The sequence below is a fragment of the Lissotriton helveticus genome, chromosome 7, assembly GCF_964261635.1.
Source record: "Lissotriton helveticus chromosome 7, aLisHel1.1, whole genome shotgun sequence".
NCBI lineage: Eukaryota > Metazoa > Chordata > Amphibia > Caudata > Salamandridae > Lissotriton > Lissotriton helveticus.
The window spans coordinates 461,501,711-461,645,889 of record NC_136068.1 but is presented as its reverse complement, the minus strand read 5'-3'; the positions used below and the strand labels follow the sequence as shown (position 1 = coordinate 461,645,889).

General features: G+C 45.6%; 1 protein-coding gene across 1 annotated transcript; it reads right to left on the bottom strand.

Annotated features, from left to right (window-relative positions):
* Positions 1-65,114: 65,114 nt before the first annotated feature.
* Positions 65,115-112,053, bottom strand: LOC144769117 (zymogen granule membrane protein 16-like). Its single transcript, XM_078653118.1, has 4 exons — positions 111,944-112,053; positions 84,389-84,444; positions 68,679-68,811; positions 65,115-65,548 (listed from the first exon to the last, which is right to left on the bottom strand). The coding sequence occupies exons 1-4, from the start codon at positions 112,051-112,053 to the stop codon at positions 65,197-65,199; spliced, it is 651 nt and encodes a 216-aa protein (XP_078509244.1). The 3' UTR covers positions 65,115-65,196.
* Positions 112,054-144,179: the final 32,126 nt, after the last annotated feature.

Below are 144,179 nucleotides of genomic sequence, written 5' to 3'. Positions count from 1 at the left end.
GACAGGCAAAGACAAGGAGATGTCAATGGTACCCATAGGGCATACTGGGTGGAGAGAATCCTGTACAGTGAGGCACGGGCCCCAGACTAGGGGCAATCAGGAGGGTGGTGGTCTCCCAACAGTACAGACAGTTCCTCCTCAACTCAGACCATATCTTCCCCCTAGCTGGTCACCAGGAGCAGACCAAAACCTGGGAGAGGCTGGACAGTCAATGTTATTGTCCTCAGATGTCAGAGAAAGCAAAGGAGTTCTGTCACCCTGTGTCATCTGTCAAGCCAGTGGCAAGACAGTGGGCAAACCAAAAGCTCCCCTGATACCGCTTCCTGTGGTGTGGACTCCCTTTGAGAGAGTGGGGACTGATAATGTTGGTCCCTAGACCCACATATTACATCTGAAAACATGTTAATCCCAGTGATAGTGAATCATGCCTCTAGCTATCCAGAAGAAGTACCACTCAGGATAGTGACTACTCCTGCTGTGGCTAGGACCCTGCTTGATATCATCACCACAGTAGATTTCCCTAAGGAAGTCATTCCAGATAGAGGGACTAACTTTATTTCTGCCAATCTGAAAGCAATGTGGGATGAGTGTGGTGTTACCTATAAGTTCACCACTCTCTACCATCCCAAGTAAAATGATCTGATGAAAGGTATGATCATTGTTTTACCTGAGAAACTCAGGAGGGGAGGGGATGTTCTTCTACCATGCCTTCTGTTTGCCTACAAGAAGGTGCCTCAGAAAGGAGTGGGCTCCAGTCATTTTGAAATCCTCTTTGGTCACCCTGTAAGAGGTTCACTGCATTTAATAAGAGAAGGATGAGAGAGGCACATCAAGGAACCTAAACAAGATATTGTGGATTATGTACTAGGCCTTCACTCCAGGATGGTATAGTACACAAAGAAGGAAAACAAGAATTTAGAGGCCAGCCAAGAGCTTCTGAAACACTGGTATGACCAGAGGTCCTCATTGGTAGAGTACCAACCAGGACAGGTGGTATGGGTTTTAGAGCCTTTAGCTCATAGGGCCCTCCAGGACAAGTGTACTGGGCCCTATCCCATTTTGGAAATGAAAGGGGAAGTCACCTGTCTGGTGGACTTAGACACCCCAAAAATCCTCACTGGGTTATTTATATGAATAGGCTACAACTCCACCATGACAAAGCAGATATGACTATAATCATGGTGACAGATGGATGGGAAAAAGAGTAAAGTGAACTTCTCCCTGACCTAGCTGTCAAGCAATGTCAATGACTATTCGGTGAATGGAGCAGTCCTCGCCTCCACATTAACAGACAAGCAGCAAAAAGATTGTAACAGACTTCTGCAGCAGGTTGATGGTCTGTTTTCATTGACCCCTGGTCTCACAACTTCGTGTACCCATGATGTGGATACGGGTGACAGCTTGCCTGTCAAAATTAAGATTTACAGGTTGTCAATTGTCAGCTCAGGTCAAAGCTAGCATCAAAGCTAAGGCTGCTAAGATGCTAGAGTTGGGGGTGATTGAGTCCTCTAGTAGTCCATGGGCCAGCCCAGTGGTACTGGTGCCCAAGCCAAACCCCAAAGAAGATAAACTGGTGATGAGGTTCTGTGTGGATTACAGAGGCCTAAATGCAAACATCAAGACTGATGTTCACCCCATACCCAGAGCTAATGAGCTCATAGTCAAATTTGGGGCTGCCAAGTACCCAAGTACATTTGACCTGACTTTAGTTTTCTGGCATATAGTCTCAATCAAGCAGCTAAGGAGAGGTCTGCCTTTTCTACTCCTGAAGGCCCCTATCAGTGATACTCTATGGGTTAAAAATGCACTTGCCACCTTCCAAAGGTTGGTGAAATTAGTTATTTGAGGTTTGGAAATTTTCAGTGCAGCATATCTCGATGATATTGCTATATTTCGATCCAGCTGGGAAAAGCGTCTTGTGCACTTGAGGGAAGTGCTTCAGCCACTGCAACAGGCAGGACTGACTATAAGGTAAGTGGGTGCCAGTTGGTGCATGAATTTGTGTATACTTCAGCCACCAAGTAGCTGGAGGCCATGTCCAACCTCTCCAACCCAAAATACAGACCATTCTGGCCTGGGAGGCTCATAAGACCCAGACGCAGTACAGAGTGACCTAACAGCACAATAGGAGGTTTGTTAAATGTTATGGTACAATTGTGGCACCATTGACAGAACTCACTCCCAAGAAGTAACCCAGAAAAGTTACCTGGACTGAGCAGTGTCAAAAGGCCAGTTGACGCCCTCGAAGAACGTTTGTGCCCAGCACCTGTTCTAAAGGCACCTGATTTCAGTAAAGAGGTTATTGTCCAGACAGATGTTCTGGACATGGGATTGGAGAATGTTGGTGCAGGTAAATGATGAGTGCAAAGATCAACGAGTTGCCTTTATTAGTAGGCAACTCCTCCCCAGAGTGCAGCGTTGAAGTGCCATTGAGAACTTGTTAGTGACTACTGTGGTTACTTTGAAAACTTTTTGTAAAGTTATGTTTGACTCCTTTGGCCAGCTTTGGTCGACCAACTCCAGCAGGGAGTAAGTCAGTGGGCAGTAATGCTTAGCAGGGCAATTACCTTGCAGTCAAAGCAATCTCCAGTCAGGTTTCAGACTCTCTGGGCAAGCCACCACAGAGATCAATGGAGTGGTCCTCATGCAAGGGATACAGGATGCGGAAGATGCCGAGGATGCTGATCCGAAGAAGGGGGTTGGGGCAACTTTGGACATTGAGGTAGCTGTCCCTGAAAGACCAGGTGAAGTCCAGCCTGCTGTCCAGAGCCCATGATGTAACTTATCCTTGAGGAGGGCACCACAGGCGCAGTCCTCTCTCCTATATCCCAGGAGCAGCAGATGCAGTACAGTCTTTGGTGCATCCTCTTTTCCAGGTACAGAGAACAGCAGGGTGGTCCTTCTTTTGTCCTCTCTCCAGTACAGGCAAGATCTGACATCAGGGTGCCAGGGGTGCCATTTTAATGCCCACAGTTTCCCTCGGTGATACAGTGACTACTTGCCCGAAAGTGGATGGGCCCTAAAAGCACAAGTTCCCCACACAATCCAGACACTGCTCTCATACGATGAGAGCAGCGTCAGAACAGGTCTGAGCAGCCTCGTTTGCTGCTCAGACAGTGCCTTTTCTCATAATTTGGCCGGACAAACTGGCATGCACACTTATAAGAGTACCCTACTCCTCCTCCCTGCCATGCCCGGCCCTGTCCCACCCTATACTAATTGCTTGGGCTCAGTCTCCATCTCGGCTCAGACAGCGATAAATAAAATGATGATACAATTGTGTTATGATTTTATTTATCATCTGCTGGCTCTGGGCAGTGGGGCGATGCTCCTGCGCTATTATGGAGGAGCCGCCCCTGACTGCTGCATGTCTCTGTATGTTGTGCTATTCTGAGAGTCCTTGTGAAGGCGGTATATGATGGACATGGATTGCATGTGGGTGAAAGGGGGCCTTCCCTGCACCTTACCTTGCTGTAGGGCCCCAAGGGTTTTGTTATGATACTGAAAACAGACAAACCAAATGGTCCCTACACTAACTCCAGCCGGGTAAAACGAAAACCTCATCGAAAGGATACCGGTCACACTACCCCAGATTCAGACTATGTAACAGAGAGGAATGGATCTCAAGAAAATTGATAATGCTACACCAGAAAATGGAAACTGCACCCGAAACAAAAATAATCATGCTACCTTACTGCAGACTTGATAACATATAAAAAAGCATTCAAAGCAAACTGGTGCCACTGTACTAGCTCAGACTTGGTTAAATGAAGAATGCACCCAAAAGGCAGTGGTGCCACTACACTAGCACAAACCTAGTCAAATATGGAATGCCATCAAAGTCAAGAGGTTCCACTGCACGAACACAGACTTAGTAGAGAGGAAAATACATGCAAAGTGAACTTGTCCCACAACACTAGCACAGACTCTCAAAGCGGGCTGACCTTACCGTGGTGCAAATACTGCTTTAATAAAACATGGTCACATTGGAAACCGTGCCTAAAGGGAACTATTCGCCACAAGTTACTTCAAACTTCCCAAGCACATCGGATGATGAATGTGAAAGCAACTAAAGTTGAAATGCATCTCAACCTAAACAGGATGCATCAAGACACTTCAAACGATCACCCTGCTGGTTACTGTATGTTTAGTTTAATTAAATCGGTAGCAAAATACTTGTACTACAATATGACTTGTCAGTTGCCTCACATGGGTATCAACCTATTGGATCCATGTGAGCATTGTGTGTGCCTTTGCATGGGATTAACGTCAAGGAACATTAACATACCAGGATACATACTAAACGACCGGCATGAAAGCATGCATTTAAATGAGCAGAGAAAGCTGTGAATGCTTGTTCCACAGGATTGTAATTCTGACTATAGACCCCGAGAATATGGTGCAAGTATATTGAGGACAGAATATCGAGGGACAAAATATCAAAAGGTAAGTGCATATAGGGAAGTATAGATTTACTATTCCTAACTCCACATCTACGTCTATTGAAGCTATATGTACTCCGTAGGGGCATATATGTGCACTTAGGTATAAAAAATATACACATACTTAAATGTCAATAATGTTTTCGATATTTTTTCCTTGATATTGTACCCCATCAATATTCTGGGGTCGATATTCAGGGTGCACCCTGTTCCACAGGCCACTATGCAATACACACAGAGGGTACATAACATCTATGCACATTTCACGAGATCAAACATTCACAAAGCTGTTGTTGTAAAAGCTTTAATTCGATACGTAAATATCTTAAAAGCGATACATACAAAAATACATTTTCAAGGCTTATGATAACATACAGTTATAATTACTAAAATAATCAAGTAAAATGCAATAAATAGTTAAAAAAAGAATTAAATTGAGATAGAAAGCCTTTTGGCTCGGATCACCCAAGCCCATTTTAAAAACTTTGAAACACCACAAACAATGGAGGGGGATGTATCAGTCAATAAAATGCGAAGGGCCAGCAGATGCTGTCGTGTACCTAAGAGCCTGCACAATGGTATTAGCCAACGCCTCCTTGGGGCACGATAGTCAGGACATTCAAAGAAAAAATGTGCCACCGTCTCCACCCGTGTCGAGCACATAGCACAGAAGGATGAGGACTGGGAAGATGAAGATCTCCACCTGGACACCAAGTTGGCCATAGGTAAGGTGCCCTCTCTAAGTTTGAAATAGAGAGCCCTGTCCAGGGGAATAGAGATTAGGTCCAAATAAGGCTCATAGGCAACCACGTCTTTAATTCTCAGGAACGCTGCGGTCGAATTGCAGTGACGAGGATTGCGAATGAGTTTGGTGGCTATCCAGTCCCAATATAGCTTCTTCAGGGTGGCTTTCGGAGGGGCAGAGCGAGTAACCCAGGAGTCTTCCAAACCCAGCTCCAACAGTAGGCTCTTGATGTCCCTTAGCCATTTGATTCGATGCCATCCCTCCATTGCAATTACCTCGGACAGACCTGCTGCATAGGAGGCTAGCTCCGGGACCCTCCACAGGCGGGCCCACAAAAGCAGAGGCCGTAATCGCGCCTGGTCCGCGATTGATTTGCACTCCAAGTCAAGAAGCACTGGAACTGTAGGTGTGCTCGATGGGAGTATCAAGAGTTCTTTCAGGAATTTACTTTCTGCCTTGGCTAATACCTCCAGGTTTGTGGAGCCCCACAGCTCAGCCCCATACAAAGCCGCAGCAACCCCTTTAGCTTTATAAATATCTATCGCTGGGGAGATACAATGTTTGGGGGATGAACGATGTTCCCTGAGTAGAGCACAAGTCACTCTTTTGTGGTTGAGCAACATCTTTTGGATATGTGGGGTCCAGCTCATGGAGTTACTGAGGCGAATCCCCAGATAATCAAACTCACGGACCCTCTCCAGGGGGACGGTATTTAGAACCGGAGGGGGCCCTAGCTTTTTAGGAGGGTTCATAGTCAGGAATTTGGTCTTATCTACATTAATTATCAGGCCCCTAAGGGAGCAGAACTCCTGGAAGCGGGTGAGGAGCTTTTGGAGACCCTGAGGTGTCTTTACAATAAGCAGGGTATCATTGGCAAAGAGCAGGGTGGGGATCCGGGTGCCCGCCAGGGACGGAGCATCTGCAGGTTCCTTAAGCAGGTGCTCAACCACACCATTCACATACAAAGAGAATAGTGTGGGAGCCAGCACACAACCCTGGGGGACACCCCTACGCACTGGAATTCTGTTGGTTTTCTCCCCAGTCTTGCCCCACCGCACCTGTGCATAGTTGTCTGAATGAAGTTTAATCAGAAGTGACAGGATATAGGCGGGCAGTCCCAGCCCCTGCAGAACCCTACATAGCTCCTCCCTTGGTACTAGGTCAAAGGCAGTCTTCAGGTCAATAAAGGCCAGATAAAGACTGCCCTTGCCCAGCACCACCACCTTCCAATACAGGAGCATCAACCTGAATGCTTGTTCTATCGTCCCCGTACCTGAGCGGAAACCTGCCTGGAAGTCCGACAGTATTTTGTGCTCATCTGCCCATTGGAGGACCCTCCCCAAGATCACCTTCCCTGCCACCTTTTGGGAAGAGTCAATTAGGCTGATGGGCCTGTAGTTTGCGGGGTTGTCCCGTCACCCCTTTTTGAATATCGGGACAACCTCCGCCCCCTTCCAGGAATCAGGTACTAGAGCGCCCTTCATGATTGCATTTAGTAACGTAGCGACCAATTGTCCTCATTCCTTGGGATAAGCACGAAGCAAGTCACCGGGTATCCCATCCGGCCCCGCAGCCTTTAATGGGACCAGGGACTTGATTACAGCCTCCACCTCCCTCTCAGTAAAATCATCCATGTCACTAACCGTTGTGTCGTTCTCCCAAAAAAAGGACTCGCTAATAACCCCTTCAGGATGAGAATACAGGGCCTCGAAGTGAATATACCAGAGCTGGGCAGGGATGTTACATGTAACCAGTGAAACATTGGGCCTATTCTTGTTCCTAATCAAACTCCAGAAGCCCCTTGCGTCCTTTCCCTTGCTTGCAACCACAAGATCTTCCCAAAACTTCTCCTCCCACTCCCTTTTTGCTACCTTTATGGTGAGAGAATAGTCCTTCCTTGCTGTTCTAACTGCTAGTGGGGACTTGGATTTAACAGCCCCTATCAAGGCCTTTTTCTGGGCACTGCATTTGGTCGTATACCAACCCTGTCTTGTCCAGGATTAATTTCTATTAGACATACCCGGGGCACTGCTGGACGAGACGAAAAATTTGCTCAGTGCCCCAATTAGGGCACATAAAACCTGCGTGGCCTCCTTAGGTGCACTAAGCAATGGACCCAAATTGCTCTGGGCTACAGCCAGCAGGGCCCCTATGGCAGATAGGTTCTCACTGGACAGGGCGATCTTAGGCCATTTTAACCGCCTCCCGCAGTTGGATACACTGATCGTCTGGGTGTTGGGTGCCAACAATAATTGTTGAGACCCGACCTTACCCCTTAGCCACTCCGGAGACAAAACAAGAGAGAGAAGATTATGATCGCTTTCGATACTCTCGATAATCTCCATGTCGCTCAGAGTGTTCCATAAACATACGTCGAGAAGAATATAATCTATTCTCGATGTATGATTGGGCCTATTGTATGTGTGTGCGCCCTTCAGGTCAGATTTGGACCTCCCACTTACCACCCTCAGATCGAATTCCAAATTAAATGCATTGATCTGCAACACCACTTGCGTCCACTTCTTAATGGGGAGCAGGGCCAGGGCCGGAAACCCCTTTCTCGCATCCTCCTCTTCCATGCCTAACATGTCATCGAGGCCCAGGGGCTCGAACGTGCAATTTAGATCACCCGCCACCATGGTGCACGAGTTCCTTGGCCGTTGCCTTAGGAGATCTTCCAGAAGTGCAATGGTGGCCGATTGCACACCTCCCCTAGTACCTCTAGCATAGACATTAAAGATGTCTAAGAGCAGGCGACCCCAAGAATCCTTCAACGTAATGTTGAGGATGTCAGGAGAATTTGTGGGGTGTTCCTCCACCCTGCAATCCAGGGAGACAGCGACCCAAATGAGGAGGCCCCCCGAGGGGCGCCCCCTCCCTGCCTGGGACATGACAGCGGGAACAAAGTGGGACGAATAGCCCACCTTATGGCAGGGCTCCATGGCCCATGTCTCCTGGAATATGCAGATGGAGTAATGTAATGTAATGTAATGTAAAGGACACTTCTATAGCGCTCCTATCACTCCAAGGAGTATCTTGGCGCTCACCCAACCCAGATGAAAGGGTTAGAGGGAAAAAGATGACCTGCACACCGCACCACACATTACACCAGCGCCCTACATGCCGCATCGGATAAAGAGAAGACCCACGTTTTTAGTGCTTTCCTGAAGTGGGTTTCTTGGGATAATGATCATAAAAAGGGCGGAAGCTTATTCCAGGCCTTGGTGCCTAATACAAAAAGGGATTTACCACCTTTTGTTACCAGCTTGAATCGAGGGATTGTGAGCAAATTCTGACTGGCAGACCTCAGACAGCGTGTTGGGTAATATCTTTTTAAACCATTACACAGGTATTTTGGACCTTGCTGATGGAATGCCCTGAAGGTAATTATAAGGATCTTAAACAGGATTCTTTTACCTATTGGTAGCCAGTGGAGTGTATTAAGTGCTGCTGAGGCTGAAGACCTACGGGGCCAACGTAGTACAAGGCCGCTGCATGTTGGACTATTTGTAACCTATGGAGAACGGTTTTATTAGCTCCAGCATATAAGCCGTTACAATAGTCCAACCTGGAATTTATTAAGGCCACTGCAACCGTTTTTCTGGCCGACAACTGGAGAAGATCAAAAAACGTCCTCAAAGCTTTTATAATATGGAAGCACGTCCCAGCTACAGCCACCGCTTGATGTTTTAAAGATAGTTGGTCATCGAACTTGATGCCCAAGTTGCGCACAGATGTCATTGTGTTGGGAGGGGCTTCTGCATCCGCAGGCCAACACATTTTTGGGGAGAACAGATTGTGATTCCCAAATGGCAGAATGTCTGTCTTTCCAGCATTACATTTTAAATGATTGTCAGTCATCCATTTAAATGTTGCTGCTAGACATTCCTTAAGATCTTCTTCGGCACCAGGCCGTTCCCTGTCCAACACCAGGATGAGTTGGGTGTCGTCAGCGTATGATATTGAACTGATCTGAAATGATGCGATCAGTTTCACTAGGGGTACCATGTACAGATTAAAAAGTACAGGACTTAGACTCGAGCCCTGGGGGACCCCTGCGCTGACGACCTTTGCTTCAGACTGGTATTGACCCAACACTGTGACTTGGCGTCTATTGCTGAGGAAATTCCTGAGCCATGCCAGGACCTGCCCCCCTACACCTGCGGCAGCCAACCGGTCCACTAAGATGTTATGTGAGACTGTGTCGAAGGCTGCCGACAGGTCAAGTAGGATTAGGACAGCCTTCTTTCCCTGGTCCATGGCCGCTCGCAGAGTCTCTGCTGTAAATAGCAGGGCCGTCTCGGTAGAGTGTTTTGACCGAAACCCTGACTGGTTGGGGTGGAGAATGTTATTCTTCTCCAGAAAGCTCGTCAGTTGACTATTGACGAACTTTTCCGCCAGTTTGAATAGCACAGGAAGCAGGGAGATGGGACGCAGGTTGGAAAGAATAGTAGGGTCGGCTAGTGCCTTTTTTTGGAGCGGCTTGACAGCTGAAAGCTTCCAATCGTTAGGAATGATTGCCGTGGCTAATGATGAGTTATTAATCCTATTAATTATAGGATTAACCATCTCTACTAGGGTCTGTAAAACTAGAGGGGGACAAGGGTCAAAAGGGGATCCAGATTTGCTGGTCAGAATAGCCTTGGAGGTCTCTTCAAGAGAGACCGGGGCAAATTCCTCCAGGCGGGCAGAGGTCCTCATCTCCTCTGTCAGTTCAGAAACCACCGGCATAGTTGGTGCTGAGGGAAAAGTCCTCACGATGGTAAGGATCTTATTTGTCAAAATAATCAGATATCGCGTTGCAAAGATCTTGGGACGGAGGAATCTCCTGCGATAGAGCTGATGGATTCATAAAGTCCTTAACAATCTTGAAGATTTCTTTTTGTCCCTGGCCCGCCGTGGAAAGGGCCTGTAGATAATGGGTTTTCTTGGCTGACTTTATTCCAGCATGATACTTCCGTCTCGCTGACCTATAGGTATTACGGGCGGTGGCATCATAATTTCTGCGCCACCTCCGTTCCACAAGGGTATTCCAGTCAGGCAACTCCAGCTTCCTGTTGATTCCCGCGATGTTCCAGCTGAGAATCCTGAGAACTGGATCCGTCACAGCTGTAACACCGCCGGAGTCGAGGTCATTCCCCCCCGCCAAAGAGTCCTGGAGTACTAGGCTGCTAACCCCCCCTTGCCCATCTGGAACCTGACCTCTCTCATGCATGGGAGTGGGGATTACTCTGCTCGGGGAGGGTGTGGCAAAATCCGCAGACAGCCCACTCAAATCAGAGTCACCAACAGATTTGCCAACTCCGGGGGCCTCCCCAAGATTAGGTTCGTTTCAATATCCCGGAGGTCTCCACCCAGGTGATGGCCAGACTGCCTGAGGATAAAATAGTGGTTTAGCAGGGAAATCAAAACAGTTGGTGCTATTACTCCGTCCCGTGCTGAAATCTCGACCAGTCGGGGTTGGGACTAATCTTGGATAAAAAAACGTTAAGTCCACTATACCGATTTCCTGCCCCCCAGAATTAGGTTTGTAGTCGCAAATGGTTTGTGCAACTCTTCTGTCCCTAAAATTGACCACCACGCAGTCCCCTTCCGCTTGCTTGTGACCATAACCCACCCAATTCACCCTTCTGGCTCCTATAATATGTCCATCAAGGCCCCCACAAGGGGTCTGTTGGACTCAAGCCAGTGCATGGTCTTATTTAATAAAGCTTGGGGGGATTCGTTGTGACCATCCTTCAGTGTGGGTACATTTATAAGGACAGCAACATACGGGTGGCAGTCAGGGGGCAAGTTCACTGGAGGAGATTTAGGGGCAGTTTTGGAAAATACGGCTTTGTGGGCAACATTTGGAAATTGTGTTTGCGGGTGTGTAGGGGGATGGTTAGAAATCAGAGATTCAGCAGGGCAGGCCTGCGAAGTGGCTTTACCTTTGCCCGACCTCTTTAGAGTTCCCTTTGTTTTTACTGGGTGTAATGACGTGTTTCTCTGTATGTTTTGGTGCTTCTGTCAGTCACCAGGTCATTACTTACCACACCCTTTCTCAGGTTACAGAAAGACACCACATTTCACAATACTTACCCAAGAAAGAAATAAACACTGACAACATATAAGACCATTGCTGAGGAGCTCGCAAATAACAACAAGTCACAACACCTCCCAATCCAAGAGGGTACGCAGAAATTCACAACACCTCCTAATCTAAGAGGGTACACAGCGCATGCTCCTCCTAGCAATGTAATTTAGACATCCCTGATGGGAGGCACTTTCCCTTCCGTATCAACAATTACCCATTAGAGGGGAATCGCCCATCCCTCTGTAAGTACTTGGTAAAAAAGGGGTCTTACCTTCCCTCACAAGGAATACCAACAAATTATATGCTCTAGGGTTTCTTTATTACATGATAATAGGATGACAAAAGAAAGAAATAACTAAACATCACAGTCAATCATCAGCACATAGATATATATAGAGCCTGAAAATAAAAGCATAGTTAGATAAAGTTAGATATACATCGAACACCTCACCATAATCTTAGGCGTCTTTTCATCTGAAGAAGGGTCCGTCTCTCTTGCCCTCACTGGTTGGTTCCGGACTCTCTGTGGCACACGCACGTCTGCACGTCTGCACCGTGATGTATCATCAGACCGCCAAAACACCAGACCAGCATCTCAGCATCTCTCCAGCTCTCAGCATCTCAGCTCTCTGCCTCTCAGAAACTCTCTCTCTCTCATATAGAACTCTATCCTCTATCGAAGCTTCTGGAAGAACCCGCCTACCTTTCTCACAAGATTCCTGTACTTTTCCACACCAAGCACCCAACAGCAGCTGGCCAAGCTTTTGTTCTGGCGCTAATGCGAAGAAGGCACATTCCTCCTGATAAGAAATGGTCTGCTCTCGAGTGACAACTGCGCCTTCGACGAGGCCTGGTCACCCCTCCTGCCTCCCACGCCTGCAGCTGTCTCCTGCCTGCTGAAAGCGCGACCCAGCCGCCGCTGGGCCGCCCGGATCACCCCCCCTGCTGCCACGCTCGGAGTGCCCGCCGCCCAGGGTTCCCGCCGCTGCCCCCTGCGGACCCGCCCACCACCAGCCCATTCGCCGCCCAGCTGACCCGCCCTCCCAGGCTCCTTACTTATGACGCCCCCAGAGCGACCGCGCAGCGGACGCGTGCAGCGGGAGCACCAAATGAGCGCCGAAGGCGCGCCAAAGGTAAGCCCGTCTGCGCCCGTCCGCGCCTGGACCGCGCCCAGTGCCAGGACCCCTGGCTCCCGCAGACACCAGCCCACCCGCCGGACCTACGACGCCACCGAACTCTACGCACTCAACGCCGGCTGAATCCCGGGATGCTATCGAGCCACCCCGAGACGCACTCACGGACCCTTCTGCTGCCACTCCTGCAAGTACACCTGCATCCGGACCTGCACTACTCCAGCACCGACTAAGACCAAGACGGGCAACAGCAGCAACCACCTGAAGTGCATCCTGCTCAACACCCGCTCCGTCCACAGACACGCCGTCGAGCTCTGGAACCTGCTCGACACCACAGCCCCAGACGTCGCCTTCCTCACGGAAACCTGGATGAACGCCTCCTCAGCGCCCGACATCGCCATCGCCATCCCAGACGGCTACAAGATCATCCGGAGGGACCGCATCAACCAGACTGGAGGAGGCATCGCCATCATCCACAAGAACACCATCCGCATCACGACCAACGCCGACGACACCCTCGCACCCGCCGAGCACCTGCACTTCCAGGTCCACATCAACTCCAAGACCACCCTCAGAGGCACCCTCATCTACAGACCCCCGGGACCACGCACACAATTCAGCGAAGACATCGCCGACTTCATCAGCCCGCACGCCCTCCCCTCCGCTGACTACATCCTCCTCGGAGACCTCAACTTCCACCTGGAGAACAACAACGACCGCAACACCACCACCCTGCTGGACAACCTTGCAAACCTCGGACTCAAGGAGCTGTTGACCACCCCACCCACTACGCCGGACACACACTCAACCCCGTCTTCTCATCCAGCAAGGACATCGCCTTCAGCCACGCCACCGGACTCCACTGGACGGACCACAGCTGCGTCCACTTCAGCTTCAGAAGGACCACGACTCACCACCACCAGCAACAGGTTGCACGCAGAAGCTGGAACAAGATCACAACCGACCAGCTCGCGACCTCCCTGAACAAGAACCCACCCACCAGCGCAACGAACCCCAGCCAAGCGGCCACCAACCTCACGAAGTGGATCAGCGACTGCGCAGGCGACCTCGCCCCCCTGAGGACCCCGCCCAGCAAACCCTGCAGCAAGAGAGCCCCATGGTTCACCGACGAACTCAAGAGCTCCAAGAAGAACTGCCGAGCCCTCGAGAGAGCCTGGCGCAGAGACCCAACACCAGACAACATGACTGCCCTCAAGCTCGCCACCCGAAAACACCACCAACTGATCCACGCCACCAAGAAAACTGCATTCAAGGAACGACTGGACAACAACGCACACAACAGCAAGGAACTCTTCAACATCGTTAAAGAGCTCTCCAACCCCAACGCCGGAAACAACGACATCACCCCTTCGCAAGACCTCTGCAACTCCCTCGCCGCCCACTTCCACAACAAGATCGCGGACATACACAACAGCTTCAGCACTCAACCGACGCACGCCACGACCGAACCACCGCCCCCCACCACCACCCTCCGCGCCTGGACCCCGATCAGCACCGAAGACACCGTCCGCACGATGAACTCCATCCACTCCGGATCTCCGTCCGACCCCTGCCCTCACCACGTCTTCAACAAGGCCGACGCTGTCATCGCACCCCACCTGCGGGACATCATCAACACCTCCTTCGCCACCGCCACCTTCCCGGAGAGCTGGAAGCACGCCAAACTCAGCGCTCTACTAAAGAAGCCTTCAGCCGACCCCACCGACCTCAAGAACTACCGCCCCATCTCGCTGCTCCCGTTCCCTGCAAAAGTCATCGAGAAGACCGTCAACAAGCAGCTGGCCGCCTTCCTCGAGACGAACGGATCCCTCGACCTCTCGCAGTCTGGCTTCCGGGCCAACCACAGCACCGAGACCGCCCTGATCGCAGCCACCGATGACATCCGAGCCCTGCTCGATACGGAGAAACAGGAGCCCTCATCCTCCTGGACCTCTCCGCGGCCTTCGACACTGTCTGCCACCGTACACTAGTGCAGCGCCTCAGCAACGTCGGAATCCAGGAGAAGGCACTAGAGTGGATCACCTCCTTCCTCGCCGGAAGGACACAGAGAGTCCGCCTCCCCCCGTTCAGATCAGAAGCCACCGAAGTCATCTGCGGCGTCCCTCAAGGCTCCTCGCTCAGTCCAACCCTCTTCAACGTCTACATGAGCCCCCTCGCTAACATCGCACGCCAGCACAACCTCAACATCATCTCATACGCCGACGACACCCAGCTGATCCTCTCCCTCACCAACGACCCCACCACCGCCAGAGCCAACCTTCATGAAGGGATGAAAGAGGTAGCCGAATGGATGAAGAACAGCCGCCTGAAGCTGAACTCGGACAAGACAGAAGTCCTCATCCTGGGATCCTCACCCTCCACCTGGGACAACTCCTGGTGGCCCCCCGCCCTAGGCAGCGCACCCAAACCAACAGACTACGCACGCAACCTGGGCTTCATCCTGGACTCCTCCCTCTCCATGACCAGACAAGTCAACGCCGTCTCCTCGTCGTGCTTCAACATCCTGCGCATGCTACGTAGGATCTTCCGGTAGATCCCCACCGAGACCAGGAAGACGGTCGCCCAGGCCCTCGTCACCAGCCGTCTGGACTACGGCAACTCCCTCTGCGCCGGAACCACCGCCAAACTCCAGAAAAGACTCCAGCGGATCCAGAATGCCTCAGCACGACTCATCCTGGACATCCCCCGTCGCAGCCACATCTCCGGACACCTGAGAGACCTGCACTGGCTCCCGGTCAACAAGAGAGTCACCTTCCGTCTCCTCACCCACGCACACAAGGCCCTACACAAACAAGGCCCAGGATACCTCAACAGCCGCCTCAACTTCTACGCTCCCAAACGCCAGCTTCGATCGACCAGCCACGTATATGTTGGAGTCCACTCCAACATATACAGTCCACAATGAACTAGGAGTAGGATATATTACGGACCAGATTAAAGTGGCTCCTGTTTTAATATGTTTAAAAATTTGGTTGAATCAGAAGATGGCTGCAATCGGAAAGGGGGGTGAGGCAGGGGTGCATATTGGCTCCCCTTCTATTCACCATCTATATAAATGGACTAGAATCAGCCCTAATGGAGGCAACACTCGACGTCCCTCGTGTAGGAAGACTGGGAATTCCAGTCCTTCTGTACGCGGATGACGCCGTTTTGCTTTCACGGACTGGTGTTGGACTCCAACGCCTCCTGGACTCCTTTGAAGAATTCATGGGACTGTTGGATTTAAAAATAAATGTAAGGAAGTCCCAAGTTATGATAATGGGAAAGGCAAACAAACACAAGATTTCAAAAACATTTACTTGTGGTGAGCAAGAGCTATGTAGAGTAGCCACCTTTCCATATCTAGGGATAACTTTTGACGAGAGAGGTACTTAGGGCCCTCAATTGAAAAATAGAAATATTTCTCTCGCTAGATCAGCTTCTGCCTTACAGGGTTTTGCAAGAAAACTGGGAGCTAGGCCAATAGCAACTTTGATAAAAATCTATAAAGCTAAATGTCTTGCTGTGGCCACTTATGGGAGTGCAATCTGGGGATATTGTTCCCCCGATAACATCCAGATCACCGAGAACAAATTTTTAAGAGCTGTTCTCTCAGTTCCACAGTCCACTCCAACATATACAGTCCACAATGAACTAGGAGTAGGATATATTACGGACCAGATTAAAGTGGCTCCTGTTTTAATATGTTTAAAAATTTGGTTGAATCAAGAAATCCCTCTCAATCACAGTATTTTAAAAGACTGCTTGCAGCTAGACAGAGTTAATAAAATTACCTGGTTAACCTACATAAAAGATAGTCTTGCAAAGTTAGGTCGACCAGAGCTTTTCTTTTCCCCGGCCTCTATAACAACTAGGGATATTGCTGTGATTAAAGGTATGATGGGTGATCTGCTAAGACTGGAGAGGGAACAAATGGAATTAGAGAAACCTATGGTGAGGGCAAGCATCATCTTGAGTACACAGGCTGGCCCAGAGTTGTACTTAACAACTGTAAACAAACCTTATCACCGTTTCCTTTTAACGCGTTTTCGCCTCAATTTAATCCATTTGATCCTTGGACACTTCCCAACCTGGAGTACCCCAGAGAATGCGGCGCCGTGTAGTTGTGATAATTTCTCGACCCAAAACACATTACATTTTTTAATGTTCTGTGAATACTACACGGCAGTAAGATCAAAATATCTGATCCCTATTTTAAAGGAGGTAGGGTTTATTCAGGTCAAACCAGCTCAATATGTTCCTACAGTTATTGCAGACCCCAAGGACTATGTTCCCTGTTGCTAATTTTTTAGTGGGGGCTGTAAGGATAAAGAAGAGGAACTTGATAAATAATTCCACTGTCATGGAACTGCAATGAATGAATGATTAATGGAACTAACTATTTTAGAGGAAAAGTCCGCTTTATGACCTGTTCTGATGTTTTTGTAATTATTATGAGATTATGATGACTGATTTAAATGACCTCTTTTTATGGTATTTTATCCCAATTTTTAATCATTTTTATAACAGAAAATATTTTTGTATCTAACTTGTAAATATATTGGATGTGTCAATGAAATACGATTTTATCTTGTATATAATAATCATTTAATTAAGTATTTTTTTTGTGTGTTTTTGTGGTGAATATTGTATTGTGCTATTGTCTTTATATGATATTAATTTATCGAAATAAAGTATTTTGACTGACTGACTGATGGCTGCAGTTTAGAATATGGAGTTGCTCAAGCATAGGCCTCTACTACTTGGAAAGCAGAATGATATTATACCCTGTCAAAGCCAATAGGCTAAAGTCATAATTCACCTAACTCAAATAACACTGTGCACTTAATCCCTCAGTATCCACTATGGAGCACATGTGTGCACCATCACCAACAACTCTGCACCTCGACATCCCACACCTTCTATTCTTTGGCAGGATTATTCTAATGCAAGACGATCCTACATTAAGGCTAAAGTAACATAGCACACTAAAATCAGTTCACAATGGTGGTGATCGAGGGTCATCACAGATCATCAGACCACTAAAGTGGCGCATGCACTACAACTGGGCCGTTCACCCCAGGCGGCTCGGCCCGGCCCGGCGCTTTGGGGTGCTTAGGGATACTAGGAAGAGCTTGCGCTCTTTGACCAGCACTCCCCAAGGAAGCCTCCAGCGACACTGCAGGTGCAATGTCAGTCGGCTGAGGGATTGCTACACTAGCCACAGGGGTTACATCAGGGAAGGCATGCTGAGACACCATGGTAGTACTGTTTGGGGAGGTCCCTCCCTGCCCCTCCTCCCTTATCTTGGAATGGAGTTTGATAAGTGCTTTCAGCGAGAAAAAGCTATCCAGGGTTGATTGTTCAAGCCTGTCTAGCCTATCTCCCAACCCTGCTACTCTGTCGGCAATCGGGGACAATAGTGATTTCAACAATCCCTCAATTTGTGCAAAGGTAGCCGGGACACAGGAAGACAAAGGCTGGTGGATTGGAAAGGGAAGGGCACTTACATTTTCTGCGGTGGAACCCGTCCCCTTAAATAGAGAAGAGGTGTTTGTTGGACATTTAGAACCTAAGCCCTTGAATCCCTGTTTCCTTGCCTTCTTTTACAGTTTCAGGGAGCTCCTTTTAAACGGGCTAGCAATCCTTTTCCTTTTCCTTTTAGTAAGTGCCGAGATCTTAGGGACCGACAGCGGTTTGGCTAGGGACTTAGGATTTCCCGCTGAAGGAGGGGTGGACATAGGGCTGGTTATAGCAGCAAGGGAAACAATAGGAGGGGATGCCTCAATGCCGTCAGCCTCAGGAGCGTGAGTGGATGATGCAGCGAGGCTTTCCAGTCTGTCAATACTAGCCCTCAATGAAACAAGCCGTGGTTCGTCGGATATAAGAGGAGAGGTTAGAGGGGGAGCAGAGTTGCTTATGGGTGACTCTACCAGAGCTATAGAGCCCAAAGATGATCTCTTAGACGGATTTAGCTCCTGCGAAAGCCGCCGCTCCGTCATGGCTATCTCCTTCTCTATGACGGCTGCTACCCGTGTGATGAATTTGTCCATGGTACCTATGACACCGCTTTGACACCCTCCGCCACCTCCCCTCAAACTCTTCCCTGAGCGGGTGGTCATTAACTCGAGCTATAAGGGAAGAGCAGGTACTCTCACTAGGGTCAGTAGGTCAACCAGCGCTGTGTGAGTCGCCAATGACAGAGGGGTGGCCCAGCCCAGCCTCGGACAGCCCCTGACTGCCACAGACTGCCCACCCTTTGCTCGGGCTTCGCTCGGCGTCCCGCTCGCGTCCTGCGAGACGCTGGAAGAGCTGTTGATGTAGGGGGCGTTGCAGGCAGGTGGTGTGGCTATCAGGGGGTGCGTCCGCGATGATCCTGGCTGTGCAGGGACTCCTGGCAGACAGAGTCCCTGACGCGCACCACCCCTGAGGCTACTGCTGTACTCCCCCTCTCTCCACAGAGTCCACTAGCACAGATGATTGCTTCCGCCCTCGGTCCTCAGCGCGAAGCGGCACCCGCGAAGCGGGTGTGGCGAGCAGCAGCGCCATCCACTGAAGACCACAGGAGTCCACGCAGAAGGGCAGGAGCGAGGGTCCAAGAAAGGTTTCCCAGCTCCGTAGTGTGACAGCAAGGTGAGTGTCCCACAAGCTCACAGGGAGAGCCTAACTTTAAACACCTGGTCAGGCAGGGGGCGTGGCTATCAGGGGGTGCGTCCGCGATGATCCTGGCTGTGCAGGGACTCCTGGGAGACAGAGTCCCTGCCGCGCACCACCCCTGAGGCTACTGCTGTACTCCCCCTCTCTCCACAGAGTCCACTAGCACAGATGATTGCTTCCGGCCTCGGTCCTCAGCGCGAAGCGGCACCCGCGAAGCGGGTGTGGCGAGCAGCAGCGCCGTCCACAGAAGACCACAGGAGTCCACGCAGAAGGGCAGGAGCGAGGGTCCAAGAAAGATTTCCCAGCTCCGTAGTGTGACAGCAAGGTGAGCGTCCCACAAGCTCACAGGGAGAGCCTAACTTTAAACTCCTGGTCAGACAGGGGGCGTGGCTATCAGGGGGTGCGTCCGCGATGATCCTGGCTGTGCAGGGACTCCTGGGAGACAGAGTCCCTGCCGCGCACCACCGCTGAGGCTACTGCTGTACTCCCCCTCTCTCCACAGAGTCCACTAGCACAGATGATTGCTTCCGCCCTCGGTCCTCAGCGCAAAGCGGCACCCGCGAAGCGGGTGTGGCGAGCAGCAGCGCCGTCCACAGAAGACCACAGGAGTCCATGCAGAAGGGTAGGAGCGAGGGTCCAAGAAAGATTTCCCAGCTCCGTAGTGTGACAGCAAGGTGAGCGTCCCACAAGCTCACAGGGAGAGCCTAACTTTAAACACTTGGTTAGGCAGGGGGCGTGGCTATCAGGGGGTGCGTCCGCGATGATCCTGGCTGTGCAGGGACTCCTGGGAGACAGAGTCCCTGCCGCGCACCACCCCTGAGGCTACTGCTGTACTCCCCCTCTCTCCACAGAGTCCACTAGCACAGATGATTGCTTCCGGCCTCGGTCCTCAGCGCGAAGCGGCACCCGCGAAGCGGGTGTGGCGAGCAGCAGCGCCGTCCAAAGAAGACCACAGGAGTCCACGCAGAAGGGCAGGAGCGAGGGTCCAAGAAAGATTTCCCAGCTCCGTAGTGTGACAGCAAGGTGAGCGTCCCACAAGCTCACAGGGAGAGCCTAACTTTAAACACCTGGTCAGACAGGGGGCGTGGCTATCAGGGGGTGCGTCCGCGATGATCCTGGCTGTGCAGGGACTCCTGGGAGACAGAGTCCCTGCCGCGCACCACCCCTGAGGCTACTGCTGTACTCCCCCTCTCTCCACAGCGTCCACTAGCACAGATGATTGCTTCCGCCCTCGGTCCTCAGCGCGAAGCGGCACCCGCGAAGCGGGTGTGGCGAGCAGCAGCGCCGTCCACAGAAGACCACAGGAGTCCACGCAGAAGGGCAGGAGCGAGGGTCCAAGAAAGATTTCCCAGCTCCGTAGTGTGACAGCAAGGTGAGCGTCCCACAAGCTCACAGGGAGAGCCTAACTTTAAACACCTGCTCAAGCAGGGGGCGTGGCTATCAGGGGGTGCGTCCGCGATGATCCTGGCTGTGCAGGGACTCCTGGGAGACAGAGTCCCTGCCGCGCACCACCCCTGAGGCTACTGCTGTACTCCCCCTCTCTCCACAGAGTCCACTAGCACAGATGATTGCTTCCGCCCTCGGTCCTCAGCGCGAAGCGGCACCCGCGAAGCGGGTGTGGCGAGCAGCAGCGCCGTCCACAGAAGACCACAGGAGTCCACGCAGAAGGGCAGGAGCGAGGTTCCAAGAAAGATTTCCCAGCTCCGTAGTGTGACAGCAAGGTGAGCGTCACAAAGCACACATGAACCATACAGTGAATATCAATCAATCAATCAATCATGTCATTTGTAAAGCGCACTACTCACCCGTGAGGGTCTCAAGGCGCTGGGGTGGGGAATGCTGCTACTGCTCGAAAAGCCAGGTATTGAGGAGTTTTCTGAAGGTCAGCAGGCCTTGGGTCTGCCGTAGGTGGATGAGGAGGGTGTTCCAGGTCTTGGCGGTGAGGTGGGAGAACGATCTGCAGTCGAAGGTCGCTCTTCGGAAGCGGGGGACTGTGGTGAGGGAGAGGTCGGCGGAGCGGAGCTGGCGGGTGGGGGTTTAGAAGCTGAGTCGTCTGTTGAGGTACGTTGGTCCAGTGTTGTGGAGTGCCTTGTGTGCGTGGGTGAGGAGCTTGAAGGCTATCCTCTTGTTGACTGGGAGCCAGTGCAGGTCTCTCAGGTGGGGTGTGATGTGGCTGCGGCGAGGGATGTCGAGGATCAGGCGTGCAGTAGCATTCTGGATGCGTTGGAGCCGTCTCAATATCAATATTTTTAAGTGTTAGGCGTTTACATATGCTTACATATATGTGCATTCTGTAGAACAAGCTCAAGTGAGAGGTGTGGCGCAGCGGCCTGAGTGGCTGACTCCGGAGCACAGGGCTCACGGTTCGCTCACCAGCGGCAACTCAGCTCAGCATCATGTCACTCTGGGCAATAGCTCACTTGATCTTCCCGACAGATCCCCAGCGCCTGAATACCCTTAGGGGTGATAGGTTTGCGCTTTACAAATGTGGAATTATTATTATGATGGACAGCATTTAGAATAGTGTTGCCCAAACATTTGGAGGAACATACAGTCTCACCTCTCATTGCTGCAGAGCTCTGATTGTTGGTGATACTGCTATTGAGACTACGGGGGCCACAGATGCCCAAGACAGCTCCATGATAACCACAGACCTGCCTCCGTACATAGACTGCCAAGCCAGGTCCTCCCTGGACCAGAAACACGCATCTTGGGATTGGTTTCGGGGTATTACCCCTCATCAGCCAGGCTAGCTTGAATCCATTAGAACAGTAAGCAATGGACCCACCTCTGGGCATACCATCCCACTTAGGGCGAAAGTGCTATGCAAATAAATAATGGATGGAATGCTGAATAAATCATACATTTACAGCCAGTCAAGAGATCAGGGTAAAATCCATTGTTTATTTGCTGTCCATACCACCCCAGTTTAGACCCAGCCATATGCAAATCAGTGTTGACCCTGTTCCTTATGGGAACAGTCCAGCCCAAACTGCCAAGCCAGGTCCTCCGTAGACCAGAAACAAGCATCCTAGGACCGGTTTAGGGGTATTAACCCACATCAGCCAGGCTAGCTTGAATCCAGTGGCACAGTGAGCAATGGACCCATGTCTAGGCATACCCATCCCACTGAGGGCGAAAAGTGCTACGCAAACAAATGATAGACGAAATGCTGAATAAATCATGCATTCACCCCCAGTCAAGAGATCTGGATTAAATCCATTGTTGTTTTGCTGAACATGCCACACCAGTTTCAACCCAGCCATATGCAAATCAGTCTTGACCCTGTTCCTTATGTTGTGTTATGTTATGTTATGCTATGTTAATAAAATGTATTGAGCGCATGAATACCCGGAGGTGTGTTGGTGCTAAGACCGTTGTAAACCCAGGAAGGAGCATCTAGTTCTGAAATAGCCACTTTTTAAGACCCTTTCTAAAGTAGGTAAGTGAGCTAGTGCTTCTAATATCAAATGGAAGCGTGTTCCATAATTTTGCTGTGCCATACAAGATGCTTTGGCCTCCCCAGCATGAGGTCCGGAACCTTGGAACCCTCATAGGTCTGGTGCCTGTGAATTGTAACTGTTGACCGGATGGTACCAAGAAAAGAGATTTTTAGGAAACATGGTTCCGGTGTTGTTCAGGGCCTTGCATGTTAGGCATAGTGCCTTGAACTTGACACGATGAACCACCGGAAGTCAGTGGAGTCTTTGAATTTCTTTAGCTACTGACTCGTATTTAGGGACATTCAGTAGTAGTCTTGCGGCTGCGTTTTGTACCATCTGACACTTTTGTTGCTATTGTTTCTGCATATTCAGGTAGAGTCCGTTGCAGTAGTCTAACTTTGACTGCACAAGTGCAGTCACTACTGTCCTTTTGGAGTCGACGGGGATATAAGGTAGAATCTTCTTCAATTTCTTGAGCAGAAAATGGGAGGTGGACACAATAGTATTGGTCTGCTGAGCTAGGGTAAGTTTGTTATCAATCAGCACCTCTAGGTTTTTTGCCTTTTGAACTGGTTTTGGCAGTTCCCCCATTTACGCCGGCAACCAAAAGTCATCCCATCTGGGTTGCAAATTCCCAAAGATCACTACTTTGGTTTGATCAGAGTTAAGTTTGTGACAGTGCTTTTCCATCCACCTGTTTATTTTTCCATCATACAGTTTTGAAACTGCAATGTTGAAGAGGCTTGATCTTTTTAGGCTGCCACCACAATCTAGGTGTCATCGGTGTATGAAGTGAGACTAAAGCTGGAGTTTTGGATCAAAGGGGCAAGTTCTAATATATAAATGTTAAAAAGAGATGGGCTAAGTGATGAGCTCTGTGGGATTCCACATGGAAGGACGCAAGGTGTTGATTTAAACTGGTCCACTACCACTGTTTGTCTTCTTTCCTTCAGAAAGGAGGATAGCAAGGCCAGTGCCGTACCCTTAACTCCTAAAGTTTTCAGACACAATTGCAGTAGGTTATGATCCACAAAGTCGAAAGCCACCGATAGATCGAGGAGGACGAGGGCGGCAGCACCCCTTCTGTCCATCTCAGTCCGAATCTCCACAGTGGCCTTGATTAATACTGTTTCTGTACTATGTTCAGGTTGAAAACTGAATTGGGAGGGATCAAGTAAGTTATTTTCTTGTATAAAATGAGCTAACTGTTTGATCATGATTTTCTCCACTATCTTGGCTTGGAGTGACAGCTTGGCTATCGGGTGATATTTGTTAGGATTAGATACGTCCAAATTGGTTTTTTTATCAATGGAAGTATTGACGCATCCTTCCCTGGAGGGGGAAAGATACCAGACGTGAACATGTTATAAAAAAATTCTGTAAGCAAACGGCTCACCTCATTTGCTATATCTTTCAGAAATGCGGGCGGACAAGGGTCTAATGGGGATCCAGATTTAATTTGTCTGATGTGTTTTTTTGACTAGTTCAGTAGTAAACTGTGAGAAGCTGTGAAAAGTCTTTCCATTGAGCTCTGAACTTGGGAGTATTTCAGTAGTAACGTAAGTGGGGGTGGCTTCAAAGGAGTTATAGATGTCTAACTTTATTTCTAAAGGCATCTGCAATGGCATCACAAAAGCTTTGTTTGTTCTTGGTGCATTTTTTCTTAGGTAAAGAAGAAAGCTTCTCTACTACCCCAAACAGTTCTTTGGGCGAGTTCTTGGCTCTCTCAATCTGCCTGGTAAAAAGGCCCTTTTTTCTGAAATCAGCGGAGTTTTGTATTGAATCAGTGCGGATACATAGATGCATTTGTCTGTTGTTTCATATTTTGCTCTCCAGCGTCTTTCGAGTATGCTGCATTTTTGTTTTTCCTGTGGCAGGGCCTCCGTAAACCAGGGGGCAGATGGCAAGTTACGGTTCCCTGAAATTTTACCAGTGGGTACCATGACCCTAATGGCCTCATTTAGCCAATCCGTGTATTTGCTGACTGCTAGGTCTGGGTGTACATTTAGAAGTGGCTGTGTCCTGTCCAATTGGGATTGAAGCATGGCTTTATCAACCTTGTTCCAGGCATTATAGGTTAATAAATGGGTTTTGGCTACCCCTCCCTTCTGGACTTTTGGGATTGTATAGTTGAATATGATTAAAGAGTGATCTGACCACGTAAGAGGGTGAATCTCTTTTACTGTCAGGCCCGATACAAATGTGAATCAAGGATGTGTCCTGCCTCGTGTGTAGGCTTGTGCACCGTCTCAGATAAGCATAGTGTCCCTAGAGTCTCTAGGAAAGATATTGTGTCTTTATCCCCCATATCCTCTTGGTATACATTAAAATCACCCAGTATAGTAAACCCATTAGTGGAGAAAATGGGCTGCATGAGAATATCTAGGTTATTAGTGAAAGAACTTCTGGCGCCTGGGGGACCATAGAGAAGCATGCCCCTAAAGGTTTTTAGTTTGCGTTTAGTTCAAGTGCAAAATAAAGTGCTTCATAGTAGGGACTGGGAGCTGGGGAGAAAAGGGCTTCAAACTGCTCCCTGTATATTACAGCCACTCCACCTCCCCTTCTGATAGGCATATCTACCCTAAATGACAGAAATCCCTTAGAGGCTGCAATCACAAAGCCTGATCTGAGGCTACATCAGCCCATGTTTCTGTTAGTAACAGACATGTCATTCATATAGGGATATAATGTCTGCTATTTCATACTTGTGTTTAGCAAGGGATCTGACATTGATGAGGCCGCAACGTGCCTCTGTCAGACCTGGGGATACTAAAAACTTCACCTCATGATTGTTTCTAGCGATTTGGAGCGCCCTAACCATCTGTTGAGATGGGAGTGAGAATCCACACGCACATTTTTGCTTCTCATGTGGTTGATCTTTACTCAAATGAAGGACACAGCGGCCCAAGTTGGAATGGACGAGATCTTGAAGTTCCTTACCTATGTACCTCACAGGCTCAAGTTTTAACAGACCTGAGTTTCTGGCCCTAGGCCCGGTCCAGGCACGGACTTGTGCAGACAGGCTTGCCTTTGGCGCACGTTCAGCATGCCGGTGGCGCGCCCTCTGAGCACGGCAGCTGTGCGGCCGCACCATTGTCAATTATTCGAGTGTAGAATGGCGGAATAGACTGTGACTGGGGGTGAATGTCTGAAAAGTTTCAGGGCTCCGTCCATCATCTCCTTGTGTTTGCTTTGTTCACCCTAAGCTAGCAGGGTATTCCTAGACTTGGGTCCCTTGCTCACCCTGCCACTTGATTCAAGCTAGCCTGGCTGATGAGGGGTGTTAACCCGAAACCGTTCTCAGGAGGCTTGTTTCTGGTCTAGGGAAGACCTAGCTTGCCGTTCAGCCTGGACTGTTCCCACGAGGCACAGGGTCAAGACTGATTTGCATATGGCTGGGTCTGAGCTGGGGTGGCGAAGTGAGCTAAAGAACGATGGTGTATTCAACTCAGATCTGTGACTGGGGGTGAGTGTCTGAAAAGTTTCAGTGTTCCTTCCATCATCTCCTTGTGTTTGCTGTGTTGTTTTTGTAAAAAGATCAATTGATGGACAGAATACTGAACATTGTCATACACACCCCAGTACAGAGATCTGGGCCTACATCCATCGTTTTTTTGCTCACCATGCCATTCTAGTTTGGACCCAGCCATATGCAAATCAGTCTTGACCCTGGGCCCAACGGAAACAGTCCAGCCCGAACTGCCAGGTCAGGTCCTCCCTGGATTGGAAACAAGCATCCTAGGACTGGTTTAGGGGTTTCACCCCTCATCAGCCAGGTGTGAGGAGGAGCCTGCCTTTACCCCCATCATGACCCCTGCACCAGACTCACAGGTCGATCTATCACCTGCCATGGGCCCAACCCAGGGAAGCAAGGGTTAACAAATCCGGACTCCTCTCCCATACAGGAAAAGGAACACCCCGAGGAGAGAGAGAACCAATGGAATAAAGCCAAGAGGTGGGGCTTCCTGCTCAAATAGGGAACCCGGAAGACGCCAAGGTAGAGAAGGGTGATCGGAAACCTGAAAGAGAAAGCTCGACGAGAACCATGACTGACGGAGAAGGGATTTGCTACACACCGTGACGCGAGGACGTCGGATCCAGGACCAGCGCCGACTTCGAGAAGGACTCGGAGGACGTGAACACGGAGCCCGAGACTTGGTCGAAAGACTTGTGGACACCCCCGGAGGATGCCTTCACGCCGCCGTAACCCTGGAGAGTTGCGGCCAGTGTGGTGTGCGTGCGGTCCTGGAAAGGGGAGAGAGTGAGGGGAGGGGGCTTTTGTGTTACGGGCATACGGGTTATCGGGACAGTTTTTCTTTGTTATTTGCGGGAGGGAAGGAGTCACTGTGCACACTGATATTAATTTTATTATTGAAGTCAATCTGAGGGAACGTCAGAATTCCGGGCTATGGAGGCCTCACTTGAACCCTAGATTGGGGGTCTCTTGCACGCCTGCCGCTGATTGGGGTAGAAACCTCCTCTAATTTGGGCTCTGCCTATCCTTATATGCTCTTTTCTCCTTGCCACCTGAAGCTAAGGGGCAGGAAGTATAAACAGTTTCCTTTCTATTTTCTATAATAGCTCGATGATAACTCGACAAATACCAAAGACAGTCAACCCTGTTTGGCCAACATATATTTCCCAATTAATAAGTTCAAATTAAGTCCCTGCTCAACTGCACCAAGACCTGGTCGAAAGCCAAATTGCAGCTCCGATAAAAATTTTCATTAGCTTCGGCCCAGTCCTGAAGCTTGTTTAGTATAATATGTCCTGCCACCTTGAACAATGAGTCCAGTAATGAGATTGGCTGGTAACAAGCTTGATTATGACTGTCACCTTTTTATAGATCGGTACCAAAAGTGATTCAGACCAGCTATCAATAAAAACTATGGTACAACATGCTGCCATGACTTGTGTCAGAGTGGGCCCCAAAGAGCAATAGTAGCTTTAAAAAGGTCTACCAGTATACTGTCGGGACCGGATGCTTTCCCCCTTTACTTTCTTCTAAAGCTAGAGTAACCTCTTCTAGGGTAAACTGCAGATTTATTAGCAGTTTTGGGGGGAGGTGGCACTCATAGTTAGTGGGGCACCACGGGTTCTTGTATTCTCTACTGGAAGTTTGTACATGTTAGAGAAGTGGGTCTCCCATTCCTTTCTATTTGTTGTGCACCCTTGTAACCTCTGTTCCACCCAGCACAGTACCTAGCCTAGTGCACACGTCTGAGACTGGTGACGGTACTCCTCTCTCTTTATAAACCAGGCACATTCATGACAATCAAACTTACTGCCTTCTATTTCGTCTTTCCTCTCGGTATCCGGGGATGTCGTCACCACTAGTCTGGAGGAGGAAAGAAGGAAGAAGATCACCAACCACCTGGATACCCCAAAGACACTCATCTTTTGTTTTGAGTTGCTCTCTGACCCTGTTTTGACAATAAATTACGCCATCATTGATCCACGAATAAGACCTCCTCGATTCGTCTTCTGCACGTCCCTCTCACATCTGGTGTCAGAAGTGGGATCGGGGAAAATGGAGTCCGCGATCCAGAAGATGGAGGAGTATCACGAGAAGCTAGGATGTATAATGGAGAGGTTTCTAGCCGTTGCAGAGGAGGATAGGGAAAAGTTCCATAAAACTCCAGAACCCGGGGGCTCACAGTTCGATCCCTGGCGCTGGTGGCAGATCAGCCCATCACCATGTGACTCTGAGCAATAGCTCGCTTAATCTTCCCGATGGCCCCTAGCGCCTTGACACCTTTGGGTAATTGTTTGCGTCTTTACAAATACTGGACATTTACATTTACAATGAGGGTTATAAGGTGTAGAAATCACGTCATCCGTACTAGCAGACAGTATAGTTTAAGAGTGCAGAAACTCAGAATTTACAAAGTACCACAGTGGATGGGAGTCTGCTTTACTAATAAGAATGCATTTCTACCCCAAGTAACCTTTTTTAGCAACATTAGGATAATAAAAGACTGTGGAAAAAACATGCAGCTCTTTGATGACAGTTCATAGCTGATTGTGCTATATTAGGATTGTAACTTGTGAACTGCAAGTAACAAAAGGATGTCTGTGACAAAAGCAGTGACTCACCTGCTATCCACATAAAAAAATACAGTTCTGTGATCTGCATGGTACACGTTCTTTGCAGCAGACATTTTAACCTTTTGCACTACCTTATGATGAGTAACAACACCCACTAGGCACAACTCTGATTTTCTCCAGCAGGAACATTAATCACACGTGTTATCTTGACTTTTTTACTGTTGTCTGAAAAGTGCTGCTCAACAGACTCTGCAGCTGGTGTAAGTTATTTCTACACACAGCAGCCCCTCGAGGTCAGCGCCAGATGGGGCTGCTCCGGTCACACCGCCCTAAAGCTGACCCTGCTCACCGGGTTTACCACCTGGCAGCTTCTGCTGATTTTGCATGTGAAACTAGCAGTCATTGGTTTTAAAATGGAGAGACCACATTCTTGGAGGCAATCTAAGGTGATTCAGAGCAGTAGGGGAGAAGTAGTTATCAAGCGCTGATGTATGTTGTATGTAAGTAGTATTGGTACAATGCACATCTAGGCAAAATGCAGCAGAATACTGTACAGGATCAAAGACAAGCCTACAGTTAGAGAGGGACAGGAGAGGTAGCTTAGTTCTGGGAGCAGAAAGTATTGGTATTGTGGTGTAGTGTCCTCTAAAAATATATGTCTCCAACTCTTTCCTAAATTGGAGTAGCATTGGGGCATTCCTGATGGATATTGGGGTGTTGTTCTAGATCCTGGCTGCATAGATGGAAAGGATCTGCATTGTTTTTTCTATTTTAAACTTCCAGTCTGATAGTGTCCTTGTGCACGTGTGTCAAGAACCCCCAGAGATGGTGTCCATCACAATGCTAAGGGGCAAACGTTAACACTGATTGGGAACACAGATGATTGCTAACAAGGTCTACTTTGCACCTCAATGAGAGCCTCCACGGGTTTGTGCACTATGCCACCTCACCCCCCTGGCAATAATGTTTGCAACAGAAGCTGTGTGTGTCTGAAAAGGTTTGACCCTCCGCACTGGTGCACATTTTCCTGACAGAGAACAAGCTTTGCAGGGAATTCACAAGCTGCAACTTCTCGTGGTCTGCTGGTCATGTTCCCTCTGTTTACTGATGGATGGAGCTGAGTATGTGGGGGGCATGGTGACATGTCTAGTCACTTCTGATATATCATTATTTCTTAGCCCAGTTGGATCCATTGTATTTACCTCAGAAGGATGACAAGTTGAACCTGGCCTTCTGGGACTGAAACTAGGAATCTTTAGTTTGAGCATAGATGACATCAGAAAGGTCATTAGTGAACTTCTCTATCTTACACGCTTGATGCACTTTGGTATCAATACCAGTCAGAATATTGTAGCCTGCCTCATTACTGCGAAGGCTTCCCGGTAGTAACCAGTGACACTCTTTAAATCCAGACACCTGACTCCTCATTGTTGATAGTTTCCAAGGGTTCCTCATCTTTGTTGGACTCCCAGTGTTTCCATGGACCTCTAATCCCAAGACCACTCATCACTGCTAAATACAGGAGGCCCTAATTACCACCATCCTTAAGGAGGTGCTCATTACTGGTAGGGTCCAAGTCCTGCAACACCCCGGCCAATATGTTAGGTCCTTGTCTATGACTTCCCAACCCCAAAGAGATCAGTTGAAGAATAATTTCAACTGCAGCTACTCTCACCTGTAGGTGGCATACACCTCCCACAGAGAAGCACCTCCCTGTGCGCTTTGACACAATAGACCATGCCATTAGATTAAACCCCTCATATTAAATGGATTTTCACTAGAGAACATCAAAGGTCTCTTCCAAATCCACAGTCAACAAACAATGACTGGGCAATTAAACGATAGGGAAATCAGGTTCCATGTGGTGTATCTGACGGGTGAGCTATCAACTTTCGATCTTGTCACTAGGTGTTTGTGAAGGTGTTCTGTGAGTGAGCTGGTCAAGGGAATATTACTGATTGCCTGTTTAACATGTTGTTACATTGATCCTGAAGTCAGGAACCCGAGCTGATGGTCTGTTCTATTCATAGAATAAGTGCATAGGTGTTGTTGGACCTGGCCCTTTTTGGCAGGTTCAACCCGAAACTTTTAGCTTTTTCCTAGCCTGTTTCTGTAACCTGGTGTTGGTGATTTTAGACCTCTGCGCACTTTTTCACTGTGGTACAGTGTAAAGTGCGTGAGCTCTCTGTGTATGTGTGGTGAGTGACCTGCCCTCCCATAGGAATGCATGGGGAATATGTGTGACCATGGTAGTTCCTGATGTGTGGGGAGTGCAGGGTCGAGTTTGGTATGTGCGAACTCGTGAGATTGAATGCTGCATAATGATGAATGCGGCATAAATGTGTCTAGTGTGGAAGTGCCACTTCTAGACATGGGTGTGCGTGTGTAGTGAGTGTGCTGGCACGTGATTGGCTGGAGCCTGGCTCCAGGAGTCTAGATGGGTCTGCCCAGTGGTGAGTGTTGAGATTAGCATGCTGATGTGAGGGGAGGGGTGCACCTGGGACCTGAATAGGGCTGGGCTTTCCCCACAGAATGCTGGCTCCGCCCCCTGTGGTGCGACTGATGACCCTAGCCTGACTAGTGAATGGGAGGGGTGGCTGAGCTCATCAAGGGGGCTCCCAAACCAGCTGTGCCTGGTTTTTCCCCCACCCTGCACCTTTAGACAAAGGAATTCACTGTATAAAAAGGGGTTGTGTCCTCTTACAAGATGTTCTTGTTTCTGACTTCAATCCTACCAGGTACGTGCTGCTGCTTGGGCTCAGGGGAAGGCTTGCCTCCCTGGGCCCTGCCCAGACCCTGGATACCCTGGAAGCCTTGTCCTGTGATGTCCTACTTGTTGCTGGGACCCTCCTTGCTAATGGGGTCATTTCTGAGGGGCATGGCGCTGTCTGAGCACCCAGCGCCTTGAGAGCGCTTTATCTTCTTATCTTGGGCAGAGCGCTAGATTCTACTCAGTCCCCAGGAGAGGGGAAACCGTGGGCTGCGCAGCGCGCTGGCTGCAGCCCTTGTAGAGGGAATCCCGACGTGAGGGATTCCCCCCTGATGCCACCATTGCGAGAGCCCACCTCGCTGCTTTATGCCCGGATTCATGTTTGTGTTGCGGGGGCGTCCCGCGTCATGGCCGCCAACATTTGTATTTACTTTCGAGGGTGCCTACCCCTCTTGCCCCCGAGAAAAGGAAAAGCCGGTGCCGCTGCCGCGGCGAAACCGGAAACCCGGCCCAAGCCTGCCTGACTGTGGGCGGGGCCTCGATGCGGTTGCTTCCGCTTCCACCCTGCCCGGGGGAAAGCCTGTTTGCTATGTTGCCGGTCTCCCATGTGGAGAGGGAGACCGGAGATACTGGCCGCGAGAGAGAGGATGTCGGCGTCTGCCAAGCAGGGCTCCGGTGTCCCAGTGAGAGCCCTGCACCTGTGGAGTGCTGCCGGTCCCGCAGCCCAGGAGGAAGAGACCGGCGCCAGAGATGGCAGCGGATGCTGCTGCCCCGCCGAGCGGAGACTGCTCCATGCACCTGGAGAGCCCAGTAAGTGTGGGGCTCTCCGTGGTAGTGGTGCCGTGATGGGAGATGAAGTCAGAGCGGCCCGTGTGCTCAGTGGGCCGCTCCAACGTGGGGAGAATTGTTCCCTGGGCTAGAAGGCACGTGATGTGTTCAGTTAAGGGCATATTTCCTGGCGGTGCATTTAGGGTGGCCCCGGATGGCAGTGGGTCACCCCAACGTTTTCTAGAGCCCACGAGGGCTCCCTGTGGGCATTTGTGTTTCGAGCCTCGCGGCTCCCACGACCACGGGGGCATTGTTGTCTAGAGAGCCTGTGTGGCTATCCCCTGGCCTTATTTTAGGCGTTAGTGTTTGGGGACATATGTATTTAAAGGACCCAGTGGGGTCCTCAACGGTCAGGGAGGGCCCTGTCGCAGTTTTTGTTGTTTCCCTCCCAGCTGCCCAGCAAGTAGTGGGCAGCTGCACCGTTTAGGCGCCAATGGGGAGTGAGTCCCTGTGTGGGACAGAGATGGCACAGTGGTGCCAGGCCTTTCACAGCTGCGCAGCACTTAGTGCCAGCTGCAGCGTTTAGGCCCTTGTGATTGTTCTCAGCTGCCCAGCAATTAGTGGGCAGCTGCAACGTTTAGGTTTGCGCCGGTGGCGCACCCCTGACTGGCGCTGTGTGGCAGCGCGCCCTGACATTCTGGACACAGGGCTTTTTGAGTCCCCTTGATGGATGGCCAGTTGGCCAGGGAGCTGGTATGTGGGGAGGGCGCAAGGCCCTAATGTGATTTGTGCGCAATGTGATTTTGCTATGTTTATGATAGTAAGTGCCTAAGGTGATGTTTGCGCAATGTGACTATGAGGTTATTTTACCTATGTAGGTTTATGCTAGTGAGATGTTTTCACTATGTGAGTCACGCCCCTAAATATGATTTATTCTTAGGAGGCAGAGTCTAATGTGTTTAGACTAGTGAGGAGATTGCCTACTGTATTTTTACCGGTTAGGTCCAAATGTGAGTTATGCGTAATGTGCTATGCCATTATGCCTGTGACGCCTCTGAATGTGTTTTATGCATTATGTGTCTTACCTACACCTCTGAATGTTTTTATGCATCATGTGTTTTCCTGTGCTGCACCTCTGAATGTGTTTTGATGCATTATGTGCCTTGTTCTTACACCGCTGAATGTATGTTTATGCATCATGTGTTTTCCTTCCCTACACCTTTGAATATTGTGATGAATCATGTGTAATGTGTTCTTGCCTATACCCCTAAATGTATGGTGATACTTAGGCGGTTGTTCTTTCTAGTACAGGTATGCTAGAGTGATTATTATTCTATGATCTACAACGTGCTATTTCTAACAGTATTTCTAGTCATCAAAGTGCTGATTCCTGACAGTGGTCCAGGTGGCCCTGTCTTGTACATATCCCTTGTGAATATTGCCTGTGCCAGTTGGCACAATGTATATTGTGTGATTACTATCTGATGTGTTTTGACAATACAGACGTTATTTTTATATAACCTTGTGTGGAGTTCCTTTTGTGGTGTGCCTAGTATGTTGTTGCTGTTGTGTGCGTGCGCAAATGCTTTACACATTGCCTCCGGGATAAGCCTGTCTGCTCGTGCCAAGCTACCAAGGGGGTGAGCAGGGGTTATCTTGGCGTGTGACTACCTTACCCTGACTAGAATGGTGGTTTCTGCCTGGCTTTGGCGTCAGCCTTAGCCTACCAGAAATCCCAGTTCTAACATTGTTGGTCAGCGGTGAGGATTAGGACTTGTGTTTGCGCAGTGCCACAGCGACAGCTGGCTACATTACAAAACTCTGCATTTTAGATAGTCACATGTTTGGGATTATTGTTATGATTTTGTTTTTCCTCAAGAGTGTCATTTTCAAATGGTGTTCCTGCGCTTTATTTTTAGTGGCAGATGAGAGAAAATGACAGTGCAGGACGCCAGTAGAGGGGCAGGTTCCCATAGATAAGGAATCCCTTGCTGGGTCCAGTGCCCAATCCCTGTTCCTGTCCCTGTCTGGGTAGATGGAAGAGAGGGAGTGTGGAGGAGAAATGGCTTGCTCGGGAGGGTGGTTATCCCCTGAGTGTAGTGTGTGTGTCTGGATTCCCCAGTATGGTAGGATCCAGTGGTGGCAGCTAAAATATGTCCAGTGTGTGAAGTCCCATTCCCAGTTCCCAGAGTATGGTGCCTGGTGCTGAGTAAGAGGGGTACAGGTTGAGAGCCAAGGGCAGTGAGGAACTGTCTCGCCAGTCTGGAGGGGGAGTGTGTGGATGAGTGGTGTGTTGAACTGGAGGAGTTGGTGTGAGGTTTTTTTAAAGGAGCTTGCACGGGAGGTGTACCTCTGGTGGTGTGCAGGAGGTCCTGCAGAGGCACTGGATGAGAAGGTGGACGTCTGGCGGTGTGCTAGATGTCTTGCAGAGGCATTAGGGAGTGATTCTAAAAGTAGAGGCTTGTGTATCTGATGATCCTGTGTAGGGGAAGAGGTTCATGTGTAGCCCAGCTAGGTCCCGGTAGGATGGTAGGGGTGTAGGGGCTCACGTCCTGTCTCAGTGGAGGCGGAGTGAGTGTGGGACAGTGTGTCCCAAGTTGGCCCGAAACCCTGTCTCAGGGCCTGGAGGGTTCCCTAAGGGAGCGCCAGGTCAGGGGCCTAGGCTGTACTTACAGGTCATTTGAGGAGGATCTTCCTGTGTCTAGAGGACGGGGAGTGTCTGTAACAAGAACTCCGGCGGTTCTGGTGTTGGGCAGTACCGCTCCTAAGTGGAGGGTGCAGAAGTCCTGGTTCGCTGGGCATTTGACCGTCCAGAGTGCTTGACCATTTTTGGGGGTCGTTCCCCGAGGAGGGGGGAGGCCAGGTTCAGGTTCAGCCTGACCTGGAGGGAAGGGCATCTGTAAAATCAGTGTCTTGACCGGTTTTGCTTCCAGGGGTACCGCTCCAAGGTGGGAGGGTGCAGAACTCTGGAAGGGGGTGCAGAGGGACGGTGTCCTTGCCTCTGACCTGCGTGCAACCTGAGGGTTTAGACCCTAGGTTGGGAGATTAGGAAACTTCCAGGTCAAGAAGGAATCTCTGCCAAAGTAGATCAGCTGAAGAGACTGAGGGGGCTGCCCTTGCTGTGTGATCTGGGGCTCACCTGCAATTTGTTGTTTCCACTAAGGTAGAGGAAAGGGGACTTTGCTGTGTGCTGTGTCCCCCCACCTGCTTGAAGAGGGACTGTGCTGTGTGCTTTGTACCTCCGAAGTGAAATAGTTTCCAGATCCCAGGTGGTAGACCAGTTGATGGAGAGAGGTCCTGAACTGGTGGGAGAGATGTGTTCTGGTGGGTGCTTCCCTGGGAGGGTGCGGAACCCCAGAAGTAGAGGTAGGGTGGGGCATTCTTGCCCGTGACCTCTGGTCAGCCTGAGGGTATGGTCCCTAGGTTGAAGGATCAGTGATAGTTGTAGCTACACTGAGAGGGAGAGTGGAGAATGGCTATTGTGTGCCAGGGGTTACTGCCCCCCACCTCTGTGAAGTGGTCAGGACCTGTGACATTTGGATGGCCTAGGGCCTGGTCCTGGCTGTGGATAACTAGGGAGTGCCAGTGGGGTATCCTAGTTGGGTCAGAGAGTTCTGGTTTGGAGGTATCCATGTAGGTTCAGAGTGGTGCAAAACCGGAGGGTGTCCCTGCCGTGCGGGCCCGTGTCCGTGTTTTGTCACCCAAAGTAGGGAAGCCCATCAAGGGAGTGATTGGTCTACCCTGCGTTTTGGCTGGAAGGGGGTTGTGTTGGACCAGGCCCTTTTTGGCAGGTTCACCCAGAAACTTTTTGCTTTTTCCTAGCCTGTTTCTGTAACCTGGTGTTGGTGATTTTAGGCCTCTGCGCATTTTTTCACTGTGGTACAGTGTAAAGTGCGTGAGCTCTCTGTGTATGTATGGTGAGTGACCTGCCCTCCCATTGGAATGCATGGGGAATATATGTGACCATGGTAGTTCCTGATGTGTGGGGAGTGCAGGGTCGAGTTTGGTATGTGCGAACTTGTGAGATTGAATGCTGCGTAATGATGTATGCGGCATGAATGTGTCTAGTGTGGAAGTGCCACTTCTAGACATGGGTGTGCATGTGTAGTGAGTGTGCTGGCACGTGATTGGCTGGAGCCTGGCTCCAGGAGTCTGGATGGGTCTGCCCAGTGGTGAGTGTTGAGATTAGCATGCTGATGTGAGGGGAGGGGTGCACCTGGGACCTGAATAGGGCTGGGCTTTCCCCAAACAATGCTGGCTCCGCCCCCTGTGGTGCGACTGATGACCCTAGCCTGACTAGGGAATGGGAGGGGTGGCTGAGCTCATCAAGGGGGCTCCCAAACCAGCTGCGCCTGGTTTTTCCCCCACCCTGCACCTTTAGACAAAGGAATTCACTGTATAAAAAGGGGCTGTGTCCCCTTACAAGATGTTCTTGTTTCTGACTTGAATCCTACCAAGGGCGTGCTGCTGCTTGGGCTCAGGGGAAGGCTTGCCTCCCTGGGCCCTGCCCAGCCCCTGGATACCCTGGAAGCCTTGTCCTGTGATGTCCTACTTGTTGCTGGGACCCTCCTTGCTAATGGGGTCATTTCTGAGGGGCATGGCGCTGTCTGAGCCCCCAGCGCCTTGAGAGCGCTTTATCTTCTTATCTTGGGCAGAGCGCTAGATTCTACTCAGTCCCCAGGAGACGGGAAACCGTGGGCTGTGCAGCGCGCTGGCTGCAGCCCTTGTAGAGGGAATCCCGACGTGAGGGATTCCCCCCTGATGCCGCCATTGCGAGAGCCCACCTCGCTGCTTTGTGCCCGGATTCATGTTTATGTTGCGGGGGCGTCCCGCATCATGGCCGCCAACATTTGTATTTAATTTCGAGGGTGCCTACCCCTCTTGCCCCCGAGAAAAGGAAAAGCCGCTGCCGCCGCCGTGGCGAAACCGCAAACCCGGCCCAAGCCTGCCTGACTGTGGGCGGGGCCTTTATGCAGTCACTTCCGCTTCCTCCCTGCCCGGGGGGAAGCCTGTTTGCTATGTTGCCGGTCTCCCGTGTGGAGAGGGAGACCGGAGATACTGGCCGCGAGAGAGAGGATGTCGGCGCCTGCCAAGCAGGCCTCCCGTGTCCCGGTGAGAGCCCTGCGCCTGTGGAGTGCTGCCGGTCCCGCAGCCCAGGAGGAAGAGACCGGCGCCAGAGACGGAGGCGCGATGCTGCTGCCCCGCCGAGCGGAGACTGCTCCATGCACCTGGAGAGCCAGGTAAGTGTGGGGCTCTCCGTGGTAGTGGTGCCGGGGGGGAAATGAAGTCAGAGCGGCCCGTGTGCTCAGTGGGCCCGCTCCAACGTGGGGAGAATTGTTCCCTGGGCTAGAAGGCCCGTGATGTGTTCAGTTAAGGGCATATTTCCTGGCGGTGCATTTAGGGCAGCCCCGGATGGCAGTGGGTCGCCCCAACGTTGTCTAGAGCCCACGAGGCTCCCTGGGGGCATTTGTGTTTAGAGCCTTGAGGCTCCCACGACCACGGGGGCATTGTTGTCTAGAGTGGTAGGTAATAACGGGGTAAACCCTTTACTCACCGACCTGGGTCAACATGTAGTTACAAAAAAGGGGGTGGTCGGTTACATAACATTTCCTAAAATTAATTTCATCAGCAGTTGTTAAAAGGTACACACATAAACAGAGTAAATATGAAACTGAATTTAATTCAGCTGTGTACAGTGATATCCAGTACTTTCACAAGTATTATATTTCATTTCATACAATACATAGCAATTGATGAAGTATTGTATGAAATGAAATATAATACTTGTGATTGTTGTCTAGAGAGCCTGTGTGGCTATCCCCTGGCCTTATTTTAGGCGTTACTGTTTGGGGACATATGTACTTAAAGGACCCAGTGGGGTCCTCAACGGTCAGGGAGGGCCCTGTCACAGTTTTTGTTGTTTCCCTCCCAGCTGCCCAGCAAGTAGTGGGCAGCTGCACCGTTTAGGCGCCAATGGGGAGTGAGTCCCTGTGTGGGACAGAGATGGCACAGTGGTGCCAGGCCTTTCACAGCTGCGCAGCACTTAGTGCCAGCTGCAGCGTTTAGGCCCTTGTGATTGTTCTCAGCTGCCCAGCAATTAGTGGGCAGCTGCAACGTTTAGGTTTGCGCCGGTGGCGCACCCCTGACTGGCGCTGCGTGGCAGCGCGACCTGACATTCTGGACACAGGGCTTTTTGAGTCCCCTGGTTGGATGGCCAGTTGGCCAGGGGGCTGGTATGTGGGGAGGGCGCAAGGCCCTAATGTGATTTGTGCGCAATGTGATTTTGCTTTGTTTATGATAGTAAGTGCCTAAGGTGATGTTTGTGCAATGTGACTATGAGGTTATTTTACCTATGTAGGTTTATGCTAGTGAGATGTTTTCACTATGTGAGTCACGCCCCTAAATATGATTTATTCTTAGGAGGCAGAGTCTAATGTGTAGACTAGTGAGGAGATTGCCTACTGTATTTTTACCGGTTAGGCCCAAATGTGAGTTATGCGTAATGTGCCATGCCATTATGCCTGTGACACCTCTGAATGTGTTTTATGCATTATGTGTCTTACCTACACCTCTGAATGTTTTTATGCATCATGTGTTTTCCTGTGCTGCACCTCTGAATGTGTTTTGATGCATCATGTGCCTTGTTCTTACACCGCTGAATGTATGTTTATGCATCATGTGTTTTCCTTCCCTACACCTCTGAATGTTGTGATGCATCATGTGTAATGTGTTCTTGCCTATACCCCTAAATGTATGGTGATACTTAGGTGGTTGTTCTTTCTAGTACAGGTGTGCTAGAGTGATTATTATTCTATGATCTACAACGTGCTATTTCTAACAGTATTTCTAGTCATCAAAGTGCTGATTCCTGACAGTGGTCCAGGTGGCCCTGTCTTGTACGTATCCCTTGTGAATATTGCCCATGTCAGTTGGCACAATGTATATTGTGTGATTACTATCTGATGTGTTTTGACAATACAAAAGTTATTTTTATATAACCTTGTGTGGAGTTCCTTTTGTGGTGTGCCTAGGATGTTGTTGCTGTTGTGTGCGTGCGCAAATGCTTTACACATTGCCTCCGGGATAAGCCTGTCTGCTCGTACCAAGCTACCAAGGGGGTGAGCAGGGGTTATCTTGGCGTGTGACTGCCTTACCCTGACTAGAATGGTGGTTTCTGCTTGGCTTTGGCATAAGCCTTAGCCTACCAGAAATCCCAGTTCTAACAGCTGTGTTGTCTGGATTCCTCACAGCTACAAAGTATGAGGCTTATTAACAAGCCCCTTGAGCCGCCGGTGCGTCACTTTTTGTGATGCACCGGCGGCAGGTTTTTCTGACCCATATTTGCAAGGACAGGAAAAGCCACCCTGCATGGCTTTTCCTGTCCTTGTAAATATGGTCCCATTACATGCAGCACTTTGCCTAAAAGGGGCATTCTATGGGTGCTGCTGTGGGTGTTCCCATGCAACACCCATGGAACCTGACACAATTCCAGTTTTACGAGAAATCGTAAACCTGGAAATGCATCTGAATGCTACGCCGCCGAGGCGCAACGAGGAATATTCTGCAGCACACATGGCACAAGGAAATCACCTCTTATGATTGTCCTTCCTGCGCATAACCAATCCTCCCCATGACGCAGGCATCCTTGCACTATGGTGCAAGGGTGCCTGCGTCAGCGCATGGCAGGAAATTGTGTGTCAGCGCAGGGGAGAGCACAGGGATCCGTCATACACTTGTCGATATGATGCATCCCTGTGCTTTGAAAGTGCTGCAGCATGGTGCAGCCAAAGGGCTTAGGCTGCAGCGCTGCAACACTTTCTTGTCGGTTGCTTTACAGGCCATAAGATCTCAGTATTCTACCTAGCACAAGTCCAAGTTGCCTTGTCTCCTTGTTTCCAAGTTTCTCTCATGTTCTCAGGATCACTTTTCTGGAGAATTTATGGGTTTCCGTGAACTTCTTAATTCTAAGTTGTTTTTTATCATTCTTTCTTCATTCTCTAGTGGTGAGATTTGTTTGTTCTCCCTTCTGGACCATTGTGTAGGATTACCAAAATATTTAAAGACTTAGATAAGCTGATGTGTAGTTTGGTCATGTCACGCAAGGTTTGCAGCATTTATTAATCACATTGAAACAAACATGTTATTTAATGGGAGTGTAAGTAGCTTGTGTATGGTCTACTACTATGTAACCCAAATACAACATGCAGTTGAATAGCACAGTCGGCACCTGCAGGTTTTATTGTGGCATCAATTATTGCCTGGTTTGGAGTTAGAGGAATTGGGGAAGGGAGTCAAGGACAGTGTTACAAATTACTGAATATAATTTAGAAGGTCACCGGGATATGGCATATGGTACATTGTAATCTGTATCTAACTTTTTGTAAAATGCTGGTGGTCAGGATATTTTCTGCCCGAGGGAAATGCAAGACTGGCTGTATGGATTGAAATCACCTGTATAACAGTGGGTTGAATAGGAGTATTGATTATCTCAGGTGAGAGTATGGGATGAGGGTAAATTCCTTGCTGGTGTGCTTAAACCTCTGTACAATGATAGAAAGCCATGACCTCAAACACCTAAGAAACCATAACCCTTGGCTAGGTATCAGAGATATTTGACACTTAACAATTGCAGGAAAAAGATGACTGGTCTCTATAATGTGTTGTCTGCACGCACTGCTCCCTGATGTCAATTTGACTATTTGGGACAAATGGTATAGGAGTCTGGATGTTGCTTTAGAGAATGTAGAGTGAGACAGAGAGTCCAGACATCCTATAAGAGAGCTCTCAAATGCAAGCTTTAAATTACTGTATTGCAAAGTACTTAGAAATAATCTGCATGATATCTACATGGGTCCATGTATGTTCAATCAAGGCCATTCCCTGGGCTTCCCATGAGGCGGCGTTGGAAGACCTGTCTTCCTACACCTGATAAGAACCTGTCCTAACGATCCTACAGATTGTCATAAGGTTGCTGACTATGTTATGGGAAGGCTTTCCTGTTTTAGGTTTAAACCTGTAGTAACTGAAAAAAGTGAAACAACTCTCACTAGTGCAAATATATGAACACTGATAAATACCTGACCAACTATAAACTAAAATGTAAAGAGAAAAAAATTGAGAATGAGTCTTTTTCATTTCTTTCTAAAGGGACCAGCACAATATAATTTGGTTATATAAGGCAGCGCCAAAAAAGACTGGTCTAGGACTATTCTGCTTGAGTTTTGTTGCTTAGGGGTGTCACTAAAAATATTGCTTCTACTTTCTATTTTTTCTTTATTTCCTTCAGTCTTGTGTACTTGGATTAGAGGTGCAAGGTTTAGAAGCATGTTTTAGGTATGATCTAGTTATTTTATACACTACAGAAGGATGTATGACGTTACAACGCATGCTTTTACCACGCATGCTGTTACAACGCAGTTTTTAGAACGCAAACCTTTACAGCGCATAGCGCTTTGGGGTGCTGGATAGTGAATAGTTTAATTTACTATTCCAACTCCAGTCCCCGTGGACACTAGGGAAGGTGTTGGATAGTAAATTAAATCTATTCCCTATCCTAGAGCGCCCCCCAGCGCAATGCGTTGTAATGGTTTTCGTTGTAAAACCTGCGTTGTAAAAGCACTGCGTTGTAAAAGTTTCGTTGTAAAGGATGTTTCCCCTACAGAAACTTTGCGAATATCAAAATCATATTTAATTTTTTGCAGGGTTTATTTCTTTCACTGATTGGTGAAATGGCTGGCTCATAGGAATGTTAGCCAGTACACACTATTTCATTTATCCACAGACACAAAATGGGTAAAATCCTTTGATAGAACAGCCCACTTTTCTAACAAGTCAGTATTGATAGCAGGTTATCTGCCAAACACGCCAGGCTTTCATCATTCAATGCAAGGTGTAGTGATAGGTACCTGTGAAAAGAGTACGTTTACAATACACATGGGATAGTGGTGAAAACACGACAAAACCTTCCACATGCAAAAAAAAGAATAGTTGTAAGGTGTCCAATTGTTATGTGTGATTCCTTCAGCTAATCCTGGATTTTTACCCAACTGTTCTTAACTTCTGGGTGTTTTGAGTGCATCATCACAATGTTAACAGCACAACCTCATGTCCTAGAATGCAATATGATATCCGTTAAAAGGTCAGACCAATTTTAAATGAGGAATTTGCCATGAGGGACAATTGGCACCTATGAATGTCCACACAACAGCAGCACTGCCTTAATGTTGTCAGGCAGAGTGCAGTAAAGCAGTTCCAAGTATGCTTAAAAAATCAACTTTCTGGTGCCTTAGATTTAATCTGGTGTAATTTAAAAATGTAATGGTGTGATAAGGTACTATGCTGTTGGCAGTGTTGACCACCCCTACAATGTCATATTATTCAGTAAGGAGTAGGTGAACGACCCCAACTATGTTCAGGAATTTGTTTATTAAAACATTTGCATTCAGCACACCTACATTTGTAATCCATTAATCGTCCTGTAAACTAGACTGCGTCCTGACAGAGTGAGTGTGAGAGGTAATCAGATGTGATAGAAAGTAATGCGATGTGAGTGAGAGTGCAATAGACAGACTTTCTATGCTTAAAATAGTCTAAAATAAGTGCACTGAACGCACCACCAATGAAAAGACACTTCTTCTTCCCACAAAATACATGCTTTATAAAACATCACAGGAAAAAAACACAAAATGATTTGTAAACACTGTAAAACACAATGTTTGTCTATTTTGGGGAGTAAGCAACCGATTAAATACGGATAAGCACTGGTTTCAAAATGTTTGTAAACCAAGGAGAAACCACCACTGATATCCACAATCAAAGAAATGCTGAAAACAGGGCGGCCTAGTTATGGGCAGCACCACTGGAATTATGTAACACTGCGGATACAACATATTCCACGTAACTATGGATACACTTGCAAAAAAATTGACCATCTGCTGCTTAATTTACATTTTCATCAAAAGAAGCGTTTCTAACCCAAACAAGCAAATATATATAAAAACAAACAGAGCTGTCAAAAGAATGACGAGCAGAGAATCAGGCTTACATGGATAAACTTGCCAGCCAAGCAGAGGAGGCAGCCAGAGAAGGTCTTCAAGGTCACGGAGATAGTCAATGGTAAATCTTGTGCAACATACAACACCCCTATCAGGGACATGCAAGGCAGACTACTCTAAATAGAGAAGGAGCCGAAAGCAAGCTGGGCCCCTAAGTTAAAAAAAGACTTTACTAGACCAGTGCCAACAAGCAAAGCGGACATGCAAGAAGCAGAGACAGGGTTGGACTTGAACACCATCCCACCACAGAAAGAAGAAATCATCATTGTTGTCCAATCTCCAAGAGCAGAAAAGTTCCTGGCCAAGAAAAGCTGAATGTAGAAATGGTAAAAAAAAAGACCCTGAAATATCAACCAAAATCCCCTAACCACTGATAATGTCAATTTGGGAGGGAAAGAAAGGACCAGATGACTGGAACGAAGGCATCATCATCAAGAATCCAAAGAAGGGAGCATTAACGAACTTTAACAAATGGCGTGGAATCATCCTTCTGTTAATCCTAAGTAAAACACTGGTGAAAATCATTTTAGAGTGCATTTCTGAAGCAGTACACAAGCAGTTAAGGAGGGAAAAGGCTAGGTTCTGCCATGGAAGAGTTTGGAATGAGCTGACCTTTACTCTATGCATCATTATGAAGCAGTGCACAGAGTGACAGCGACAACATACATCAACTCATTGATTTTGAGAAAGCCTTTGACAGTATCTACCATGGCAGCCTCTGGTGTATACTGAGAGCCAATGCCATACTGCAGTTCTTTTCAGCAAGAGCTTCTATGTGAATGTTACCTATAGGCAGTGGTCGAAGTGGGTGGGATCGGAAGGGCACGGCATGCCCCTACTTTTTAAATTTACCAAAGTCCGTACCCCTACTTATTTATTTCCAGATTGCGTCCCAGGACAGCAGGAACAGTCCAAACTTAAAAAAATATTACAAGCCCTGTGTGATACTCATTGAGAAAGGCCTTTGCAGTTGTGTGAACTCCTCTCCCTTCCCCTCTGTATCTGTGGGAAGGGGCCTGCCCAGCAACACTGTAGGAGCCGTTTTGCACTGTAGGAGCAATCAAGCAGCATGAGAAAGTAGCTTCCTATGATGGCCCTGCTGCTGCAATGATTTACATATCAATTACTGACGATGCTACCTGCCTGTCCCCCAATGAGACTAAATACAATTCATCACATCAGGCTGCATTGGCGGCCCCGCCCTTGACCTCATCTGCCCTTTATTCTCGGGCTCACCCAGACTGACAACGCCACAAGAAAAGGAAGAGGACTCCAGTGTGGAATTTGTGGCAGACTGTGCCCAAACCATGGCGCTTAAAAAACGGTAGAAAATGTTTAATGTCTTCCTTATTTCCTTATTCTATTTTATAAATTGTGTACTGCTGTTCAGTCTGTGTTCAGGGATGTGGTATTTTTAAAAATACTGTTTACCTTTTTTAAGGTATTAACATAAAAGCAGCCCGAGGTGTCCAGTTCTGTGACACCTAGGCACCAGAGGCCCTTGTGGAGTCCATCCAGAGTCGGACTGTGAAAACAAAAAGGCCTAGGCACCAAAGCCGGACTGGCGTAATGGGCATTCAGAGGGAGGCTGGAGGAGTGGGAGGCTGGTTTTGTTACTGGGGGATGCAAAACTGTTCCCCAGTAACAAAACCAGCAGGGCTGTCCAGCACACTAAGGGGGAGATGTACTAAGATTTTGCGCCGTGTTTGCGTTACAAACGTGACGCAAAATCTTTTTTTCCCTATTTATTTTCAGAGCTAAACTTGTTTAGCGCTGGAAATAACGGAAAAGTAATGTGAAGCAGTGCCTTGCGCTGTTTCGCATTACTTAGAGCCAAGGGGCGTATCATGGGTGGAGCATGTGCGTTCCCAAGCAACCACCCATGGTTTCTCGCACTAAACCCAATTTACTAAATAAAGTAGATTGGGTTTAGCGTGAGAAAACTGCTCCTTTTTCAAGTAGGCGTACGGAAGGAGAAATGCTTTAATTTCTCCTTCCTTTTCCGACTTTGTATGCGTGCGGCACTGTGCAGCACGCATACAAAGTGGAAAAAACGTTGCATGTGTTTGGGTATCGTATTTTGTACAGGAAGGGTACCCTTCCTGTACAAAACCTATGATGCACTCATGCACACAACCTAGCGCTATGGCGCTAAGGTGTGTGTGTGGCGCACAGCAGCTGTAAAGAGCGCCGGCGCAAGGGAAAGGGGAGGAGTGAGCATTATCTCTGAAAATATGGCACTCTCCTGCTCCCTCTCTGTCGCACAATGCTACACTGGTATGAGGGGTGCTATAAAAACACGAAATGCATGTGAGATGGGCTATGGAGAGATGAGGGGCAGTGTTGGAGGGTGATGGAGAGGGAAACATTGAAGAGCCCCAACAAGATTGTCATATTCTGGTGCACTGTAAGGTCATCATTTACTGTGCTCTAAATGCCAATGCAATTGAATAAATAATAAAATGTGTTGTAGAATGCACAATCTATGTAATCTTTTCAACATTTTCTTGGGTAGGGAACACCCTCTTCCCATTTCCCCTTTGTAGTGGTCAGGCTCGCTTACTACGTTCGCTCGCAACACACCGTACAGGGGATGGACAAAGTACCAGGGCTGATTTGGGTTCCCAGTTCAGCCTTGTCTGGCACCACATTAAAAGTGCCCCATTTAGCAAATTAGATCTCTAAACACGCATTGGCAAAGCCAATAGTTCTTGCCCTTGGGACCTCTTAGGTTTGTGAATTTTTTTTGCAACGCTTTTCAGCATTACTAACATACTATTGTGTCACCCCAAAAAATAAAGTTGGATGTATCCTTCACTTCCCAAATGAAAATATAATTTTGGCCTTTTACTCTCAAGAGCTCTCTCAAGTTTTTTGTGAGACAGAGAGTTAGCCAAGCAGGACACTTCAAAATGTATCCTTTCCAGGACACTAGAGTACATAATGTTGATGTTTGAGCAGCTAGCTGGGTGACATGAATGTGGAGAAGCCCTTGTGGGTTTCCGTGAATCAGATAAAATTTTCCTGAAGTGTCCCTGTATCTTCTGAACCATGCCTAACCCCTTCCTTGATGTCCACAAGTGCAACAAAGGCACACCGGTATACAGGAGTAGCCCTGTATTCATGTCCTCAACGTTTGAGGCAAAAAACACTCATTTATTTCTGAGCAGTGAGAGGTTTTTTTTTTATTTTTATTTTTTTAGTAAATTTGATTGAAAATCAAACAACAAACAACATTATACACTTCACAAGACAGATATTCATTTCCGGGAAACATGAGAGGACGGGGATTAATTCCATAGCATATGCATACAATATTTCAAACATCAATTCCGGGTGAGGGGGGGCAGCGAGGAAACCGCGCGATATATTTAGTTAAGGTGGGAGAACCTGGAATGCCATCTAGGGAGACAAGGGGATGTTAAAAGTAAAGTCTTGAGGGGGAGTACATACATTCCCACGATAAGCATTCCATTGAGACCAAATTCTATTCCATTTCTTAGGTCTGCCCCGTGACAAGTACACCGTCTTTTCTCTGAACATGCACCAGTCCATGTTTTCCTTCCAAGCCGATATTGCGGGGAGTCTGTGGGAACCCCATTACTGCGCAATGTCCCTTTTCGCGATCATGCTACCGAGGGTTGCCCAACAGATCTGCGCCGTGTTATAATCATTCGGTTCCCATACATTAAGGAGACAGCGTCTGGCCTCAGGCAGGAGTGTAACCCCCGTGACCCTTTCCATGGTGGTATGTACTCGGGACCAAAACGCAGCCACCTCAGGGCATTCCCACAATATATGGAGGAAGGTACCAATCATACCGCACCCACGTTTACACAGACCATCCACAGAGTACCCCATTCGTACCAGACGCGGACCAGTAACATACACGCGATGAAGGATCTTGAGCTGGACAAACCGAAGGCGGGCAGGGATGGCCACCTCCTTGGGAGAGGACACGGCCAGTTGCCAGTCCTCATCGTCCAACTCCAACCCGTCAGCAGCCCATAAGGCCCTGAGGCGCACAGCAAGTCGACTCTGTTGTTGATGAGCTTTTTATAGATCAGTGAAATTGTGCTATCAGGTACGAAGCCGTCAAGGATACGGTCCTCGAGAGGCGAGGATTCAGGGACCTCCGTCCCCTTGGGGAAGACAGACAACAAGGCGTGCCGTACCTGAACATACCGAAAGAATTCCTTGTCGTCAAGCTCATATTCAATCTTAAGCGCCTCAAAAGTCTTAACAATCCCTTTAGACCAAAGATCGTCAACCTTGCTTATACCTATCATGTCCCATTTATCAAAACCTTTCGTCCTCCACAAATTGCCCAAACCATCTGAATCATACAACGGAGTTGCACGGGACAATCTATCACACCATCCCAGAGCAGCATTTGCATCACGCCACACTCGCACAGCAATTTTAGTGAGTCCAGTCAGAGTCTTATAGGGTTCCTTAGAATATAGTGCCCTGTTGAAATTCCCACCTGGCAAAAGATACTTATCCATTGCAAAAGCTGGCGTTAGACCGGGGGCATAAGTTGCATGATTGACCGCGCTCAGCTGGGAGGCCCAATAATAACGTCTGATGTCTGGGAGGGCAATGCCGCCATCGTACCATATAAGAGTGAGTTTGGAGAGGGCAATGCGCGCACGCCCGTCTCAAATCAGCCGTCTCTGAAGGCCCTCCACTTCACGAAAGTAGCCAGGAGGAATAGGATCAAAGGAGTTCTGGAGTGCGTATAAAAATCTGGGTAGCGACATCATCTTGAAGAGAGCCGCACGTCCCAAGGCTGACAGAGGCAGCCGGCTCCATCGTACAACGTCAAGCTTGAGCCGCTGAAGAGGGGCTCGAAGGTTACGGTCGTATCGAACGGCAGGATCCAATGAAACATAAATACCCAAATACTTAAAGCCGGACGTAGCCAACTGAATATGGAATCTACGGGACAACGGAGGGAGCTCTCCGGCCAAAACATAGTCACATGACTTGGTCCAATTGATGACAAGACCCGAGTTCTTCCCGAAGGAGGTCAGAACATCAAAAAGCACATTAAGAGACTTCCGAGGGGACGTGAGGTAAAGGAGGATATCATCCTCAAAGTCGGGAGTCCACCGAATGCCCTTCAGCGAGGGCTCCCAGCGAAGCCACTCAGCTAGCGGTTCCAAAGCAAGGGCAAAAAGCAATGGGGATAATGGGCAGCCTTGTCGAGTACCTCGCCCGAGCGTGAAAGTGCTGGAGACCCTCCCGTTAACAACCACTTGGGCCAGCGGCCGTTCATATAGAAGATTCACCCAGGCAATGAATGTCAGAACGAACCCAAGCTTAGTGAGAGCAGCCCAAAGATACGGCCATTCTATGGTATCAAAAGCCATAGTGTCATCAAGGGAAGCTAAAATGGCTGGCTCAGTCAGAGTCCCAGCTCTCGCGAGAACTCCATGGAGCCTCCGAAGATTAAGGGCGGTGTTCCGGTGCGGAATAAAACCAGATTGATCCGGATGAATCAAGTCACCAATCACCTTAATCAATCGAGTGGCTAACAATTTAGCAAGTATTTTGGGTTCGGCATTGAGTAATGAAATGGGCCTATACGACGCACAACGATCACGTGGTTTACCTTCCTTGTGAATTACAACGATGGTAGCCAGACGCTGATCGATGGGGAGGACACCAGAATCAAGAGCCTCAAGGAACATGTCCCTTAAGTGATGCGCCGTTTTGTCAGGCCGCAGCTTATAGAGCTCAATGAGCAAACCGTTGGGGCCCATGGCCTTACCTGACCGGAGGGCACGGATGGAAGCTGCGACCTCGTCTACCGTGATAGGCGCATCCATTAAAGCCCTGTCCTCATCAGAGAGGCAGGGCAAGACAATATCGCGCAACAACAGCCGAGAGTCATGTTCATCCCTTTCACTGACCGAGGCATACACCATCCAAAAATGATCCACAAAACACCCAACAATACCCACCGGGTCAGAAACACGTTCACCAGTCGACCTCTCAATCACAGGCACGACCCGATTCATTCGCTCTTTCTTGTCCAACCATGCAATCAGCTTACCCGCTTTGTCACCCACATCATATATTCTACCTTGCTGCTCTCTATTCATGACTTTCACAGTGTCAGTCACAAGGGCTCTATAATCGGCCTGTTTCAAACTAAGGGAATGCAGTGTAGCACGGTTAACATCACCATCGAGATCGCTCTCAAGCACAGCTATTTCAGATTCGAGGCGTACAAGTTCTTCGTATTTAGCCTTTTTGGCAGCAGCAATCAATGACAATGAATGCCCACGAACCACAGTCTTGAAAGCCTCCCACAATGAGATAGAAGAAGAAACAGACCCCACATTTTCATTAAAGTAACAGTCAATAGCCTTTACCAGCTCGGAGCGGGTCTTAGGATTCCGAAAGTACCATGGATTTATGGGAGCAACTCTACCCTCGCTACCCACTCCAGCCTCAAGACTGAACCACAGGGGGGAATGATCAGAAATACCCCTAGGAAGGTGACGGATCTCCCTGATGGAGGACGATTGCGCTGCAGGCATGAGGAAATAATCTAGTCTGGAAAGGCTACCATGGGCCCCGGAGTGGAACGTATATTGTAACTGTGTGGGATGCATGAGTCTCCAACCATCCGTTAGCCCAAAGGTTTCGATCAGCTCACTGAGCCACATTTGTGATCTAGGTAGGTCCCGAGGGGGGTAACGATCAGAAGTGCTGGAAACCACAGAGTTAAAATCCCCGCCAAGAATCAGAAAACCTTCAGGTAGCCCCAGTAGAAGCCGCCCGAGGTCAGCAAAGGTGGTGGCCTGTAGGCCCGGAGAGACATAGACGGTGACTACGGAAAGCGTCCTACCCTCCCACCTCCCAGAGAGCGCAGCATAGCGACCCCTGTCATCGAGCATTATCTCGTCAATTTTGAGGGGGAGAGAGGACCTGATCAGAATGCCCACCCCTCTGGAGCCAGAGGTGAATCCGGCATGTGCGACTAGTCGATATCCACGTCTATTCAACGCCTGGCAAGCATTGCCAATTAAATGAATTTCTTGCAGTAGAACAATATCAGGGGAGTGGCGTCGAAGGAACTGCAGCACAACCCCTCGTTTTATTCTGTCTCCCAAACCATTGACATTCCAGGACAGCAGTCTCAACTCACTACCCCCATCCCGAGAAAGGACCAGAGCCCCGCCCTCCTGAAGCCCCGCAGGAGAAGGAGCTAAGCAGACAATACGATGCCATGTGAAGGAAACAAAGAAACAAACACTCCCCACCCCCCAACGAGAACCTGTTACAACACCCCCAACCCTGCACCCCTGCATTCGAACTGGAAACCACCCCAACTTGCAGTGTGCCTGTCGCCCAATCATGAAACTAGTCTACACGAAGAACCCCGGAGGAGGAAGAGTCCCTTACACCCCCGCCACCCTTGGACCCATCAAAAAACAATAGTAAAAAGAACAAATAGCAAAACTCAGCTGACAAACAATTAGAAAAAGCAGACGTCGGGAACCATAATGTCACTCTTGATCTGGCGTGCCCCTCTCGGCGCCACCGGGGTGCTCAGATCGATCATCCCTTTTCGGCAAGGAATCAAGCCAGTCACTGACACTGTCCGGACGGTCAAAGAAGAAGGTTCGTTCCTCATATGCGATCCGCAGCCGGGCCGGAAACAACATAGCGTACTTGAGGCCCAGGTCTCGCAGCCACTTCTTCACCCCCTGAAACCCCAGTCTCTGTCTCTGGACCTGAGGAGTAAAGTCCGGATAAAAGTTCACGGTGGTATTATCGAACTTCAAGGGGCCATGCTCCCGAGAGGCTTGGAGAATAGCGTCTCTATCTCGAAAATGAAAAAGCCTAGCAACAATTGGTCACGGGGGGGCACCCGGCTTTACCTTCCCGCCCGGGAAACGGTATGCACGCTCGACCGCAAAGAATTTGCTGAGTCCGGCGGGAGCTAGATGGTTCAGGACCAGGTCCTCTACGAGGAGGTCGACAGCAGAGTTCTCAGGATTTTCCGGCACACCAATGAGGCGCACGTTATTGCGCCTGGCCCTGTTTTCATGCTCCTCACGCCGACGGGCCATCAACTCGTGTGATGATCTCAGGTTGCCGATCTCAGTCTGTGCATCCGTAACATCCGTGATCAGGCTGGAGGTCTTTAAATCCAACGCCTTCACCCTCTCATTAGTTTTGGCCATGTCCGCTCTAATCAGCGTGACATCCACGGCCACAATGTCGATTTTAGATGCAAGAGCCTCGTATTGCTGTCCCATAGAGGCCTGCATACCCGTGATGGCACTCATGACTTCACGAAGAGAGACGTCCGTAGGCGCGGTCGAGTCTGCCCTGGGGTCGTCAAGAATATGGCCGGAGGTTCCCATCGGTTGGGTGTATCGGTCCATGACGTTGGTCTGGGTATGTCCCCTGCGGACCGGCGTCTTTGTCTTGCGCTTCTCGATTTCTGGTTTGGTGGCCATATTGGAAGCTGTGCCCCGAAGGGGCCCTCTAGACCTGGTAAAAATGGCCGATCTTGGTGGGGCCAAGGAAGACAAGAAATAGGCCAAAAATTGTGAAATGTCAATAGAGCAGGAGGCCAAAACCCTCAGGAGGGGCAGAGCTCGACAGCAGGGCAAAGTCGCACCGAATCCGGAATGAGTCTGGGAGAGTGTCGGCGACTCGGAGCTCGAAGTAGAAAGCGAAACCGAAAGTGAGGATGAGGCCGACTGGGGGGATCCCTCCGGCCGTTGTTGTTCAACTACTCCCCGGCCCGTGAAGCAGCAGAGTCCCCCGGCCTCGTCCGGGTCAGGCCAAAAAAGTTGAAGTCTATGTAAAAACAGCTCCCGACGTCCAAATTCAAATTTGAAAAGGATGTCGAGGTCAGCAAGAGTTCGTCTTCAAAAGCCCATATTCAGAATAAGGATATGTTAAGGATATTTGCAGAAGGGCGGCGCGGGTCTCGGGAGCCCTGTGCTCACGCGACCATCTTGGATGCCCACGTAGCTCCTCCACTTGAACAGTGAGAGTTAAAGCGTTAAGGTAACCATGTTGTTCCTGCTTATATTTTACATGCTTTACATTGCCTATGAGTGTTTGCTTTTACCAGTATGTTATTATTTTTTTCCAGGCAGTGCATAATTTGAATCCAGTCACATCCAAGCGTTTATAACCGGGCACAGTTGGGTTGTAGCTGAAGGCAGTGCATGTTTCTCTCAGTGGGGCAGAAAGGTGTTCAGGTGGGAGAGGATGTGGCACTGTGGCCAGAGCTACCAAATTTGGAGCTGCGGAACCATGATCGGGCATCATGACCAGTCCAACAGACCACTATCCTGAGGGAACACATATTTATAAATCTTGCATCATGCTTGCACCATGGAACGTGGTAAAAGCATGACACAAATCTCCAAGTCATATTTATGAAGCCACGCAAAGCCACTTTGCATGGCATTGAATGGTTTCATAAATATGGAGTAATGCAACACAGCGCAAATTGCTGCTTTGCCTTACTCTGCACAAGGATGGCATTGCAGTGGGTATTCCCACTCAACATCCATGTTTTTGTTTTTAAACGTTTTTTATTGAAGAAGCAAAGCAATTAACTTCCATGGTTTTTGACGCATTCCCAGATCTACAAGGACTTGTAAACCTGGGAATGCATCAAAATCTTATGCCTCCCCAAGGGAGGCACAACAAGGAGAAATATCTTTATTTCTTCCAATTTCCTACTCTTTCTATATGTGCAGCACACATAGAAAGAGAAAAAAGCCTCTCAGGATTATTTTTGTGCAGAAATGTACACTGATGCCAGTGCGGGATTTAGTATAGATTGCATTCAGAGGGCACCTTAGAGATGCCACCTGAAAATCAACCAGCCTCTGGTGGGTTTCCTGACCGGTAGACACCAGCCTGCTACCACAAGACAAGTTTCTGGACCCCTAGGGTGGAAGCCTTTGGTCTCTGAGGTGTTCACACCTCCCGAAGGTCAGGAAGAGCCATCTGTGGCAGTGGAGCTTTAAAGGCATTGCCGGCTTTGCAACACCATTCCCAGCCTCTCCTGCTATCAGGAGCAGAACCCCTTCCTCACCTCCTTTTCGGCGGGAAGACAGGCGGGCATAATTAGGACAGCCTAGAAAGTGTGCCCACCTCTGCCAACTCCACCCCTCAGGTGGGGGAGGCCAGGTGAAGCCCACTCTTTAGTGCTCACCATCTTGCCGATGGCAGGCACTCTCCAATCAGGGTTAGGGATTGTGCCCACTTCCCCACGTGGGGTGAGGACACCAAGGGTGCAGTCACCCTAAGGTCAGTAGCCCATTGGTCACTAATCCGAGACCCCTAAAACGCCCCCTAAATACTGTGATTTGGGTGCTGTTCTGGACCCAGAAGGGAGATTCCCGCAACCTATGAAGAAGAAGGACGAAAGAAGAGGCACAGCAGAGGAGACTGCAGAGAAGAACTGACTTGACCCCAGCCCTACCAGCCCGTCTGCAGCTTCCAGAGGTCCTGCGCCAGAAGTCATCTTGTCCTGCAGCCAGCGACCTCCAGAACTCCTGGGAGGACTGACTGCCTTCAACAAAGGATATCCTGTGAACAGCAACTCTGTTCATAAGAATCTCCATAGAAAGACTCTGAGCCTGCTGAAGACAAAGGAACCCGATGCCTGGAACCACCACTCCACCCGTCGCCTATGGCCCGAGTCCAAGTGGCCCACCAATCCCCATGAGGTCCCCCAGCGCTCCAGAGTCCAAGTCCACCATGGGTTGACCCCTCCAGGACTTCCTGATATTGCCTGCAGCCTCTGTATGGAGACCCCCCAACCAGTAAACTTAAATCCGACCTCAAAAGGCACTCCTGCACCCGGCCGCCCTGCACCGTGGTGAAGAGGACCTGAGGTGGGCTTACGTCTCTGAGCCCTCAAACTTACCTGCCCAGCTGTTGGTTCCTCTCGAAAGACTTCTTGGACCGAGCCTCCAGCTAAAAAACAAAACAGGCAATCTTCATAGGATTGCATTGGGCTCCTGACCTCTCCTAAGCACTCTGCACTCGGAAGCCTGGTGCAGCTCATTTTGTGGACTTAGTGCTGACCAGGAACCCCCTTTGCCCTGGCCTTAACCCTAGGAGCTTGGCCCGTGAGCAGCCACCAACCAAAGGCCCCCCTAGCCCCATAGGCTAACATTGGGCGTCAGCCCTCTGCACCCAGCTGCCCTTGTGCCACTGAGGGTGCTTTTTGAGTTCATCCTTGACCCTGGGGGATTCCTTGTTCTAACCCCTGAAACTCAACCCTCAAGACCGATTACTTACCTGCAAACCGATGACCACATTTTCCTCCAAAGGACTGCTTAGACTGTTTTCCTCTGTGTTTTTAATGTACAAGGTTTTTACTTACCTTTGCCCAGGAAATGTCCGTGTGATATCTAGGCATATTACACTGAGTAGAAAAAGTGACCTAAAAAGTAATCACAAAGTATTCCAAAAGTACAGCTGTTGTTAAGCAGTGTACCAACCTTTAACAAAGTCAAATTCATTCAGCTTGCATATTATTATCAACCTGTCTGTGAAAGTACAATTTTACTTGCCGTTACCAAGTCCTGCTCGGTTCTAAAAAAAAATACAATAAATAAGTGTCTTTATACAAACAATTGGTCTGAGTTCATTCTTTGAGTGTGTGTTATCATTTCTTGCTCGAGTGTGTACAATAAATGCTCACCACTACCCTCTGATAAAGCATTACTGCTCGCCAACACTACCACAAATAGAGAGTAAGATATTATCTGCTTTTACCTTTGTAAGCCTTTGGGGATCCACTGGACTCTGTGTACACTATACCTTACTTTGGCTTAGTACATTCAGAGCCATCTTCCTGCACTCATAATTCCAGAGTTGATACATTTGCAATTCTCATTGCTAACTACCTTGAGTAGTAATTTCACAAACTACTAACATAATAGTTGTATCTCAAACATGTGATACTGCTTAAAGCATCTGCAAAACCAACATGTCTGGGTTGTTTTAGGTGTATATATTCACTTTTGAGTGCTATGTCTAGGTGCAATAAAGGGAAACTAAGAGGCATCTAATGCTGGCTTCATGACATGTTGCGTGAAGCACATAAAAAATGTAGGACTACAATTTTGCATTGACCATGGGGCGCAGAATGATGTAATCAACAGGGCTCCCCAAAATGTGGGGTTCCTGTCATAGAATTCAAACCCAAATTTTATGTTCCGAAATGGTTTGAAAAAGAAAGAAACTGCATGGCTCGAAGAAAAATGGCTTATGATTCCACTTATAAGCGTATTTGGGACATTCTGTGATTGAAAAAAATCCCACATTGTAAATGTATTTTAATGTCAATAACTCATATAGTAAACCTCAAATAAACGTGTATCTATTGGTTGCATTAAATAACATTATAAGTAGAAACTGGTCAGTGAAATACCAAAAATACTAAAAATTGGTATGTTTTTCTCTTTTTAGCCACACCTCTGACTCCGCCCACTGACCTAATCCTCGGGTTATTCCCACCCCCTGATCCTCCGCCCACTGTTCCCCTACTGTTTTTTCCCCACTTCGACCACTGCCTACAAGGGAGAGTGTAGTATAGCTTTGAAGCCAAGATGTGTGTGAGACAGGGATGTGTGATGTCAGTGTTGCTCTTCAACCTAGTCATTGACTGATTGATGTGATGTACAACTGAAGACCAATCCAGAGGGAACAAATAGACCATATTCTTTTCACTAGAGGATCTTGACCATGCGGATAACCTAGCCTTACTCACTCATACACACCAGAATATGCAGGAAAAGATGTCTTGTTTCAATATTCGTGCACAGCAAGTGGGCCTGAAGATCAGTCCTAAGAAATCAGAAGTCATGATGCTCAACATCTCCAACCCTTCACCAAACAAGGACGATCGATAGGCGAACCTAGCAATAACTGAAGAGTTCACTTACCAAGACAATACTATTAGACAAAATGGAGGAGCAGGCAGTTACATCAAGAGCAGACCGATTAAGATCAGGCATGCCTTCAGGATGGTAAACAATGTGCGAAGGTCGTCTCAAACCAGCATCAACACTAAGCTGAGTGTTTGCCAGAACTGCATTCTGTCAATACTCTAGTATGGATCAGAATGCTGGCATATGCCAAAACGCGATATCACCAAACTATCAGCCTTCCACATCAGTAACCTAAGAAGAATATTATGCATTCTCTGATTGTGAATCTTTTCCAACCAGTAACTGCTCACTAGGTGCAAGCCAGAGAGCATGGACATCATCATTATGAGAAAAAGATGGGGATGCAGATGGACAGGACAGACCATCAGAAGAGAATAAGGCTACTTCACAAGAACAGCTCTCCACTGGACACCAGAAAGGAAATAAAAGAGAGGTAGGCCAAAGAACACCTGGAGGCAAACTGTGGAAACATAAATGAAGACCCTGACCCACAGTTGTGACACCATACAAAAACCTTCCAAACACATGCAGAAGTGAAGTTCCTTCATTGCTGCCCTGCATGCCAGTTGCAGTTGGCATAACAGACAGCAAGTAAGTAAGTGAACAATGAGCACAGGCTTTGTGCAGTCAATAAAACTGAAGGAAGCCAATGGGTAAAGTGGACAGGCTGTATGCTGTGGTGGGTGAAAGAAAACCGTGAATGACAATTTAATAGTCCAGTGGATAAAGCCTGCTGACCAAAAGCCCCTCTATGTATGTATATTATGCACAATGTTTTATTTAAAAAACAATAGTCTGATAGGATTCACACGAAAATATATGCTGTGGGCAACACCCTGCCAGATAATTTTCAAACGTTAACTGATACTCTGTCAGTCATTACTGTATTAAGTCATTAAAAGGTGACAATTTCTTTTTTAGTATGCCAACATCTACTGCTGATGTACTGGACAGTAGCTTAAGTCTGTGAGAGGCATGAGTTCTCTGCAAGAAAATGTTTTGTGTTATTGCTTGTGCGGATTCCCATTTTGATTGCTGCCAGTGTTTTCAAAGCAGCAAGTATGTCACTGTTCTCAAGAGGTTGCCCAAAGTTTCTAATAATCCTGAAGTTTGTGCATGTTTTAAAATCTGATATCATGAATCTTACGGAACATTTAGTGAGACACAAACATAGTAAATGTTTTCTGAGACCCCTGCAGGGCGAACACGTGGTACATTTGAAAATGAAGCCAAGATTAACAAAACAACAAATGTGTGATGGGCAGAATAAAAAGAATAATCTTTTATGATTGCAGTGAGTATGTACATATGACTTGATTTTACTGCTGAGTGCAACTGTATGTATGTTTTGTACAAACCTTTTTGCTTTAGGAGATAGAAAGACACAATGGTGTTCTGTGTGTCTGTGCAAGACATACTCACAAAGCCAACAGATCTGTCTTTAGTGTGCCAGTGCACCTCCTCTTTAACACATTAAAGCCTGCCCTATTGGGTTTGTCAACACTGGAAAAGAAATGTCCAATGGAATGCAGACGTATAGAATGCATAGAGTAAGTAAAGAAGTTAATTGGCTTTTTAGATGTAAAATAGCTGTCACGCATTCCAATCATAGCTCTTTTTAGGAGATGAAATGATGTGCCAAATGGCATGTCATGAAAGAGAAATACTCCTGTCGGTGACATCAATGCCCACTGTATGTTTATTTAAAAAATAATTGGAAATAGTAAGTCTTGAGGAGAGCTGTGAGTTCTGGCTACTTGAGATGTGTGTGTATGTGTGTGTGTGTGTATACATCAGAGAAGGGTAAATAAGGGAATTAGGACTCACAGAAAACACAGTATATTGTACCCACAAAATCTCTGCAGCGCTCTAGAGGAAGGATGTCAGCCCATATACTTTATTGGAATATAAACAGAACAATGGCTCTGAGCGCATGCAACACACAGAGTCCACAACATCAATCCGGCAGTCGTCAATGTTCAGTCTTTTCTTTAATTCTTCAAACACCAGCCAACACGTGTTTCGTCTTTGGGAAAAATAACCCTAAACTTCCTCAGGGCTGGAATATCAAACGAAATGTCTTACACACACATCCTGTAATCTCAAATGCCTAACTTGGCATTTTATGTGAGTTAAAATGCGCTCCCATATCTTAAGTCACCAAAGAGGACCATAAGAAGTTGTGAATTCAGAAAGAATGAAGAGGCACAAGAAGGTAAGATACTATTAGGAATGAATGTTACATGCCAATGGTAGGTCAAAGAATATGACAGTAAGTATATAAGGTTCATGCAATTGACATAATCTCATGCCTTGCATAGTGATACAGAACAAATATTGCCAACCTCTCAATTGCCACTGCTACCACAAAAGAACAGAAAATTGTGATAACAAAAAGTAGAGCAGACACAACATAGTCTGGAAAGCCCAGTATGTATGTATGTATGTATTTGGTATTTGTTAGGAGCGTATATCACCAATAGGTCTCATAGCGCCAGCAGAGTACTCAGAGAAGTCGAGAGTGGGGACTAGGCAAATCTAGAAAAGCCAGGTTTTAAGGGTTTTTCTGAACCTCTTATGGTCCAATTCCAGTCTGAGAGGTAGAGGTAGAGTGTTCCAAGTCTCAGGGGCAATTTTAGAGAAGGATCTGTCCCCATTCCTTACTGTGCAAATTTTAGGGACAGGTAGAAGATGTTGACTGGTTGAACGGAGATTTCAGGCTGGTTGATATTTTGTCAGCTTATTAGCTAGATATTTTGGTCCTTTGCCGCTCAGAGTCTTGTGGACCAGGCAGCATATTTTGAATGTAATCTTTTTTTTGATGGGGAGCCAGTGTAAGGTCTTTAAACTGGGCGTGGAGGGAGTGCGGGGGGAGGTTTAGGGCCAGTCTGGCCGCAGTGTTCTGCAGGACCTGAGGTTTTGTTAAATGCTCTTCATTTATGGAGGCGAGTAGTGCGTTGCCGTAATCTAGACGGCTAATGATTAGTCCCTGTACTAGGGGCATGCGCGAGGGAAGAGGAATCCATTAAAATATTTTCCTGAGATTACGCATCAGCCCATAGCTGGTGCGCATCACATTGTTTATGTGGCTCGCCATGGAGAGTTTGTTATCTAGTGTTATCCCCAGATTTCGAGCTGCTAACTTAGGTGGAGGGCAGGGTCCCAAAGCGGGTTGCCACCAGTCATCTGTCCACTGTTTAGGCGCATCCCCAAAGAGCAATATCTTAGTCTTGACCGCATTAAGTAGGTGGTGGTTGTCTGTCATCCAGTCGTTTATGGTTAGCATACACTGTTTAAACCTAAGTTTGGTGTTAGTGGGGTCTGGTTCTAGGGTGATTAGTAGCTGTGTGTCATCCGCGTATGATACTGTTTCGAACCCATGCACTTTGATTAATTTTGCTAATGGGGAAACATATAGGTTGAAGAGAGTGGGGCTTAATATGGAACCCTGTGGGACTCCCTTGTCAATTTTCTGGCTTTTAGAAGAGACATTTCCTAGTTGGACTTTAGAGGGCCGATCAGTTAGGTAACTCTTGATCCTGTTTAGTGCAGAGGTCTCGACACCAAACTCTGCTAGGCGCTCCAAGAGGATGCCATGCGAGATGGTGTCGAAAGCAGCCAACAAGTCAAGTAGAATCAGGATGGAGGATTGTCTTGTGTCAAGAGCAAGCCGGATGTTGTCAACTATTTCGAGTACGGCTGTTTCCGTGCTCTGGAAAGCCCGGAATCCTGATTGGGAAGGGTCCGACAGGTTGTTATTTTCTATGTGTTTATAGAGTTGCTTGTTGACCAATGATTCCAGGGTTTTGCCAAAAAGAGGCAGAAGGGAGATTGGTCGGTAGTTGACAAGCTGTTTGGTGTTGGCTGTGAGATTCTTTAGGATAGGTCTTATTATTACCTCCTTCCAATGGGAAGGTACGGTGGATTGTGCTAGTGAAAGGTTAAAAATATTGGTCTGAATTGGGAGAAGGGCGGGTGCAATTTTGGATAGTGTCTGAGAGGAGGCCGTATCGGCAGATGACCCAGATTTGATCTTACTTAGAGTAAAGGCTACTTCTTCCTCTGTGAGTATGTGAAATTTACTGAGAGTAGCAGTGTGCAAGGTACGATACTTGTTTGCTGGCTGTTTCCGTGTTGTGTCGGTAGGTTGGGGGAACAGTTGTTGACGTCATTTATTTTATTTACAAAGAGGGATGATAGAGAATCGACCCACTCTTGGGTCGCAGCTAGTGGCTGCTGGCATGAAGGGAGATTGGTGAATTCTTTTACTATTTTTTATAGCTCTTTGTGTGAATTAGCAGCCAGGGTTATTCTGTTTCCCAAGTAGACTTTTTTGGCTGTGGCAATCTGATCCATATAGAGCCGATGCAATGTTTTGTAGTGCTGTCTGTCTGTTATGTTTTTTGTGTGTCGCCATTTACATTCAGCTTTCCTGACGGCGAGTTTGGTCGTTTTTAGGTCTGGGATGTACCAGGGGGCGATTTTAATCGGGCAACTTGTTAACTTTCTGGGGGCGATTGTGTCTAGGTTCGTGTTGATGGCAAGTTCCAGATCTATTCCTGCCTTGTTTGGCTGGGTAATTTCTGTAGGGCAGAGGGGAATAAAGTGAGTGGAAAAGGATTCTAGGCAGACAGTTGGTACTGATTTAAATACAAATCAAGAGCTGCATTATTTCTTGGGAGATAGGTGAACCCTGCTTTAGCTAATAGTATGTTGGTGTTCGGATACTGAAATATAATAACACTTGTGATTATCTGAGTTTTCAATATGTCCTTACTTTTGACTTTTGTTAATTCCATCCCATTTTCTTTAAGTTGTTCAAGTACTTATGCTTATTTTATCAGGAGTCATGTAACGCATAATCCTGCACTTGGTTCAGATTGTGATCGATTGCCACGACCATCATGTAATACATTTTGGCTCTGACTGGCACAGTTTTTTATGATCTATATCTACCACTAGTATAGACTTCTAAGATTTGTGAATTGGTCTAGTATGCATTGAATTATAGTATTGTATAGCTACAATCAAAGATATAGGCAGATATTGGTAATTTATGGATTTGATACATTATACCGACATTAGTGGACTTGTTCATGCAAATATATTAGGTCTTATGTCAAGACTCCATTATACAGACAAAATGGTGGCCCTCTCTAAGGTGGGTTACGGGTTACGCTCGGATGTATAAGTTGTAGTCCCTCGTCATGTTTAATTAGAGTTGATTCCGGACAGTGAAACCTTCTCTAAGTTGTGACCTTACTATTGACATTATCACTCATCTCTGACCATAATATTGGAGAGTATTTATGGTGCTGGACTAAGAATGATAGCGCCTCATTCCTCACTGTAGGATTTATCCTTTTTCAGCATGGCGGCCCGCTCACACTCCATTGCGGGTCACGCTTGTACATAACCATTACACGCTGTATGTATCTTCCATCTAAATAAAAGGTGGCTACAGCCCACGTGCTGCTTTCACACTGAACTGGACAGGAGACGCCGGCTCATACATGGGTAAGTGCGGGATCTAATTTACTGGGTTTGTAATGGTCCGGTAAGGGTTTAATTCTCATGACAGGGCGGACTTATTTTGTGTCTCCTATAGTTAGTGTGTGGAGGTCTGAACGTTAGCTCTGACAAGAGGGATCGACATGGATGCGTTCATGTTGGTCTCGCACACTGCTGTGTGTTGGGGGGGGCACTATGCTGGCTCGGAATTGAGTGATTCACCTTGACCTGTCTTTGACATATCCATTTATTTGGTCAGAGTGCTACAATAGCAGCTATTTATCACTTGCAAAACCCCATGATTCAAATCAATAGTTGATCCGTCATATTCAGATATAAGTATTCGTATTACGATTTTAACTCTGGGTCCTAGCTAAATCAAGTTGTACATGTACCTAATAGCTTTGAAGTAAGGTTACTTTTTTATCCACACATGAGGTGTGACTCCGCAGTAGACTGTACTCAGCAACATTACACTTATTGATATGCAGGCATGGGTATACCATTGTAGACACCTAATTATGAGAGACTCACTGGACTATATTTAGAGATTCTAATGTGGTTTTTACATGCACAGTTTTTTTTAGAAGAATCAATATAACTCAGATTGTTGATTGTACTCCGCAACACTACTCCTATTGATACGCAGGTATGGATATAAAGTTCTTATACACCTAATTATGAGAGATTTACTGGACTTTATTAAGAGATTCTAATATGGACTTCACATGCACAATTTGTTTTTAGATGGAATCAATAGAACTCGGATTTAAGTTAATCATGGTCTGCAGTGGTGTCAATGGTATTCGTATATAGGGTCACTAGTATTATTTGGATATCACTGGGCTTTCCAGACTATCTTACGTCTACTCTACTTTTTGTTATAACAATTTTCTTTTCTTTTGTGGGGGGCAGTAGCAATTGAGAGGTTGGCAATATTTGTTCTGTATCACTATGCAAAGCATAAGATTATGTCAATCGCATGAACCTTCTATAAGCGGTTTTGAGAATAGTTACTGTCATATTCTTTGACCTAACCCTTAGCATGTAATATTGATTCCTAATAGTATCTTCACCTTTTGCGCCTCTTTATTCTGTCTGTATTTACAACTTCTTATGGTCTTCTTTGGTGACTCAAGATATGGGAGCACATTTTAATTCATATAAAATGCCAATTATTATTATTATTATTATTAGGGACATTTGTAAAGCGCTGCGTTACGCACACCGGCGTGTCCACGCGCTAAAAAGTGGGAGAGGCAGCGGGCAGGGAACACAAAAACTGAGCAGACAATTATTGGGTATAAAGGAATGTTTTTAGTTTCGCTCGGAACCTCGTTTCCTCCGGTTCCAGGCGCAGGTCCGCTGGTAGTTTATTCCAATTATTTGCCGCTAGGCATCTAAAGGACCTACCACCCATGCGGGGTCTCTTAACTCTGGGGATCCTCAGAAGACCGCCCCCCGCGGATCTGAGTGCTCGTGCAGGTTGATACACTTCAATCAGTTTATTCAGCGGGTCGGGTGCCCTGCCATTCAAAATTCGGTGACAGGTGCAGAGGGCTTTGTATTCCACTCTTCTCCTCACAGGGAGCCAGTGTAACTTCTGGAGGGCCGCCTTAGAAGGCGCCCTTCTGGGCAGCCTGAGAATCAGACGGGCTGCCGCATTCTGCAGCACTTGCAGGCGTGCCATGCTTTTCTCTGGAGCCCCCAGGTACAGCAGGTTCCCGTAATCCGACCTAGCTGTCACCAGAGCATGAACCAGGGTTTGACGGGCACCAATCGGGAGTAAGTCCAGGACCTTTCTCAGTTTCTTCAAAATCCCGAAACACACTCCAACCACCGGTTGATCTGGGGGCCGAAAGTAAGGCCCACATCAAACCAAACCCCCAAGTTTCGTGCTTCTTGGCATGGGGTTGGAGTTGGTCCTAGACAGGGTGGCCACCATGCCGACGACCAAGCGGACTGGGCTCTCCCCACCACCAGCACCTCTGTCTTGCCGCCATTAAGCTTCAAGCAGTTGATAGCCATCCACTCGGCAAGCTCTTTCATGCACGACCGGAAGCCATCGGCAGCAAGACAGGACGCGTGCGATAGGGAGATCACCAGCTGCGTATCGTCGGCGTACGAAACCAATTGGAGCCCATGGCTCTCCACAATCGAAGCAACAGGCGCGACATACATATTAAAGAGGGTCGGGCTCAATGACGAGCCCTGAGGCACGCCTTGGCCCAGGGGGACCCCCTTGGAATAGCAGTCTCCTTGCCTTACTCGGAAGCTTCTCCCCTTGAGGAAGTCCTGGATCCATCTCAGCGCGGTGCCAGAAATACCGCCTCTGTTCAGACACTGTAGCAAGATGTTGTGTGCTACAGTGTCGAACGCCGCGCTGAGGTCCAACAGGATCAGAGCCATAGTTTGGCCGGCATCCACACCCTCTCTCAGATGTTCCGTAGCCATAAGGAGGGCGGACTCAGTAGAGTGGTGTGGCCTAAAGCCAAACTGCGTCGCGTGGAGCAATCCCGTCTCTTCCACATGCTTCATAATTTGGGTATTAACCACCTTTTCCGCCACTTTGGACAGAAAAGGCAGGAGTGAGATGGGCCTCAGATTTTCTAATACCTCGAAACCTATGTGGGGTTTCTTCCGGAGCGGGAGCACCACCGCCTGTTTCCACCCCTCAGGCAACTTTCCCGATCCAAAGGAGGTGTCCAGGACATGCCTCATATAAGGCTCCAGTACTTCCAGACTGCCCGCCAAACGTTTGGGTGACACCGGGTCCCATGGGGACCCTGATTTAACAGAGCGACACACCACTACTAGATCCTCAGAGGAGGGGGTGCGAAAGTTTGTAAGGTGCCCTGCCATCTCTATGTCCACCAATGCTGCCTCAAAGGCCAAGTTGGGCATTTGGGATTACACAACGTATGTGTAATAAATTTCTTTTGATACTTCCAGCCCTGAGGAAGTCGAGGGTTATTAAACCCAAAGACAAAACACGCGTTGGCTGGTGTGGTTGGTGTTTGAAGAATTAAAGAAAAGACGGACACATTGAAGACTGCTAGATTGATTTTGTGGACTCTATGTGTTGCATGTGCTCAGACCCATTGTTGTGTGTGTGTGTTTGTGTGTGTGTGTTTGTTAAAAAATATTGCACAAAAGACAGTCTCTGTGTTAATATGGCCAGCAACAATCGCTGTAATATTGTGTCAAGAAAATTATGGCAAATAAGCCAGCAAAGGAACGTTCCAACAGCAAAACTGTCCCAGCAGCAAAAGGCCACCAGAGGCTCCCAAGTTATTTAGGAAATATCTGAGATGTAGAATATTACTAGTCTTTCTCTCTGCAGCTATTCTGTTTGTAATATTTAATAGAGTTAAATGTGCCACTAACCTGATTACTCGACGCCTAGAGCTCAGAACATCAATTCCCAAAGAACTCATTGTCCGATGAAAAAGTACAATTTAACAGGTCAAGAAAGTGAAATACCTCCTACGTCACACTCTGTGTTACACCCTTCACACATAATAGAGAGAAAGAGACCAAATAAAGACAGGGTGCTCATTGTCAGGATGCTACAGTTGAATTTTTATTGAGTGTTATTGAATTTTCTCCATAATAGTTCATCAACAGGAGGACCGGGATATTTGACAGCCTCATGGTGCCTGAATCTGGGCCACACCAGTGCCGTTCAGGTTAGATACATAACCATGGGGCCTATCCCAGTGGAATCCTATACTGGTGATGAGGGAGCCCGAGTAGCGCCCGCTGATATAGCGCAGAACGGTGTTTCTGTGGAGTGGGAAGAGGTTAAAGCAAGAGCCAGAGGGCTGGCCAAAGCGGAACATGCGGCCCTTGTTGGTCAGGAAAATCAGCTCGTTGACATAGGTACTGTACTTCCCGGAAACTTGTGTGATGTGTTCTCCATAGCTGAGAGTGACCTCCAGGTAAGAACTCGAGGTGCTGCCGTACACCTGGCTCCACCTGCTGCCAAACCGTATTTGGATTCTGGAGACAGGGCAAAGAGACAACAGAAAACATTACTGGATTGTTGTTACATCATCTCTCTAGAGCTTGCACAGAGTCCATACATAAACAATTACCCTGTGAGCACATTTCGTAACTTTAAAAAACATCACTGCATAGGTGGAAAGTGTTTTTAAGTCACTTTTTACTTACAGGTAACTGGCATTACCCTGAGTTTCACTTTTGCTCATCACAGTCCTTACTATATGTGGTGGATCTGTCTGCATCATTCTTTTTCCATAAGTAAACCATTACAGAATTATCTGGAAGAGTAACTCTGCCCCCCGTGCCACAATACTGGACTTTCAGCCCTATCATCCAAGAATGCTAGGGTATCCTTGTACTGTTCACTCTCCTGGTAGATTCAGAGCCGCCTGTGCCATTGGTTGTTGGTTTTGTTCCTACTCTCTGGTAACACCTTCTACCTCATGGACAAGCCCGCGAGCAGCTGCCAGTCCTCTCACAAACCTACTCAGTTTTAGAACTCCATGTACAACTTCCGGGTGAACGCCAAGCTGCAGATCAAGAGCTCCAGTATCTCTGCAAAGACAGGAGTCTCATGCTGACACATAGGAGGGGAGAGAGTGGAATGACTGCAGGGAAGATCAAGTATAAAGCGGCGAAAGACCTGAAGGTTCACACTTGTACTGCACAATTCATGTTGTTATGCTGCTAATGTCCCAGATTTAGTTGTTTGCTGTTCAGAGTTAATTTATGCTGGGAGTCTATCTATTTCATGCATGGTTTAGTAAGATGTAGGAAGGCATGTGTATGAATATGCCGATCTTGCCTGGTTGTTCCAATATGCTCCTCATTACAAGTTGGCGGGATTTAGGTGTGGGGTTACTGTGGGACCAGATAACTGATTCAGGTCAGTTTCCCCAAACTTAAATCCATCTCTTATGAGTTTTCGTCCTTGAAATGGGGAGGAACAACATAGGCCAAGAATAGTTGCATTCTTTTCCACTAGTTTCCCCCAATTTCCAGTGATATACTTGCTGGCATTTATCACCTGCTCTGAGCACGTGGAAAATGTGGGGAAGTAAGCTTGGCTTGGGGTCTAGGAGGGGTCTGTGGCCAGGCTGGCAGGATGAGTTTTATTTGGTCCCTCGAGGTGCTGTAGGGGTTGGTAGGAGCCGGGTTGTGACTTTGCTTGCAGCCCCTGCCTCTCTTGAGTCAAGGTTTTACCAACTGCTGATCCGCACCCCGTAAAACCGGCTCTGGTGGTTTCAGATCCAGTGCTTTGGGTATGGAAACATCGACCGCTGTGTAGTATGGCAAAGCTGATTTCCCATTATCCTCCACCATTCCTAAGGGATATTGCTCCACCATACTCGTAGAGAGCCTGTAGAGCTTATTGTTTTTCAGCAAGCGTGTCCAATTGTTCCAATTAAACCACTAGACTGTGTTTAAATGACTCAAGAACATGCACTTGTGATCTGGTCCTCTCCTTATGTATTCTCAGTAATGTGGACAGAGCAGATTTTTGTAGTTGCTCTGGTTTGTTCTGGTGCAGAATCTCCTTCTGCACCAGAACAAACCAGAGCAACTACAAAAATCTGCTCAGATCCACGTGGATGTGAGAATACAGACACAAACCTTCAGGACGGAATTTAAAACACTGAAGACACATAAGCCCCTCCCACATCTCCATCTCCCCAAAAGTCTCCAAACTATCTAATGGGGTATTTGGCAAAGCACTTCAAAATGAATGCCTGGAGAGAGGAAAACTAGCAACAGAATTTCTGTTAATCATTCCAAGGGTGGCACTTCCATTGATCTGAGGACAAGAAATACACCCACGGTTTACACATGGATTTCATTGAGGTCTGGGGCTGGGCAGGGGAAAATCCATGCAAGATTTAGAAATCTAATCTATTCTCTGTCATTTAGCCTCGACTGCAACCCCTTTTAGCTGGTACTAAGAAACTGGGTAGCTCATGATCCCGCAACACAAACCGCCATTTACTTTGTGTAGGGAAGAGAAGGGAAGAATAAGTTCCACTTTCCTATTATCTGTATCAACTAAGGAAAGTATAGCTTCAAGGTTCCCAATGAAAAAACTTTCTACCATATGTTTTCGGTAATTGATTGATAAGTCCCAAGTCAGCAGACTAACTTGTAAAAAAATAATTCAATAAAATTTGTAAGGTTGAAAGTTAGTAATAATAATAAATGAGCTTCTAAAGCGCTTGGTTATACTAGCTAGTATGTCCCTGCTCTGCGGCTAGCCTCCCATTATGTTTTGGTAACCAGAGACACTCCTAAAGACTCAGCGAACTGTATGTGGAAGAGCCAGGTTTTTAGTTATTTTCAGAAGGTCCTTTCCAAAGGTTCTGACCTAAGTGACTGCGGGAGAACGTTCCAGTGTTTCGCGGCAAGCCAGCGAAAGATCTTCCTCCCATTCTTGCTCTTTTGATTACTGGTAATTTCACCAGTCCTGTCCCCAAGGATCTCAAAGCCCGGGTAGGGATGTAAGGGTCCAGTAGTCTATGTAGGTAGCTAGGTCCCCTTTGCTGCAGGATGCAGTGGCTGATATATAGCGTTTTAAAAATAATTATTTCCCTCACCGGGAGCCAGTGTAGGGCTGCGAGGGCATTCCTGGACGGAGCTCTCCTGAGCAGCATCAAAACAAGGTGAGCCGCTGCATTTTGAATGCATTGCAGTCTTTGTATACATTTCCCACTTGCTCCCAGATATAGAGCGTTCCCATAGTCCAGGCGAGATGTCACCAGTGCATGGACCAGGGTTTTTCTGGCGGATACAGGGAGCACATCTAGCGTCTTCCGCAGGCCCTTCATTACTCCGAAACATTTCCCGGCAACAATCCTGGTGTGGTGGTCAATGGAGAGCTTCGAGTTCAGCCACATCCCTAAGTTTTTAACCTGTTCATTGGGGGAAGGGGTTGGGCCAAGGGACTGTGGCCACCATGCCGAGGGCCATATGGAGGGAGCCTTGTCTACTATTAGAAACTCCGTCTTACTGCCGTTCAGTTTGAGGCAATTGCTTGCCATCCAAACAGCTAGTTCCTGTAAGCTAGAAAGTTAGACTTGAGATTGTTCCATTGTATACTTTTGGTAGTGGTAGAGTGGTTGAAAAACATCGCTCTTACCCAAGGATGTAACTGGTGCTCTCGCGGATGCGCAGGCCTGTGATTGGCCCATTCAAGTGCTCACCAGAGGTAGTGAATGCGACACCAGCTCCTCCTCCGAATTCCCCGCTGTGTGATGACAGCCGAGTCTTGACTGAAAGACAAAACAGGATACAAGGAGTCAACTAGTATCAGCTGTATTACCACCTAAAGGTTTGCTGCTACAAAAGCTAAGGAAAAGGGAAGCCCTGCAACAACCTATAGGTAGGGAAATGTGTGTGAAACCCTGCAACAACCTAGAGACAGGAAAGTCCTGTAAGAACCTAGAGAAAGAAGCCCTGCAACAACATGGAGGGAGGGAAAGCATACCAGGGAAGTCCTTCAAGAACACAGAGAGAGAGAAGCCCTGCAACAACCTACACAGAGGGAACCCTGTAAGAAACTAGAGAAAGAATAGTCATGCAAGAACATAGAAAGAGGGGAAGCCTGTAGGGAACCTAGACAGGAAGAAACACTGTGAATGAGGCCCAGCAAGAACTTAGAGAGGGAGTCCCTGCAGAAAATTATAGGTAGGAAGTCCTGCAGGATCCTGCATGGTGGTATGCAATGTAAGATCCTAGAAGGAGGAAAGGGAAGAAATGAAAGAGCAAAGTGGTAAGAGTAAGACAAATAAACATTGTTGTGGCAAGAATAGTAAAACAAAAAAAAGAGCAAAATCAAGTGAGGGGCGAAGATTAAAAGATAATAAAGTCACTGGTACATGCTGGTCACATATTTGTTTTTATACACATCCTTGCACCAGTGGGGCATCCCTGGCAACTGGTGTCCATCACTAGCATCTTATGGACACCTCGACATGTGAATTAAATTCTATCGAAGTGGGGCAGTAATGCATGTGAATAAATCGATGAAAATGCAAGATGTTATTTGAAAACAAAATGTATGGATTTATTTGCAATAACAATCTAGTTTATATGGCAAAATATTAGATTACAAATCCAAACCCTTTTCTGGGAGGTTTGAGTTCTGGTCAACCCAAAACAAAGCTGGTATTTGAGGACCAAATGTGCTCTTGTTCAGAAGATGACAAGCTGATATGTGGAGACAAACATATTGTAGGCCCATGTTATATTTGAAACTGGTATTTAAGGAGTATTATTTGGAGACCTGGAGATTACATTGTGCTGTGAATGTTATTTGAAGGTTCATGTTGCTGCATTACAACCTATCAATTGATAATACTTTATATGATCTTATTTACAGTATTGCTTTCGGAGGCAAGGGTCTGTAAAACTGCCTTAACTGATGGATATGGCTGCTGTCTGAGTCAACGTGGGATCTTTAGCTTCTGAATCTATGAGGTCAGTCTAAATTGAGGGATAGCCCTGCTGTCTACTGAGTATGAGATCTGTGTAACCTTCCATTTCCCTACTCTGCATATTCCAAGTAAATAGTAATGATATACCGGCTAAAATTCTACATGTCAGGAGCAAGGTGGGAATAACGAAGGAGATGGAAAGTAGAAGTGAAGAAGGATGCTATTTATACCTTAAAGATTGTTAGGAGGCCATGATATATGGAATAAAGTGCGCACTGCTGTGCATTATAAGGATATTGCATGTCACCAAGGAGTTTGTTTATAAGGTTATGGTACTTCAAGGTGACTTTCGGTATCCTTAAAATGTATGTCAGCGGTTATTTTATTCCTTATAATACACGGTCACAACCGTCACCCTTCCTATAACCTGCCTAAATCCTTAGTGTCTAGCACTTTAATATGAATGAGATCGTATAGCTGCAGACTTTAAGAATAAAAGCATAATTTAGTGTAAAACTAAACACATCAAAAAGCAGTGAGAAATGTTTAGCGAAAGTTATTAGAACACCTTAATGAAAGTCAGAATTAAACAAGCATTGGAAATGCAATAGGTCGCGCATTAGGAAAGTTTGAGCTATTGGTCTTATAAATTACATTTTTTTTATGTATGTGTTTGTTAAAATAGCTAAATTAATAGCTCTGTCATTTACAATTCCAATAGTTATAACTTTCGCAAATGTGACACCTATAGCATTTGTAATGCAACATGTTTTTTATTTACGTGACTTAGATGTATTAATATTACAAATAACAATGGCTTTTATTTTTTTTGTTAAATTGTTAAATACTGTATTTAATTTATAATGGCAATAGCTTAAACTTTTGTAAATAACTTTTGTGAAGATTATATTCAGTGTTTTTTATTGTGACGAAAATCCAAGAACAGAAGTGAAATATTAACATCTTTTTGTGATTTGTAATAAAGCTTGAAAACAGCTTGAAACAGTGTCACCTGTCGTGAAATGAGGGCTGTAACTCACTGTGTAATGTACTATGTAAAGGCGACCACAAAATACAGAAACTGTGAATTGAACTTTAGAGGAAATGGGAGCCGAACAATGGGGAGAGGGAGGGCGGGGTGATTTATGATTCCAGATTATGAGGTGGAAGTGCTCTGGCGAATACACCGCCCTCTCCCCACAGTTGCAAGTCAAACTTGAGCGAAGAGAAGAACATGCAGTGTTGCAGATCCTGAGCTAACTTTTGTTTACCTTTGTCAGTGGCAGTGTAATCCCTGTAAAAGATTACATGTTGTTTTTTATTTAATATTTACTTTGTGTTTGAGCCTGCCGCTAGTTGTGCTAGTTGTGTGCATGTGTGTCTGGTATTCATGTGAGTGTGAGTGTGTGTGCATGTGTGTGTGTGTGTGCATGTGTGTGCATGTGGTGTGTGTGTATGTGAGTGCATGCATGTGAGTCTGTTTGCAAGTGCATGCGTGTGTGTGAGTGCGTGCGTGTGTGTCTGTGTGTGTGAAGAATTCTCTCATGCTGTATTTTGAGAAAGCTTTTGTGTATGCTGTCTGTTTGTAAGCGCTGCGTTTAAAAAACAAGGATACTGTGCTGGACACTAAACTATTATAAGGTCCCAAAAGCGAGACCTATTGGCTATGCCAATGCTTGCTTTAAGTAGGGAGGTGATTACTTGAAGGGAAGCAGCAGGCAGCGCGAGAATAAATGCATCCTTGCTTGTTAGAGGGAGAATGTATGGCTCATCAACACAAACTAAATACTCGACTAAATGCCAAGAAACCAAAACGGCTGTTTTTTAAAACCGTACTTGAATATATTAATTTAAATGATTCCAATCCTTTCTGAGGCCGTACATAAAGCGAGTCATCAATCTCTATTACGGAGCATTTCTTTTCCCCGGACTTAATTGGCTATTCGTCTTGCGCCGAGGATTTTAAGCTCATTTGCTCAAGCACTCTTCAGTGTCATTGCTGAAGCTTTGACTGAAATTGCACGGAGGCAAAAACGTTCAAAGCAAAGACAAATCGAGCAAGGAAAAGTAGAAGTGTTAATAGAAAATGCAAGAGTGCAAGCAGTTGAGAAGACGACAGATACTCAATGACAACGAGCACAAACACTACAAATTTGAAAGATGTAAACTTTCCACTCCAGCACACTCTATGCATGCAATGTCATAAAACTCACTTTGACTTTACAAAAGTGGAAGCTGCGCGATGCACACAACACTGCTGAGATACAGCACGGCCGGCCAGCCGTGAAACTGAAAGCACGGCCGGCCGGCTGTGAAAAAGCCTTTGATGCAGCAGGGGGTAATTAGGGGAGGAGAATGGCTGGGCTGAGGCAGTGCGCCAAGCCTTTGATGCAGCAGGGGGCGGAGCGGGAAGAGCTGCTGGCGGCACTAAGCTGACGATTTGATGCTGTGCACGCGCATTTTAACTAATTGCGCTTGCGCATTGAGTTAAAAGTGCACATGCACTTCATCAAATCGCCAGTGAATCGCCAGTGTAGGTGAGCTTTGTTTAAGCCCCCATAGTCTCGCTCTGCTCAATGCGCATGCGCATTGACAGGCGAGACCTAAAAATGATGGGACTCGCAGTGTGTAGTTCTATTTTTACTGTAATGACCTTTAACGTGCAAAAACTAAATATGTTCCCATAAATATCTCTATTTTCTTATAAACGTTACTGTCAGGAAAAGAAGACCAGACGAATAAAAGGCTACTTTTCATTTTTGCTGCTTCGTTTAAGCTGCAGTTGCAATGATGCTGAGAGTCTTGCTTTAGATTTCCGTTTGAACAACTCTGTCATTTCTTTATAGCAGGTGGCTAGATACATCTGAGGTTGCCTTTAATAATAAAATCAGATATGTCAGGAGTGGCATGCGTCCATATGGGAAACATCCTTTACAACGCACCTTTTACAACGCACTACCATTACGACGCAACTTTTACCACGCAAGTTATTTCAACGAATTGCGCTGGGGGGGCGCTCTAGGATAGGGAATAGTTTAATTACTATCCAACACCTTCCCTACTATCCACGGGGACTGGAGCTGAAACAATAAATTAAACTATTCTCTATCCAGCGCCCCCCAACGCAAGTCGTTGTAACGACTTGCGTTGTAAAACCTGCGTCGTAATGGCATGCGTTGTAAAAGCATGCGTTGTAGTGACATACATCCCGTCCATATATTATAAATTGTATACCCAGTGTATGTGAACTGTTCATAAAATCTATGCGTGTTTTAGGTAAATCGAAACCACTGAGGATGAGCAGTTTAATCAGGCACATCACAAAAATTATTGTATTGTAATGTTTAATGATGCTTCTTTAGAACTGTCTATACAACCCATGCCTTTTAGTCAAGATCATTGAAAATGGTGCTTTAAATGGACAATATGGCCCATGGTTTCAGACTTTTCTTGAGAGGAAGACTTCCAAACCCTCCTGTATTAGATGAGCATCACACATCAGTCGTGGATTTTGTTTTTAGTACTTCGTGCAGGTCCTTTCAAAACTGCCTGGAAATGGTGCAGCTTTTTGGCCACATTTTTTGAAAATCCACACCTGCTCAAGTGGTAAAACTACCCCTCCCCCATGCTCAAAAAGACCAAGTAAGTGATAAGTGTGCGCTATATGAAAAACACATAACATGCAACATTTGAAATAATGGGCTTAAGGTATTAGAGGGTCTTAGCCATTCCATGCCTATGGGGAAATGTGTTGACACATAGGGACTTGGTATCAAGTGAGAAGTCTGACTGGAGTCACTGTGGAGTCAGTCCTTTGATCTCCTGGTAACAACTTCTCTCTGCACTCGCCATGTTCCCGGAAATGTACTATGATTTCAACATCTCTGTCATGTCTATTTCCTCTCACTGTTATCTCACCTGAATATTAACTCCTTACCTCTCCTATTCATTGCTGTTTCCATGCATTTCATTATTACCACTCCTGCGCTTGACTGTTGGGCCAGAACAGCCCTCATATTCACTATTGTGCTATTCTGTGCCATATTAGCATTTTGGGGACAAGAAGTTCCAGAAAAATCATGAAAAATTTGACCAGACCTGCAGGTCTAGCCACTTGAATAATCTACTCACCCTAAATGTAATACTGAGGGGCCCCCGGTATGTCGCCCCCGGACCTGGAGGTTACCAACGGAGATTCTTGAGGACCAGGTGGGGAAGCACCACATAGAAACTGCCATAACTGACCTTAACTTGAAGAAGGTCTCTCCACACTCCTCCCGAACACGACGGAGTCCCTCTCTACCTCGGAACTCACCTCGCTCTACCATTCGAATCTGGAACTCGCCCTGGATCAGCTGGCACCTCTAAAACTAAAAAAATCCAGAAGCATCCCCTCTAGCTCTTGGTTCTCTACTGACATCAATGAGGAAAGAAGACATCTAAGAGCCATGGAAAGAACCTGGAGGACCAACCCCACCGCCCTCCATCGAGACCAACTCAAGACAGCACGCAAAAACTATTATACCCACATCAAGAGCAAAAAGTCATCTTTCTTCTGCTCCGCACTAGACAATGCCAAAAACCGCCCTAAAGAACTCTTCAACATTATTAGGAACCAAACTTCCATCCCTAAGGCAGCCAACCTAGTAGCATCCAAGACCCAATGCTTAAACTTTGCAAGCTTTTTCAATGAAAAAATCGCCAAAATTGATCGCTCATTCAGCACGAGCCCTGCACCCAACCTCAACCCTCCACTAACCCCATCTATCCTCTGGGCATCTGTCCAGCCGATTAAGGAAGAAATGATAAGCAATCTTATCGCCACCGCTAAACCCTCATCTCACTCCCTCGATCAACTTCCCTCGAGACTGACAAAGGAATTGAAAAGCACTCTAGCCCCTATCTGGGCCAAGATCATCAACAGCTCCTTGAACGAGGGTTTCATCCCTGACTGCCTTAAACTAGGTCAAGTCACACCACTTCTGAAAAAACCTGGCCTGGATCTCACGGACTTGAACAACTTTAGACCGGTCTCGAACCTTCCGTTCCTAGCCAAAATTCTTGAAAGATGCGTGCTTTCACAATTAACCCAACATCTTGAGGATTCTAATCTATTGGATCCACACCAATCAGGGTTCAGGAAAGGCTGCAGTACTGAAACCGCAATCCTAAATGTCCTAGTTGATCTGCACATGTCACTCGACTCCAACCAATGTAGCCTTCTCATCCTCCTCGACCTCTCGGCTGCGTTCGACACAGTGGATCATACCCTCCTACTCAACGCCCTCCGAGAGAGAGCGGGCATCGAAAAGACAGTCTTAAAATGGTTCTCCTCTTTTCTGAACAACCGCACTCAAAAAATAAAGATCAACAACTTCGAATCTGACCCCCTCCCCGTCAGCAGAGGAGTCCCTCAAGGGTCAGTACTCTCGTCACAACTCTTCAACATCTACATGGAACCCCTCACCTCACTTCTAAGGAACTCCAACATCCCCTTCCACCTTTACGCGGACGACACACAACTCTATTTGAAAACCACTTCGATTGCAGACATTCACAGACTTAATGCGACACTCGTGGAGGTCCAACAGTGGCTCGCAGCCAATCACCTCAAACTGAATGAAGAAAAAACAGAAGTTCTCCTAATTTCGAACAAAGATGAAAACCCACAAATAGTGGAATGGCTCAAAGCCTTAAATGCCCTCAACGTCTCTCTAACGCCAACAGACTCCGCTAAATCCCTAGGAATCACTCTCGATCCCAAACTGGACATGAACAAACACATCTCTAAAACCGCCAAAAGCGCGTTCCTGAACCTGAAACTCCTATACAAAATCAAACCCTTCCTCCCCCCCAAAGACCTGAAACAGGCCACGCAGGCACTTGTGCTCTCCAGAATTGACTATGGCATCGCAGTGCTAACTGGAACTGCCAAGGCGCACCTAGGACCTCTCACCTCCACCCTCAACGCAGCAGCAAGAATGGTCACAGGAACTAAGAAATTTGACCACATCTCTCCAGCACTCAAAGAACTGAAATGGCTCCCGATTGACCAACGAGCCAACTTCCGCACAGCTTGCCTCACACATAAAGCCCTGCATACAGGCAAACCGGAATACCTGGCCTCCAAACTCAAAAGGGCGGGTCAATCCAGGAACCTCAGAAGCTCCAACACACTACTACTCATCCCTCTGAAATCACAGAAACGCAAAACCTCGAATAAATCCTTTGCGGGAAATGCCCCCAGGATCTGGAACGCCATCCCCCCCCCACATCAGAATGACCGTCTCATTCCCGCAATTCAAATCGCTACTCAAAGCCCTCTTCCTTGAACACTCTGGTGCCTAAGGAGGCCCCCACGCCGGACGGTCAAAGTCCCTATGACTGTCGTACTGACTCTATTTCCTGCTTGTTGTTCTTGATTCCTGTCTTGCTTATTATCATTTACTGCATATCTGTATTTGCTGTGAAGCGCTCTGATACCCTCGGGTCCAGCTAGCGCTATACAAAACTTCAATAAATAAAAAAATAAATAAAGAAATAAACTGGGGGGGGTCTCTCACTAGCCACGAAATGGGATGCCCTAAAAGTGGTGGTGAGGGGGACGTGCATGAGCCTAACCTATGGGGCTTGTAAGCAGCTCCAACGAGAGCTACAGGAGGCGGAAAGCCGCCTCTTACAATTACAGACCTCTGAGGCCCACGACACTATGGCGAGAGCGGGGGAACATGACACTCGGACACGGTTGTATGATGGAACAACTACCACTTGAACAACTACAGTCTAAATAACTACTCCTTAACCACTACTTAGTCTAAACCACTAAAGTTTTAACAACAACTATCTTTTACAACTACTATGCCTTTACCTCACTTGCCTTTAGCCCATTAATGTATCTATTTTACTGGTAAGTTTAAACCCATATGTATATATATATATATGTGTGTACATATATACACATACATACATACATGTATGTGTGGGTAATGGGTTTGTATGTACCTGTAAAACCCTTGAATTTCGTGGTAAAGGCATGCATGCGAAAGACATATGTGTTGTAAAGTGAATATTGGTAAGTTTTAACACTATATATACACACACACACCTATACTCACTATTAATGTCATACAAAAACCTTTCCACCCAAAAAACCTACACCCACCCCACACCTTTAAAATTCCCTTTCCACCCAAAAGCCTATACCCACCCTAAACCCTACAAATTCCTTTTCCACCCAAAAACCCACACCCACCATAAACCCTAAAAATACCCTTGCAATTCCAATAACCCATACCAACCCTAAACTCTAAAATTACCCCTGCCACCCAAAATCCATACCCACCCTAAAATTACCCTTGTCACCCAAAAACCCATACCCACCCAAAACCCTAAAATTACCTTTGCCACCCAAAAACCCACACCCACCTGAATCCCTTAAAAATCCCTTTCCACCCAAAAACCCATCCCTACCCTAAATCCTAAAAATACCCTTGCAATCTTAAAGACCCATAACCACCCTAAATCCTAAAATTAACCTTGCTACCCAAAAACTATGTCTACCCTAACCCCTAAAATTACCCTTGCAATCCCAAAAACCCACACCCACCCTAAATCCTAAAATTACCTTTCCCACCCAAAAACCATACCCAGCTTAACCCTAAAAATACCCGTGCCCACCCAAACCGTAAAAAGTACCTTTGCCACTCAAAAACCCATACCCACCTTAAATCCCAATATTACCCTTGCAACCCAAAAACCCATACTCACCCTAAACCCTTAAAAATACACTTGCAACCCTATATATACATATACAGACACATATATATATATTTTACACGTACCTTTAATACCGTTTACCTTTAATACTTACCAAAATACTTACATTTTAAAGTAATTTTCATTTTTACGGCGAGTATGCCTTTACCTTTAATGCATTTACAACGAAATTCAAACACGTTTTCTCATAGTAAACACTATTTTAGAAAACGGTTTCCTAAACATATTCGGTTAAAAAACAAAACATTCACTCTACAAAACCATATAAAATACAGCCATCCATCATTTTAGCGCAATAGTAATACATCTTTCATATACAATCCAAGAGTGCCATCTACTGGCCAGAGCTAGTTGTAAATGCATTAGTGGTTAAAAGACTCATGATTCATGTTCAGTCGTTGTTAAGGAGTCGTGGTTCAGGCCCTTCGTTGTGAATGGGTCGTTGTAAAGGTCGTTTCCCCTCGGACACGCATCCACAATATTCTGGATAGACTCGATAAATATACCCTCACACAATACAGGCAGCGTCTCCATAGGGAGGGAGATAAATTGGGTCGACTTTTTGACTGGATTCTTCGACGGGAGAGGGCCCTGGAGAGGATTGTGGCCCCACGGGGGCCTACGGGGGCTTGGTCCACTCTGAAGTTGGACTGCTGCGGGTCCTTCGGTCTCATCTCCAGCAGGTGTAAGCTATGGACCCCACTGTTACCGAGACGTCTAATCTCCCTTACCTTCGGAAATTGATCCTGTGGTCTATCCCCAAGTCGGTGCAGGAGGACCTTGATGAAGCTCTAACTCTTGGTGAGGTGCGCATCCCCCTGCAGCGCCTGCTGAGAGTCAAGTCCCCGGGAAGTGACGGATTCCCTCCTGAGTTTTATCAGGCTTTCGAGGGTACACTCCCCCGACTCCTATTGCAGGTTTATCTTGAGGCATTTGAGAGCGGGATTCTCCCGCCAAGCATGACGCTGGGGTAAATATGCATGACGCCCACGAGCCTTCATCGTATCGACCGATTACGGTGATCAATACAGACATTAAGATCTTGTGCAAGCTCCTGGCAACGCGCTTAGTGCCGTTCATGACTCACTTGGTCCACGAGGACCAGTGCGGTTTCATACCAGGACGTAATTCGGCTATGAATCTGTGGCAGTTGAATCACATTCTACATGAGGTACGTGGTCAGGTGGAGCAGATGGTGTTGGTGTCCATTGACCTCGCCAAGGCGTTCGACACAGTCGATTGGGGTTATCTCCTTGAGGTCCTCCGTGCTATGGGGCTCGGACCCAATTTTTGTCACTGGATTCGCATCTTGTGAACGGCCCCTCGTGCCAGGGTGATACTTGGGGGCGCACTGTCTGAGGAGTGGCGGCTGGGAGGGGGTACACACCTGGGGTGTTCCCTCTCGCTGCTACTATTTGCCCTAGCCATAGAGCCCCTCGCTGTTTGGGTCTGAACAGATATGGAGCAGTGGGGTATCAGGGCGAGGGACACGTGCAACGTTATTTCCCTGTATGTGGACGATGCCTTGTTCTATTTGACCGCTCCCCAGGACACATAGCCGATACTGCTGCAACACTTAGACCGGTTTTGGGAGGTGTCGGGGTTACGACTTAACCACAGTAAGTCCCTGATCTTTCCACTGGCGGGGTTGGATTCGGTTCCCTTGGGAGACCTACCAGACCTCGGGCTGCGCTGGGAACGGGAGGGGTTCCGTTATTTTTGGAATACAGGTGGCTCCGACGGACACACAGACGCTAGCCCAGAATGTGGATCGTATAATCGCGTCCTTACAGCGGTCAGTGTCTTTTTGGAATTCTCTACCACTCTCGTTGATGGGACGGCTGGCCGTCGCCAAGATGGTAATGCTTCCTATGACATTATATGTCCTCCAGAACTCACTGTGTCCGCTCCCACCACGAGTCTTCAGCACTCTCAATACGCTTCTCACGTCCCTGCTGTGGGCCGGCCAACGCAGTAGGGTGGCTCTTCACACCGGTGCCCGCAGCTATGAGGAGGGGGGCCTTGAAGCTCCACGCTTCAATCTATATTATTATGCGGCCCAGTTACAACATGCGACCCGTTGGTTTACAGACGCTGGCAATTGGGAGACACGCCTCCTCTCTGGTAGGGTGGATATTCAGATGCTACAGGTTGCCCTGATGCAGGGTAGGGGGCGGACACGTCCCTTCCTTATGTTGTGCGACAACAGCCGGTATATGGCATCGGTTTGTTGAGAGAGTCTTACGGAGGGCACCCTTTCACAGGGACCTCCCGATCTAGATACTGGCCCCCTTCATCGACATGGAGCAGTACATGTCCTTTTACTCCTGGAGGGAGGGGGGCTGAGAAGTTCTGGCTGACCTTTTCCATAACAAGTCTTTCCTTACTTACAAGCAGGCAGAAGAGGCCTTGGACGGGGACAATATCTGCACTTCCAGGGACTCCAGGATGTGGTGAAGGTCACCTGGCCCCAGTACCCTGACGCTCCACCACTGACCCACACTTTGGACATCCTCCTTTCCTGTGGCAAGGGGCGTAAACTGATTTTTCCCCTCTATAAGGCCATGAAACATGATTCAACCCCCCCGGTGCCACCGTCCCGGGCAGCCTGGGAGGCAGATCTCGGCGCTCCACTAGTCCAGGGAAAATGGACGCGCATAGATTCCCTCACGTGCAAGGTCTCATGCAACGCAAGGTTTAAACTGCCGCACTTAAATTGTTTACACTGCACCTACCTAACCCCAGTATCCCTGAAGCGTATCTCTGGGGATAGAGGAGACGGATGCCCTAGATGTAACGCTGAGAAAGCAGGCTTCTTACATTTAGCCTGGGACTGCCCTTTGTTTAGGCAATTCTGGGTGGGGGTGGTGGAGAGAATAGTCGCAGCTACAGGCCTTCGGATGGCACTCAAACCCCTGCATTGTCTGCTTGCGCTAGTCTGGAAACCCAAGAAAAAGAAACTTTCGAATAAATTCCTACAATTAATGTTGGTACTAGCAAGGCGCAGGTTGGCGATAACTTGGGTGGGGCAGAGGGCCCCGGAGGTGCCCACTTGGTTCAGAGATGTACGGGAGTGGTCCCTAGCCGAGGAAACTCACATGCAACTCACTCGGAGGGATGAGAAGCTGCAGGACTATTTAATGGCCTGGCACGTTATGTGTGCGTCGGGGCTGGCAGAAGAGGAGCTCTCCTCACACGACACAACTGAAAGTGGGAGCAGTGGGTTGGACACGCCCGTTGGGTTTGGGTCTGACGGGGGCAAGGGGGTGGACCCCAGTGATATTCACCACCTGCATCAGCGCCATGCCTGGTTCCTTTCTCACGGTGCTTTAATTGTATGCTATTGTATCCCTTCCCCATGAGTCCGTTCCCTCCCTGATGCCGCCTGTAGTCCTAAGTGCCGCTAATGAGGTCATCGATCTGCTTACATACACTGATTTGATGCCAGTTATGTGTTATTGTTTATGATGTATAAACTGAAAAAGAAAGTTTAAAAAAAAATTTAAAAAAATATAATACACTTGACCCATAAACTGGTCTCAGATTTGGGGATCCTAGGCAAATCTTTTATGTCACAGTAGCCTTTTAGTTTATTACTACATATTAGAGGACCTTCTAATCTGTGAGGTTAGCATGTCTGCTGCAAAAAAAACAATGTTGGTTTTAATAGACTAAACATTGTTTCATGTATAACAAGAATCTAGTCCACATATAGGGTACACATGACTGCTGACTTGCCTCTTAGTTCACTAATAGCGTTGTCATCAGGGTGGGGGTAGGAATGTTTCTCAGATCATTTTGAATAACTCTCACTTTTAGTATATTACTAAAACATGATGTGGTAGTGCACTGCCTGATACAGACAGCACATTTTCCATTGAAATGGTCATACCTTTTCCCACTGAAATGCAGTATTATCACAAGCAATAATGTATGAAAATTTAGTTTCAGCAAATATTTATCATTCGCAGATCACCAAATTGAGTGTTCTGATTTCTTTTGATCCTTTTAAAATCTTTGTTTCCATCACACTTCAAAATTACCAAAAAAGTGCTTTCCTAACTCTTATTTTTTTAAATATTTGTACAGTTCATTCTTAAGCAATTTTAATGCTGTTAGGAAAAAAATAACACCCTATAGCCTTTCATTTCACACAGCCTTGTCAGACAGTTCCCTTTGCAAAATCCTCTAACTTTTCACAGAGAAAGAAAAATGAACACCAAATGTACCATTTAAAATAAGCAGCAATTTGTAAGAAGACATAGGCTGACATTTGACTGTTGTCTTTAAATGCACAGCAAATGTCATAAGATAAATACATGATTTAAAGGCATTCTAACAGTTTCTTCACCTTCTGAATGAACAGAACAAACACCTGTTCTTTGCAAGCTCCAACTCTCTTGAAAGAAAGGACCAGTAGGCCCTGAAAATAGCTCTCCCTGATAACATCTTACTGCCGTGGCCAGTGAGTGAGCGAGTAGATTTTTTCGAGGCCTCATAACTATACATCCAGATGGCTCCTTCCACCTTCTCTCTGTTCCCACTATTTTGTTCCCTACTATTCTCTGCGTCTTGTCCATCAATCCAACTCCCCTACTCTTGAGGAGAGCTAGAGGTGTGTTACAAATAAATAACACCATATGACTTGTGGGTTTTCTTTGGCATTTTAGGTCTACTAGAGACATGTTTGGGTTTTTGGCTACCTCATGTGTTTGTTTATGTTCTTCAAAAAAGGACTATAAGAAGTAGAGAAAGATTGGGTGGTGGGTCAACCCACTCAACCACTGTTTTACCATTTGTTTTCATGGTTTTGTCAGATGGCCTGCTTATAAACGAATGGCATTGCAAGGATGGTTACATTGTCCCATTTGTATTCCCATTAGGTTGCTATGCATTTTTTGTTTATTCCCTGCTTGCTGTTTGGATGCTTTAGACTGTTATAAAAACTATTCGCTAATTACTCTTCTTCGTACATTTGTTTTACTTTGTTGACATGGTAATATGCAACTGGGAGTAATGTAATGTTTTTCTATGATGTCTTTTAAGTTCACACTTGCAACGCAGACTTCATCTCTTGACTCCCTTTCATAACACGTTTGGAGGGTGCAGTTTACGCTACTAATGCAGTCTGATCAAGGAAGGGACCCAACTCCCAGCTTTCACATTGCTGTTGCCTCACTGCTGCTTTGTTATGGGAGTTTCCTTCAATGGCAGCTGGGGCAATGCACACAATGCTGCCCAACTATTACAAAACATTTAGGGCCTCCTTACGAGTTTGGAGGTGCAGGAGCAGGACCACCCCGCTCCCGCACCGCCAAACCTGTGGTTGAACTGCCGCCAGATTAGGAGTTTTCTCCTGTCTGATGGCCGGTTCTTTGGCGTTCCCACGGCAGAGCCTAAGAAATAGACAGCACAATGGAAATGTCAAATTAGGCACCTGCACGGCATGGACTGCAGCAGTCCATGCCGTGCAGGTACTGGGTTGCATGTACACAGGGCATAACATGTGCCCTCCTGCGTGCACCCCATGGCCCTGAGGCAACAGGGGGCCCTGTGCGCCCCCTATGTTTCCCCTCCTCCATGGTTTTCATGCGGGCTCACTGCACGAAACCCATGGCAGAGCGGAATCTTGCAATATGCTTGGCAGGAACGCAGCCGTCCCCCCAAGCATATTTCGGCCCCATGACCGCTGCACCACCACCAGGGATCTCTGAACAATGGCTGTTGCCGTGGTCCCAGGATGGCCCGACCGCCCTGGTTTTAATAGGGTGGTCAGAAGGCCGCCAGCGTCGCGGCCATTGCTTTATCATTGCTGATAGGTTTGTGCATTTCACTGACCATAAAAATGAGACTGATTTAAAAATAAATCAGGGAAGAGGATGGCAAGATAGGGGAGAGGCCTTGGTTAGAGCACCTAGCTGCACATGTACCTCCAGGGTTACACCAGAGTCTGGAAAGTGACCCCACCCGTAATATTGTTTACTGCTAACTAGCTCAAAACTATAAACTACAATAAATAGATAACCAGTAGCTAGCTTACTGGAGGCCACTTAAAGGAATAGTTTTTTAACCTCATCGCTGCTTGAGATTTCCCCTGCTGTGCTGGACAGCAATAAAAACGGGTGTGGTCATGACGAGCTCAGCTCATCATGAGCACCTGAGAGGTATATGCCATGACGAGCTGAGCTCATCATGAGCATGGAAGGGGTTAAGTACTTACTGGTGATAGATACACTGCCATTCTGGCCAAGTAATGTTATTGACTCGTGTCACTGCCCTTTGCTAAAACTGGGGCCATTGAGTAACAGGCTAAATGCCAGAGTTAAGCTCTGTATGAAAAACTAGAAATCTTATCTGCTCTTCGCCCCACGATGTTGGCTCTGGGATGTGTGTGACAGTCTCAGGAATCCTGCGCTGCCTGTTGACTAACTGCTTGCTTTGTCAAAAAATTGCACTTATGTACAAATGTGTTCAATTTAAGTGATTATCTCCAGTTTTAGTTTTGTATTATGTATTTTAACGTGTTTCTATGCACTCTATAATGGCCTCAGTTACGGAAATAAAGTTCTTTTTGACTTTGACTAAACCCCTTCTCCCCAACGGATAGGACAGTGTAAGAGGAAACCCGTATACTTACTCTCAGAAGATAGCACAGGAGACGTGAGCAGGGCGAAGGCCACGAGCGCGTACATTCTGTGGAGACAAGAAGGACCCAAAGTTAGATCAGGGATAGCTCGATAGCACAGCGGCTCCAGGAACCTCCCTATGGTGGCAATACACCATGGGAACCCGATCACCCTAAAAAGCATCCACTGGGCACCCGCTTGGAGTGAAGCTGAGGAAGAGTTTCCCTATGGGATCTTCTGGCAATTGATGCTGGCCATGGTCAGAGGATAGGTGATAAGTGGATATTAGGGCAGGGCTTGGAAGGGGTTGTAGGTTTAGTGAAGTTTCTGGGACTTTCTTGCAAGATCCTACACTCGTGTGGGCAGGAAGGTTAGAAAAGGTCTTTCCACTCCCACTCTCCCTATGTTAGTATTTACGGCTGTAGGTCTGTTTTAAGTTATTTAGGTCAACTTTGGTAGGAGAGTGACGAAGTAAATTTGCCACTACAGGACAAGATGCAGACGTAATGGAGATGAGGAGTCGCTATTTGGATGGTGTTGGATATCTCTGGTAAGTCAGATGGGTTGGACAGCTTTGATGAGTAAGATGTATTTTTTATTTTTGCCGTTTTATAGGGCGCACACTCGGTCCAAAGACATTGGATCGCTTTAAATGAGCACCACTTACATTACAAAAGGTCACATTCACTTTTTTTTGTAGGGAGATTAAGTGATTTGCACAGAATCACAAGATGTTGAGCCAACGGTCAGCCAGATAGGTTGGAAAGCCATGATAAGTCAGATGTTTCCTGACCAGAGATGAAGGAAGAAGCTAGAGTCAAATGGTTCAGAATTGGGGGAAGTGCAAGTGGTTTGAATATGTGCGCGTGGATGAAAGACTGAAGATGGCGGCTTGATAGTAGGCGTTGTTTATTGGGGTGAGTGTTTGCGGTTCAGGGAGGGTCAAGAGTGATAGGACGGTAGGGTCTCACTTGCATTAGTGAGTGGGCTTTTTATTGTAATTGTATTAAATATCCTGTTTGGAAAGCCGACCTCTCCTAAAAAAGTGCTTTTTGAACGTCATTTGCGGGTCTTTGGTAAGATCTGCCTCTCCCAATGTCACCCAGTTAGTAGAGGAGTTGGTGTCAAAATGGCACTATACCATAGTGTCCTTGTTGTTTGCAGCTCCTAGGGCGAGATGTACCACTGTTTTTTGCGGTTGCAAAGGGGTTTTAGGCCTGTTTCCATCCGCAAAAAACATGTGGCCCATGTACCAACCCTATTTTGTAAGTTGCAAACAATTTGCAACTAGCAAAATAGGGTTTAGCGACTCGCTATTAGGAAGGGGTGTTCCCTTCATAGCGACTCAAAAGCTATGTAAGAATATTTTGCAACCACAATTGCGGTCGCAAAACGCTTGCAGTTTACCACTCTTCGAAGAAGGGTGGTAAAGCACTTGCAAACGGGAAGGGGTTCCCAGGAGACCCCTTCCACTGTGGGAATGCATACACAAACATTATTTAAGGGCATGCAGTGGTCCCAGGGACCTCTGCCTGCCTTTAAAAAATATAAATGAAAAGTTATATTTTTATGTTTTTAAATGCATCCCGTTTTCCTTTAAGGAAAACGGGCTGCATTAAAAAAAAAACTGCTGTATTTAAAAGCAGTCCCAGACATGACGTCTGCTGACCCCAACAGGCCACCATCCCTGGGAGTACTAGCCATTCCCTATGGGGGTTCATGAGGCATGCAATTTGCGACCCCACTGGGAATCGCTAACAGTGTCTCAAACACTGTTGTACATAGCATTTTGCGACTCGCATATTGTGACTCACAATTTGTCGCAATTTGTGAGTCGCAAATTGCTATGGTAGTACATCTTGCCCTTTGTGTTGCAAAACTTCGGAAAGAGATGCGATATAAAGCACAATTTTGTACTTATTATTAAGAAAGCATTTTCAATCTGTGCAACGCCCCAGGGATATTTAGACCAGCCATCACTCAGATGCTCTCCTGATACCCATACCCCAAGGAACATGCCACCAACTGAATGGTCACACAGTTTGCGATGGTAAAACTTCCAGAAGACCATCCTGGCCAGACGCACTAGAATGACCCTGTCAAAGCAGGTTAAGATAGATTGGTGAGTTAATGATAACTCAGATGGCTAGCATATTGCAGTTTATTGATGACGTTTGATTGAAATAATGATAATCAGCAATGAGGATAACTCAATTAATTAATGGGATTAAGAGTGTGTCGCTAATGAGTTTAGTTACCTCAGCAAGCTCAGTGGGTTAATGATCTCTCAGAAAGCTCGGTTAACAGCTGAAACTGCTAATAACAACAATCCCTCCATACTGAAGTGGATAAACGAGGCGTCCATCTTACCTGGTGCAGGGGGATCTTCACGCTTCTGGTAGAGATGCCCGGGGTGGGTTTGCTTCTGCCTCTCTCTGTTCCTCCATCTCTCCTTTTATCCAGACTGCCGGCTTTGAAGTCTGCCTGGTCAACAGATGCTTATCAGCAGGTGCCATGCGAGCACCCAGGCACTCTTGTGATGCTCAACGCCACTCCCTGAGTGGACAATGTGGGCTTTCATTAAAAGCGGATACTACCCTGTCCCTGGGGCAGAGCTGGGCCTCACCAGCAGGATCTGGGCAGTTTATGGCACGGACAGACACAGGGCACCAGACAAGGCCGCCTGTGCTGGGTTTAAATAAAGAGGTAAATGATGAGACTTTAATTGCAGAGATGTTTGAAGAGAGGGAGGGAGGCTGGATAAGAACTGAGGGATGAAAGCATCGCCGTCTGCCCCACGCCCAGGCTTGCTGCCAGCGGGAGAGGTCTGGGTATAGCTTTGTTCTGCGGAACCAGTGGCAGAGCTGGGTAGCCATTGGCCTTAGTGCAAGCAAAGTAACTGGGCTCACTCACTAGGGGGACATCTCTGTCAGCTCCTCCTGACACTCCTCAACCTTCTTCAACAAAGTCTGCATCTGCCATATCAAAACTCACTACCATTCTCATGCAGACACTATTGTATTTCCAGTCGCTGCTCTGCATTTCTGCAAGTCAAAGCACTAACCCTAAAAAACATTACCTAAGCCAATAGGTGGTGGCCCTTGAAAAGGTATGCGCATCAAAAACAAAACATACAGAGAGCCCATACTCACACTGCTGTCCTTACATAGGCACACTCCCCACGCTGCACTCACACAGGGACAACTTTTAACCTGTAAACCATTCACAAAAATCACCCTCAATTCTACATTCACGCGCGCACCCCCTCCCAATTCACTCACAAATATGGTGGTTATCCTGCACTCACACACGCACACTGCTCACGTACAAGTTCACCACTCACTAGGGAGAAGCAGAGTGGGGACAGATGTGGCACAGGAGGTACATGTTGAGCATCTGGTCCACTAGTGCAATGTAAAGCAGTTGAGGAAAGCTACAGTGAAGCCTGGATGTCAAATGATGGTATCTAATCGACCATCAGCTACACCTGGCCCGGCACTACAGAATATGGGCCTCATCTACAAGAAAATGGCGCTGTGCTGTGCCGCAAGCAATTTAGCTGCACCGTGCTGTGTCATTTTCAAAGCACCGGGATGCGTCATATTAACAACAGTACAAAGCATCCCTGTGCTTTTCCCTGCTCTGGCCCACAATTGGCTTCCATGTGCCAGTGCAGGCACCCATGCGTCATTTTGCAAGGGTGCCTGCGCTGCAGGGATGATTGTTTCTGTGCAGGAATTCATACCTTCCTGCACAAAAATAATAATTAATGGCATTTTCCTCTTTCTATGCGTGCTGCAAAATGCAGCACGCATAGCAAGAGGAAAAAACGAGGAAAATAAAAGTATTTAGCTCCATTGTGTCATTCCTACACCTCCCTTGCGGGGTGTAGGATTCTGACTTATTCCCAGTTTTACACAATGTTGTAAATCTGGGAATGCGTCGGGTTCCGTGGGAACACCCACTGGACCACTCATGGACGCCACTTTCCGACGGAGTAATGCATGAAAGGGGCCTTATTTACAAGGCTATGCATAGCCACGCAGGGTGACTTTGCGTGGCTTTGTAAATATGGGCAAGCCCATTGAGCCGCCGGTGCGTCAAAAAAAGTGACACACTGGTGGTGCAAGAGGCTTGTAAATGAAGCCCTACGTGCATCTGATCTTTTGCATTTTTGCGGGACAGAATTTTTGTCATAAAAAAGTCCCACTTCTTTTCTAAAAACAAGGTGGTGATTTTTTTTGTAGTGCAAGCATATAAAGAAAGAAATGAAGAAACAAACAATCATATGCCAACTAAATGTGAAGGACATGTGCTTCACTAAAAAACATAAAACTTCACTGGTTTGCCGTTCTTGTTACAGGAAAAAATTATAGAGTATGCAGAATACCGTTTCAAGATGGTAGCATGGTTTCGAAGCTTGCAGCAGTGATTTCTAACACCAAGGAAGTTGTGGTCAAACAGCAATGGCGGCGGAGCTGCTGGTACTCTTATGTGAACCCTAGTCTGCAGTAACAGGTGAGCTGCTGGGGAATGAACTATAGGAAATATCCCCTAAGGTCAGACTTCTCTGGATGCAGAGAAACACAGAGTAAGCAGGCAAAATACTGTTACTCAAGCTCCCTTATACCCTAAAGACTAGTGGCTGTCTACTCGGCAAATCAAAACATTGTTGGGAAAGCCAATGGCTGAAGAAGGCTGGCGCACTGCCTAATTTATGTCTGCTGTTCTGAAGGGCTGAACCAATATGTAAATGACACTCTGATGAATAGATGAACTGGGCTTACCCAAATAACATTTTCTCTAACCAAGATTATGTATTATTTTTAAGAAAACATGAGGCTTGTAATCAGTGGCAGCTCCTCCGCTAAGGCCCCACTGCTTGTGAGAAGCAAAAACATAAAATGATAATAACTTTCAGTTATTATCATTTTATGTTTGGGTTGCTTTACAGGTGGGTGGGTGGACAGGGCTGCTTTGCTCCCAGAGGAAGGCAGGGGAGGAGTGGTTTGCCCACTCTTAAGCACGCAATGACTTTTTGGCCAGCCCTCATGGGCCGCCCAAACCAGTCATGGTCACACCTAAAACACACAGGGCAGATGCACAGCAGGGCCTTGGCTCACATGCATAAGACATATAGCACTAGTCAAGAGCATCACAGTCTTCTTTGAAAATAGAAAGATTGTGTGATTGTGTGAAGCACGACAAATTTCGGACCATAATGGCTGATCAAGGCGTTGCGCCACCACTACTAGGTTTCCTGAGGCAATTATATACTGGCATTAAAGCAAGGGTTCGATATGGGGCTAAGGGTGTGTGCACAACATCATTCAGCATAGAGAAAGGCGATGCGTTTTGGCACCCTTTCTTTTTACATTATACATTAACAGTTTGGGCCAGACACTGTTGTATCAGTGCCGGGATTTACCACAAATTGGACATTGCCCAATACCTGCCCTCCTCTATGCTGATGATGCAGTGCTTATGGCATGCTCTCAGTTAGTGCTCCAACGACTATTAACAAGTTTCACTACTTACATGCAGAACTTGGGGCTGTAAGTAAACAAATCCAAGACCTTTATAATGAAGTACGGGAAAGGGAATTTAAAGATCAGGGATATCCTTGTAGACAATAAGAAGATTGATTTCACCAAGACATTTTCGTACCTGGGTATCTTGGTCGGACAGAATGGCTTGTGGAGTCTGGCAATCAAATCAAGAAAGCTGCTGCTTTTGAAAGCCAGGGCAGCCTTGTCTAACTTTTCAAGGAAGACCGCCAGTAGAACTAATAAACATATATAAGGCGAAGTGTGTAACAATCGCTATCTATGGAGCTGGTGTTTTGGGCTATTTTGATTGCCAGCCCCTACAACTCGTGGAGAATGCCTTTTTAGGATTTTTACTAGCTGCTCCGGGTGGCTATTCCACCAATGTATGCCATGCGGAGCTGGGGCTACCTTATCTATCAGACATAAGTAAGATACAGGCAATTCTTTTATGGCATAAGATTTGGTCCTCAGAGAAAACCACCCTAAATAGGGATATTATAAGGGATTGTTTTAAATTACAGCAGGTACTCAGTATACCCTGGATGAATAAATAAAGATTTCATGAGCGACCTGGGTCATGCGGAATATTATGAACAGCTTCAATCCCTAGAACACATCAGCAGAAAAGATCTTAAAAGAGAATGTATGATGTAACTAGAGGCTTTTAGATTATCTTCATAACTATTAAAGCTGAGTGTTTGGAGGGGACAGATTTGTTTTTACATGTTCTAGATTGGGCATTTTCCACCACATAACAAGCTTTCCTGAGATACATGACTGGTCAAATTCCCTTTGTAAGTGTCCCTGTGACAGTACGTCACAGCATACACCATTTCATGTTGTGTTCTTTTGTAAATTTTATGAAAAACAGAGAAAGATTTGGGTTTTATGGATTTTAAGGTCGCTTGGGAATAGGCAATGTCGCCCAGCATTTTTATTCCTACAGTTGTTATCCAATGAGTATATCATGCTGTTTATGGCAAGGTTTTTAAAGAATGTAATTAATTGCGGAAAGACCATTAGATTGTGAACTTTATGGTGATGTTAATGTGTCTGTATTTTATGGCTTTTTTTAAGATAGTGATTGCTGCTGAAAGAAATGTAATTGCTAAACAAGATTGCTGCACATTCAAATAGTTTGAATACAACTTATTGTCTTGTAAATATTAACCCTTTTTATATGCATCTGCTTTTATGGTTTCTTCTGAAGAAATCGATTAAAGCTTTTTGATTTGATTTGATTGTACCAGTTAGATACTACAGGACTACATGATTCTTCAACGTTCTATCCTAGTAACCAAATGGTCAACAGACATTTTGACTAATGAAAATGTTGTTCTTACGGAGCATGATTTGCCTTTAAAAAACAGCATTTCCAGAAATATAATTTTCGTAAATATAAATATATTGCCCTGACGAACTTACAATAGAACCATGAGATTACTATCATACCTGCAGGCAAAGGAGGTGGCCTTGGTTTTTTTTATGAAGATGAGGTTATAACAAAGAGATACTCAAGCAATCAGTAATCTCATTGAAGATTTCAACTCTGACATTCTGGTTAAAACCGATATGGAGAGTTTATATAATAACATTCCACAAACAGATGTCTTACAAGTTATACATAATCTACTTGACACTAGGACCTGTCCCCACCAATTCCCTACTTCTTTCATCATTGATTTTTCTGAATTAGCACTAAGTGGAATGACTTTGTTTTTGATGGTCAATTCTACAAACACGTCAAAGGTGTTTTACCCCAAATAAAGCAAATATTTATGTGACAGATTTTGAGAATAAATCATTTCTCCAACCAATCCTTTTTTACCTCATATTTCCAAATGGTTGAGCTATATTGATGATGTTCTATTAGCTTGGCATGTTGACACTGATATACTATTATAATTTCATATATAGCCTAACTCCCTCAACTACAATCTAAGATTCACACTCAAGTCTAATTCTACCAATATTAATTTCCTTGATTTAACAATTAAAGTTGACAATGACAAATGATATAACTTTGAACACGAAACCCACAGCTAGGAATTTGTTGTTGAGATATAACAGTCACTGTCTTCAAGGAATTAGAAACAATCTCCCCATCAACCAATTTGTATGTCTCAGACGTAACTGTACTAAGAAAAGTGATTACTTCAATGAGGCTAACAAACTGTCTTAGAAACTTCAAGCTCTGGGGTATCCACACAGATTACTTAAAAGATATTTTAAAAGGGATTGGTGCAGTCACAGAATCTCTTTTTGCAGATAAGAATAGACCCAAAGAAGCAAGGTTAATGTGTGTCTCAACCTTTAGTACTCTCTCTAACAAGATCGAAAAAATGATACACAAACATTTAAAATTACTGCATAAGGATTCCATTTTTCATGAAAAACCAAATGTAGTACTAATCTAAAAGGCAGATAAGTCAAAGCTTATAATGAAGCTGTCAAAGTTTATTTTACAACCAAGATTATGCCTACAACAAATTATTGGTTGTTTCCGCTGTGCTAAATGTATGGTGTGTGACAGCTATAATGTTGGTAAATCTTTCACCATTAATGGCATTAATTCAATATAAGTCTTTCAAAAAACGGCAAAGTGCACACCTTTTCTTCGTGTTTTTTCCATGTTTATGTTTCTTCAAACTTAACGATCGCGTGCAACCCGGAAGCGTGGACAGCCCGACCACGCAATTAATGATTGATGCACAAGAACCTGGAGTAGAATTCCACCCCACCGGATGCACAGCTATTTTCCTTTGCATATACAAATGCCACAATTTTCGAATTTCACCAATTTCTTTATTTGTTGTTTTTCTTCCATGTAATCCAAATTTTCAGTTGTTCTTCACATTCCTCATGTCACAAGGGAGACGCTTATATTATTAATATTTAGTTCAATGTAAAACACATTTCCAACTGCAATACTAAAAATGTTATTTATCACATTCTTTACTGTGCAGTCTACCCGACAGTAATAAAACCATACAAGACATATGAAATTAAATTTTGCAAAATCAATCGCGCAGCTGAAGTAATACTGAACATGGCCCCTTGATTGATCATTTTCTCAAATTGAGCCACTCTGCGAGAGATATTATATGGTGGGTATTTGATGCAATGAAACCTCCCTCCAAAATAACAATGTAGATCACCTTTTGACAATCTGTGAAAAAAAATGGATATGAAGAGTGAATAGTGCTTCTAAAGGTCTCAATTCGCCTTGAAACATTCGCCTTAGCATTATTACAAAACAGTTCCTACTTATGACATTGCTTTCTCTACTGACATGTTGAAAACATTTTCTCATCACTTTATTTCATACAATAATTATAATTTTTCTCATTATGTCTTATGGTGTCTTAGTGGTCTCCAAATGTATCTTTTGTTACATTTGTGATTGTTTCATGTAGTGCAATGTCACTCTCAGTGCCCTTGTACTAATATATAAGTTGTAACTTTTGGGCTTCAATATTCAAATTAAATTTTCTATATCCTCTTATACATGGATGGTATTGTGATTATCACCTTTGTATATTTGATTGTTCATTAAATTCGTCATTCTTGCCTCTTTTACTCACATTGAGATTCTGGTAAATCAGGTGACATGGTTACATTTCCATTTTTTAATTGCCTTTTGTATCCTGATTGGTAGGATTGTTTATCATTGTTCAATTATGCCCCCTCTTTTTTGTACAAGTAGTTGGATATGATTCATGGTATTTGCCTGATTGATTCTTTCATGCATATATTCTCTGTTTCAAGATGGGTGCCTTTTAGTGTAAACTAAGTATTTTAGTACAGCCAACTTCATCGCCGGTCTAGTGTTTTCTCTTTGAAGTCACTGAAACCTGCGCTGTCAGGCTGGCTCTTACGTAACCTAGTAGATGCATGGTAATTCTCTTTTTTTTAATTTTTTAGTTTTTTTATTTTGCAATTTTTATGCAAGGAGTAGACAAGCATCACAAATACATAGGAAAGCAACAGCATTTACATAGAGTCAAAACTTAAAACATGAAATTATGTACAACAGCATATTCAAGCTGGGAAAAACAAAAGCCAGCATCGGGAGGGGAAAACAATGTACATTAAATCCAATTAGTCACCGGAGCCCATAACCTTGCCCCAAAAAGTCTCTTCCACCTCCCCTTAGTCTTATAAATAGCAATTTCCAAGTTATACATCGCCAATAGTCTTGCCCGCCAGGCGCCGAATGAGGGGGGGTCCGGAGAAATCCATTCCTTCGTGATACAGGCACGTACAGTTGCCATACAGATAAATTCAAAAGCAAACGTTTCCTGTGATATATCCAAGGTAGGTTCTGTCTGAACACCTGTCAAAACTAGTTCCCCAGTAATGCAAAATGGGATACCAATTAAAGATTCTAAAAAAAATTCTATAGCCGTAAAAAAAAAACTCCAATTTAGGACATGAAAAAAACATATGTACCGCATCTGCCACCAGGGCCCCACATCTGCTACATTTCGTTCCCAGTCCCCGTACCCCAGTTTGATATTTTGCCAGGGGTATAATATATATCAAAAATAGACATATAGGGGCCGATTCCGATTCGGGAAAAACCGCTCTGAATATCCGTTCGGAGCATTTTTCCCATACGAATCGTACCCTGCAACGTCCCCCGTACGTACAATGAAGTACGATTCGTACCAGGAGCCGTACTCCGTACGAGTCGTACAAAGACCGTACGACTCTAATCTCCGTACGATTCTCCCTCGGAACCCACTGTACGCGACATCTGTACGGTTCGCGGCTGGTTTTTACGACCCATCAAGTGCGATACGTGTCGGGTACGCACCGTACGACCCTTTTTCTACGGGAGCTGAAAACAGCCGTAAAAGCAGAGTTTGCACCAAAACAGGTACGGAACGCTCTCCCCGGGTACGGTGCATACCCCCATGATCGCAGGGGTACGGTGCGTACCCCTGTGATCATGGGGTGTACGCACCGTATCCCATGTACGCTGGGTGTACGCACCGTACCCCTTGTACAATGGGTGTACGCACTGTACCCCATGTACGCTGGGTGTACGCATCGTACCCCATGTACGATGGGTGTACGCACCGTACCCCATGTATGCTGGGTGTACGCACCATACCCCATGTACGATGGGTGTACACACCGTACCCCATGTACGCTGGTTGTACGCATCGTACCCCATGTACGATGGGTGTATGCACCGTACCCCACCGTACCCCATGTACGCTGGGTGTACGCATCTTACATGGGGTACGGTGCGTACACCAATCGTACATGGGGTACGGTGCGTACACCCATCGTACATGCGGTACAGTGCATACACCCCATGATCGCAGGGGTATGCACCGTACCCCTGTGATAACGGGGTGTACGGACCATACGGTGCGTATGTGTTTGTGTGCTTTTCCGTACGACTCGCCCTTACCTGACGTGGACCGTATGAATCGCGTCCTCATACCCCGGTCTGGATCGTACTTGTTGGGTCGTACGGCATGTGTACGAGTCGTACGGCATGTGTACGAGTCATACGGTTCACGGTTTCAGCCTTGCAATACGTACGGATTGCGACGATTCACGGAATACGGATCGTACTACGCGACTCGGACGGACGGGTACGATTCGTACGGAGAGGGCTCCGGATACAAATTGTGCGGATGTTTTTTCCCCCAAATCGGAATCGACCCCATAGTGTTGAGCCCGCATCCTCCCAGTCAGAAGGAGTTGATTTGCCAGCAATATAGATTGAGCTAGATCTATCTCTTCTACGTTTAACTTACTTGCCCACTTCTCTTGGCGTTGCTCTAGATCTGATGGAAGTAGCTTTATTAAATTAGAGTAGAATAACCCAATCGGAGTATGTTTCTCTAAGAGATCAATCAGTGGGACCTTTCTAAATTGGACATTTAAATCCGTTCCGAGTGTATAGACAAAACTTCGAACTTGAAGATACTTTAAAAAGTCCTGTCTTGGCAAGCCATATTGCCTTTGAAGATCTACAAACGCTGGTAAGCTGCCATGGGGGCAGATATCTCCCATCCGGCGAATTCCCTTCTGTCGCCACCGCCATACTGTTTGATCTCAAAAGATCAAAGGGAGGACCCCCTGCAATTTCTAAAGGGGTATAAGCATTCAAATTCATAAGGCCAATATGCCGCTACACCTTTTTCCAGACAGAGAAGGCAGCTTTCACTATTTCAAATTTCGTTTTTTTATAGTAGCTCGGCTCCAAGATCTTAACCAAGCAAGAGTTTGCTGCTTTCCCCAACCCAAATTCAAAAATTGAAGGAGAATGACAAGGCAAAATAATGGCTCTGTCCCCAACTATCAAAGGAGAAATAAACTCTAAAACCGCAGAACAATAATAAAACAAGAAATATGGAATACCCCAACCCCCATCAGATCTAGGCAACGCCAACTTCTTACATGCACTTCGATGCCTTTTATATCCCCAGAGAAATCTAGAACAGGTATAATGTAGATTTTGTGATGCAATAAGGCAAAAATTCAAGCCGAATAGTTCTGAAAAAATAAAGAAATTTAGGTAACACTAACATTTTTAAAACATTCGACCTCCCATGTAATGATAGATGAAAATGGTCTATTCTTTGTAACATAGAGATCAGCTTATTTATTACCGGATTAATATTGAACTCAGGATACTTGTTAATTGGCAAGGAAAGCTTAACCCTTAAATAAGTGGCTTCTGAGACCGTAGATATACCCTCGGGAGGGCTACCGCCAATACATAAAATCTGTGTTTTCGTAAGGTTGAGCTTATACCCAGAAAAAAGCCCGAACTGTATTGCCAAATGCCAATTCTTCAATTATTGGCAATGTAGTGACTAAGGGCCAGATGTAGGTGAGGGACATTTACCGACTCATAAATACCGAATTTTACCGATTCGGTATTTATGAATCGGTAAATATGAAGGAGGGAGATGTAGCAAATTTTGAAAATAGAAATACCGAATCTGTAACATTCGGTATTTACCGATTCGGTAAATACCGAATCGGCATTTCCTATTGATTCCTATGGGCTGTGAAGCCCATAGGAATCAATGGGAAATACCGATTCGGTATTTACCGAATCGGTAAATACCGAATGTTGCAAGGGTGCAGGGGGTGTCACTTTGACACCCTCTAGCACCCGAAGTAAAGGCATGTGTGACATGTGGCACACATACATGCCCTTAGGGCATGTCTGTGTGTCACATTGCACAGTGTGCATGCACAGATGTGCATGCACACCTGGATTCGGTATTTTACCACACAATAGGATTGTGGGGTAAAATACCGACTCTTAAGGGCCTGTGACAATCTCAGGAGTGTCACCTACATTTGGATTTACCGAATCGGTAAAATTACCGATTCGGTATTTTACAGAATCAGTAAATTTACCGAATCGGTAAATTTACCGATTCTGTAAAATAATGGCCCCTACATGCCAATTCCTAAATACCGGTCGGTAACGGCCGAAATCGGCCGTTACCGACCGGTATTTGGGCTCCTACATCTAGCCCTAAGTATGTAGTAACGACCACAATATCATCCGCATAGGCCATTGCTCTATACTCAACATAATGAAATTTGCCATAAATTTCCATCACTTTTGCCGGGTTCTCATGAAGTACCCCCTTATCGCCCTGAATAGAATTAATCCTGGTAGCTACTTCTTTCTGCCTCAACCTTTTAGCTAAAAGGCTCCCCGAATTCTCTCCCACCTCATATACCTCCGTACGGTGTACTGCAATAAGATAAGCTAATTTTGTTGCGAAATTCTGATATACCTTCATCTTCTGTACAGCAAGATCTGTCAACATTTGCTCGTGTTCCCTACCATCAATGATAGCTGCCATGAACTTTGTCTCTAATAGCCTTAATTTATTTAATTCTTCTGAATATTCTGCCCTTAGCCTGGATTGTTTTTTAATAGAATAGCTGAGAGTCTCCCCCGCACTCCTGACTCAAAGGCATCCCAAACCTTCAATTCTGAAGCAGAGCCACAATTAAACTGAAAAAATTCTGTTATCCATTTATTCATTCGGTCTCAATACCCTGGATCAAATAAAAGTTGTCGCTCAAATGACCATGTCCCTGTTTTCCGCCATTGATTATCACCAGCTTCTATTTCTAACTCAATAGTATTAGGGTGATGGTCCGAGATTATTTTTGGATGGATCTCAAACCTAACATTCGTAGTCATTTCCATGGGGACAAAAAAATAATCAAGTTGGACATGCTTCTGGTGGGGGGCAGAGAAAAAAGTACTCCCAGGATCACCTCTTCCTCTCAGCCACCCATCATCAACCAATCCCAAATCACTTACTAATCCCTTGATGGCTTTAAACACTTTGCTCTTTTTTCCCTCATAAGTAACATTGCCCTGAATATCTACATCTTCAGGCAAATGAATATTAAAATCCCCGCAGAGAATTAGTGCAATGACCAGTTAGCTAGCTCAATACTTAAATCATTCAATAGGGCAGGTTCATCAGTATTAGGTCCATACATTGAGCAGATTGTAAAGGCCAGTCCCTCTAGCCTTAATTCAGCAATCGGCCACCGACCATATGGGTCCACTTTAACCCTATTACATTCCCCCATCCATATTTCTTAAAAATAGCGACACCTCTAGTAGTCGTGCATTGTTGTGTACAGCAAACAAGTTCTAAGCCTAAGTCTTTTAGCCAAGCCCTATTGTTCCAAGCTATGTGAGTTTCCTGCACGCAGAGCAATTCTATTCTCATTGTTTTAAGGATCTGTGCCATAATTCCTCTTTTTTTCTTATTATTTAAACCACAAATATTCAAAGAGCAAATAGTAAACTTACCCATAATTAAAGTAACACTTTCTCACCATTTCAGTAACATAGCAGAACATTTTTCCCCCCCAAACCCTGATATACAACAATCTTTGTCACGAAAAAATCCCCAAAAAAACATAGCAATGCTGTAGCACATTTATTCACCCAACCTTTACATGATTTTGAAAACCCCTGCCTGTGTCTCCTTGCCCCTCCACCCCCTCCACCCCCTCCACCCCCACCCTCCCTTATCCCTCCCTGCCCCCTCCTTACATCCCCATTCCCACCCAACTGGAGCAACGGGACTGAAAAGTCCCGATTGGTGATGAAGAGAGGATTTAGTGCCCCCCCACCTCCCCCCAACCCTCCACTGAGGCCATGAAAAAAAACACCATAAACATCACACACAAGGGAGTAAAGAAAAATACAAATTTTTTTCCCCTTTTAAAAAAAAAATCTCTATGCCCGTAAAGAAGCCATTTCTCCCCTACAATGTGCCCAGATACTCCTTCGAAACTATCTCTGCTGTAAAGAGGATGTTTTCTCCTTAGAATAATCTTAAACTTTGCTGGATTAAGCAAATAGGCTTGTGACCCCTTCGCCTGAAACAAAGGGATGAGCTGGTGCAAATGCCACCTCTGCTGCACCGTTGTACGGCAATAGTCAGGTCGAACAAAGAAATCACAGACCTTTGCCTTTCTTTTCCGATTTGGGCGTGCTAAATCATAAAGCTTCTCACGCAGCAAAAATTATTCATGATTGCCCTAGGCTTAACCAGAGCCCCACTATGGCCACCCCGTAACTGAAATGGAAATCTATGAACTCTTTGCAGCTCCGTCTCCCATTTCCACTCAGACAGTTCAGGGAAGGCATCAGTACAGAGCTCAATGACAAACTGGCGAATATCTTTCCCCTCACATCCCTCCGGAATGCCCAATATACGTAGATTATTCCTGCGGGCTCTGTTTTCCATGTCTGATAGCTTCCAATTTATATCATCTCTAATTGAGTGGAGGGTAGAGAGGTCAGCTTTCTGAGAAGTCAAGTCATCTTCTATTGCCGATATTCTCCCCTCTGCTTCGCCAACCCTTACTGACAGCTCTGTACATGCTTTTGCCACACGTCGCACTGAATTCTATAACTTCTTAACTGCGCCTTGGACCCGGAGACTTTCTGCCTTAGTTTCTTCTCAATGTTCCATGATGGTCAGATAAATAGTAGTGAGGGTGATATTATCGCCTAGCCCTCCAGTATCGTTCAGCCCTTCTGGCTGCAGGTAGATACCAGAGTTCAGAGAGGGAGAGGCATCCCCACTCGACGCCCTCCCCAACAGTAGCACCTGCCTTTTACGTGCATCACTGGTATCTCCGATAGCCACCAAAGTATTCTTATTATCTTCAGAAAGAGGTGATCCATTAAGACCCCTGTCCTCACCCCAGTCTCCTTCCAAGCTTTCTTCTGCTTCAGAAGTAACAGATATATCTGACATTGAACAGAAATTTCCACATGAATCTCCCGAGTCAGCCTCAATACCAGCTTTGTTGATATTCGTAACATCCGTAACATCGGAAATGTCTGCTCCCTCCGCCCCTAGCTCCCCAGGTAAGTCCATAGGGGTAGATACTACAGCGTCATATGACATAGAGGGGGGGGGGTGCCTGTTATGACCCCTGTACCTATTTGAGGCTGAGTTAACGTCACAGTAGGAATATTTACTACGAGATTTTGCCCTTTACTCTTAGGAGTCTGCTTCTTCTTGTTAAAAATCCCCGGAATGGTTACCTGGGTTTGTTTTCTGCACTCTCCTTGAGTGCCCCCTTCAATTTCTGCTGTGACACAATCAGCTGTATCCACTGCTGCCGATATTCCAACCTGGGCAGGCTGAGCAGGCTGAAGACCTTGGTCTGGATTTGCACCGGCACACCCCACAAGTCCCTCCGCCGCTGGTCCCGAAACCGAGGCACTTGCATTTGAAGTTACTGCAGCAGCTGCACGCGTCCTCGGGCCCTTTGAAGTGGAAGAAGTAGATGAAACCAGTGCCTCAGCTGGATTTTTGGGAACCATCGTTTTTCGCCGTGATAGTGTATTCCGCTCCCTGCCCGGGTCTTTGTGCCGGCCCTGAACTGCTCAGAGCGGCTGCTACTTTTTCCGAATGTGTTGCCGGTATGCTCTATATCCAATTGTTTCTTGGGCGTTGAGTTAGTCTACTAGAAACCTCTTTTCCTTTTCGGCCTTAATTTATCAAGTTATGTAAACATTTCAGCCTACAAATTGTAAATACTTGGTCCCAAACACGTGTTCTGACAATTTTTGGCTAATAGTTTATAGTGCTAAATGGTATACCACTTCTCTATTTTAGATACAATATTGTTGATTCAGTGTAATGTTTACAAATCGGTACTTATTGGCATCATTGACCTTTTCCTCACTGTTTCTGCACTGCTTTGATACGTCACTTCGAGTGTGAAGTGTAAAACATGTGTGCTTCACAGTTGCTATGTCAGAGGCATTTAATTAGTCATACAGGTGCACATTTTAAAACTTCTTTTAATTTTTCTTCATTAGTTCATTCGACATTGGGGGGTTGATAAGTCAGTCTGTAGCCAAAGCAGTCCTGAGGATGGTCTTGTGACAACTGGGACAGAACATTGACGGTGCTTCCACTTAAACTGTCTTCTAGATCCTCCTCCATGAATTACCTGCTATGCATGGTGAACTCAATCCTCAAAAAAGAGTGACCTTATCATGCCTGTGTCCATGGTTTAGAGTATCTACAAGTAATTGATGCCAGACGTGATTAATTCATGATGTTTTGCAATAAATGTTCTAGTAAATTCAAGTCACATACGATTATTCTTTCTGGACAGGCTCCAACCTACTCTGAATTACACCACATGATTGAATCTCAATGTCATCTTTTGGAACATTAAAAACATTCCTTTAGTTAATAATCGCTTCATAAATGATGCCCTTGTTGGTCATTTACCTTGACAAATTAAGCAAGTACATCATTCCAATCCCAAGGACAACTGAACCCTGGCCTGCATGTGTGGGTGGCCTGTTGCTTGACAAGCATTATTACCATCCATTTAACACTTAGAAGTTGAGCAGATGTGCCATTTAACGCTGATAACCCTATCAGACCTTTGTCAAACTGGTATTTTTATGGTTTATTCGAAATTCTCACTTTACATGTAGCAGGCTATTGTTTTCACCACCGGTTTTGTCAAATGACCATGACTGCCTCATTTGGGACACGTGTCCTACTTTCCAAAAGAAATCCATTGCCCCTGTGTATCTTTAATTGCATTTTTCTAACCCTAATCTACTGCATCAACTAGAATTTCATAATAACAATTCCTGTCGGGCTTGCATCTAAATCCCGGAAATGAAATCCAGGCATCATACAGCCTTGTAAATAGAATCATTTTCCTTTTAACTGCTCATATAACTTAGTCTAAATTTAATCTTACCCCTGTGTTGTTGGCAGAAATGCACAGGACTGAATACTAAATACGATTAAGAAGGCCTACAGGGGAAAGATCATTGTGGAATCGTTACCAGCCTTAACACTATCTTAGGGGTCATTACAATGTCAGATGGACTTAAGTCCATCCGCCACCATCACGGGGATTGGGGCCGGCCACCTATATGGCGGCCATACCGCAAGTGCCTTTTTTTTTTTTTTATGTTTTTATTGATTTTAACATATTTATCCCCCCCCGGACAGGCAAACTTTCTGTTCATTAACATCATGAACTTTACGTTGTGTTTGTCATATTTAAATATACATTTTAGAGAATTTACAAAATAAAATATATTCCCAGCATCACGAAAAAAACAGTTAAAGCAGTAACATGAATACATTACAGTATCGATAATAAATCAGTTTTGTAGAGCTCGCCAGTGTGTGAGAGGAGTCCAGATTTTCATGCCCCTTTCGCGTCGCCGTCTGCCTTTCCGCTTATATATAGCTGTCTCGATATTATGCACAGCTAAGAGCCTGGCTAGCCACTGTTGGAAAGTAGGTGGTAGCGGGTCTAGCCAAGCCGAGGCTAGGCATAGCCGCCAAACGGCCATAGCAACAAATATAAAATCATGGCCGCTCTCAAGATTATCTGGATCCTCCGCCCCAAGTACCATTACCTCTGGTGACAAGGCAACCTTTCTATGAAGAACAGAAGTTAAAAACCTCTCTATATTTTGAATCAAAGGTATTAACACCGGGCAAGAGGCAAAGATATGGATGGAGTCTGCCTTAAATAGGTTGCATCTCCGGCAGCAAGTCCCATTACTGGTTCCCCATTTTGCAATTTTATCGGGTGTATAGTAAAGAAAAAAACAGGTTTTATAAAATTGTGCCTGGAGTCTGGTCGAAATAAGAATGGTTTGAGCTAGCTGATAAAAAATCCCTCTTTAGAGATCTCGAGTTTACCGTGCCACCTCGTTGCCGTTTTATCTAGATCATCAGGGAACCTGTCCAGCAATGACACATACACTCCACCTATTGACTGTTTCCTTGAATGTATAATTGTCTCCACTACAATAGATTGTTCCCCGAGTATCCTTGCTCCAGATTTGTGAGTTAGGAAGTCCCTAATTTGGAGATATTTAAAAAAATCCCGCCAGTCTAAACCAAATTCTCCCTTCAGAACATCAAACGATTTAATCCCCTGATTAGTATAAAGATCCCCAAGTTGTGTAATTCCTAAATTATACCATTTATTAACGCAATTATCTTTAAAGATTGTTGGTGGAAGAGTTGGGTTGTTTAGTACCGGAGTGTAATATGAGAATCGTCCTATGCCTAGTACTTTTTTTACAGCCTTCCATACCTTAAAACAGCTATAGAGAATCTTGAATTTGACCTTTTTGTGGTAACTGTCGTGTATGTGTCTCCAAAGTTAGCCATAGCAGGAATTCCCCACCAATAGCTGAAAGATTGAAGCGGTATGTACCTCTACGTTGTTCCCCCCTTGCAATAATTCCTTACTGTAAAGTAATACACATGACCAGTAATATCTCCTTAAATTGGGAAGTGCTAACCCACCTCTGTCCTTAGGAAGGGTAAGATATGTATATGCTCGACGGGGTTGAGCGTATGACCATATAAATCTAGAAAAGGTACGTTCCATTGTTGTAAACCACTGATTAGAGAACTCTAGGCAAATTGCCCTGAATAAATATAATATTTTAGGAAAGTACACCATTTTAATTGCATTTGCTCTTCCGATAATGGACAGGTGAAGATTGTCTAACCGTCGTAGATCCTTTTGTATCGTGTTCAACATTGGCTTAAGATTTATGCCCACTACTTCCTCTAGCTTTGAAGAGATTGTGACACCCAAGTATGTCGCTCCCTTCACCACCCTAGGGTCATCCATCACAATTTTTTGATTTAAAACAATTTGTGTCTTTCCTTGATTTAGCACGTAGCCAGAGACCAGCCCAAATTTCCTGGCCTCAGCCTCAATGATCAACATTGCTACTGTGGGGTCTGCGGGTAACTATAGCAATATCATCAGCGTATGCTAATGTTTTTGTTGCATACCCCTGTGATATAATGGGGGTTATATGATTATTTTTCTCCAAATAACAAATAAAAGAATCTATATATATTGCAAAGAGCAATGGCGAGCAAGGGCACCCCTGGCGTGTTCCCCTGGAGATGGCGATTTCCTTAGTTAGACTTCCATTGATAGATACAACAGCCCTAGGATTATTATACATTTTTTGTATCGCCTGAATAAACTTGATTCGAAATCCCATCATCGCCATTGCTTTCCGGAGAAACTGCCATGAGACCCTATCAAAGGCCTTCTCTGCATCTAAAAGGATCAGGGCCATAGGGTCTCCTGTAGTTTCTGTTCCGTCAAAAAGTGTTATTACCCTCTGGATATGATTTATCGTTGACCTTCCAGGAACAAAACCATGCTGGCTTTTGCCGATTACATTGTGTATTATAGGGGCAATTCGGTTTGCCAAGATTTTGGAATATATTTTAGAATCAGCATTTATAAGGGTTATGGGGCGATATGATCCTAAATGTTCTGGGGGTTTCCCCTTTTTAACGAAAATCACAATTTTGGCGCTGGACCAGGAGCTGGGAGGTTCCCCCCCGGAGAAAATATGAATAATCAAGTCCCTAAATATGTGTTTAATTTCGTCTATAAATGTGCTATAGAACTCCGAGGGGATACTGTCCAGACCTGTTGCCTTTCCTTTAGGGAGGCTATTGACTGCGGTCAATACCTCTTCCATATTCGGAGTTTCCTCTAGAGCCAGCTGCGTATTTACCTCAAGCTTTACGATATCACAGTTCTCTAAGTACCTTTCTATTTCTGTAATGTCTTCATTGCCGTTATCCGTATATAGTTCTTTATAAAACCTCCAAAATTCTTGCTTAATCAGCTCTGAGTCTTTTAACTGGCCTTCCACTGGGTCTATAATTTCCCTTATTAGATTAGCATTGGCCTGTTGTCGCAACCGAACCGCCAATTGATGACCCACTTGCTCATTGACTTCATATATTAATTATTTTCGTGCCGTGGCTTTCCGGATTGCCTTATCTGAAAACATATTAGTAATTGCTGCCTTGGCAACTGCTACTTGGGCTAAGGTGCTAGAGATGTCCCCAGTTGAGTCTCTATTGCTAGTGACACTGATAAGCCCTACTTCAGCTAACATAAGCTCATCCTGCAGCTTCTGCATCTCCTCTTTCTCTCGCCTGTTTGCTCTAAGGGAATATGACATAGTCTCACCCCGGACCCCTGCTTTCAACGTGTCCCAAACAACCTCTATTGACATACTATTAATGTTTTCTGCTAGGAACTTGGGTATCCAGTCTTTCATGTGGATACAATACTGAAGGTCGTTCAGTAATGCTTTTTCAAATAACCACAGAGTAGGCTCTGATTTAGCTAGCCTAATAGTCAGTGTACAGAGAAGGGTGTTATGGTCAGATAGTACCCGGGGCAATTTAACAATTTGGGAATTCCTGAATAGTGAATTAGAAAGTAAAATATAGTCGATTCTGGCATGCGTGCGGTGTGGATTTGAATAAAAGGTATATCCAAGGTCCCCGGTGTTAGTATTTGAAGTCTGCCAGCTATCCACAAGTCCATGTACAAGACACAAATCTTTAAGAGAGCGAAATACTTTAGGTTTACGTCCTTTATAGACCCATTCATCGTTTAAGGACCAGTTAGCCGGGAGGTTTATATTAAAATCCCCACAGACCAACACCGGAAGAGGCCAGTGTGAAAGTTCGTTAGAGACCTCATCGAAAACCCTGGGGTCATCTGTATTGCTCCCATAAATAGCACAAATTGTGATTTTTTGCCCTGTTTGATAGCTGCATTCGGTAATAGCCCAGCGGCCAAACTTATCAGTTTTAGATTTGTTAAACACCAATCCACTCCCTTTAGCCAGAATAGCAACCCCCCGAATTTTAACACCTTGTGAGGTAGCACACACCAGTTTATACCCTAGTGTATGTAACAACTGTCTCTGGGACCCTTCAATATGCGTCTCCTGCATACATACAACATTAGCTCCCCAATTTTGTAGGCCAATTGCAACCATTTGCCTTTTCTTAAGATCGTTCAGACCACAAATATTCAGAGATAATATTTTTATCCCAGCCATGCTCCTAATAAAAGAGTGCCATATTTTATATCCCAGACAATCTGGTTTCCTGTGATCCCTGTAGGTATTTCCATAATTCTTATTGACATAGATTTACTTCCCTGTATGTCTAACCTGTCCGGCCTTCCCCCCTCCCCTTTCCCCCCCTCCACCCACCACCACCTTTGAAGGTTACCTGAACCTGTCTGGACCAGGGGTGCGACATCCGCGCAAGCAGGCTCTGCGAACTAGGCTAGTTTGTTAGTATAAGTTTTATGCTTATTTTTTATAATTGACCCTAAGCCTAAATTTCCTAATAATTTTTCAGACTTAATTTCCCCAGATCGTTCAGCCATTCCGCTAAAAGTCCACGCTTTCCCAATATATACCCTCTACTTGATATACATTGCAATAGATCCTTCATCTTATATATCCCTTTTACTACAAGTCTTTAAGTCTTTAAATCTGATTTAGATTATTTCCCTGGATTTCGAGAGGCTGTCTCTGAGATTTCTCGAAGATAGTCCTCCGCCTGTATTTCGCTGTTGAAGCTTCTTGTTGCACCTTTAAATATAATTTTCAAGCGTGCCGGATTTTGCAAGAATACTTTTGCTCCAACTTTTTCAAAGGGTCCAAATAGCTGACGCATTTTCCATCTTCGCTCCACGGTGGCGTGAGCGAAGTCCGGTCTGACAAAAAAATTGAACCCCTTATGCTCTCTTTGGGTGGTAGGTCTTGCAAGGTCGTAGATTTTTTCACGGAGGAGAAAATTCCCAAAGCAGACCAGCATTGCCCTGGGATATTGATTTTGCTTGTTAGAGTTTTTTGATAGCATTAGAGGAAAACGATGGGCCCGCTGAACTTCCCTTTCCATATCCCAGGCTTCCAATGCCTTTACAATGTGACCGCCACTGTGGTGGTCTCATTGTGCACGTTTACCATTGCTGCAGGTTCTGCTAGCTGCAGCACCCGCCGCAATGGTAAAAATGCAAGTTCTGCATTTCCCTGCACTACGTGGCAGGCACCACGCGGTGCCTGCTACATGGTGCAGGGAATGTTGGGGGCACCATAGGTGTCCCCAAGTGAAAAACGTGAGTGCCCCTGCTTAAGGGGGCCCACTACGGGCCCACAAACTACTTTCCGCCAACCTGTGAATGGCAGTTGAACCGCCATACACAGGCTGGCGGGAATGCAGCATCCTAATCTGGCAGACGGTGCCTGCTAGGCACCGCCACAATTTTGTGGATGTGGGGCGGGTCAGACAGGCAATCGTAACGATTGCCTGTGTCGGAACCATGGCGGACGGACTTCCCGTCACCAGCAATCCACCCGCCATCCTTATCTGGTGGGCGGAGAATTGCCTCAGGCTGCCGGTGGCGGATTCATCGCTATCGTAATGACCCCCTTAGTATTTACAAATGTGTAGATTGCTAGAACCAAAACTAGTAGTCAAGCAGGAGCTCTATTTAATTAAAAAAAGTTTCTATCTAAAACTTATGTCTTCCCTTAACTCAATGGATAAGTCATTCTACAATTTTGCCTCAGCCACTAAATTAAATATTTCCCTTGTGGTTTTGTAAAATGAAGGAGAAGCTAACAGCCATTTAGCATCTTACCTTAATTTCTTACCAGATACATAAAGTAAAAAGTGTTCTCTCTGATTAATTTGAGACCATTTACAAGCTAAATTTGTTTGTCAAAGTTACATTTTTGAATTTCAGCCTTAATACCTCAGGTAGCTAATGAGGTCTTCACAATGTCTGGGTAATAAGTATGGGTATTTTTGCCACACTTCCGACATCTGAAATCCTTGTCTTCTCTAACATGTTAAGACGTTTTAGGAAGACCCATGAACAGAGTATTAACGTACTCTGGTCTGGGGTGAATAATAGCTCTCACCACATTGACTGTCAATTTGAGTAACACAGTGAGTTAGTGAGGGCATCATTTACTTGTAATCAAAAGAATGTGTTGGATATTTTTTAAATTGCACATTTTTACTGAACTTGACACTAGTTTAAATCAGCCTTTGTATTAAATTTACATTTAGTTATTTTTTTCTTTAATTTTCCTAACCCTACACTTTCCTTTAATCTAATCTTAACCCTTACCTCTAACACTATCGCCAATGCTGAACTAGCCATACCGGGCAGCAGGCATTTCGCCGGGAGGCTGGAAGGGTCGGGGGCAATTTTGTTAGTGCGGGCAAGGTTTGTATCAGTGCAGCAGTTTAAAAGTACTGCAAAGTTCCTTGTATATTTTGCAGTTTTCAGGCAACAAAAAACGTTTTAAGTTAACTCTGGTGATTAATGTACCTGCTGGAGAGAGATCGGAGTTGTGTCTGGTGGCTATTTTGATTCATGTAAGGGCGCTCAGAAGGTTAATATGCCTACTGCTGCATATTTTATGCGCATAGCTCTTTGGGTTACTGCTTTTGTCACAGAGATTCTTTTGCTACTGTGCAGTTAATAAGTTAAAACTGTAATCTAGCACAATGAACTGCCATCAAAGAGCTGCATGCAAGATGCATGGTACAGGTGAGGAAGTTATGTTTTCACCAGTGTTTTATTATCCTGATGTTGCTAAAAAAAAGGTTTGTTTGCGTAGCAGTATGGATGACAAGTGAATCTTGCACCCACTCTTTGATTATGTAACATTTGTCTATACACTGATTTACACTTTGTCTCTGTATGAGTGTGTGATGTAATGTTCTATGACACCCTACACTGGTATGAGAGGTGCTATAAAACAAATCAAATACACGTGAGGGGCTATGGAGAGAAAAGGGGAACTGTTGGAGGGTGATAGTGAAATTAATCAACAAAGATTGTTGTATCCTGGTGCTCAGTAAGGTCATCATTCACCATGCTATAAACGCTAATACAGCTGAATATATAATGACAAACGTGTTGTAGAATGCACCAATTTTCCCAAATTTTCTTGGGGGAAACCCCCCCAAAAACCCTCTTTGTAGTGGTCAGAATTGCACACTGCACTCGCTATGCACCGTACGGGGGCTGGTCTGACAAAATTTGCCAGGGCTGCTTTTCAGTTCCCCATCCAGCCCTGACTATTGCTAGCCCTAATCTAATCTGTACCCCTAACCTTGTCCATAATCCTATCTTTCCCCAGGACCCTGTCTTTAAGCCTTGTCCACACTGTAACTCTAATGCTAACACTTGTCTTAGCTACAGACCTATAATCAGACATACCTTCCTTCTCGCTATTTGTTTCACTTATTGTTTTTTAAACCATTTGGTTAGCTCTACATGTAATTAGAACCATATGTTTTGGACTCGTCAAAGTTTACCTTTCTTTCTTGGCCCCGAATGGTCACTCAATAACTTCTCCATTTGTGCCACTCATTAAGATGTCACTCTATTCACTGTGAACTTTGTTTATAAGTGGGGTGCAGTCATAGAGTTTAAAAACTAGGCCCGCCTTTACTGTAGTTTGTTCAGTTTAAGTTTTAAGACAATGAATTTCATAAGAAGCTCAGGTCTGTGAGTCAAAGAAACGGTGCTGTTGTTCAGGTAGAGGTGTATCACTAGCTCCTGAAGTGCCTGTGGTGCAGTGGGACCCCCGAGCACTCACATTGACATCAATTACTGGGTTTTCAGGGTTCTCAACTGTGAACCCTGGCTTGCCCCTTCCGACCCATGGAACTGGCTTTGTGACCACTGGACTCAGAGGTGCAAAATCAGTGCCAAGAACCCAGGGATGACTCTGCATTCCATATTTTCAGCACATTTTACTTTATACTAATAGTGAATAGTATCCTATTATTCACTATTAGTGGAATAAAACATGGAGCATGCTTATCTGACATGGAACCTCTGGTGGCAGGTGTAGTAAGTAAAATTATGTTTAAATGTATGATGTGTGCATGCTTAAAGGTGAGACTGTGTTTATGTGAGATTAGAAGGTATGTATGTGTAAGCATGTGTATGTGGTAGCATGAGTGTGTGAGTGAAAATGAGTGAGAATCAGTGACAAGTAGTGAGTGAGATTGTGTGAAATTGCTGCCCACATTTTCTATTTTTTGGTGCAAGGCAATGCTGTGCCAAAGATTCTGTGCTGCCTTGTTTCAAAGAGAGAGAAACAAAATGCACCATATCTACTACATTATGGTGCATTGCTTTTCTCCCTGTGCACTGGTGCACTTTTGGCAACCAAGCACCAACGCACACACCCTTGGGCCAGTGTGCAAGAGTGAATGCGTTCTCTGAAGCATATGCTTTGTACTGGAATGGGTACATTCCAGTACAAAAAGCTGTGCTTTACGGCTTCACCCACTTTGTATATGTGCTGTACAATTCAGTACATTCAAAGCTGGAACAAAGAGGAGAAATGAAAACATTTCTCCTCATTATGCCTTCCTCGAGTAGTCATAAGATTTTGGCACAAATCCCTCTGTACCAATACTTGTTGATAGGGATTTGCTTCAAACTCCATAGGTAGTTGCATGGGTATGTCCATGCAACATCAATGGAATGCCCAATCAGTGCACAATATTGCAAAGCAGTGCATACAGCAACTATGTGTTACTTTGGGATGCTATCCAAAGCATATCAGCATTTGCGCTGGATAGTAAATACCATCCTAACACTTCGCACCAGGCTTGTGTCTCAAAAGAATGACACAAACATGGTGCAAAACATAAGTAAACCTGGGCCTGAATGTCAGTGTGAGTGAGTACAAGCAGGGGCGGTTCCTCCATTAGGGCGGAGGTGCGAGAAGCAGAAACATAAAATGGTAGAACTACAAATGATGCTCCCTTTCCAATCATACATAACAGGTTCTCAGCATTGTCTGGTTTGGATAACCAGGAATGACTGCTACCCTCACTGGTATACAACGAGATTATCCTTACACCTAACATGCATCCATCAGTGCCACGTGAGCATGACATCTTAACTGAGGCGACTATTGATTCAAATGTAAATATATTAAGCGGAAATATCTCTGGTTTAGAGTAAAAAATAACCCTACCAGACTGGCTAGAAATAGTCCAACATCAAGACATCCTTATGTTTCAGGAGACCTGGGCTAGGCTGGATCTATATATTGAGGAGTTTGAATGTTTTAATACTGTTGCCTTAACACCTAAGCTAGGCCATCCATCTGATGGCCTTTCAATCTGGATCAATGTCTCTGCGGGAGGTAGTGTCAAGGCTTTAGATACAAAAAATTACACATTTCAAGCACTAATATATAACAGGGGAGAATCCATTTTTACTCTTAATTTTTATAATAATGATTTTCATTCCACAGCAAACATGAATTTTACCAACCTGTTTGACTTCATTCCCACGCTAAAATACCGTAGTAGCTTTGATAATTTACCTGGCATTTGTTTGGGGGGAGATTTTAATGCCAAGATTCCTAGGGAATCTATCCCAATTATAGAACATATCACTAAGGCGCATTCGTGCAATAGGGGGGTAGAATTCTTGGATTATCTGCGCAACCATAATCAAACTAATGTGATGGAAATTGCCGCAACAACCAATAATAATAACCCTCCTGAACCAACATTCAGAGGCAGAGGTTGTTCTTCCACTATTATGTCTGTATTTCCCCCACACTTGAGGATTGCTTGTTGAAACTTGAGGAACTCAGGAGTGTACTGGATACGGGTGGGAAGGCTGCCCTGATCCTTTTGGATCTTTCGGCAGCCTTCAACACCGTTAACCATGATATACTCCTAACCCGCTTAGCAGAACTAGGAGCTTACGACACAGCACTCTCGTTGATAACCTCATACCTGACCGAGAATAGCTTCACAGTCAAAGTGGGAGACCACACATCTAAACCTTTTAAGTCACCATGGGGGGTGCCTCAGGATCTTCCCTGAGCCCTACCCTCTTTAACATATATGTGGCCCCTTTAGCAACCATCATAAGGAAGTGTGGGTTCTTACCCGTTTCCTACGCGGATGACACACAGATAGTGGTGTCAATAATGAATAACGTAGATGAAACAGCAGACAGATTTAGTAACTGCATGGAACAAGTTAATCACTGGATGCAGCTAAACTGGCTAAAACTGAACGGGGACAAAACTGAAGTCATGATACTTGGGACGGACCTTAACACCTGGTCGCCTAAATGGTGGCCTGATAACTTAGGCATCTGCCCTTCCCCAGTGGATAATGTCAGGAACCTGGGTTTTGTTTTCGACAATAAACTAAAGTTTAATGCTCAGATTAACAAACAGTCCTCGTCAGTGTGGTACATTCTAAAATGGATAAAAAGACTTCTGCCTTTTATTCCCCAAGAAGCTTGCAAAACACTAGTAACAGCACTGGCCCTATCCAGGTTGGATTACGGAAATGCCCTGTATGCGGGGCTACAAGCCCAACATCTGACTAAACTGCAGCATCCACAAAACGCAGCAGCTAAACTGGTTCTGGACATCCCCAGATCTGAGCCGGTTGCCCACAGATTAAGAACTCTCCACTGGTTGCCTATGGAGAAAAGAATAAGGTTCAAGTCAGTGTGCCTAGCATACAAGGCCCTTCATGGTGTAGGCTCCTATTTCCTAAAAACGCAATTGAAACGGTACGAACCTCCTAGGAACCTAAGATCGAGTGAGGCTAAGCTGATAAAGGTTCTCAAATTCAAGCAATTAAGATGGGGGGGAGAAGTTTTCTATTGCAAGCAGCTAAAACTTGGAACCAACTACCACTTTTAATAAAAAATAGCTCCTCGCTGCTAATATTCAGGAAGGCAGTAAAAACGTGGCTCTTCACATCTTAATCATACTCCATGTTACCAGTAGCTCCAGTCGTTTTTTTGCATTTAACTCAGCGCCAAGACGCCCTTGGGCATTCGTGCGCTCTATAAATTTATAAATAAAATAAAATCAATCAAAGCTGAGGTGGTCCCAACCACTCATGGTGACCACAACCCTATTAAAACAATATTGAGAATTGCCCCAAGGCAGATATATAACAAAAAGTATGGTACTAGGAACTTGACCTCCTCTACTAACAATTTAAGACTAGGCTGGCGAGGGGTCAATAATACTGATCTGTTTTATAGGATGATAAGGGACCACCCGAAACTTATTGATTTGTGTCTGTCATTACAAGACCATAACCCTGAGGCAATTGCCGCTTTTTCCAAACTTTGTCAGGGTATTAAATCTATATTATCTAAACCAATTATGGAAGCACAACATGGACCAAGATGGTTTAATAGCAACTGTTAATTAGTTAACAGACAGCTTCGAAAGGCACTCTCATCAAATCCCAGAGATCCTTCTCTTATTAAATAGTTAACGCAAAAGTATAAGGCAGCTATTTCCCACAGGAAGGATGAAATTGTAAAAGAGCGCTGGGACAACCTTGCGTGTGCTGCCACATTAAAGAGCGGGAATGGTTTTTGGGCAGCGGTTAAAGATATGAGATCCATGGGACAATCATTGACCCCGATAGGCTGCAATATACCTAGCGACGCATGGGAAGCTCATTTCTCTATGATTTATTCAGCCCTAACATAAAATGAGAGCCCAGCTGAACACCAGGTCCCTATTGGGATCTCAATATCTCTATCTGAAGTTGAAGTCGCTATCCAACAGAGCCTGGGCAATAAAGCTCCCGGACCTGACGGTCTGCCTATCGATCTTATTAAACACAAACCTGAGTTCTGGGCACCGCTTTTATTAAATGTTTTTAATAATTTAACTAATGCCCCAATTCCAATCACATGGTCAACCAGCATCATTGAACACATTTTTTTAAAAGGGTGATCGAACTCAAGCAAGCTGTTATAGACCGATTTCCCTGATAGATAACACTCTGAAAATTTTAGGGAGGATCATATATAATAAGATCAAGACATGGGCTGAGGAAGATCGCATTTTACAACCATGCCAGTTAGGTTTTAGAAGCAAAATAGGCACAATTGAACAGTGCCTGAACCTCAAACTGATTATTGGAAAGTACACCTTAGCCCAACAATCCACTATATATCTGGCCTTTATGGACCTTACCTCAGCCTTTAACTTTATTTATCGGTCATGTTTATGGTCCATTCTTTTAGGATACGGCTTGGATGGGGTTTTAGTTCACTTTTTAGCTTACCTACACAAGGATTTGAAAACCCGGGTGAGGACCAATAAGGGTGGGGAGGTTTGAAATGGCAACAGAGTCGGTAGAGGGGTCAGGCAGGGTTGCGCCCTAGCCCCTCTCCTCTTTATTTTATATATCAACGACTTACATAAATCATTGATAGTACTCTCCAATGACGTCCCTAAATCAATGGTAATATACTACTTGCCCTATTGTATGTCGATGATGCGGTGCTAATGGGCCGCACACCCAATCCTTTACGCATTTTAGTGCAGGCTTTGTTGATTTTATGGCTAGTTTAGATTTATTTACTCATTTAAAAAAATGTTTTATAATGGCTTGTGGGCCGAAAAAGTATTTCTTAACCCTATCCATGCTGCCGTTGGCCATTGACCGACGGCAGCACTACCCACCGCTGGTGCTGCCGTCGGCCAATGGCCGACGCAGCTCCACCCGTTTTGCGGAAGTGCCGCACTACCGCAAAACGGGCGGCGCAGCCAACAGGTTAAATTCCATTGTCATAGACAACCAAAGTTTACAACGCACTTGCACGTTTTCCTTATTTGGGGCTGGTATTTGCAGCTAATGGTTAGTGGGTTGACCACATGGTGCATAGCAGGAATAAGTTTCTAAAGCCATTAATTCAATCCTTGGTCTCCCTCAGCTAAGAAGGACAGGGGTAGTTTTAGCTATTAGGAAAATGTATAAATCCCAGTGCATTCCGACAGCAACATATGGTGCAGAGGTCTGGGGCTTCACAAAGAGTAACAGCATTCAGTGCGAAGAAAATAGATTCTGTCGAAAACTCTTGGGAGCACTGATCTCTACATCAGAATGTGTTTGCCATAGTGAATTGAAACTGTCTTACATTGAAAATGATATAAAGGCTCACCCTGCCATATTCTGGCTATCAATTTGGAAAAATCGAGCAGCGGCCCTCACCAGAGAGATAATGGTAGATGTCTCAAGTGTGAGATGGGAAGGGAAATACTGTGGCTTGCCGCAGTGAGGGAGAGTTTGAGTAGCATGAACCGTGTGCAGGTCTTTTTAAATCACTCCGATTTAGATGACATGAACAAAAAAGACCTACGGGAGGCCCTATATGCACATTACAGCAAACCAAGAAATTAAAGGGATGCCCAGAAAACAACTGTTGTCAGGTATATGTCTATTGAGGATGCCTCCCAAATGTCCTCCAGCTTCTTTTTAAAACCGATAGGCCGCTGGGAGAGAGGACTCCTCTTTCGTTTAAGGGCTGGCACGGTAAAATTCCTACTTTGTTTCCCCTTAGGGTATAACGTTAATTTAGATCAGTTGCCAATACCTTGTGACGGCCGGAGCGGGCAAACGGCGCTTCATTTTCTATTCTTTTGTAACTTTTACTCTAAATATGCAAAGTGACTTTTGATACCATTTTTTTTTAATTCTCCTATCACCTTTAAGCAGCTTACATGAAAATCCTCAAACTGGAAGAGGTGTTGGCTCCTTTTTGAAAGTTGCAGTACATGCCCGCAAAACAATGTGCACTTTATGAAGGTTGTTCTTCATGATTCTATATTTGTATTGTAATTATGATTAATGTGAAATACATGGATACTTTTTATAGACCCGTCTTCTTAACCCCTCATTATTGTTATGTACAGGTGTAAACCAAAGGGCTCCAATTGGGAAACTGTTTTTATGATGTTTGAATATGAACTGATTGTATCTTACTGTTTTTATGATCAATAAGACTTGAGTACTATTATGCTGCTAAGTGACTTGGCTTTTATGGATATATTTGTATCTGAATAAAGATTTTTGAATGAATGAATGAATGAATGGAAACTACCATTTTACGTTTCTGCTTCTCACACTGCGAGAAAGCAGATGGATATGCCTGGTTTGGGCTTGGCAGGTGGGCGAGTGTGCTGAAGTCCAGGGAAGGAGTAGCTTGCCCAATCTGAGTGGGCTGACTGTTTGGTCGGCTCCAGGGCCGACCAAACCACTCATACTCACTCTGCATTTTCTCCACGTAGGATGCATGCAGCCTACATGGAGAAAATGGCCTACCCATAGACGCCTGGGGGGTCAGCATCCCAGCCAATACAAACGCTGCAATTGCAGTGTTGTGATTGGCTTAGGGGAGGGAGGCTGCCTTCTCTGCCTGGTTCCTGTTCAGCAAAACATGGGACGGTAAGTTTCTTTTTTTAATAATTTTTTTTATTACACCTGAATCCCCCCGCGACCGCCCCCCCCGTGAGTTATGCCGGCCGCGACTGAGTATAAGAGATTAAGAGCAAACGCAAGTGCGTAAGATTGAATAAGAACAAGTGTAAGCAGGTGTAAGAGAGTGTGAGTGCAATGTTGGGTTTATGTGACATGCCTTTCTGAAAAAAATCTGGGTCATACGATGTCACTTCCTGTGAAGTCATTAAGGTCAAAGGGTATGATGTCAATTCCTCTATCCCCGGCATTTTGGTGAATTGACTCCCTTGTGTTCAGTGGCTCCCAAATCCTTGAAAGGGCCTCCAATCCAGAGAAATATCCTTGAGATAGATATGGGAGACTCAGTGGCCCCTTTCACATTCAGCAGGGTGGACCCATCATTTTTTGTTACGCTACTGTTTCCAGGAAAAGTGTGTTTTGCTGCAACTGAAGCCCACTGAAAGTCTACTGTAGCACACCGTTTGTACATAACAATCCTTCGCCATAAGACAATCCATCCCACTCCCCTCTCTCCCAATGCTCTTAATTTCTCATATATATATAAATTCAGAGGCCCAAAATAGGGGAATCAAATAATTAAAAGGCATTCACCACTCAAATCAGATTTTAATTCTAAAACGGAGAGGCATCAAATGCAAAATAAAGTCAAAGCATTAATGAATCGCAAAACAGTTGCTTCAATTGACAGTAGTGCAATCAATATTTACAGTGCTCTTGTTGTGAAGGAAAAAGCAGGAAGGGTAGGGTAAATGGTGGTGAAATTGTGGGTACGGGACAGGGTAAAGGTATAGTGACATATACACATTATTAATACATGGAGTTGGACCTTTACAGTCCCCCTGGGTCAAGGCCCAAGGGGGAATGCCCGCCACAGACAGTCCAGCTCTGATTAGGGGCTAATAGCGGCTCTTGAAAGCTGGAGTTGCCAAATTCTGGGTCCGCTGAAATGAAATCCCAAGGTTGCCTACTTTTGATTACACCTCGTGGGTCTTTCTTTCCCTTCCTCCACTTCTTGCCTCTTTATGCCACTCTTGAAGTTTCTTAATGCCTTCCGATCACTAGTTCTCCGTTTTTCATGTCCTTTTTCTTTTTTTTTTAATCCCTTTTGCAGCTTTCTCTCGTTTGCTCTGGGTGTATGTAACGATGAAAAATAAGTTGCAAACCATAAAAACTGCGTGTTGGTGCACACCACCTGCAACCACTTGCATAAATTAGCACTGCTTTCCCCTCCTCCCACGGTCTTTCAAGGACCACGCGCTCTAAATGGATTGACTGCCGCCTCTGTCACGCTATCAAGATGAGCTGCTGCGTCATTGTCAAAACAAATCTTCAAACACCCCACCAGTGAGCCAACTCCCGACAAAGAGATCTCTCCTTCCACAAACCTACCAGCAGTCATGCTGGGTCGAGTCTGCATCCGCTCCGAGGGCGGACGTACGCCAGCAGTTGTTTGCACTGTACACAATACAATAGATCATAAGCTTTAATCCACGTACCTTCTTGGTGGCACAAGCTTTAATAACATAACCCTCTTAAACAATTAAAGACACAGCCGGTAAAATTGGATTTGTTATTCTGCAATCTACCGACAAAGGGATTTGGAATACCGCTGAATGATAAGAGCAAAGAACAAACTTAATAACGCTCCAGCACAGTTAAGAGTGAAACATCTTCTTCTCAAAGTGAGCACAGTAGTCCTGTCTTTCTGTTTCAGTGCAGGACAAAAAGCTTCAGAAACTCGTTTCCCTTACAAAATCTAGCTCTTTCGCTTTCAAAAACATCTAGATAGGGTTGGATGGGGATTAAAAATCGGCCCGGGCACACTAAAAAAAATGGCCCACAGTTGCATATTGCCTTCCTTCAAAAACACTGCTTCGGCGACATTTTATTAAAAAAAGGGGGGTGTAATAAATAAAAATAAAAAAATGCACGGAATAGTTAACACTGGTGGAACACACCTGAAAACCGTGAGGCCGCTTCTGCTCAGGCCCCCTACCCCGTTCAAGATGCTTACATTAATGGGCCGACCCAGCAGGAGAAAGGGAGTGACACCTCTGGCTGTTGATAAAAGGGAGGTAATGGGCCCATCAACCTCAAGAATGGCCACTACGCTGGCAGTATCCGAACCATGCAGTAACAACCTATTCCGACCCCCCAGACTGCTCAAAAAAGCAGCCCACAGCTGGAACTAGGACAACGGCCTCTCAGGCATTGCCCGAGTGCCCGTTTTACCAATCCGACTCTGCATCTGGATGAAATTTAAGGCTTTTCCTCATAGCTTCATGCACGATGAGCCAAATATCACAAATATGTCCTATTTAATATGCTCTTGTTAAATTAGATTTCATTTTGTACTAGAAATTGCAATTCTGTACATAATTGGAATATATATATTTATTAGTAATATTCAGAGGCTTTAGTTTTGAAAATTAAGGACTACAGCCCTTGTGTGGCACGTTAAAACTGAAAAAATAAAGGTTAAGGGGATATTATAGTTAGGTAAAAATGTCTGTTAAAAACGTACCTTTTAAAACAAACAAAACCATTGAAATTCCCCATTATAGTTATCTCAAGTAACTTTAACGTGCCCAAAAGTAACTATACCTCACACCCCTCCATGCGCCATCTTGTCATCAATTATGCCATTTCAGATGTTAAAGTCATGCAATCAATGATATCATAGAGCATGTCATTAGTGATGTAATATGTGAGGTCATAAGCAGTGCATGGCGTGGGCACGAGTTATAGTTAATTTAGGGCATGAGTTATAAATTTCTGTGGTTTTCTTCACTTAAAATTATATGTTTTAACTGACATTTTCACCTAACTGTAAACGCCTCCTTAGACGTTGGGTTTTTCAGTTAATTTTTAAGGTTTTTCTAATGCAAAGTAAGATATTATTACCATACCTAACTATAACATTAGTTTAACCTTTGTTTATTTCAGTGAATTTCTATGACTTTTTTAATAACATAAGGTAAAATATCCATCAATATGCTCTAGGTCCTCCGACTACCTGCCTGGTGGCGCCATTCCCCCCCGAAGTACATGTCATTTGGCCATGTGCGGCGGAGTGTTAAACGCAGGGTGCCGAACCACCTGCTGGCGGCCAACCCCATAAGCAGTGCAGCAGGGGTGTTGTGCGCTGAGCCTGGCCAATGGCCAGGCCTTGCACCCAACCCCCTGCTGGCAGCCAACCCCAGGCTGCACGCGGCCGGAGGCTCTGTGTAGCACATAGTTAGGTGCAGGGTCTAGCTGCTCAGCAGGGAGGTGGGTGCATGGCCTGATCCCCAGTGGCGCACACGGCTAGACTATGTGTAACCACATAAAGAGTGTCATTTTAAGTAAGGTATACATAATTGCTGTGTCGAAAAGCCACCAAAACTATATTAAAATGTATATTTCATAAATTCAAACATTGCAATGTGTCCAATTTAAGTAATTGTCAAGAAATATTTTTAATAAAGCCTTTTTAAAAATAAAAACAAAACATGACCATGAGTCTTTCGTTTAACATTTTTTCAAGGCATAGCTTTAAAAACAACCCACTTACTAACCAAATAGAGGTTTCTGCAGTCCCGCTTAAGAGCACAGAGCTCCAGCTCAGAGTGCTTTCAATAAATATGGTAAGCTCTCGTGGGGTCGTGGATTTAATGACCCCAGGGACTTACTGTTATCTATTTTTATTGATGCTGGAGCACTTTTTTTTATTGATGCTGGAGCGCTGCTGCACTCCCTGCATCCACCACAACATTATAAAAAAATGTTGATGGTGGCCGAGCCACTTCTATGGGCACCACTAGCAAGAAAATACATACTTCTATACACCCTAGGGCATTACGCAGGGCTCCCTTCCATGAGCAGAGAATAATCAATGAGCTGCTCTAGCCACTCGTTTATTATGGGGGTGTTTTTTTTTTTTTCTTTGTGGGTGTCCAGGTCCCACACATCTAATTTTTGTTGGTTAAATTCCACAGGGGCACGCATGAGTCTGCAATTTTTATTTTTTTATCTGGCATGCACCAGTGCCTCAGTGCCCACCCAGGACACTCAACAATATTTTTTATGATGGGGGCAATGGGGGGGAGTCCAAGGGTCCCTGTGTCCCAACCAGCTCCTTTTGATTGGCCCCATATACGGGGCCACACACGAGCCATCAATTAAAAAATATATATTATCCTTGGTTGCCATGGTACCCACACAGGGGCACCCCACAGCATTGGTCTAGTTGAATGATGCAGAGGGAACCTCAAGGCCCTCGCAACAGTGACGGCTCCCCTACCAAAACCCATCCCAGGTGTGGTGGAAGCCGGCATTGCTCCCACCCCACAGGAGTAGTTTTCTTTTGTTCCCGTTTGGCGGGAGGAATTTGGTGTCTCCCTGCCCACAAGAACATGGGCAGGGAGAAACTTTTGTGCTTCCACCCAGTAGCAGCAGTTTTCTGCATCCGCTGGGTGTGAGCACATTAGACTTCCTTGACCAAAGTTCTCGCTGGCTGGGAATCTACGGTGTCCCAGGGGTTTGGTGTACAGGATACCGCAAAAGAGCCAGTCTCGAGCAATGGGGTCCCTGGGGCTCAGGAAGACACGGACACCCCCTTCCCTGTTAACTACAACACCCCCAGGCACACCCCGGGGTTGTATTTTATAGCATGGGAGCCTTCTTTTTACCATTTTACTCAGATGCAAGGATCCACCATTAATTTACAGTAAAATATTTTGTAATGTGTTTTTTGCCGGCGGGGGGGGGGGGGGGGGTGTGAGTATGGGGGGGGTTTATAATTTGTTTCAGGACAGGGGACGAGTGCCAAGTCCTAAAATTGCTGCCGCCATATCTTTGCTGATGTGGTGTCAGACAATCTGTTTCATTTGGGGGGACATTACCCATTTCTATGGAGAAGTGCCCAACAGCAGGGAGGGACTAACTACAGGCTTCTCATCATCATTCAAGCTTTAATGAACATATGCGACCAGTAAAGACTGCCTTGTACTACATCTACCTCAATGCATTATATGGGGAGGAGAGCAAACAGGCTTGCATACAGTGTGTAACTCCACCTTCTGAAAATATTAGAACAATCCTGTTATCTACGGTTTTTATCTGGAACAGTATTTAAAGGTTCTGTAAAAAAAAAGCAGCTCCAGTGGTAATCCGGGCGCCCTGATATATCTCCATGAAAAAATTGTTGTCAGAGATTTTCATTTTTGTTGTTGGATCATTAGAGAAATAATTTAGCTTGGGTAGACATTGCTGATCAAAGCCGATTTTTCCAGACGCCATTTTTAAAAATGGCGGATGTAGTGCAGTGATCATGTAATATTTCAGGAACCATGAGACCTATATACGACATTTTGGTATCAAAACATAGGTTTTGGGGGTCAGGTAGTCTTACAAAGACAGAAAAGAACTCCTCAGAGTTAACCCTTCAACCTTTTTTAGGTTTCGCCTGCCGTTTACTGCGCAAGCAGTATCGCACAGGCGAAAACTTTTGTTTACAAGTATGGAGCTTTCTCCCGCCTCTGTCTTCCATAGGCTAGCTCCATAAATGGAGGCTAGCCTTTGGAAGACAGATCTGCCCGTCATTGCCGGAGCAGATTCGTGGGCGTTCCCGTGATTTTTACTCATCCCACCCCTTTTCCTACGTCATGCGGCGGTGGGCGGAAGTTTTATTTTTTTTTCGCCATGTTTTTCTCATTTCCAATGTGTCTGTTGCCGGTGGAACTGCCCCAAGAGTGCCCTCCAGCTGTCCACCCACAACGTCAGATTAGGTCAAACCGAGCCGAACAGCAGTTCATATCTTTTTTTTCAAAGGTAGAGTGATTCCGAGTCTATACTTTTTATTGTTGGACCTGGTGTTGTTTTGTTGTATTGCTTTATGGTTCCTTGCTGTTTATTTTATAGTGTTCAGTTACAAGCACCGCGTTTCATCACACAGCATGTGCACCTTTATTCACGCACGGTGCCGTCCGTCTCTTCCCAGCAGGCAGGCATGGCGCAAACAAAGCAGTTTGCCTAAAACGGCTTCCTTCTGCCTCTCCCCACTGCCACAAAACCCCATCGAGGCGCCCACAGTCTCTTCTACCTCTTCCCACTGCTACGAATCCAAAGCAGGCAGGGTGAAAATAGAGCAGGCTGCCTCAAATAGCTTCCGCCCGCTGCCAGCAAACGCTTTTAATTTAAATTTATAAGCCTCGGAGCGGCAGTCTTTGTAGGTATTACAGACTAAACGTGTGCCCGGGGATACTACACGTTAAGAGCTCCGGAAATGGAGGGGTGTGTTCGAGCCCATCGGCTTTTGGGGACGAGGCTTGTTTTGCATATCTCACCCACTACCCCCTTCTTCCACGGACCTGATGGGCAGCTGCTGTGTGCAAACCCAGAGAAAGTCCTGAAGGTACGACATCTTTATTATTCCCCCCAATCGCCCCCTCTGCTCGGCCCCCTCCCGCTGTCCGTGCCTTTCCTGCCCTCCCTCCCGCTGTCCATGCCTTTCCACTGTCTCATTTTACAGGTTTATACTTTGCCTACTTTTGTGTCGTTTGTGAATGAGTTAGTATTGCAGGTCTGCTTGCATCAGAGCAGGAAGTTACAGGAAGTCTCATTGACCCTCTTTTAAAAACGTTTTTAGGACTATCGGCACATATCCGGAAATGGACAGTCAGCAATGTTTGATCAATGGCTAGGGGTTCTACACAAGTAACTTACTGTTCGATATGTCAGGTCTGATTGTGCAGCTGTGCTTGATGGATTCTTACCAATCCTTTAAAACAGAAGTGCCTTTCCCGCACCCCCCTCCCGCTGTCCGTGCCTTTCCCGCCCCCCTCCCGCTGTCCGTGCCTTTTCCGCCCCCCTTCCCGCTGTCCGTGCCTTTCCCGCCCCCCTCCCGCTGTCCGTGCCTTTCCTGCCCTCCCTCCCGCTGCCTCTGCTCGGCCCCCTCCCGCAGTCCGTGCCTTTCCTGCCCTCCCTCCCGCTGTCCATGCCTTTCCACTGTCTCATTTTACAGGTTTATACTTTGCCTACTTTTGTGTCGTTTGTGAATGAGTTAGTATTGCAGGTCTGCTTGCATCAGAGCAGGAAGTTACAGGAAGTCTCATTGACCCTCTTTTAAAAACGTTTTTAGGACTATCGGCACATATCCGGAAATGGACAGTCAGCAATGTTTGATCAATGGCTAGGGGTTCTACACAAGTAACTTTGCTGTTCGATATGTCAGGTCTGATTGTGCAGCTGTGCTTGATGGATTCTTACCAATCCTTTAAAACAGAAGTGCCTTTCCCGCACCCCCCTCCCGCTGTCCGTGCCTTTCCCGCCCCCCTCCCGCTGTCCGTGCCTTTTCTGCCCCCCTTCCCGCTGTCCGTGCCTTTCCCGCCCCCCTCCCGCTGTCCATGCCTTTCCTGCCCTCCCTCCCGCTGTCCGTGCCTTTCCTTGTTCTCCTAGGTGCTGGTCAGATGGTTTTGCTTACATGGATCCCAAACTGTCGAAATGGCTGCCACTCTCCCTACAGAATCTCCCCTTCCTGGTCTGCTGAGTCCGCTCTGCTAGCACAGTGTGCTACTCTGTATTGTAATGTATAAGACCTTTTTCTAGCATGTGCTCTGCATAAATCCTGCATAATGTTGTTATTAAAGGAACCGCTAATTTGTTTAGATTGCACATTTTGACCGTTCTCCTCGCCCATGGCTGAGTCAAACAGAAGAGTAGAAGAGATTTAAAACCTGTATTGTTCCAGCAATAAACTTGGAAAAACGCATTGGTAGATTAGGGTAATTTGCTAAAAGTTTATGCATGTCTCTTAATTAACAATGTTATTTGGTGCTTGAAAAGCGGCATATTGCAAAACCTTTCCACGGTTGCCAGCAAGTGAGTTTGGTGAGTGTGCCTCTAAAGAGCAGCAGAGGAGAAACTGACTGGGCTACCACGGGAACAGATCATAACATTTAAATAGTCATCTGCGCTCATCAAGATTTGCAGTTGAGTCGGTCCCGCGGGACATACTGCAGCTCCTCACTTACGCAACACACCCGCTCCAAATGGATGTGGCTGCCAGTTATTCTCTACCTGAAAGCAAGACACTGAAGTTTGGATCGAAGGTTGGGCTTGTATCTTGTGCTTTCAAAAAGGAGTTCACCCTATGTTTTCCTTTCAACATGTTTACCTAAAATGCATTTGCAAAACGTGTTTTGTATTTCCTTACTTAGCTCAGAATATTTCTTTGGTGTATGTGCGCGAAAGCCATCAGACATACATTTTTTCGTGACAGAGGACTGTGGGTGCTATTCTATTGATTTGGCCTGATAGAGCGCAGGCTCACCTGCTCGGGATTTTACCATACTCACCTGGGCCCATTAACACATACTGCTAATGGCAATGTAAATGACAATGCCATTTATTTATCTGTTTTCAAAACGAATACATAAATACAAATTTTGTCATTTACAATGCCAATAGCTCAAACTTTTCCAAAGGCGAAACCATTGCATTGTAAATGCTTGTTCATAATGGCAGCTATGATGGAGTAAGAAGAGACATATCTAGAAATGAAACTAATAATAATGGTTTTTAATCCTTTTATGTATACACCAAACCGTGTTTATGATCTAAATATTTTAAAAAATAATGTTTATCACTCCTGTTTTAGCCACATTTTCATGCTTCACTTTATTAATTTGTTTTGGCAATCGCTTGAGGTGCATTTTCAGAATGTTGAACATTTGACAACAGCATATTGACAGGGACATTTTTAGGTAGCACAGGTTTTGCAAGTGAATATACGTGTAAGTTTTGTGGGTAGAGCCTTTAGAAATGTTTTAGGTTTTAGCACCCCAATAATATCTTCCTAACCAAATTCACATGGATCTTTCTCTACATATGCATGATCCAAAACATTTATACATCTTCTGATCAAGTAGAACGCTCTTTTAATGTGTCAACACACAGTATATGACGTCCGTAGAAGGTCACTTAGCGGGTCTGATTTCTTGAACTCACTGTACCGAAGACCGTCAAATGTGTGAAAGTCAAAACTCATGTTCCACACATGCACATGGTATTTTTCTACGTCTTTAAAGTCACATTCATTTTCTGTCTCAGCAAATCCTTTTAGAAACTTCACAGGTTCAACAGTTAAAGTTCCAAGCTTTGCTCCAATTTTACTCATAGTTTCCTCACCCGTAAGAATATATGCCTTGATAAGAACACCTGAAATCATTGGGTCATGTTTTTTGTACAGAATATGAAGCAGGATTAAGTGTCTTTTCTCACCTGTTCCATAACATATCTACAACTCTGACAAGCCTTGAGAATATTGCAAGAAATCTAAGTAGCTCAATAAGAACATCATTGTCATTTGACAGTACAATTACTCAATTGGAACCATTTCAAACAGCCCACTCGAAATGAAATGAAATGAAATAATTACGCATTTATATAGCGCATGGTTACCCTGAGGCATCCCAGCACTTAAGTGGTCCATTCATCTCAGCTGAGTTAGCAGAACAGAAAGGTTTTCAATATTTTTCTGAACCTGAGGTGGTTCTCCTCCAAACGAATAGCATCCGGAAGATTGTTCCAAAGTTTTGCAGCCTGTAAAGAGAAACGCCTGCCCCCGTACGGATTCTCCTAGTCCTAGGGATTACCAATAGGTACTTATTACTGGATCTAAGGGTCCTACATGTTTGATAGGGGCGGAACAGGGGTAGAAGGAGGTCTGGTCCAGAATTAGACAGGGCTTTATGTACAATAGTCATTGCCTTAAATTCAATCCGTTGTTGTACAGGTAACCAGTGAAGTTGCCTCAGCGCTGATTTGGCAGAGGTTCTTCGTGGGATGTCCAGTAACATTCGTGCTGCACAATTTTGGATGGTCTGTAAGATCTTAAGTGTCCCCTTAGGGGCCCCTAGGTAGACTGCATTGGGATAGTCCAGGCGTGATAAGATCAGTGATTGTACTAAAATCCTCCTGGCCTCAAACGGGAGTAGCCCTATAATTTTCCTAAGTGATCTCATTAGGGCATATCCAGTCCCTGCTACATTCCGAGCTTGAACCTGGAAGTTAAGAGCTGGGTCCAGCCAAACTCCTAAGCTTTTAATTTGCTCTTTGGGGTGAGGGGGCTGCCCCAAAGGGTCCGGCCACCATTCATCCACAGAGGTAGGTGGTTTATGTCCCAGCATCATGACCTCTGTTTTAGCTCCATTTAGTTTCAGAAAGGACTCATTCATCCACTCATGGAGTCTGCTAAGACAGGAGGATAAGTTGTTCTGAGATGACTCCTGCCCGGACAGGGTGATGATAAGCTGAGTATCATCAGCATAGGTCACCAATTGCACTCCCCAGGGTAACACCACCTCAGCCAATGGTCTCATATAGATATTAAATAGAGTAGGGCTGAGGGATGAACCCTGGGGCACACCGCATTGTAGATGTATTGGTGGAGATGCATCATCGGCCTCAAATACAGAGAAGGTCCGGTTGGACAGGAAGGACTGAAGCCACCTCAGTGCGGTCTCAGTGATACCTGCGTTACTCAGTCTCTCAGTAACAATCGTATGATTAACAGTATCAAAGGCCGCACTGAGGTCTAATAGTAGTATGGCCGCACACTTCCCTTCATCTAAGATCTTCCTTGTTTCCTCAACTACTGTAATGAGGGCAGTTTCGGTGCCCTGTTTACACCTAAACCCAGTCTGGGTGGGATGAAGTAGATTGTTAGCTTCTAGGAAAGTGGATAAAAGGGAGTTGATGTGTTTTTCGGCAATCTTACTCATAGTCGGCAACAAGGAGATAGGACGGCAGTTAGCACAATCATCAGGGTTGAGGTTGTTATTTTTTTAATAATGCCTTTACTCTTGCTTGTTTCCACATAGGTGGAACTACTCCGGCTGCCAAGGAGGTATTAATCACATCCTGTATCACCGGAGCCACTGTGTCCGAGACCAGATTAAGAACGGTTGGTGGAGCTACATCAATTGGTGAACCTGATTTCAAGTTCCCCAGAAGCACTTGGACCTTTGCGCAGTCTAGCCCACTCAACATGTGGCACAACACATAGGTCAGCTTCCTCCAATTTGCTGTTAAGTTCTTGAACAATATGGAATTTTTGAATATATCTCTGCAGGCACCAACTCCTCATTGACAATCATTCCACTTCCAATAATTGGAAATTCAGTGTTCACTGAAGCATCAGCAATGTTTTGGCAAGTTAGCATGTCCAGGTTCATGTTTTTCGCTGTTGATGACCAGAATTTATCAAGATGCCCAGGTACTGGTGTAAACTTTTTGATGTAGGCAAGGTCAATTTTTCTCCTTGTAGACAATCGTATGAATCCCTCACATTCTCTACAGATAGTTCAAGATTAAGTATGGGCACAAAATCCGCTCCGCTCGCGAAATTTGCAAATTTTCGGCAATTTCGCGATTCGCGAATCTCGCGAAATTCCCGAAAAATGTGCGAATTCCGAGCAGGCGGATTTTTTTTTGGGCCCCAGGAAGCACAGTTAAGGCGGGTGCTCGAGTTGAAGCTAACTTTGTAACCATTTTAGAATGGCGCCGGCAAGCTGCCAGAGTGCTTGCTGGCGCCATTCTAAAATGGTTACAAAGTTAGCTTCAACTCGGGCACCTGCCTTAACTCTGTAAGTGCTTCCTGTGGGCCAAAAATTAAACCTCAACAGGAAGCACTTACAGATATAAATAAAGCAGCTGCCCAAGTTAAAGCTCAAATTCAGTAAAGTTTTATTCAGCCCAAAACATTAGTGAGCACGGTCGAGGCTGGGCAAGTATGCTTTAACCCCATATATCTGCCGTCGAAAATTATCTGTAATACCCGAGGGAGGTCTTTGCATCCCTGAGTTTCTCGAGCGCAATCCCCGTTCCTGTGACCAGGAGGCTGCTTTCTTCTGACCTGCTGCCCTGCTCGCTCTCTGACCCTTTATACACAAGGCATTTTGACACGCATAGAAGCCCCACACCACACACTAGCAGTATCAAACGTCTTCCCGCCCTTTCCCAACTATGATGGACAGCTCACTCAAGGGACCTCGGCGCCTTTTGGCGCTGTGGCAAAGTTACAGACACACATGGTCAGTGGAGACATATCTTCTGGCCCTATGCAGCGGCAGTGTAGGAAAAGCACTATCATTTACCCAACGAGGTAGCACTTACTGGATTAGCCAGTAGTACTCCAGTTAAGTAGAGGTATTGCACAAAACGGGGGCATCTTCGTGGATAACTATGCAGGGCAGGATTCATTCTGGCACAAGGATCCTGTCACAAAAATTAAACCTCAACAGGAAGCACTTACAGATATAAATAAAGCAGGTGCCTAAGTTGAAGCTCAAATTCAGTAACATTTTAATCAGCCCAAAAGCATTAGTGAGCACGGTCGAGGCTGGGCAAGTGTGCTTTAACCCCATATCTGCCGTAGAAAATTAGCTGTAATACTCGAGGGAGGTCTTTGCATCGCTGAGTTTCTCGAGCGCAATCCCCGTTCCTGTGACCAGGAGGCTGCTTTCACCTCACCTGCTGCCCTGCTCGCTCTCTGACCCTTTATACACAAGCGGCATGTGAACACGCATAGAATTCCCGCACCACACACTAGCAGTATCAAACGTCTTCCCGCCCGTTCCCAACTATGATGGACAGCTCACTCAAGGGACCTCTGCACCTTGTGGCGCAGTGGCAAAGTTACAGGCACACATGGTCAGTGGAGACGGATGTACGACGTTACAAAGTGTACTTTTACAACGCGTGCCGTTACTATGCAACTTTTACAACGCAAGTCGTTACAACGACTTGCGTTGGGGGGCGCTGGATAGTAAATATTTTAATTTACTATTCCAACTCCAGTCCCCGTGGATAGTAGGGAAGGAGTTGGATAGTAAATTAAACTATTTACTATCCTGGAGCGCCCCCAGCGCAAGTCGTTGTAACGACTTGCGTTGTAAGAGTTGCGTGGTAACAGTACCGTGTTGTAAAACCTTCGTTGTAAAGGTTGTTCCCCGTGGAGACAAATTTTCTGGCCCTTTACGCAGCTGCAGTGTAGGAAAAGCACTATACATTTACCCAACGAGGTAGCACTTACTGATTAGCCAGTAGAAAGTACGCCAGTTGAGTAGATGGAAATCGCAAAAAAATCAGCGATTTCGCAGGAAATTCACGAATTCGCGGACTTTTTTGCGATTTTGCACGAATTCGCGGACCGCAGATCCGCAAAATTCGCCCATACTTATTCAAGATAACTGTCAAAGACAATGTGCAGTTCTTGCAATGTGCACACTGACTTTGATATCTGTAGAACAGTGTGAAAACCTTTGAATGGATTAAATCTTGACCATACGCAATTGTGACATATAGTCCAAAACAACAGCAGTTTTCAATGAGGACACCTTTTTGAATTGAAATTCTTCAGGTAAAAGTTTTTTTAAGCTCTTGTATGAGTTTGTACTTCACTGGTTTGGTTGCAGCATCTCCATCAAATAATGCGTTTGTTAAAAGAAGATCATGCGGCAGAGTGTCCTTGATAAATTCACTCCTTTCTTTTGCTACATCCATCTCTCAATGTGCTTGCGGAAGTTGTTTTTGTGTACCCTGTGTCTGTAGTGACTGGCTGGGCGAAACTCTTACAATGACAATAACGAGTGGAAGTTCAGCTTTAGTGATTATGTCAAACAGCTTTTTCTCTTTCAATACAAATCTCTCCATCTTCAGTTCTGCGCATAGTTTCAATCCATGTTCCAGGACATCTAGTAGATGCGTCTTTATATTGTTATCCACATATTGTTTGGTCACGAAGTTGTGTAGTCGCACAGGCTCAGTCCTTTCAAAGAGGTTTACTTCCTGCCTCATGAAATGAAGAAGGCTGTCAACATGTTTATTAAAACGTCTCCCTCTCTTTCCCACATATTCATGTTGAGAAACAGTTTCAAGGTGGTCCATTAATTTTGAATTTGTCATCTCTCTGAAAACATAGCAAATAGAAAGGAGTTAATGGTAAATTAGCCTCATTGAGCAACATAATCACTTTTACGTGTCTGACCAACTATTCCTTTGAAGCTTTTCTGTGATCTCTGGTTCATCTGTTCCAGTTTCATCTCTGGAGCCACAGCGTTGAACTTTACATTTCACCACAAAATGTCTTTGGATTAATTTTCTGTAGTGGTATGGTTTTTCCAACAGCTTCTTCAATCTTTCCAAATACCAGGACACATCTGTCAGGTAGTTTATGCAATCGAATTTGCAAAACACAGTAATCAGTGACTCCATTGTCTTTAGGTGCAGCACCCAATCACCTTCCCGATCATCATGTACCAAGTTTTTCACAAGAGCTATCATGCGTAAAACATATCCCCAGTACTTGTAAAGTTCTGATTTTTCTTCACATTCTTTGACAAACTCTGCAAACTTGATTTTCTGATTATGAGCTGAGTGTATTGAACAATGCATGGCTTTGCAGTGTGTCTTTTGAATGAAGTGCACCCTGTGCCCTGTTCACTTCTGAGAAAAGAAATGCAAAAACTAATTTGTCATTCTTGTTCCAGAAAACATTCCAACACAATGTTTCTATAGCCTCATATATGATGAACATAATGGGTTCAGCTCATACTGACTGGACAGCTTTGCTTCCAAAGATTTGAGTCTCAATAAGCGCATTGTCTATTCCACATCCACTGGGATAACTTCCTGCATACCGCAAAACAACTTTTTGTCATGTGAAAAATACCCATCATAGGATAAAGATCATCAAATTCCACTGGGTTGCCCATGAAAACATCAGCTCCAATACTGAAAACACCATAATCGCAGAAAATTGGCAGGATAGGCTGGTCTTCACGTTGAGCATGCAGATTTTTGGAAACGTTTTAGAACTGTGTATATTGTTGCCTAGTTTGTGACTGGAGAGGGTATTACTGGTAAAACCCAACCTTCTTCAGTGGGACTGTATTCTTGGAGATCAGAGCAATAATTCCAGCCCACGGAGGAACTGGCAATACGATGAATTCAGGTAAATCAACTTTGCGGGCCGCAGCATCAGGTAGAAGAAGATCCCTGTCCTCAGCACTTTTAAACTTTCTCGTCGACTGGGACATGCTGATAGCTTGTAGTGACTTTGCACACTTTGGCAAGGCAGTTGGGTTATAAGTTTGCAGCTTCATTTGTTTATGCCTACAGCTGACACAGCTTGTTTCCCAGCAGCTGCTACATTGATACAGTCTTGATAAAGTACCATGGCAGTATCATGGGTGCTGGATGTTGCAGAGAAAGAAGAAGTGTCTTCAAAATCAAAATTGTCAAGAGCAGCAATTGTAAATCCTTTCCTGGTAAAGTTACTTGGAAGTGGTGTGCTGTCGGATTCACAAGATTTTACAGCATGAGCTGTTAATTAGCTCCTGCTCCATACTAACTCATTATAACTTGTTGATACACCAATCCTATTCATTGAAGTGACTAGCGCCCTACTTTTGCCCTGGTCATAGATTGCGTGGGCAGTCATCATGTGTAGCAGAGTTTTTTTTTTGCCACAATGTAATTATTAAAACATGATTTGGAAAAGACAGTACATTTGCACAGCATAAGCCTATTGGTTCTTCCACTTCTTCACTTATATCTTCAAAGCCATCATCATTGTTGTCTGCTTCTGTTCCGAACTCAAGAACTTTAGTTTGTAACCGTTTTGCTTTGCTGATATTAAACACTGATGTAAAATATGTTAAGACAACATCAGGCATTCTTGTTAACTCCCATGATTTGTGGAGCTCTGGGCAACACAAAATTTGTCATTAAGTCAAAAACCTATATCTTTCATCTTCTCAAAGAGTGCAAACTTAACTGAAGTATGGCACTTACATTGCTGCTGGGAGCTCATTGTACATTCAAATTTTCGAATGTATGTATGCATGCTGTTCCGGTGGGCATACAAATCCGCTGCAAATACATTCACCTCGCTGTTTAGATCAGCTACTCGGCTAAAAACTTCATCTTGGAAGAAACTAGCAGGCGTTAAACACATCCCTTTGAGACTCACATACTCTGTACTTTGTTCTTTTGTCAATCCCTTGTTCTGGCTAAACCACGGATAACACATTTAAGATTCCCTGCTCTGTGATCAGTTGTTGGAGGTGGGCGAGGGATAGCCATCGAACTTCTAAGTGGGTGGGTACTGGGTTTAGTTGACGTCGCTTTCTCAATAGACTTTGATTCTTGGTTTCTGCTATTTTTTGACAAATTGTTTCCAGGATTTTTTCATCGCATAAAATTTGTAACACTTGTTACAATGATAAAATATTTGATCTTCTTCCCCAGTGCTCTAAATGGGAAAGAATAAGTGCAGATACTCATCAAATGGGCCACAGATGGGGCTGTGGGTGGGGCTAAGGCTGGGATCTGATACAAAGATAATTCTGTCAGCTGCCAGGTATCCATTTTGTCCTTGCATTGATCTTGTTACTAGTCTCAAATTTACTATATGTGCTGATTCCCTGTGACAATGTGGCACAGCACATTTGTGGTGGTGATTAAAAGGAACGCTGCTTCTATGAGCCTCTGAAATATGTCTGTAGTCAGAGGCATTTATACTGATCTTATCCTATGCTGTGTGATCTTTGGCCAGAAATGCGTGGACTCGGCTTAACACTGTTATTTTAACCCTCCTTATCTGATTTTGAGCTTTGACTGTGATTTAGGCCAGCACTGAGTGATACTGGACCACCAATGTACTATCTTTTGCCAGTGAGGTGGGGTCTTGGCTCAGCCCTCTCTGATCTTGACTTATCCATTTCAGATTATTGCATGGTTCTTTGTTCCCCACAGAACACACAGACTATGAAAAGATCAGCGTTAGCTCACAAAGATTGGCACTTACTTCCAGTACTGCCACAAAATAGTACAGGTGGGGCAGGGATTGGAAAACAAAGAAAAATTCACCTACCTGCTGGCCGGTGCCTCTCTTTTGCCCTCTTCGGTCGACTCACTAAAGCACACATGCTTCCAGACTCCCCAAAAGCCAATCACAACACTGCTGACATGCTTGTTATTACCAGCATGACAGCAGTGTCGTGATTGGTCTGAGTGGCCTGGTTTGCCGCTTAGACAGGGACTGGGAGCCTGGAACTATTCTCCACTGGCTGTGCAACAAATACAATTGCACATTATTGCTTTCCCATTTTTTCTTTTTAACCAGGTAACACCAATCCTTAGCTGTGCAGACCTGAGCACAGCCTCCCACCCCCTTCAGCACCATAGTTTTTGAATGATTCTCATTATAAGGCCTCATCCATCAATTTCTGTTGTATACAATAGGCCTTCTATTTAAGGTATATAGTTGGTCCACATCAGACCATGCCAAGGATCCTCCGAAAAAATTTGACAGATGAAAACTGTGCACAATGGCAGACACTGTACATGATGTTATGCGTGCATTATGTGATGCCTGCTCTTTGGGATAATGGCCATTGGAAGGATATTGTGTTAATTTGGGCCATTATTGGATAGCAGACACTCTTAGTGGGTCTGTGCTTTGTGATATTTGGTCCGCATTGTGTGATACTGCCACAATGTGGAATGATCTTGGCCTGCTACACTGTCTGTGCATGGACAGGGCCAGAGCAGTATTTTGAGATGGGTACTTCTGATGCACAAATGTTTGTTTCAATTTATTAACTGAAAGGGCATCCCTAGTTCTCTTCTAATTTTGCTGATTTTCAGAGCACCCAACAAAAGTGGATCAAAACCCCTTGGAGACCCAGAATGGATGTAGCTGGACCCATTGAATAAGCTGTGAAAGGATATATTTCTTTACAAGGTGACATGAGTGGGACTTCTATTTTTACAAATGCTAATATAGAGTGGTGTGAAAACTTGCTAGGAAGATTTTCTACTCCAGAAGGGAAGAAGCTGGTATGCCATGGATGTAGTCAAGCTAACAACGGCATTATTAGCACAATCAGGTTAATGGCCTGTGTGCCCCTGGCATCTGGTGAAAGAGACTTTGGAATAGAAGCATTAGTAATGACTTCAGTTGCAGCACACACCAAAACGTGTTAAGGGTATTGAAATGCACAAAACAGGTTGCCTCGCTACAAAAGAAATGAAGGCCAAATATCATACTATAGTAAAGTTTCCTGGTTTTGTCATATGTGCAGCTTCTTGATGCCAAACTGTTATTATTTGTTTGCACTGGACACAATACTCATATATTCTTGTGTGCGCACTCTCACAGAGGCCTAAGCAGGCATATACAAACAAAGCAATCCACACATCTTTTTAAATACCTCCTGAGAGTGTCTGGATACTCACTCTTCCTCACACACAAACACACATACAAGCAGTCAAACACACACAAGTGCACAGACACTCAGCAAAAAGCTCCTGCAGGATAAAAGAATTTTTTAACTCCTTACCTCCAATGACTTTCTTAAATTTCATCTCAGTGGCTGCCTGCATTCCAGTGTGTGCACAAATACACAATAATATGAATGTGATTGACAGTGTGGGGCCTGAATGGACCCTGCTCTGTCAAACACAAAACATGGTTACATTTTCAACACTTGGACATCCCTGAAAATGATAAAAATGCAACCAAGCTGCTGCTGAATGGTTCAGCAGCGGCTCAGCACATGGCAGAGTGGAAGTCAGAGTGTTGAAGAGACAGGCTGCACTCTGATGGCCTCATCTTTACTAGCATTAATGAGCCTGCCTGCTTTGAGCACCGGTACTCTCCTTGGCACTGGAGAAGAGCCAGTAATAAGAAGGAAAAAAATAAGTTGTGCCGGAATTCAGTGCCTGTGAGTACCAGCCCATTTAAAGCCCTGGTCTTCACCTATCAGTTTGAATGTTTTGTGAACTTTGTCTTGCCGTATTACTGCAGCACCTCGAACTCTCTTCTGTCCAGCTGCCGTTGATGTTAGTTTTTCTTTTGGATTAGTTTGGCATATGGCACATTTTTCTTTGTTGAGGGAGCCCTCAGATTTTGCAGTTAGCAATACTCTATCAGGAGGTAAAGATGCTCTGCTGTAACCTACTTCGCTCATGATTACGAATTTGAATCAACGGAAAACCTGAAACAAAAACAATATTAACATAAATGACCAATATGATGGCTACAACACATCAATATAGAACCGCCAATTCAGAAAATGGCAGAAGGGGTGCTCTTAGGAGTTATTTTCTGTCTCTATAGGACTACTTGACCCCCAAAACCTATGTTTTGACACCAAAATTAATTATATAGGTCTCTTGAAATATTAAATCATCATTACAACACATCCGCCATTTTTAGGTCGAGGGACCGTCGCACTGCAAAGCAGTGAGGGCGGAGTCCCGAAGATTTAATGTTTTGGAGTTGGGGGGCTTGGAACCCGCCTCTCTCCTCCATTCTCCTCCATTGGCTGGCTTCCTAAACGGAGGCCAGCCATTGGAGGAGAAGGGAGTCACTCCAATAAAGCCCCGTCTCTTTCGGATTCGGGGGGGGGGGTTTTTTGCGTTCTTTCGCCTGTGACGTCATCCGTCACTCAGAACGCCAAAAACACGCCCCTGAATCTGAAATTTTCGGATGTTTGTGGGCGCCATTTTTTTTGGTGCCGTTTTTCTTGTTCATTCTGGAAAGCTGCTCTGCTGTGCCGCCCCGTTGCGCCTTCACATCTCCCCCAGCCGGACCTCGGCTCTTCCCCTGTGCCCCGGCCGCCCGCAGCTCACTGAGGCCTCTTAAAGCTGCTCTGCTGTGCCGCCCCGTCGCGCCTTCACATCTACCCCAGCCGGACCTCGGCTCTTCCCCTGTGCCCCGGCCGCCCACAGCTCACTGAGGCCTCTTAAAGCTGCTCTGCTGTGCCGCCCCGTCACACCTTCACATCTCCCCCAGCCGGACCTCGGCTCTTCCCCTGTGCCCCGGCCGCCCGCAGCTCACTGCGGCCTCTTAGAGCAGGGGCGACCCGCCCTCTCCGGGACCGAATGCAGCAGCAGCCCGCTGTGCCAGGCGTGCCACTGCTCTCTCTCTGCCCCTCTTCGCCCCTCTCCCCTCGTTCCGTTTCTCCTCATGAGTAAGTGGGGGAGGGAGACACCACGCAGTGGGTAAAGGTAACACAGTAAAGATGCGGTGGGCTGCTCAGGCAACTTGAGACTTTGGCAAAATAACTTTTCCTCCGCCCCTCCGCTGTGCCCGGCGTGAGACTGGAAGCCCACTGGTCCTTAATGGCGGGTCGGAAGGTGTTAAACGGGAATTGGGGCTGCCAGGAGCGCCCGCCGGGGCTCTTGGGTTAATCGGTGTGTCTGTGGACAGATAGTGCACTTGGTATTCCTTCAAAAGCCAGTGACGACTGCAGTATCATCCTCTCTCTCTCTCCAGTTAATGAGCAACCTCTGCCTCGCTTGCCGCTGCTCCTGCCGCCGCCACCGCCGCCCAGGGAGAGCCGCCGGGGCACCGAGGAGAGCCATGGCCTTCGGGACCCAGCTGGGCCTGCTGCTCTGGAAGATCTTCACCTACCGGCGCCGGCAGTTGGTGAGTGAGTGAGCGTCTGGGAGGGTCTCAAAGCATGAGTGCACTCTTGTTGAAGATGAAAAGTTTCTCCCTCTCTACCTCCGTGCGCCTCTCCTTCCACCGTCTCTCCTCCCCCTGTTGTTTCGCCATCCGCCTGCAGCCCACCTTCCGTACCCTGCTCGCCTCATCCCTCCAGACGGATTTGATTGTATTATCTTTGCCAGTGTTTGTTCGCTGCTGTTATTATCTTTGCCGGAGCTTGCTGGCTGTCGGTGTTGTTTTTGCCAGTGCTTGTTTGCTGCCGGTATTGTCTTTGCCAGTGCTTTTAGAACAGCCGCAACGCACTGGCTAATCGAGCAGCAGAGACTTTATACAAGTGTTTCCCTCATACACTTTTCTTCCAGCAGGAGGAGTAGGTTATATGTCGGAGCTGCCTTGTAGTAAATCAATCGCACTAAAACTAGTGAATAATGACAGAGGCACGAGGCAGGGAGACCACAGCACCTCGGAGGCAGCCCGGAGCCAGGGAGATGTCTGGGTCCTCTCAGTAAACAGGTCCTAGCTCCAGACACAACCTTCATTAATAACATTATAATGACGTTTCATATAGTAATGGGCAACAAGCTGCTTCCATTGGCCGAGCTCTGGCCAATCACCTGTAACTTTTATCTTACCACTTCCGTCTTACCTTGTGTGAACTGAAAAGGTCACTAAAAGCTCTCTCTACACTTGGCTTGAAACTGTTTATAAGACTAATTTACCTTCAAAAGAGAATAAAGTGAGAGACAAAACCAGTAACACGAAATAATGAACATATCTTCACTTGCATGAGTGCCCTGTCTGCATCTGTTCTATTGCTGGAGGGTCATTTCATAAGGTGGCATATTTAGTGTCCCCAAAACCTTGCTTTGAATTCAGTAAATTATTCTAAATAAAAGACGAAAAACGAATCCCTTTTTGTCAGGGACTTTGCAGCATAAAATGCAGTTGCTCTCTCACAATGCAATTAGTGATTCCTATAACTGTAAAAGCTGTGCTTCGACTGCTAGGCCTTGAGATGGGGCCGTTCTCTATAGCGCCAAAAAGCCCAAGGAGGTCTGAGTCCACCTGTGATGTCAGAGACTGAAGATACCGGTCTGGATTCCTTGGAGGCTCCCTTAGTATGACACAGCCAGCTAAGCCATGTGCCTCAGCATCACTCCCCTTGTAGAAAGTCTGTCCCTGTGCCTTGCGATACAGAGAACAGTTTGATGGCCATCTCTTTAGCGCCAAGAAGCACAGAGACTTATGTGTCCATCTGTGATGTCACATCAGACACTAGAGTTTCCAGGCTGGATTCATCACAGGCTCTCTGAGTAAGTAAATCTTGACCCTGCCCTATTATGTACATCACTTACCCCGTGGTATCCTTTGTGCTGCTTAAGGCCCATCTCTTGTGCCAAGAAGCCCAGAAAGTGCTAAGTGCATTTGTGACCAGAGACTCAAGAGTTTCCACGCTGAATTCTTCACAGTCTCTCTGAGTAAGGAATAGAACCTGTGAGAGCTGTTTGAGCTGTGACAGCTGTGTGGGCTGTTGGAGCTGTGAGAGCTGTGAGAGCTGTGAGGGCTGTGTGGGCTGTGTGGGCTGTGAGAGCTGTGTGGGCTGTGAGAGCTGTGTGGGCTGTGAGAGCTGTGTGGGCTGTGAGGGCTGTGAGAGCTGTGTGGGCTGTGAGAGCTGTGTGGGCTGTGAGAGCTGTGTGGGCTGTGAGGGCTGTGTGGGCTGTGAGGGCTGTGTGGGCTGTGAGAGCTGTGTGAGCTATGCGAGCTGTGAGAGCTGTGTATGCTGTGAGAGTTGTGTGAGCTGGGTAAGAAATTTGAGCTGCGAGAGCTGTGTAAGCTGTGAGAAGAATGAGAACTGTGAGGGCTGTTGGAGCTGAGAGAGCTGTGTGAGCTGTTTATTTTTAAGAACAATACCCTAGAACAAATTGATTATCTTTGCTTATGTTTTTTTTAATTCGGCTGTTTAATACACATTAGCCTCCGTCGCATCGGTTAACCCTATTGTTTATATTCACTTGGCAGTACCGCTCATAACTCTCTACTAATACTATCTACTACTCACTCTCTACTACTCACTCTAATACTGTACTACTTACTCTACAACTCTCTAATACTGCCTAATAGATTTAGTAATGAGAAAAAATGCTGTGAGGTACTGACTGTAATACTCTACAAAAAATGTCTACAACACACAACTTACTACACACTACTACTCACTCTTTACTACTAACTCTCTAATATTCTCACTACTCACTCTACTATAAATATCTAATACTCTATACTCACTGTACTACTCAATATCAACTACTCACTACTACTAAAGTACTTATTCAACAACTCTCTAATACTCCCTACTCACTTTAGTACACTAATAAATACTCTACAGTACTCACTATAACGCTCTATTACACACTCTACTACACACCCTTTACTACACTCTCTACTACTCACAAATACTCACTCAAATAGTCACTCTATACTACTCACTATCAAATATTATCAATACTCACTCGAATACTTACTATACAACTCCAAAACACTCTCTACTCACTGTAATACTCAATATCAACTACTCACTACTACTCACTCTACTAAATAGCATCTAATGTATAGTACTTACTGTAATACTGTACTACACACTCTACTACACTTTCTACTACTCAACATTACTCACTCATAATTAGTCACTCTATACTACTCACTCTTTACTATTAAAACTAAAAATACACTTTGTATATGTAAGGGTGTGGCTGCGCATGTAAATGTGTGTGGCTCTAGGACTCTTTACTACTCACTCTCTCACTATTTAATACTCACTCTTTCACTTTTTACTACTCGCTCTCTAATACTCTCTTTACTAATAACTCTCTCCTACTCACTATCAACTACTACTCTACTACTCTACTGCTTACTCTGTGTGTGGGTGCTAATGCAATAGGTCTCGCATATGCAAGCGATTAAGCTATTGGCAATGTAAATAACAATGCCATTTATTTATGATTTTAAAAAAAAGAAAAGAAATATCATGAGCAATGCCAATAGCTCTACCTTTAATAATGCCGAGACCATTGCATTGTAAATGCTTGTTAAAAATGTCATCCACAAAAATCAAGCCCGGTTTAACAATATCTACCCATGCTAAATTACTTCTCTAATGATACAAAAACACTAATCAAAAATGAAAAGCTCTGAACAACATTTTTTCTACGGACTCTGGTTGGTCCCTTTTGCTGTTAAATCAAACCAACACTTAATCAATGTGTGCTGCTTCATGAAGAGGCTGGAGAACACATATGAATCTATAACACACACCAAGATACAAACATAGCACTGGAGTTCAACCATCTGTGCTTTTACAAAGCAGTTACTACTAAAGTTGCCATTGAATACATAGTGTTGTTATTATTCATCTCGACCTCTGAAGGATGAAAGGTTACATCAAGCCCATTACTAGTGGTTTATATACAGAGCTCTGCATTAATCGCTATATGAAGGCTAGTTTGAAGTTTAAAACTTTTTAAAGGTTAACATGTAATGTATAAGGGAGTGTTTTTTTTTTATTTCAATTTTTTTAATTAAAATATAAATTTGCATATCAGAGGATACAAACAGTACAGAGCAATGCAGGGGGTATACATTCGGGGGTAGGTTGGGCTTGTTCAGCCACTCTTGTGCGCTCCTGAAGAAATTGGGTGAGGGTTTTTTAAACCAACATTCCTAAGAAACGCTATCTTCACCTGTGCCTGTTCACATGTGCCCCTCTGCCTCGCATTTCTATCATAGCACCCGGATCTCACATAAGCCTGCGCCGAGCACGTGCGTATTTCCTGGGACAGAAAGCTGCCTTCTAGGAATCCCGAGCAGGGCCTGTCTCTTCTGTAACCTGGTCAGCTGTTTCCACGCCAGACAGTAACAAAATCCTCTCAGCTCACTAAGCCGTCTTGGCGGGCCTGCCTCAGAGAATGCCTTTCACTAGAGTCGTGGGTGTGCAGTGCAGGCGTCACTCGGCGGACTCGAGTCCTGATTGGAAGTAAAGCTTTCCAACTGATATGATGGGTCATCAACACATAGGAGAGTCCAATTGCTGTTTTATTTATAAAATAAATAAAGTACAGGCACCCAAAGACTTTGTCAGGAGCCCTTCTGGGTGGTCAAATACCAAGACTACCGATTCTTGATTCCACCTCACGCCTTTCTTCCACCCCCTACACTACTTGAGTGCCTATTTTACATTTTACTCATTTTTAATTTTTATCAGGAGTAAGGTTGAATGGTGACCTCACAGCATATTTTTTTACTCAAAGCTGCCTCAGAATTTCCTGTCAGTTGGATTGCTGAATTGCTTTTAACGAATTAATTCAGCAATCCAACTGACAGGAAATTCTGAGGCAGCTTTGAGTAAAAAAATCTGCTGTGAGGTCACCATTATACCTTACTCCTGATAAAAATGTTCCCAAATTTTTGCATTTGGGATGATGAATCCCAAATGCAAAAATTGCGCTTGCAAAGGGCCAGATTCTCAGAATTTGGCCCTTTGCGAGCGCAATTACCTTTCATGAATCTAGCTGTTTGACTTTTGGTCTAAGTTTAGAACAAAAGTCTAAACTTAGACCAAAAGTCTAACTTTACTATTAGTAAAGTTAGACTTTTGGTCGGAAGTTTAGACTTTTGGCCTAAATTTAGACTTTTGTTCTAGGTTTACATTTTTGAATCAGGTCCTTAGTGAGGTGCAAGGAAGGGATGAGATGCTCGAAAGGAAACTGTGTTGAAGACCATCCGGTCTGCAGTAGGTACGAGGAGAGATACTACACGGTTTGGAAACCTGACATCATAATAATAAGATGCCAAAGGGCAAACAGGGAGATTAGACAAATACATTAGAGATTATTGGTAAACAACGTTGTAGTGTTCTGATTAGGTTGGCCTTCTAGTCTTTGTTAGAATGTACCTATCCACTGTGTTCTACATCCCTTGCCAACTGTATTCCTATTTAGAATGCCGTTTAAAATGTTAACTGAATTGATGATCTTGCTGGCTGTGTGAGCTGCTGCGCAGCACTTGTTCAATAAATCATCTTACTAACTATCTGCCTACGATTGAATTACTACAAAAAACGTGGCGACGATTCCTGGACAAGTGTCTGCCATCCACGCGTGCATTTATTGGGTAAATACGGCGTTTCTGATGATCGACCATACATCAAGATCAGACGACGAAGAGCGTCCAAAAGAACCAAACCGCCACTCGAGAATACGTCGAGAGGCAAGTGAATGAGAGAATCGGTTCACCGCCCTCAACAGACGACGAAGAGCGCCCAAAAGAACCAAACTGCCACTCGAGAATACGTCGAGAGGCAAGCGGGAGAGGGAATCGGTTCACTGCTCTTACCTCACCGAATCTAAGAATACAAGATTAAGGTACTGTACCTTTTTGATAGTCTTCACATGTGAAGCAGCAGCAGTCTCTTTTCAGCCTTTTCTGTCGCGTCAGTTGCGCTCCAAGCGTATCTCGGCTACGCAAGTTCCGCATTATAATACGCCCAGCCACTGGAGCAAGTGTATGTTTCTACGCAACTGGCGTAGGCAAAGTCCAGAAACGTCACTGGAACGCAAGGCCCTCACGTTGAAACGCGACGTTAGAGGCCATTTTGTGATCATCTCCGTTTTTTTTTTTCTCGAAGAGTTTATTGACACAGCACTAACGTACAACGGAAGTTAGCGACTTGCACAGCTCAAAAGTAAGAGTTTTATTGCAGAATTATCACGCAGAACTGTGCCACGATTTATAATTTACAGTAAGTGAACGTTCACAAGGTGAGTGCAGTTGCCTCAAAAAATTGACCACGAAGCACAGAAACAAGGCTTTTAAATTTTTTTTCTCTTCACAAAACGAAGAAACAAGTGTGTTCTTTTGCCAACAGAACAGAACTGTGTTCTATTCAGAGTTGGCATACAACTATCCCAGTTATGGTAATTGATTGAGTCATTGTCGACAGTACACATCAACTTTGGTTTGCTCCTACGCTCATCCTACTAATTGACTGTGTATCTATCCACCGCTTTTCATCGCCCATATAAACATGAGCTTACAAGCTGTTTCTCCCCCTCCACCTTTTCTTGATCTTCCGGGTGAACCTCCTATCACCTGGAAAAAATGGTTTGACGCTTTCACCACGTACTTAGGGGCGGTTGGTGCGTCCAGATACAGGGCAGAAAGAAAAAAATACCTACTGCTGAACAGTTTAGGATTTGAAGGACGTTCAATTTTCAAGCATTTGCCCCCCTTGGTACAGTCTCCTGGAGAAGAAGATTTGGATGAGTACAGCCAAACAGTGAAACTGCTTGAACTACGTTTTGACATCAAACCTAGTATAGTTGTAGTAAGACACAAGTTTTTCAAGTCAGAACAAAAACAAGGGGAAAAGGTGGAGGATTTTATTTCTACACTTAGAGTATTGAGTGCAGAGTGCGAGTTCGAAAATTTTAGGGACCAAATGATAAGAGACCAGTATATTTGCAAATGTTTGGATAAAAATATTCAACAGAAGTTACTCTCACTTGATAATCCCTCTCTAGAGGAGACTGTGCGAGTAGCAAAAAGCATTGAATTCTCTAAAGTTTCTGTTAAGGAATTAGATATAAGATCTTCCTCTTCCAGTGTTAAAGATGAAACTGTGGTCAGTGTTGTAAAGGTTGTTGACAATAAGATGGGGACAGTAAGTCGTGCTGACAACAAATTTTTCAAACAAACGAACATATGTTTTAAATGTGGGAATTTTCCTCATTCAAAGTCTGGTCGTCCTTGTCCGGCCAGGAGTGTCACATGTAGGCTTTGTGGCAAGGTGGGACATTTTGCTAAAGTATGCCAAAATGTAAAAAGAAATTCTTCCTTCCCTCAATCTGGTAAACAATGGAACATTAATTATAACCCCACTTCAGTTGCATATGTATCTGATCTCTCTCAAGATGATTCTAATATTCAAGATGATCTGAGAGACATGGTAGCAGTGGTTAGCATTGAAGATCCTGAGTCAGAATGT

Coding starts and splice junctions, on each gene's coding strand:
- LOC144769117 (XM_078653118.1), bottom strand. CDS start 112,053: ATGGTTAACGGTGTTGAAGGCTGCCGAAAGATCCAAAAGGATCAGGGC. Junction 68,812..84,388: donor TCCTGTGCTATCTTCTGAGA/GTAAGTATACGG, acceptor TTTGTCTTTCAG/TCAAGACTCGGCTGTCATCA. Junction 65,549..68,678: donor AGCACCAGTTACATCCTTGG/GTAAGAGCGATG, acceptor CCCTGTCTCCAG/AATCCAAATACGGTTTGGCA.